The 144,179-nt window shown below is 38.1% G+C and overlaps 1 protein-coding gene across 1 annotated transcript; it reads right to left on the minus strand.

Moving 5' to 3' along the window:
- Window positions 1-18,638: 18,638 nt before the first annotated feature.
- Window positions 18,639-19,088, minus strand: LOC110880449. The gene has a single exon (XM_022128972.1). The coding sequence runs from the start codon at window positions 19,086-19,088 to the stop codon at window positions 18,639-18,641; it is 450 nt and encodes a 149-aa protein (XP_021984664.1).
- Between the last annotated feature and the right edge of the window lie 125,091 nt (window positions 19,089-144,179).

The following is a 144,179-nucleotide window of genomic DNA, read 5'->3' on the forward strand; positions in this document are numbered from 1 at the left end:
AATCGACTAATGTGGTTGTCAAGTCTTGTGATAACAGGAGCAATTAACGATTCGGATACTCCCGTCACCATAGAAAATGTGATAATAAAAGCGAGGTATAAATCGGGTCTATTTGTTGATCCGAGCCAGGTACGCATATTTATGATGTATGTAAAAGTGCTAATTGGTCGAATAATTGGTGATAGTCCTTCATTGTAGAAGAAGGGCCAAAATCGACCAAAACGCCCTTGTAGGCTAAATTGAACAAACAACCCTTAGAGGTTGTATGGAAATGAGTCTTATGATTAAACAAAAGTTTAGAACGAGTATGGGTAGTGAAAGACGTAATTCTTGGGCCGAAAGACTCCATACGAGTCTTTGCCGTAAAATGATATTTCAAGGAATATAATTCGGAACACATAGATATCTACTTTAAATCCAACACACATTTAGTTGTGATGGAAGAGTACTAGATAAGAAATATAGGTTACAATGCTAGATTAGAATGAAACCGAATTTGAGCTTAAAAGTGCTTAAAATATCCTTAACGGGTCAAAATAAGCATACTAGTGAAAACAGGTTTAATTTGTGTAATAAACCTATGATTCGAACCTAATATGGTATATAACATTTATTTGAAGAAGTGCATGAAATATAGGAATCAAATAAATATGTTTGTTTGATAAAATGCATAAACGGGTCAATACTTGGTATAAAGGGTAATAAGCTGAAGACTTAAAAGTCTTAAACTTTGTTAAGCCGAATGTCGGATTTTAACTCCACATAATGGAGAATCAAATTACAAACACGTAGGAAGAAACGATAGGTCAAACAGACTAACGAATAGAAAGATACGGAAGTTTTCGTGTCATTAAGCGGCAAATGGAAAAAAGGCTGAATTCAGGGACTACCGTAACTTACGGTGTCACCGTAAGTTACGGTGGAGTTGAACTCTTTACGGCAGTCTCCCCTGAGTTACGGTGGGGAAAGTCTTAAACAGAGACCACCGTAACTTACGGTGCCACCGTAAGTTACGGTGGAGGCAAGCTTGAAATGCAATGTTTTGGATCAAGAGATTATCTTTGGGATTTCTTTCCATTATCATATATCTTGTTTGGTACCGTTATTTAATGTAATCAAAACTAACTGTTGAGTCGGTTTTGAACACAGGTGTATGTCGAGAGCCCGGATGAAGATCAAGCGTCAAGCAAGAACCGAACACATGTTTAATAAAGCTTCCGCAACGTTGTTTTGTCGTTATTCTAAACGACGAATTAAATCACATTATGTATATCGCTTAAATTATAAAAGTTTTTAACAAGCCCGTATTTTCAGTATAATTGCGATTGTAATTACATGATTATGAGTTTAAATTACACGAAAAATGTTAAATAATAACTAGGGTGTTACAAGTTGGTATCAGAGCCTTGGTTTAAGAGATTCAAGTATGGCGGGAAAGCTATGCTTGGACTTAAACCTTATGCTCTTAATAAAGAATTGGTGTTCGGTTCGAAGCTTGATCGCAAATCCGGTAAGTGCATGTATGCTAATGGTCTAGCGTATTAAAGTGTTGTAGACAACACATAGGGTTACCGTGTAAAACACGTTACCCCAATTAAATGATTGATATAGTTGACAAAAAAAAATACGCGCGTTGACGTGTATAGTAGAAAAAGCCTTGTACTTTAATACAGGCGATTATTGAAGTTGATATTACTAACTTTTGTGAATATCTTGATTGAAGGACACTTGCATTTAAAGATGACAAGAATTGAACAAATTAAGGATATGATAGAGGAACGGTCTGAAGTATGACGATAGGAGCCTGCTCACTAAGGACTAAATCGCGTAACGACCGCGAACAAGGCTAATGGCAAGAAACGCCCGTCGGGGCAAGCATTACCAGGTGCGTGTTTTTAAATATAATCGCACAAATAGCAATATGTAACAAACGAGTAGAAATTGAAAGTTGCATATGTAGATTGAAAGCTTGAAAAAACCCGAATAGAAAATGTATTCGGGTTATTGTTTCCAAGAGAAACAAATAGAGGCGTTACTTACATAGGGCGTGATGTGAAAACTATAAAAAGGTCATGTGTGTCATATGTTAATCGCTTACTCTGGCCAAGTAAGTAGTGGCATATGATACCATGAACTTCTTATGGCGGACACGTTTACATCCGATGTAGTAAGGGCGGAGTGAATGGGACTAATTAGAAAGTACCCAAATGAATCAGATAAGCAAAATGTTTGATAATAAGGTAAACGCACAACCGAGTAACGGAAGCGTATTACATCAGGATAATGAGCCCGAATGAAGGGACAAAGAAGCATGAAAAATGATTTAGACAAGTATTGGGAGGGAGTGTACTTACACTCGAACCCAGAAAACACAAGCATGAAAAATGATTTAGACAAGTATTGGGAGGGAGTGTACTTACACTCGAACCCAGAAAACACAAGCATGAAAAATGATTTAGACAAGTATTGAGAGGGAGTGTACTTACACTCGAACCCAGAAAACACAAGCATGAAAAATGATTTAGACAAGTATTGGGATGGAGTGTACTTACACTCGAACCCAGAAAATACAAGCATGAAAAGTGATGTAGACATGTACTGGGAGGGGGTGTACTTACACTCGAACCCGGAAAATATAAACATGTAAAACAAGGTAGACATGTATTGGGAGGGGGTGTACTTACACTCGAACCCGGAAAATGCGAATATGTCTCTAAACGGGTCGTTTTTGTAAAACGTCAAACTTGAGGACAAAGTCGGAATATAAAAATGAAGCGAAGTCTTGATGCATACCGGGAGGGTTGCAATAATAACGACTTCGGTGAAACACCCGGTTGATGGGTAAGAATTAAATACATGCGTAAACCAAGAGACGTGAACGCGGGTTGAAAAATCAAAGTAACTTGGATTACGAGTTAGGACTATAAAATCTCGTATATAGAAATTGTGAGTAAATATGTTCAACTATTCGAAGTCGAATGGGTTGAATAAAGAATAAAGTTGATTGTTTATTAAGTGATAGATTTCACATTAATAGGTCAAACATGTTGAATACAATATAACGCCGAATGGCACAAATCAGCGCTAGCCAGATAAAGGTAGCGTTAAATGCAAAAGAATAATGAGCCCGGTAATGGGATATAACCAAATAAGAATAAATTAGGGACTGTCAATATCCTGGTATGGATAATTGACAAAAGTTAAAGAGAAGATCCTAAAACTAAAATTCAGTTTTAGTAAGAAACAACGTTTTAACAAACATGAATATTATAAGACGAATTTGGAAATAACAAATATCAAAGAGTATGGGTCTTAACATCAATAGGTGCAAGACGATATATTCAAAAAAGTGGTATTCTTTCGAAAATGAAAGGTTGATATAAGTTAAACATGACGTGACACGATCACGGTCAAGAAATGCAATGTGAAGTGTAATCACATTATCACCAAGCGAGCGGCAAAAAGAAACCGGACTAATAAGTCTAGTTAGTGAAACCGGTTAAGGTCAGCAATTTAAGTTAAGAAATTTGGTTTGCTTGTAAGCAGTAAATTCGGTATAACTAAACCGAATAAATAAATTTGAAAATAAAAGGAATTGTTGCTAAAAGTGAAAGATTTCACTAAAGACCTTTAAACGGGTTAAACTAACGGATTCATAAAGAATTCAATGATATATGAAAGAGATGAATATCGCTAAGTTGATTAAACTAGTGGAAATAACGAGATTACGTTATTCAAGTCGCATTATGTCATGTAAGATATGTAGACAATTATTAGCCAAAAAGATGTTACCATACTTTTCTGGTAATACTAACAATTGGTTAAAAGTATAAGTAATGTTTAAAGGAATTCTCGGCTCAAATGCATTGAGTGCAAACTCAATGAATTATATCATAAAAGGTTTCGAGGACGAAACCTCTTTAAGGGGGGGTAGACTTGTAACACCCCGAAAACGGGTTTGGTAATTAAACCCCGTTAATACTAGGAACGGGTAAAATACCGTTAGTGGTAAAACTAACCCGGTAAAAAAAATTAGGATTTTAATAAATAATTTTATGTTAATAAAATTAGAAAGAGAATAAACGCTTTGAGAAAACAAAGCGTATATAAAGCCCGACGGGTTAACGGGACTTAGAAATACTACGGGTTATAACTTCCCCAAACCCATTAAGAAACTAGGGATATCAACCTAGTTGGTTAAGTGTTGTTAAAACAATAAAAGAAACAAGAAATAGATAACCCTTTAAATAACTTGGGTAAATTGAGGGACTAAACCTGGGCAAATGAGATAAGCTTTTATCAAAACAAAATAAATAAATAAAACACACAAATACGTGTGTGTATGTCTGCGATTTTAACCAGAGCCAGGAAGGCTCTCTTGCTCAAAACCCTAAAGTGCCAAGAATCACCAAATTGAAGGGCAGAACTAGCTCAAATCAGATGCATGAACACGAATTCATGATCACCTAGTCATGGGGATTAAAAGGTATGTCGAATTTTACGATTTGGTGACACTTTGAGATAATGATGAATAATCAAAATCGAAATTCTGGAATGAATGTTGAATCCATGAGTGTTGTTGTGATTATATCTTAGTCTAGAAACAAACCCTAGTAGAAAGCTTGATGAATTGTTGTCAAAACTAGGGATTTGATAATTAACCTATTTTGTGCTAAGTGGGTTTTGATTATGTAGTGAAGATGATGGTTTACACATGTTTAAAATCATCATAGTTGCTAGTAGAAACAAGATACTTGAACAATTTGCAAGTTTGAGTGTTTAACATACATGACTTGAGATGGGTTTTTATGATATGATGATGTTAGTGTCAAAATTGTGATTAGAATCATCATATTAGTTAGTAAGACAAAGTACTTGAACCATTTAGGTATTTGGGTACATAAATCATATTAACCATAAAATGGGTTGTTATATGATATAGAGGAATTGATGTTAAGATCGTGATATAGATGCTTGAAATCATGTTACCTAGTTGTAAAATGTGTAAAAAAAACAATGTATGCACATTAGGTGTTTGTTAAAATGCCTAAATGGAAACTAAGGTGTTTGAAATTAGAAGTGAAAATGTGCAATGAATAAGTTGATAAGTCGATTGACTTTAAAAAGTCAAATCGACCAAGTGTATGATCGGATGGTAAATTCGATATAAGAAGAGTAGGATGGAATAGTCGTAAATGATTATGACTAACCTAACCATCTTACAATTACAATGATGGTTTGACTCTTGACAAGCTAGATGGAGGCTTGGGCAAGGAGCGGGTCAAACGGATCGGGTACGCGAAAAAGGAGCATAACCGGATGCAAGGTAAGCGACGCTTACATCCTTTTTGTAGAATATGCATTATTTTGTAAATTACAAATGCGATTAGTATAATATCTGAAATAAGGGTTCCGACGCTATTAACACGAGTCGGAACAAACATAAATGATAAAAACCAAGGGTCACGGTGAAAAGAGGCGAAACGGTAATTTAGTCGCGTAATGACTAATAATTAATGAGTTTTCGTTAAGATCACTTTAAAGTGCAACTAATAGCGAGAAAATGAGTAAAGATGGAAATTTAGTCAAATATCGACTAAAGTAAATTGTGGTTTAAAAAGGGGTCTAGTGGCAAAAATCCGAAATGGGTCGGATGAGCAAATTGGTAAAATTAATAACCATGTTTTGCTACTTATGAAGATGCTTGGTCGTATAGGCCAAACGGGTCAATTGGCGTGATAACACCATTTGACAAAATCGACTAATGTGGTTGTCAAGTCTTGTGATAACAGGAGCAATTAACGATTTGGATACTCCAGTCACCATAGAAAATGTGATAATAAAAGCGAGGTATAAATCGGGTCTATTTGTTGATCCGAGCCAGGTACGCATATTTATGATGTATGTAAAAGTGCTAATTGGTCGAATAATTGGTGATAGTCCTTCATTGTAGAAGAAGGACCAAAATCGACCAAAACGCCCTTGTAGGCTAAATTGAACAAACAACCCTTAGAGGTTGTTTGGAAACGAGTCTTATGATTAAACAAAAGTTTAGAACGAGTATGGGTAGTGAAAGACGTAATTCTTGGGCCGAAAGACTCCATAGGAGTCTTTGCCGTAAAATGATATTTCAAGGAGTATAATTCGGAACACATAGATATCTACTTTAAATCCAACACACATTTAGTTGTGATGGAAGAGTACTAGATAAGAAATATAGGTTACAATGCTAGATTAGAATGAAAGCGAATTTGAGCTTAAAAGTGCATAAAATATCCTTAACGGATCAAAATAAGCATACTAGTGAAAACAGGTTTAATTTGTGTAATAAACCTATGATTCGAACCTAATATGGTATATAACATTTATTTGAAGAAGTGCATGAAATATAGGAATCAAAAAAATATGTTTGTTTGATAAAATGCATAAACGGGTCAAAACTTGGTATAAAGGGTAATAAGCTGAAGACTTAAAAGTCTTAAACTTTGTTAAGCCGAATGTCGGATTTTAACTCCACATAATGGAGAATCAAATTACAAACACGTAGGAAGAAACGATAGGTCAAACAGACTAACGAATAGAAAGATACGGAAGTTTTCGTGTCATTAAGCGGCAAATGGAAAAAGGCTGAATTCAGGGACTACCGTAACTTACGGTGTCACCGTAAGTTACGGTGGAGTTGAACTCTTTACGGCAGTCTCCCCCTGAGTTACGGTGGGGAAAGTCTTAAACAGAGACCACCGTAACTTACGGTGCCACCGTAAGTTACGGTGGAGGCAAGCTTGAAATGCAATGTTTTGGATCAAGAGATTATCTTTGGGATTTCTTTCCATTATCATATATCTTGTTTGGTACCGTTATTTAACGTAATCAAAACTAACTGTTGAGTCGGTTTTGAACACAGGTGTATGTCGAGAGCCCGGATGAAGATCAAGTGTCAAGCAAGAACCGAACACATGTTTAATAAAGCTTCCGCAATGTTGTTTTGTCGTTATTCTAAACGACGAATTAAATCACATTATGTATATCGCTTAAATTATAAAAGTTTCTAACAAGCCCGTATTTTCAGTATAATTGCGATTGTAATTACATGATTATGAGTTTAAATTATACGAAAAATGTTAAATAATAACTAGGGTGTTACATGTAGTCATCTAATTCAAGATAATTACGCGATCAAGCAAGGGATAAACTCGTCTTTTAACATCATTAAGGGTTGTCCTATGGACCATCCATCACATCCCCACACTTAACCATTGCTGGTCCCAAGCAACTCATCAAAACCATTTCGAATACAAGTGATCAATATAAATCAAGCATAAACATATTGTCCTTTTACTAACCCATACTTAACACCCAAAATAACACACCCCTCACTATATCTCTCCTCTCGGTAACAAGTAAGCACTAGCATTTGTAAGCTAGAAACACGAAAGGCAAACGGGTGGTTGAACAATGTTGTTGCACTTCATCTGTCGACTTCGTCTTGGATCGAGTCATACATTGTATTGTATAGATTAGGGCATGATATACGAGAAAACAGGAGAATGTATGTGTTTTGAGAAATAGTTTCGCTTATAGGGACATTAGAAAAGGTTTCGCTTATGTGTACTAGGTAGTTTCGTTTATACGTACACAAGAGGTTTCGCTCTTGTGTACATGTACGTATAAGCGGAACCTTCTTCACTATATAAACCTTAGAAGCGAACTCATTTGTAACTTTCTTGAATTCCATACCGAGGTGCTGCCGGTGTGAAGAACGAGCTCTAAACGTTGTCAAATCAATAAAATCAGTAGATTAAGTGAAGATTCAGCTATTTCTACCTCCGTTTCTTGTTATTCCGCACCTAAAACAGAGAAGAACACCTCTGAATGACTCATTCGGGTCAAAACACGATCCTACAAGTGGTATCAGAGCTTGGGAGGAGGTATTCTACAGAAATTAGCTGGACTTCATCATTGTTTCTTTCTTCTACACCTTCTATTTTCAATTCAGAAAGTTGTAACGGTTAATATTGGCTCAAAATTTCTCAGACTGTGCACAATAGAACAAAGATAAACCCTAGACAGTTTCATGCCAAAATATGGACTAAAAATGGACCAAATGACCTTCGAACTTAGTTCCGCTTTTGTGTCATCTTAAGAAAAGTTCCGCTCTTGTGAACCATATTAGTTTCGCTCCAAGTGCACCTAAAGGTTTCGCTTCTAGTGCACATCTGTGGTTCCACTTATTGTTACATCAACAGTTTCACTTCTAGAACAGTTGTAGTTTCGCTTCAGAGTACTTCAAGGTTTCGCTTATTTGTACTTTGAAGTTTCGCTTATCAGGACATCAGAGGATTTTGCTTTTGTGTTCATTCTGGTTTCGCTTATTTGTCACTTATCTTGGAAAACGCGTTAAGTCATCATGGATACCGAGTTTTACAACGCATTTGCAACACCGTCTGCTCCAGCTGCGATTGCTCAGGCCATGAACTTAGAGAACGAGACGGGAACCACCCAAAAGCCCCCGAAATTGATAAGTATCGAAGAACATTACAGGTGGAAGGATAGATTTGAGAACTGGGTTCAGGCGAACCATCTTAGATCATGGGAATGCATATTGAAGAAATACGTGTTGCCTCGAACAGAGTTACAGGTTATCAAACAGTTATCAGAATTCACAGATCAAGAACGGGTGATGTACAAAGCCGAGAAGATGATGATCAATTTACTGCAACAAGCGATCAAAGAAGACATCTTTATTTTGCTACAGCACGATAAAACTGCAAAGTCAATTTGGGATGCACTTAAAGTCAAATTCGAGGGTAGCGAGAACATGATAAAAAGCAAGAAGGCATTGCTAAAGAAAGAGTTTGATTTGTTTAGTAGTCTACCAGGAGAAGACACAAAGAAGCTGATAGAGAGATACTGTCACTTAGTGCGATCGATGTCGATGTTGAGTATTACCAAAGATCGTGAAGAGTGGGTAGACAAGCTAGCTGATGCGTTGCCTCAGAAGGAATGGGGAACGTATTTGATGATTATGAAAAACACGGGTGTTTATGATGGGTTAACTATATCTCAGTTTATTGAAAAGATCGAGAGTCAGGATCTGGAACAGCAGAAGATTGCTAGGATGAACAGTCCGGGTGGTCAACAGGATGTACAGATGTATTACAAAGGTAGTATTCCGGTTCCAGAATCTGAGAGAAGTCCGAAAATCCAAACTGCTTTCAGTGCTGGTGATTCAACGGAAAAAGCTGATCAGAGTTCAACCAAAAGCAGTAGCGGATTATCATCATATCCGAGTGTCAATCCTAAAGAATCAAACACAAGCTTTCAGTCTCAAAGCACAAAAGCTGGAAATGGCTACATGATTCAGTGTAACATAGCTCTAAATCTTCCAGAAGGTCAAAGCTTCTCAGAAAACATTGCTAATGACCACATGGCTCTTCTTGGTTCAGTGTTGTTATCCTATGAAGGTCTAGTAGCTGGTTGGATTGGAAATCCCATGCTCACCAAAGAGGATTACGACCAAATAGACGCCGAAGAGATGGAATTAATGGATATCAAATGGTGTCTTGCAAGTGTTCTTCGACGTGCTGAAAAGTTCAAAACAATTACTGGGAGAAATGACTTTCTTGATGCTCATGTATCTACTTTAGGTTTTGATAAATCTAAAGTTACTTGCTTTCGTTGCAGGGAGAAAGGCCATTTCAAACGGGAGTGCAAGGGTAGAGAAGCTAATGGAGCTCAGAATTCGTTCGGAAAAGATGATTACTACCGGAAAGCCATTTATCAGCAAGTTGGTCAATCACAAGATTCACAGACGGATCATGGTAGGAAGATTGAGGATTCTAAGAGAGCATGTTTAGTGGACTTCAGCTGGAACAAATACATATCTCCTGACAGCAAAGCCTATATAGTTGATCAAGATGATGAGAGACTACCTGAAGGTTTCAGCTGGGATATGTTCGTTGATGAAAAAGGAGAGTTCAAAGCCTTCATCGCCAAGATTGTCAGAGAGCCAGACATGTTTGCTACCTGGATGAAGTCTATTGGAGTGAATGTGACGAGCGAGGATGAAAAATCTGTTACGTCTGATGAAAATTCAGAAAGTGTTGATGAACTTTCAGAAAATGTTGAGGAAAGTTTAGAGAGTTCAGATGAGAGTGTTCAAATGCTAGTTCTGAAAAGGAAGTTGTATTTGATCAAACACCATCTGCTTCTAGTTTGTCGGATGCTGATTCTGAAAAGTCTGTATAGTTTGATCAGTCACCAGTTGATAGAAGCAGTGATGATGAGGAAGAAAAACATATCAATACTGCAAAATCTCATCTTTCTCCTGAAAGTTTTCATTTCTATTTTGCAGATCGCTTGGAGAAATTGAAGGCAAAAAGAGTTGCAAAAGAACACATGGAAATGAAGACTGAAAGTGATGCTGAGGAGAATGATGATACTGAGCTGGTGAGTGAAGAAAAGATGTCTGAAGCTGAGAAGGTGAAAGAAGAAGAAAAAGTGGTTGAAGTAGTGAAAACAATCGAAATTGAGAAGATTGTTGAAGTTGTCTAGCCTTGTGAGAAGTGTTTGGAAGCTTTCAAGGGATGTGCAGCAAAAGATGAGATAATTGCTGAGTATGAAAAGAAGAAGGAGCAGTTACTGTTCAACCTCAACTATGTGAAAGAATCCTATGAAGTCTTGAACAAAACAGTAACTGGTCTCCATAAGACAAACTCAGAAAGAGAACAAGCACTGACGATGATGAATGTAGTCATGATGTCAAAGCAAAAAGCCATAAACTTCTACATCGAAGAAAGTGCGAAATGGAAGCAAGAGTTGGAGACAGAGAAAATTGAGAATGAGAGGATTAGACGTTTATTACAAAGTTATTCAAGTTCTGATTATCTCATTGATCGTATTTACCCAACTGTTGCAGGAATGGAAGCTTTCCAGGACGAGAAGCCAAAGAAAAAGAAAGATTGTGGTAAGAAACCGACTGTTAGCTATAACAAGTGTCCGCCTCCAATTTGGGAAGGATATTCTCCTAGAAAACCAAACGAGGAGCAACTTGAAAAAGCAGTCAATATAAAGCTAAAAACCGACACAACTGATGTTTTACCAGATAACATTGATGTCACGGTTACCGTCCGATACTGATCAAGAGTCTGAATTAATCAAAAGGGTGGTCGATCAGGTGTTGGATACTGATGAGGAATCCGAGTCAAAGTCTGAGTCTGGAAAGTCAAATTCGTCAGTCAACAGGCAAAATTCGTCGGTCAAACAGTCTTACAGTAAAGAATTTTTGTTATCAAAAGCAAATTTGAATGATGAAACATTCAAAGTTGTTTATACTTTGAATGGTTCTGACAAATTATATTACAATAAAGAGTTTCCAATAATGAGTATTAAAACAGAATTGATTAACAAAACTTTCTAACTAATAGAAATTAATATTCCTGAATTGAAAGTTTTGAAAAGTTTTGAAAAATCTAAAAAATATACTTCAAGAGTTCAACAACGGTTAAACAAGAAAAAAGGTTACAATTCTGGTTCCGGTTTTCAAAAGAAACCTAACCAAAATCGTAGCTACAAAAAGAAAGGTCTTGGTTTTATTCCACCAGAAAATTATAAAAATGATAAAAATTCTAAAACAAAAACAGAATTTGTGTCAGGTGGAAGCTCAGATGAGGAACAGAAGAAACCATTTTGGAGACAGTCAAACCAAGAGTTTCTTGCTGAGAAGAGAAAGAATGGAACTGAAGTGTTGTATCAAAGAGAGACTCGTATCTGTTACAAGTGCAATGAAGCTGGTCACATTGCATGGAATTGTTCAAAGAATGCAAAAACAAAACAGGGAGTTTCTCAGAAATTAAAAGAAAAAGTTGTTGATATTGAACCACCAACTGAAAAACTTAAAATTTTTGAAAATTCAACTTATGATGTTGGTGAATGTTCGAAGAAGAATATGTATGAAAAGAAAGGAAAAGGCAACCAAATGTGGGTTGTTAAGAAAGTTGATGTGAATGTCGGTGATGAATCTGGTTCCATAAAGCTAGAAGAGCCACAGGCTGAGAAGAAAATTTCAATGAATGATGATGAGTTTCCATCATTGAAATTTGAAGAAGTTAAAAAGAATATTGGAAAAGTTGATATTTCAAAACAGTTTTACACTGAGAAAAATGAATTTGATGTCGAGAAAACTTTTAATGGAAGTGTAAAGAAAATTTTTGGGAAAATGTTGAACGGGAAAGCAAAGGGGGTTAAAGATTTTTATGCGACTAAAAAGGCAACATACAACCCTACTGCGCAAGAGTTGAAAGTCATCAAGTCTGAAAAGACTTGGATCGAAGTTTGTTTCCCTTAAAGTCAAAGGACTACGCTGGAGATCCCAAGGTTTTATCGTGGATCAGGAATCGGCATCTTTCTAGTGTTTGAAAAGTTTGTTTGAAAGATTTTGAATAATGTTTGAATTTTACAGGTGAAAGGACTACACCGGAGCTTCCAGGTTGGTAATTGAGAAGCAGGAATCGGCATCTTTCTGACTAATTCTACAAGTAGTAGATAGGTTTTTGTAGATGTCTCATTCCAACAGGAAAACCTACAAGTGATATTCTTTGGTTTTACCTACAAGGGGTACAGGTTGCTTAATTGCAAAACAGTGAATCAAGGACATTAAGTTGTACTTGATTTACTATATTGGATAAAACTGACAAGATGATGAACCATGTCCCCGTACTTAAACAAGTAGTAAACTTACAAGTGGTAAAAACAAACTCATTTTCCGGAAAAATCATTTTGATTAAAACAAACTTAAGTGTTTTGAGATCCAAATGAGAAAATGGTTTGTGATAGGGGGAGTTCAGATTGTTTTTGCCGAGTGAATGGCGATTTGAGGCAATTCGATGTCAGTTGTCGTGTTTCTGTACAGTTTGTTTTACTTTTCATGTTTTCAAGTGAGTCAAGAGTCTAGTTGCTTTCAAATTTCCTTGGAAATGTGTTTGCATTTTAGGGGGGGGGGGTAAGAAAATATCAGAAAATCCAAAAACATTAGAAAATTTGAAAAAGACAAAAAACATGATAAAATTCAAAAAATGAGTTTTGTTGTGAAAAGAGGAAATGATAGTACATCAGTAGGCTGTCACAACATGCTAAAGAAATGTAGAGATAAAATGTGATAAACAATCTCAGTGAGGATGTGTCAGTAGGTTTTTATACATTTAGTAGATTGTGATGAGATATAAACTAAATTTCAAACTTGCTTGTTCTGTGGGTTAACACAAACTTGGATATATAGGTAACCCCTGAAATCTTGTTTGAAAGGTCACTTATTCTGAGATACTAGGTCTTTATGCTCAGTGATATCTGGGGTATTATCCCGGGACTTCTGCTGTATGGAAGTACTGACCTAGTCCCTGGATAATGCTTTCCGCAAAAAGCTTGAAACATAGCTTCGCCCTCAGCATGCTGATGAAACAATAAAATTGATAGTCGCTGCTGTTGAAATCTAAAAGATCCTCTAAAGGGGACACACCGAAAAGTCGAAGCCGTCATCTCTCTGCGTATACGGAAGTATCGACCTGAGCTCTCACGGCCCTCGCATATAACCCCTATACAGATATCAGCTGTGGTATATTCACCTGTAAGACTGAATATTGGGATCTGGATACGGGAGTATATTCAAGTAGTGAGACACACGAATAAGTCAGTATCTAAAACATTAACGTCGTATCTCGGATCAATTGAACTTTGTGTAAGAATTTCAGTGGACCGATATACTGACAATCTAGGTGAATTGTTTTGAACTGAAAATGTAATCAAGCTTAATGGTGTTGGTGACATGTCTCATAAACTGATATGATCCTCTTACACGAACTTACAAAAATATTGCCTGTATATATTTCTTTTTTGCTTCATTCTGTTTTTATAAGTGGTGTCAGTTACGTTCCTTTAGAAAAATCCAAAAAGATTTTGGGTTTGTTTTAGTATAAATCTTTTGAAAAAGACAAAAAGATTTTTGACAACTGATGTAGGAAAGCTGATTTTCAGAATTCCGAGTGCTAAACATGATGACATTATTGTGAGGGGGAGTGCTTCAAATTATCAAAATATAGTTGTCAAATCAACAAGCGGTTCATCATAGTCTGAGAAAGAGTTATTTGAGAGGGAGTTAGTGTTGGTGCACTCAAGTTGTTAAATTTAGAAATCTTATTGATGGGTTAAGAATATGTGCAGGTATAGTCAGGCTTTGATCTTGAATCTGAAGATAGAGTGCCAGGTTTCGATTCCTGAAGACCTCTGTTTGAGTCAGGGTGATCAATCCAGAGAACTTGTGAAGGCCAGACAACGATCCTGAAGATGTGCTGAAGAACATAGGAATGCCAGCAAATCGAAAGGGGGAGTCTGAAGATAGAGAGAGAGAAAAGCCCAGAGTCTGATCAAGACTGAAGATGTGAAGACACAGTATTGTCGTGACTCGATGGACGACTCCGTCAACATCTGAGGGGGAGTCTGTTGGTGCACTTCATCTGTCGACTTCGTCTTGGATCGAGTCATACATTGTATTGTATAGATTAGGGCACGATATACCAGAAAACAGGAGAATGTATGTGTTTTGAGAAATAGTTTTGCTTATAGGGACATTAGAAAAGGTTTCGCTTATGTGTACTAGGTAGTTTCGCTTATACGTACACAAGAGGTTTCGCTCTTGTGTACATGTACGTATAAGCGAAACCTTCTACACTATATAAACCTTAGAAGCGAACTCATTTGTAACTTTCTTGAATTCCATATCGAGGTGCTGCCAGTGTGAAGAACAAGTTGTAAACATTGTCAAATCAATAAAATCAGTAGATTAAGTGAAGATTCAACTATTTCTACCTCCGTTTCTTGTTATTCCGCACCTGAAACAGAGAAGAACACCTCTGAACGACTCATTCGGGTCAAAACATGATCCTACAAACAACTATAGGCTTGTACCTAAATCGGTCCTCCTCCTACAAGTGCCAAATATGAATGCAAATCAAAGGGGCTTTAAGGTTGTAACGAGGCTAGGCGAATGGGTAGGAAATGGAATATATATGTAGTAGCGAAAAACTTTACCCGGTCTTTTATTACACAATGAACCAAACAATTACTACCAAACTTAAACTTCTATATACAAGACAACTAAACATCATTTTTTCTTTTCATTGCTTTTTCCAATTTTTTTCTTTTTTTTTTTCTTTTCTCTTTTTTTTAATCAACTACAAAGCTATAAAAGCAACCTTCAACATAACATCAAACGTATCTACACACTACTAAAACTACTACTAACACTATAAGACCGGGTCAAGTCGGGTAAAATTTTAGGAGACTAGCTAAGGGGTAACAAATGATAGGCTTAAGGCACAAAATTGGGCAACTAAATGTCCAAACTCCCGCCCCTCTCGCAACCATGCTCATATATATAATTAATGAGGTCCAACCCCCCAAATCCCACACTCGCACTCACCAAGACGAGGCTACCTAATTGCCCTTATCCTTTTTACATTCACATTCAACTAAGGACTCAAACCATATTCAAGCACAAGTTCTAATGCACCCCCACCCGTTGCCACTCTCATCAAAGACAAGTATTATTTATTTACAAGTGTGGCTTCAACTCTCACCAAGAACAAAAGGTATTAAGGGTTGCCGGTGCATCATTTGGGGTTAGTCCAAGGTGTTCAAATTCTCACATTGTTTTGCTTGATTTATTTTTTTTTTTAACTCAAAATTTCCCCCCATCCCCACACTTGGGATACATTGACCCCAATGTATGGTTTTGGGAGGATTTGATCGCTTAAACTCTTTAACACCAACCAAAAGCTCATAAACTCAAACCACAAATTTCTTTTTGGTATTTTTCATTTTATATTTTTTTTATATTTTTATATTTTTTCCACAACATCACACCACCAACTCGCCCAACCCGAAACATAACAACACAAACTAACACCACCCATCCACCCGACCATAAACATAACAACCCAACAAATATTCACAAAATATACAAGAAGGAGCACGACCTGACTAATAGTAGCGCGGTTGAGGAGGCTCGAAAATGGAAGACATCATCTCGTTCCATTCTCCGAAAGCAAATGCGCCGCTACCACTTCGACTTTGTTGTGAAGCTCCTTGTTGTTGACGCGGGTCTAGCCACTGTGAATGATGGAGCGGTGGGGTCGGATACGATATACTACCATCGTATGGTGGTAGAGACGCATTTTCCACCGGAGGTGGATCCACGACCACGGGTCGTGCCCGCATGCCAATCCGCATGCATCCTTCGGGCTTGATCATCTTCGTATCGGTTATTCATCTCTAACTCATGGGAGTAAGCATGTGCATCGTTCCGCGATTCGGTTCGGTCAAAGTTGTGCTTTAAGTCTCGCTCCATACTAGCACTCATCATCGTTTGGTGATCAAAGAAAGTACGCTCCGAACCCGACCGTGAATCAAAAACGGATGATGGAGGACGTTGACTCTCAATAACCTCTTGCATAGTACCATCGTATGCCCAATTCGGCTCGTATGAGCGCTCCGTGTAGTCATAGAAAGCACCAGCATATCCCCTTCTTGGGCCCCCTTGGCCCACATCCACATTCTCACCGTGAGGCTCATCCGCATAGTCCTCATCCCCACTCGGAGGTTCCGCTTCACTCTCCGGTTCATCTTCTTCACCCGGTAGGAGAGCCCTTGCATCAACTTTCAATGCTCTCCATCTTTGACCCTCCGATATGAGCTTGTGATACCTTTCCGATTGATTGTAGGTCCATCCAATACCCATCTTTTGAATATTAAAAGACTTGTGCCTTTTCGGTGCTCCTCTATCCTCCGATGTGATCGCTTTAAACTGTTTCAACAACCCCGTAATAATTCGGCAATACGGGATAATGCTCCTCCCCACTTTGTTTCGGCAAATCCAAAGATGGTTCATGATCAAATACCGAATAGGAAAGCGGGGAGACCCATGGAGGTAGTGTATCAAACGACATTTCTACCTTTATCCCACTAACCTCGCCCGTTAACTTCATCTGCGATAGCATATCATACTTGTTGCATTTCAAAGTTGCCATCCATTCTTGAATCTCGTCCATAAACAGGTTCTTGTTGTCTTTATCGTAACAGCTTAGCGCCGTATCCCATCCTAAGGCGCGAAACTGGGCAAACACATTAAACGGCCCAAATTCAACCTCTCTAACTTCCCTCTCACAGATAAACGCATCAGCCTTGTTTTTTAACTGGTTCATTCGATCATGAAATAGTGTCGTCTGCCACTCATCCGGCTGCTCATCCAAAGGACCTGATTCCCACCTTGGTTTATCGGTCGGGTCCAACTCCATCATCTCTTCCTCCGCACTCTCACTGTCATCGTCCCTACCCAAATATTGTCTCTTCCTTGGTTTTTGTTCTAGCTGCTTGCCTTTGCCTTTTGAAGAAGAACTCGCTCCGGCTCTTTCCTTAGTTTTTACCATTTTCCTACACACAAAGCAAAACAAACAACACAACCAAACACAAAAAGTCAGCTCCTTTTTCTCCAAAACATCCCCACACTTGCTTGTTACTATGGTTGTAGATGCTTGTGAACACGAAATTCCATAAGTCTTTTTCAAAAATTCGGCATGGTGCCTCTACAATGTAGAGGTTCCCAAAAGTTCACAACTTTATCATCAATCCTACATCTACAACCATAACAATGTTCAAATAACAATTTTTTTCATGATAATATCTAAGAACAAGCAAGTGTGCATGAACAAGTAGCAAAAATAACCTTCATGTTCACAATGCATCATCAAAAGTAACAAGTAAACTTCACATACCTTAACTTGAAGATGCTAGAACACAAGAAAAACAAGAACTTCAAAAACCCCCAAAATTTTCTATTCTAGGGTTTGTGAATCGGACCAGAAAACGATGTTTTCTCACACATCTCTTCTCAAAATCGGCAAGTACGTGAGATCCCAGTCAAGATAGACTCAAAGTTCACTTGATTTGGCCAAGAATTGAAGAAGATATGAAGATTTGAAGGTTGGAGAGCTATGGAGGTTTCTTAGATATTGTGGGGCTTTGTGAAAGAGATAGGAGACGTTTGTGGTTAGGGAAAGAAGAAGAAAACGAGTGGTCAGGGGTTAAGTCACGTGATTCCTTTATTTTTTTATGTAACTGTTGTACGTGAACCGACCCAACATTCCGCCAGGCCTACTGTAAATTACGGTAGGCACCGTAATTTACGGTGGCTCCTAGCAACTAAAACCTACCGTAACACAGTAGCATTTTACCATAAAGCCCCAAAATTTTTAAAGCCCACCGTAACTTATGGTGCCACCGTAAATTACGGTGGCATCTGGGCATCCAGGCTCTGCCAAAAAGTTGCAATTTTTCATGGTTTTTGTTTGTATTTTTCAGTTTTTTATTTTTTTTTTTTTGTGTTTTTAAAATTTTTCAAATACATGGAAAAATTACCCTACCCCCTCAAAAGTCCCGTGTTGTCCTCAACACAATGCTAGACTATTCATAGCCCGAACGTTCCCACACTTGTTTCAAACACGAGCGTCAAGCAAATACGGTAATTGTGCAAACGAAACAAAACAAACAAAATAAAATACTAACTATTTACACTACCAAACCTGGGCCTCTCATGGTTGTTCATCATCTACCGGCCATAGGATGTAGCCCGCTTTGTCTAGCTCCAAGTTGTTGATGTCGTTCCCCTCCAAGTATGGCTTTAACCGATGGCCATTCACCATTTGTTGTTTGTTGGTTTGCTCATCTTGGATATCCACATCACCAAATCTCCCGACTCGCCGAACGACATATGGGCCCTTCCATTTGCTTTTAAGCTTGCCTGTAAACATCTTGAGCCTTGAGTTGTACAACCTTACCTTTTGACCCACTTCAAAGGTTTTCTTCCTCAATTTTGCATCATGAACCTTCTTGAGCTTGTCTTTGTAAGCCGATGCACATTCATACGCCTCATCTCTAATTTCTTCTATTTCACTCAATTGCAACTTCCTCATCTTCCCCGCTTCATCATAGTCCGCATTCACCATCTTGATTGCCCAATGTGCCCGATGAGCTAACTCCATTGGCAAGTGACAACCCTTTCCATACACCATCCGGTAAGGTGTTATGCCAATTGGAGTTTTGTAGGCCGTCCGGTATGCCCACAACGCATCATCTAACTTGCTCGACCAATCCTTCCTATCCGTTCGAACCGTCTTCATGAGGATTTCTTTGATTTGACTGTTAGACACTTCGACTTGTCCACTAGTTTGCGGATGGTAAGGTGTAGCAATCCGATGATTCACGCTATATCGCTTCAACAATTTCCCAAAATTAAAGTTCTTGAAATGCAAACCACCGTCACTAATAATGACTCTCGGAATACCAAAACGGGAAAAGATATTGGATTGAACAAATTTACAAACAACCGAGTGGTCATTTGTTCTTGTTGCAATAGCTTCAATCCACTTAGAGACATAATCCACCGCCACCAAAATGTATAAAAACCCATTGGAATTTGGGAAGGGACCTATAAAGTCAATGCCCCATACATCAAATATTTCCACAACCAAAATTGGTTGCAATGGCATCTCGTCCCTCTTTGAAATGCTTCCCATCTTTTGACAATTTACACAATTTCTTGCAAATTCACACGCATCTTTGAAAATTGTGGGCCAATAAAACCCACACGACAATACCCGATAACCTGTTTTATGCCCGCTAAAGTGACCTCCACATGCGGATGAGTGGGCATGAATCAAGATTTCCAACACCTCCGTTTCGGGCACACACCTCCGAATAACTTGATCCGGCCCGATCTTGAAAAGATCCGGTTCATCCCAAATGTATTGCTTCACTTGGACCATAAAATGTTGTCTTCGCTTCTTGGTCCAATGATTTGGGATGGCACCCGTGGCTAAGTAGTTTACGTAGTGAGCATACCACGGTGCAACAAAGGTGGATACGGCTAATAGTTGTTCATTGGGAAACCTTTCATTTATTTCGCTCAAATTGTTGGATCGACGTGTGACCCGAACGAGTCAATCAGAAGAGTTTTCAATCAAAATCAAGGACGGAATCAGTGATTCTGACGTAATACAGCTTGAATTCCTCTAATTATCTTCTTATTAATCGATTCTGAGCTTTTACAGATCAAATGACAAACGGGCAGTACCTCGGCTCTGAATCGGAAAAGTTACAAATGAATCAGCAAGACCAATATTTATAAGGTCTGTAATGTGACAACTCGAATTTCCAAGATTTCTATTTCGCATTTATTGCACGTTCAAGTATTGTTTAGCTGTTTAATTGCACAATTGATTACTATAGAATTGTATACGTTTTGGTATAATGAAGTGTATTGTGTGATTGTGCATGACTATGTGTTAATTATGATAAACTTGTCAAATGTGTAAACTTGGTGGTGAAACTGTGTAATTAATTGGAATAGTGCACTATTGTAAAAAAAAATAATACTTGAGGATGTAGAGGACAATTAGTGGAATCCTAGTAATACTTAACCCTAAACTCTTTCACTAATCATTCCCTAATCATTCACAAAAACCAAAGCACGTACATCCACTTTCTCTAGCAATCATCATCACCAAATCATTGGCAAGAAATCACAAGTTTGATTTCCTCTCTTTCTCTAGAATCATTCAAGGTAATTGTTTATGGATTATTGTAATACTTGTAAATCTAATTGATTATTTGATTTCATAAATTCTTGGTTCTTGTTGTATGTGCAAACCCTAGTTTTCATATGATAGTTCTGTGATTGATTGATGGTTGATTGTTGTGAAATGGGTGTGGTTGATGTGGAATCATTGGCTGATGATTAAGATGCAAGATACGTAGAATTGTTGATTGATAACTGAACAGTTCACTGTGAAAATGTATGAAATAGGGTTTTGAATCGTGTGGAAACGTAACTGATGCAATCGTGATTTATTGTAGTCTGAGCTTTGTGATTGTGTTAGTCCGAGCTTTATCAGGTCGTATATGTCCGTGGTTTAATTGCTGGTTATGCCCGAGCTTGTTATCATATTGTCTGAGTTTTAAATGAAGTAAAGGGTCCGAGTTTATGTGATGGAATAAAGCCCGAGTTTGTGTGTGAATCAATGAAGGTCCGAGTTTAATTACTCATGTGAGGTCCGAGTTTATTACTTGAATAAGGTCCGAGTTTATTGAGCATACCTGTGTCCGAGTTTAAAAGGGAGGATGTAGGTCCGAGTTTAATGTTATGTGCAAAGGGGGGCCGAGTTTATTGATTCACATAGGTCCGAGTTTAATGAGGACTAGCATGTCCGAGTTTAAGCCGATCTAACATGTCCGAGGTTCCTACTTGTCATCTGGACCGAGTTTAGCAGGACACATATGGTCCGAGTTTAGCAGCCCTTAATTGGTCCGAGCTTTATGTATTAAAGTCTTATGTCTGAGTTTAATTAAATAGAGTTCAGTCCGAGTTATATACAATTGTTATGGACCGAGTTATTTGATGAACATATGGACCGAGTTTTAGTATAAGAGACCAAGTAATGTCCGACTTTCAAACAGGGGAAGCCCCCCCCCACACTTGTCTGATGTTGTGCTATGTCTGATGCTGTGTAATTACCTGATGATGTGTAACTGCCTGATATTGTATAATGAGCAATTTGAAACAAGTAGCTGCATGATATATTATGCTGATTCTGTTAAGCTGTGTATGACACCTTGATTCCCTGACTACGTTAAACTTGTGAAGTTTAATTGATGTTAATCTGTTAAGTATGATAACGGTGATCCTTAAATTGTTATACACGTTAGACTAAACTATGAAAACAAAGACGTGACACACGAATTATGTGAATATGATTAACCGTTTGTGTGAGGGATGATTCTGTATATGTATAATTGTATGATACTGAATGCAACTGTATGATTTTACATGCGTGAACATTCTATATGATATCATCATGTACACAATAAACACACAAGACACAACTGCTTGAATGACAACGATTTGCAAACCCTATTTGATGCAAACACTTACATCGTATCATGTGCAACACATCCTAGGTCGTGTGTTACGGACTTAGAGATTTATAAACCCTAGAAGCAATAACCTACCGAGCAAACCAAGGTGAGTTCACACAGCCAAGGCATGGGGTTCCCAGGGTGGGAATGGGATTTGATTATTTACTGGTGCTTATCTATACTGGAACGTAGTGATGTGATTTGATGAACTATGGTACATACTCCGCTGATTGAACTACGACTAGACTAGTAACACTTATTGAACTGATCTTCGCACACCTGCCAAGGGTTGGCCGCGATATTATGACTGACTTCGCACACCTGCCTTTGGAAGGCCGCGAACTGTAATTTACTATTCTTCGCACACCTGCCTGGTAGGCCGCGATACAAGTAAACCTAGTCTAGAATATACAGGATGAACAGCCCCCTAATATCTTCGCATACCTGCCCGGGAGGCCGCGATGGAAAAACTATTACGATACACGACATAACGAACGAACATACTACTACTCACACTATACTATTACTGAACTGTTAAACTGTGAACTCGCTCAACTAGTTTGTTGATCCTCTGTTACATGCCTTGCAGGTTGTTAGATACATGGAGCTTGCACAGGGAGGAGCAGGTCGTTGTGGAGCTTGGATCGTGGATGTTATGTTATACTTACAACACTTGAACTATTTATATACATTGGATATCATTATTACGCTTCCGCTACTTAAACTATGTTTTGTTGGAAACATCAATCGTATTGAATGATTGGTTTACATTTATTATAACGGACATTAATTACATTGTTCGATATGATTGGTGGCTTGATCCTGGTCAGTCACGCTCCCAAGCGGTGATACTCCGCAGGTGGATTTTGGGGGGTGTGACAGATTGGTATCAGAGCCGTTGGTTATAGAGAACTTGGTTTTAATATGGGAAAACGTTTTTATTAAAACCAGACTATAACCTGAACAGTGCTCTCAACGATCCACAACGACGCTTCGCTCCACGTGCAAGACTCGACATCCTAGGTAATAAGGTTTATGTTTATTACCTGCTTGCTAGAACTGCATAGAACATTGCTCATTGTATGCTTACAATACTTTGCTCACTACTTGTTATTGCTTGAGAACAATTACGTGCTTACACTTTTCTGTCATCGCCCTACTCGCGAACCACTCTCATTTACATTACTTTTACTATGAAGATCATGTCTGGAAGAATTAGCATGACACAAGCCCAGCTAGAGGCTTTCGTTCAAGCTCAAGTTGCTGCGGCAGTTGCAGCAGCTCAAGCAGGTCAACACGCGCAGCAGCCTGTCTGCACTTTCAAGAACTTTATGGACTGTCGTCCAAATTCTTTCAGTGGCACCGAGGGGGCAGTGGGACTCCTCCATTGGTTTGAAAAGCTAGAATCAGTATTCGAAATGTGTGAGTGCCCTGAGGCTCGCAAGGTCAAGTATGCAACTGGCACCTTGGAAGGAATAGCACTGACTTGGTGGAACGCCCAAGTCCAGATCTTAGGGTTGGCAGCTGCTAACGCCACACCCTGGAACGATTTCAAGGAACTTATCAAAAGGGAATATTGCACGCGTGAAGATATTCACAAGTTGGAAGACGAGCTGTACAATTTGAAAATGGTTGGATCCGAGATCGAAGCGTATACTAAGCGGTCAAACGAGTTGGCCGTGCTGTGTCCAACTATGGTAGACCCTCCGTACAAGCGCATTGAGATGTATCTCAAGGGATTGGCGCCAGAGATCCAGAGCCATGTGACATCGGCCAATCTTGACAACATTCAGGCCATTCAGCGCCTCGCTCACCGTATTACAGATCAGGCAGTGGATCAGAACAAACTGCCAAAACGTGTCAAGGCTACCACTACTGCTGTCACCACTTCTGCTACTCCCAGTGACAACAAGAGGAAATGGGAGGGGGATTTCAGCAAGGGATCGGTTACTGTTCAGTCTCAGCAGCGCAAGACAAATGACTACCAGAATTCGAGTCAGCAATCATCTGGCAGTCAGGGGCAGGGTGGATATCGGGGAATTCACCCACTGTGTAATAAGTGCAACAAGCACCACAGTGGAAGATGTCGCAGGGAACAATGTCAAAGATGCCTCAAGATGGGTCATGAGGCTAAGGATTGTAGAAGCTCTCGGCCAGCAAATCAGAACCAGCAACTCCCACCGCCAGCTCCACAGAACCAGCAGCAGCAACCACAGCGTGGAAACCGGGGATGTTTCCAGTGTGGGGCAGAAGGTCATTACAAACGCGATTGTCCTCAGTTGAACCAGAACCAGAACCACAACAATAACCAGGGCAATGGGAACAACAACAACAACGGGGGAAACAACAACAACAATGGCAACGAGGCAAGAGGTCGAGTTTTCGTGTTAGGACGAGGAGATGCAATGAATGATATTTGAACTTATAACTTGTTTTGGGTTTTCATTGTTATGTTTTCGCTACTCAAACAAAGTTTGGTTTGAACATTAATCGTGTTGGGTTTTATGAATTATTTTACCTACTATACTTTATGTTTGATATGATGGATGGTTTGATATTATTGAGCGCACCTGCCGTATTTATGGACCTTATGAACAGGGTGTGCAAACCCTATCTTGACAAGTTCGTCATTGTCTTCATCGACGACATTCTGATCTACTCCAAGAGTCAGGAGGAACACGAGCAGCACTTACGTCTTATCTTGGAACTTCTTCGAAAGGAGCAACTTTACGCAAAGTTTTCTAAATGCGACTTCTGGCTTCGTGAAGTCCACTCCTTAGGCCATGTGGTGAACTAGGATGGGATTCATGTCGATCCATCCAAGGTAGATTCGATCAGGGATTGGCCAGCACCGTGTACACCAACAGAAATACGCCAATTCTTGGGTTTGGCGGGATACTACAGGCGGTTTATCAAAGACTTCTCCAAGATCGCGCAGCCACTTGCTATGCTGACACAGGAAGGTGTCACCTACCGTTAGGGAGATTCCCAAGAGACCGCTTTTCAGTACCTTAAGGATAGGCTTTGCAGCGCACCTATTCTCTCACTGCCGGAGGGCACAGATGACTTCGTGGCTTATGGTGACACATCGATACAGGGTCTCGGTTGTGTATTGATACAACGGGATAAGGTTATTGCTTACGCTCGCGACAACTCAAGATTCATGAACGGAACTACACGGCGCACGATTTAGAGCTGGGAGCTGTTGTTTTCGCGCTTAAGATATGGCGACACTACCTGTACGGTACCAGGTGCACGATTTACACCGATCACAGGAGTCTTGAGCATATCCTTAAGCAAAAGGATTTGAATATGCGTCAACGGAGGTGGGTTGAACTACTGAACGACTACAAATGCGCCATCAAGTATCATCCAGGCAAGGCCAATGTTGTGGCCGACGCCCTCAGTCGAAAAGACACTTTACCTAGGCGTGTACGAGCTTTGTAGCTCACTATTCAGTCTGGTTTTCCTGCACGAATACGAAATGCTCAGGTAGAAGCATTGAAACTAGAAAACGTCAAGGCTGAAGCCTTACGCGACCCGAGGCAACGGTTAGAACAAAAGGAAGACGGCGCCTACTATGTAACAGAAGGTATTGGGTCCTACCCTATGGCGATCTATGCGAACTTGTGCTGGATGAAGCACACAAGTCTCGCTACTCGGTACATCCAGGGTCGGATAAAATGTACCACGACACCAGAACTACTTATTGGTGGCCTAGCATGAAGGCCCACATTGCAGCTTACGTTGGCAAATGTTTGACTTGTGCGAGAGTCAAGACAGAGTACCAGAAACCCTCAGACTTACTTCAACAACCCAGGATACCACAGGGGAAATGGGAAGAGATTTCCATGGATTTTGTTACGGGCTTACCTAGATCTCAGCGTGGGAATGATACTATATGGGTGATCGTGGACCGACTCACCAAGTTTGCACACTTCCTGGTTATAAAGGAAACGGATAAGTCCTCCACTCTCGCAGACATCTATCTTAAAGAAGTTGTTTCAAGGCACGGGGTGCCCATCTCCATCATTTCGGATCGCGATGCACGATTCACGTCAGAGCTATGGCAAGCGATGCACAAATCTTTTGGCTCACGATTAGACATGAGCACAGCATACCATCCTCAGACCGATGGGCAGTCTGAGCGAACGATCCAGACTCTTGAAGACATGCTTCGGGCATGTGTTATTGATTTCGACAACGACTGGGAAAAGCATCTCCCTTTTGGTGGAGTTTTCGTATAATAACAGTTATCACACCAGCATACGAGCCGCTCCATTCGAGGCATTGTACGGACGTAAATGCCGGTCACCTCTCTGTTGGGCAGAGGTGGAGGATAGTCAGATTACAGGACCAGAAATGGTAGTTGACGCTACTGAACGGATTGCACAAATACGACAACGCATGGCGGCAGCACGCGACCGTCAGAAAGTCTACGCGGATAAGCGTAAGAAGCCATTGGAATTTCAGGTCGGGGACCGGGTTTTATTAAAAGTCTCACCCTGGAAGGGTGTGGTTCAATTTGGTAAACGAGACAAACTCAATCTACGGTTTGTTGGACCGTTCGAAATCACTGAAAGAATAGGCCCAGTAGCCTACAGACTGAACCTACCAGCTGAACTCGGTGAAGTTCACAATGTATTTCACGTGTCGAATCTGAAGAAGTGCCTGTCAGATGAGACCCTCATAGTTCCTTTTAAGGAACTCACTATCGACAAGCGGTTGCAGTTCGTCGAGGAACCAGTTGAAATCACGGACTGGGATGTAAGGTCCTCAAACACAAGAGAATCCCTCTTGTTCGAGTTCGTTGGAACTCCCGACGTGGCCCAGAGTACACCTGGGAACGCGCAGATCAGATGACAGAAAAGTACCCCAGTTATTCGAAACCAATGCAACCACTACTGAGGCTGAAGCTACTACTACTAAATTTCGGGACGAAATTCCAAATCAACGGGGGGATGATGTGACACCCCAGGAAAACCAGTGAACGATATAACTTACCTAGCTTCCTCAGTGAGTGCGTACCAAATTTCGGGACGAAATTTCTTTTAAGTTGGGGATAATGTGACAACTCGAATTTCCAAGATTTCTATTTCGCATTTATTGCACGTTCAAGTATTGTTTAGCTGTTTAATTGCACAATTGATTACTATAGAATTGTATACGTTTTGGTATAATGAAGTGTATTGTGTGATTGTGCATGACTATGTGTTAATTATGATAAACTTGTCAAATGTGTAAACTTGGTGGTGAAACTGTGTAATTAATTGGAATAGTGCACTATTGTAAAAAAAAAAATAATACTTGAGGATGTAGAGGACAATTAGTGGAATCCTAGTAATACTTAACCCTAAACTCTTTCACTAATCATTCCCTAATCATTCACAAAAACCAAAGCACGTACATCCACTTTCTCTAGCAATCATCATCACCAAATCATTGGCAAGAAATCACAAGTTTGATTTCCTCTCTTTCTCTAGAATCATTCAAGGTAATTGTTTATGGATTATTGTAATACTTGTAAATCTAATTGATTATTTGATTTCATAAATTCTTGGTTCTTGTTGTATGTGCAAACCCTAGTTTTCATATGATAGTTCTGTGATTGATTGATGGTTGATTGTTGTGAAATGGGTGTGGTTGATGTGGAATCATTGGCTGATGATTAAGATGCAAGATACGTAGAATTGTTGATTGATAACTGAACAGTTCACTGTGAAAATGTATGAAATAGGGTTTTGAATCGTGTGGAAACGTAACTGATGCAATCGTGATTTATTGTAGTCTGAGCTTTGTGATTGTGTTAGTCCGAGCTTTATCAGGTCGTATATGTCCGTGGTTTAATTGCTGGTTATGCCCGAGCTTGTTATCATATTGTCTGAGTTTTAAATGAAGTAAAGGGTCCGAGTTTATGTGATGGAATAAAGCCCGAGTTTGTGTGTGAATCAATGAAGGTCCGAGTTTAATTACTCATGTGAGGTCCGAGTTTATTACTTGAATAAGGTCCAAGTTTATTGAGCATACCTATGTCCGAGTTTAAAAGGGAGGATGTAGGTCCGAGTTTAATGTTATGTGCAAAGGGGGGCCGAGTTTATTGATTCACATAGGTCCGAGTTTAATGAGGACTAGCATGTCCGAGTTTAAGCTGATCTAACATGTCCGAGGTTCCTACTTGTCATCTGGACCGAGTTTAGCAGGACACATATGGTCCGAGTTTAGCAGCCCTTAATTGGTCCGAGCTTTATGTATTAAAGTCTTATGTCTGAGTTTAATTAAATAGAGTTCAGTCCGAGTTATATACAAGTGTTATGGACCGAGTTATTTGATGAACATATGGACCGAGTTTTAGTATAAGAGACCAAGTAATGTCCGACTTTCAAACAGGGGAAGCCCCCCCCCACACTTGTCTGATGTTGTGCTATGTCTGATGCTGTGTAATTACCTGATGATGTGTAACTGCCTGATATTGTATAATGAGCAATTTGAAACAAGTAGCTGCATGATATATTATGCTGATTCTGTTAAGCTGTGTATGACACCTTGATTCCCTGACTACGTTAAACTTGTGAAGTTTAATTGATGTTAATCTGTTAAGTATGATAACGGTGATCCTTAAATTGTTATACACGTTAGACTAAACTATGAAAACAAAGACGTGACACACGAATTATGTGAATATGATTAACCGTTTGTGTGAGGGATGATTCTGTATATGTATAATTGTATGATACTGAATGCAACTGTATGATTTTACATGCGTGAACATTCTATATGATATCATCATGTACACAATAAACACACAAGACACAACTGCTTGAATGACAACGATTTGCAAACCCTATTTGATGCAAACACTTACATCGTATCATGTGCAACACATCCTAGGTCGTGTGTTACGGACTTAGAGATTTATAAACCCTAGAAGCAATAACCTACCGAGCAAACCAAGGTGAGTTCACACAGCCAAGGCATGGGGTTCCTAGGGTGGGAATGGGATTTGATTATTTACTGGTGCTTATCTATACTGGAACGTAGTGATGTGATTTGATGAACTATGGTACATACTCCGCTGATTGAACTACGACTAGACTAGTAACACTTATTGAACTGATCTTCGCACACCTGCCAAGGGTTGGCCGCGATATTATGACTGACTTCGCACACCTGCCTTTGGAAGGCCGCGAACTGTAATTTACTATTCTTCGCACACCTGCCTGGTAGGCCGCGATACAAGTAAACCTAGTCTAGAATATACGGGATGAACAGCCCCCTAATATCTTCGCATACCTGCCCGGGAGGCCGCGATGGAAAAACTATTACGATACACGACATAACGAACGAACATACTACTACTCACACTATACTATTACTGAACTGTTAAACTGTGAACTCGCTCAACTAGTTTGTTGATCCTCTGTTACATGCCTTGCAGGTTGTTAGATACATGGAGCTTGCACAGGGAGGAGCAGGTCGTTGTGGAGCTTGGATCGTGGATGTTATGTTATACTTACAACACTTGAACTATTTATATACATTGGATATCATTATTACGCTTCCGCTACTTAAACTATGTTTTGTTGGAAACATCAATCGTATTGAATGATTGGTTTATATTTATTATAACGGACATTAATTACATTGTTCAATATGATTGGTGGCTTGATCCTGGTCAGTCACGCTCCCAAGCGGTGATACTCCGCAGGTGGATTTTGGGGGGTGTGACATGTAATTTCGCACGGAACTAGTTCAAGCGGAATTACCATTCATGCGTATTTACATTCCAAACGAAATTATATCCCAAACGGAATTACCTAATTTCTTGTGGAATTACCTTGGTGTAATTTCGTGCGGAATTACTTAATTTCGTTTGAAATGATATGAATATCATTTCATGCGAAATTACCCTTTGATATTCCAAAACTTGTTTTCCGACCTGCTGAATACTGGATTATCCTATCTAGACACATGACTCGATACTAGACGAAGTTGACAGACATTAATGCACTAACAGACTCCCCCTTGGATGTCGATGAAGTCTGCAGTGTTGAATCTTCAAAGTCTTCAGTCTTCATCAGTCTTTGTGCTCAATCAAAATGTCTAACACTGTAAAGCACCCTTAACCTCTATCTGTCTCAATCTTCAAACTTCCATTTGATTGTTGAACCAGAATGTAAACTCCCCCTTTCGATAAGCTGGAATTTATTTTCTGGTTCAAACTTTACACTATCTTTGCCATGAAGATCTTTCCTTTCTTGTTGACTCCCAACTTAAGCTATTCTGGGATCATAGTCTGGCCTTTACTGGTTTACAAGTTCACGATCAATTCCTGGCTCTTTTCTACATATGCTCAGGATTCGAAACTTGACTAACCTGCACAACTTCTTCCTCAACATAACTTTCACAAATATATAACACTTAGTTTTAAGAAACTTACTTGGTATAAATCATTCATTCATCAATCTGTTATAGTTACATCAAGTTCAAATGAATGACCTTGATTAACTAAACATACAATCTTTTAAAACATTTGTATATAACATTCAAAGTTTTCAACATATTCTCTCGATCCAATGTAGTTCATCATGTTTAGCACTCGAAATTTTGAAAATCCACTTTCCAACATCAGTTGTCGAAAATCTTTTTGTATTTTTCAAAATTTAAGCTAAAACACAATATTTTTGTATTTTTTGTTTTTATAGAAATGCAATAAAGAAATATTGACAAACAATATTTTTGTGAGTTTGTGTAAGAGGATCATATAAGTTTTTTAGACATATCACTAGCACCGTTAAGCTTTAATCATTTTAAGTTCTAAACGATTCACATAGATTGACGATATAGTTGTCCTCTTAAACTCAATCTAAAAACTTTCGAAATGCTTACCGATACGTTAAGGTATATTAATTTTGCACTAAATTCTTATGGACCCCACGATCTCAGCATATCCCCTCATCATGCAATACACTGACTCAAGTAATGCTTTTAAACTTTCATCAACTGTAATATGTGCAAAAATAAAGCAGAATCTTTAAACATTAACAATCAGGTCGACCTTTCGATACGCAGAGAAAGTCCAATGTTTAAACAAAATAAGAAAATAAAAACAAGTTGAAATTGTTTAGGCTTTAACCACCAGTTCGATACTTCCGTATACACAGAGGTGATCCAAAGCTTAAATGAAACACCAAAGAAAATAAAGCAGAACGTTTAGGCACTAACATCCAGGTCGATACTCACGTATACGCAGAGGATGTCCAATGCTTCAACAAAATAAAGAAATAAAACAAGTTTAAATCTTTGCAAAATGAAATGCACAATCACAGTGATTTTTTTTTTCAGCAGGTTGTGAAAATTCACAAACTTAACCAGTTTTTATGCTCTTTTAGCATTCAGCGATTACTGAGTAGGTACACAATCACGAAGGACAAAACTAAGTACTATGCTTTCAACAATGTTTCCCACTAAAACTAGGCTTTTTCATTTAAGTTTGTATCGTTATCGCAAATCTACTAGTCTAGCTGAGCCTATCGTCACATCCTTAGTGAAACCGTTTATCACATTTGACATTTCATTTCTTTAGCATGTTGTGATAGTCCACTGATTTACTATCATTTCCTCTTATTCACAACAAAACTCATTTTTACTTTTTCAATGTTTTTGGCATTTTCAAATTTTCTAATTTTTTTAAAATTTTTCTCCCCCTAAAATCAAAATATGTTTCAATTTTGATTTTCTGGGAAAATTTGAAAACAAACTGTACAAGAAACGTGACAACTTGATGTGAATTGCTTCAATTCGCCATCCACTTGGCAAAAACAATTAGAACTCCCCTGACAACAAACTATTTCCCATTATGATTTCAAAACACTTAAGTTTGTTTTAATCAAAATGGTTTTTCCGGAAAATATAGTTTTGTTTAATTCACACATACGGGGTTCATTCATCACCTTGTTCTTTCATCCACTAGTACGAAAGTTAAATCAAGTACAACTTAATATCCTTGATAAAACGTTTCTCAAGAAAAATTCCGATTCCTACTCCCCAGTTACCAACCTGGGAGTTTCGGCAAGTCAAGTTTTTATTTGAAAAGATCTACCCAAGCCTGACGATCCTTGGGTTTTTCAATTTTATCACCATTTTTACCTCAATTTGTGGCTCCTCTGATTTTGACGAATCAGATTCATTGCCAACACATAGCTCTTCTGACTTTAACAGGTCAGATTCATCGCTAACACGTGGCTCTTTTGCTTCCAAAGAAACAAATTCATTGCCGAAAGATGGCTCTTTTGTTTTCGCAGAAACAAATTCATCACCATCTTTTATTAGAACCCAAAATTTAAAAAATTTGGGTTTACCAAATTTTGCAACCTGTGACGTGCATAATCTTTCACAGTCATTTTTATACTTAAAAACTTTGATAAAGACTTTTTCTGAAAAATCAACTTTCTTTGATTGTTCATCGGTTTGATTAGTTAATTTTTCTTTCTTTTTCTTCCCTTTTGTCCTCAGATTTGTATCTGATGAAATCATTTTACTTGACTGGTCATTCTTTAGAAAGCAAAACGATTTATCAGAACTGTTATCTGAATTTCCGGTTGTATCCGAGTACAATATCCTTTCAAGATACTCCCTTACTTTCTTTCTTTTCTTTCTCAATTTATCTTTCTGCCCTTGTGAAAGTTTTACTTTCTGTTTTTTCTTTTTCTTTTCATTGGGCTTTTCTTCGATTTTGACTGATTTCTTTATTTGTCCATGAGATTCAGCCCTCAATCTTCCCTTTGATCTCATTGGGCAATCTCTTGCAATATGTCCTTTGATTTGACAGTCATAGCATCTTCTTGTCTCAAAACTCTGATTCTTGCAGTTAACAGCAATGTGTCCTTGATAACCACATTTGTAACACACCCTGTTTTCATACCATACACCATTTTCATACCACACACTCAGATCAAAACATTTTTTGGCCTTCTGGTAGTCATGACTTCTCCTTTTTCTATCATCACGAAGATTTATCTCTGAAGAATCTTCATTCCATCTTCTCCCATAAACTTGATTTGACTTTTGAGCACTATGGTCAAACCTGCACCACTTATTACCAACTTTTTGTGAGTTTTGATTTTTAAATTTTTGTGATTTTTCATAATGATTGGATGACTGAACTGATGATCTTTTATTTTCTTTTTGAAAATTTTTCGAATTTTTAACATTTTGTTTTTTGTTCTACATTCTTCTTAACAGGATTTTGCTTTGAGCATTCACCTATTTCAGTAGACTGTAAAACAGTATCTTAAAATTTTTCTTTTAATTCCAAAAATATTTTCTTTTTCTCTTCTTCATCATCAGTTTTATCATCACAATCTTTAATTATGACTTTGTCATAATTTGTGACATTGTCACTTATTGGAACTTCATTGATCGGTTTAGGACATAATTGTTCATATATCGCTGATGAGGTCACAAAACCTTTTAATTTCTTTTCTAGCGAATCAATTTTATTTCTAGCAATCTCAACTTCTTTCTCAAGTTGAGTGATTTTCTCAAGATGAGAATTTATTGCCTTTTCATTTTCAATTTTCTTCTCTTCAAAAACAAAGTTTTGATTTTCTAAAATTTTTATTTGATTTTGAAAATCTGCTTCTTTTTCTTTTAACACTTTATTTTCTAATTTTATCCAAGAAACATCTTTATTTTCAATTTTAATCTTTTCAAAATCTTTTTCAATTTTCAATTTTTCATTTTCTAAAAATGTTATCTTATTTTGAAATTCTTTTTCATTTTCTTTTAAATTTTTGTTTTCCAATTTCAAACTCTCCACATCCTTCAAGAGTTTATCATTATCTGCTTCAGATTTATCACATTTTAAGCACATAACTTCACATTTTGAAGTTTCAATTATCTCAGATTCTTCTTTCTTTGACATTCCCTCTGTCTCCGTCTTGTATGTGCGTGCACAAAAAAATTTAACAAAATCAGGAGGATTCATCTTTTCATCTATATAACAACCCCTCTTAATATCGTATTTCATAACATTTTTTGCTTCAAGACACATAATGACTCTTTTTCTTATTTCAAACATCACTTCCAAACTTATATTTTCTAAATTCTTTTCTTTTTCATTCATCAACTCCTTCTTTTTCTTATCATTTTCATACTTGAACGTTTTTACCTCACTGAAAAAATCTCTTGGATACAACTTCAGAAATTTAGAATCTTTTTTCAGTTTAATCAAAAACTCATTCCACTCTGCAGGTAACGCATCTGCTAATTTTGATATATGTTCATCATTTGACATTCTTATCTTATGATTTTTTAAATTGTCAATTAAGCTTTCAAACCGTTTTTCCAATTCAATAATTATTTCATTCTTTTTACACACAAAACATTCAAATCTTTCAATCCATCCTTCCTTTTTCACATTATTATAACTGCAATCCCAATATCCACAATACCAATTATTTAATCTTTCAAGATTAGCGTTTTCCTTTTCATTGAACATTTTGACCAAAACTTTCAAGAATCTGATTTGAGGTGATTTAATATTTTCAAATGAAAACAGTTCAAACAAATTAACTTTTCACGTGAAATAGGACTTTTCAAGCGAAATAGAGCCTTCACACGAAATAAGCTTTCAAACGAAATTACTACTTCACACGAAATACCCACTCAAACGAAATTAAGTATTTCAAGCGAAATTAGTGATTTCAAGCGAAATTATCAAGCGGAATCTAATTTCGTGCGGAATTAGCTTAGTTTCAAACGAAATTAAGCTGATTTGGTGCGAAATTAGTAATTTCGTATGAACTCCCCAAATGAAATTAGATTTCGTGTGAAATTGTCAACACTTTTCAAATGAAATTATCCACAAAGTGTAATTCCGTGCAGAATTACAATGACAGTTTCGAACGAAATTATGATGACATCAGCATTTTGGTGGCCATTTTGTCAAATTGATCCTGTTTTTGTCCGAATTTTGGTCCAATTCTTTCAAGGATTCGTTAACACTATGTTTCGCTTATTATATGTGAAAATCAAGCCATTTTCACCGTTAAATTTCGTTTAATTTTGAAAAGAAGGAGTAGAAGTGATAGAATCAAGCTGAATTGGTATGAACTCTTCTTCCTGAGCTCTGATACCACTTGTTGGATCGACGTCTGACCCGAACGAGTCAATCAGAAGAGTTTTCAATCAAAATCAAAGGCGGAATCAGTGATTCTGCGTAATACAGCTTGAATTCCTCTAATTATCTTCTTATTAATCGATTCTGAGCTTTTACAGATCAAATGACAAACGGGCAGCACCTCGACTCTGAATCGGAAAAGTTACAAATGAATCAACAAGACCAGTATTTATAGGGTCTGCAATTTCGCACGGAACTAGTTCAAGAGGAATTACCATTCATGCGGAGTTACATTCCAAACGAAATTATATCCCAAACGGAATTACCTAATTTCGTGTGGAATTACCTTGGTGTAATTTCATGCGAAATTACCCTTTGATATTCCAAAACCTGTTTTCCGACCTGCTGAATACTGGATTATCCTATCTAGACACATGACTCGATACCAGACGAAGTTGACAGACATTCATGCACTAACACAAATCGTCAATCCCTTCCACCGGGATCCGAGATAAGTGATCCCTACTACGTTCTCAATTCCCTTTTTGTCTCGGATCTCTAAATCAAACTCTAGTAACAACAACACCCACCGGATTAAACGGGGCTTCGCGTCGTTTTTCTCCATCAAATACCGGACCGCGCTATGATCCGAGTATACCACCACTATGCTCCCCCAGTTATACGAATGAAACTTATCCAAAGCACACACCACCGCTAATAACTCCTTTTCGGTTGTGGTGTAATTCAGTAGCGCTTTGGATAAAGTCTTACTTGCGTAATAAATCACCACCGGCTTTTTGTCAACTCATTGACCCAAAACTGCACCAATTGTAGTGTCGCTTGCGTCACACATGATTTCGAATGGCTTTGGCCAATCCGGCGGTTGCAAGATTGGAGCCTTGACCAAATGTTCCTTCAAAACAGTAAATGCTTGCAAACATTCGTCAGTAAGTCAAATGGAACATCTTTTAACAACAAATTACATAAAGGTTTAGTGATAACACTAAAGCCTTTAATGAAATGTCTATAAAAACCCGTGTGTCCCAAAAATGACCTTACACCCTTAACATTTTTCGGTGGTGGCAAAGATGATATTACCCGTATTTTTGCCTTATCCACCTCCATACCCCTATCCGATATTACATGGCCTAACACAATGCCCTCTTGCACCATGAAATGACTTTTCTCCCAACTAAGCACTAAATTTTTCTCAACACATCTTTTTAAAACTTTTTGTAACTCGTTGAGACAAGATTCAAAACTAGTGCCAAAAATCGAAAAGTCATCCATAAACACTTCAAGCGACTCTCCAACCATGTCCGAGAAAATACTCATCATACATCATTGGAAAGTTGCCGTTGCATTGCACAAGACAAATGGCATTCGCCGAAAGGCAAAGGTACCATATGGACAAGTGAAGGTGGTCTTGTGTTGGTCATCCGTGTGTATTGCTATTTGATTGTAACCCGAATACCCGTCCAAAAAGCAGTAATATTTTTTACCCGGCAATTTTTCAATAATTTGGTTAATAAAAGGTAGCGGGAAATGGTCCTTAGAAGTGGCGGCATTCAATTTACGGTAGTCAATACAAACACGCCACCTGGTAACCATTCGGGTGGCGACTTGTTCACCATTTTCATCCTTGACTACTTTAATGACGGCCTTCTTAGGCACAACTTGGGTAGGACTTACCCAAGCATTATCCGAAATCGGATAAATAATTCATGCATCCAACCATTTAATTACCTCTTTCTTTACTACCTCCCTTAGGTTCGGATTCAACCGTCGTTGAGCTTCTCTTGTCAGTTTTGCATCTTCGGTGGTGATGATCTTGTGCATGATGATTGATGGACTAATTCCTTTGAGATCGGCAATCGTCCATCCGATAGTTCCCTTATTCTCCTTCAAGACTTCCATTAAAGTTTGTTCTTGCGCCATCTCTAAGTTAGAGGCAATAATGACTGGTAATGTGTCATTATCCCCTAGAAAAGCATACTTCAAATGGCTTGGTAAGTCTTTGAGCTCCAACTTTGGTGGTTCTTCTAGCGATGGTTTAGCACCCGAGCTTATTTCCACTGGCAAGCTTTCAAATTGGTGAGTCCATGGCGGTCGACCTTCCTTCAAAGCCATAGCATCCTGTTTTTCCTCTTCAACCCTTAGTGCACAAGCATGTACCTGTTCAGAAAAATCACAAACACAAACATCTATGCCATCCCCCTCATACTCATGCGGGTTGCATCCGTCGACTAAATCTGCCATAAAACACTCATCAACACCAACAACATTAGAATTGTTAGTAAAAACATTCAAGCGCATTTTTCGGTTTCCAAAAGTCATATCGACTGTACCAAATCTACAATCGATCACAGCATGCGCGGTGCTCAAAAATGGCCGACCCAAAATGACATTTTATTGTTGTTTTGGGTCCGCGGATGAGTAGTCCAATACTAAAAAGTCAACCGGGTAACAAAACTCATCAATTTTCACAATCACATTTTGAACCATCCCCCGAGGTAGCTTATGAGACAAATCGGCCAAAACAACCGTTGTCTCTACCCTTGCTAACGGACCAAAATCATATTGGTCATATAAGCCCCCCGGTAAAATGCTCCCCTCGGCTCCAAGATATAGTAACGCCTTTGCCATTTGAAAATTACCAACTTGGATATTTATTAACGGCGTACCCGGATCTTGGAGCTTAGGAGGAAGCTCCCCATTCAAAACCGCACTTACTTGCCTGGTTAAGTCGACCCGCTTAGGCATTTTCTTCTTTTGTTGCCTTTTTTGTGTGCATAATTCTTTTAAAAATTTTGCATATGCGGGTACTTGTTTTATTGCATCAAGTAATGGAATGTTGATTTTTATTTGTTTGAACATGTCCCATAATTCTTCTTTTTGGGGACCTCTTGATGCAATAAAGTTTTTCTTACCCGGGTCAAGTAAAGCCGATGGAAACGGGACTTGACTCGGTTCACCTTCATCTTTTTCACTTTTTTCATTTTCACCCAACCCTGGTTTTTTAACATTTGATTCTTTAGGTATAACCGGTGAAACTTCATCATCGTCACTTTCATTACCCGTGACATCCTCAACTACCCCCTCAACCAAACCCGGTGACAAATTGGCCTTAAATTCTTTGCCACTTCTCAACACACTAACATGACTAATATTAACATTGTTACCTCGTGACGAACCATGGGAAGGATTTACCTTAGTGTCGCTAGGAAGTTGACCTTTGTTCCTTTTCAACTCCGCCACGTCGGTTGCCAATTGACCCATTTGGGTTGTTAGTGATTGAATGCTCTTGTCGCGAACCTCATCCTTTTGCATCCGGACTTTATCGAGTTTATTTCGTTTTTGCATGTCTTGTTACATAACCCGAAGCATATCCATGACTTCATTCCCGCTTGATGAATTTTGACCCGAACCACCTTGACCCGTTTGTTGAAATTGCCCTTGGTAGCCATAGTTGTTTCCACCCCTATAGTTGCCTTGATTGTATTGTTGGAGAGATGCAAAGTTACCTTGAGCTCCTTGAAAGTTTGGGTTAGCTTGGTTCGCCGCGTTTCTATAACGGAAATTTGATTGGTTTCATAACCCGGGGTGGTATGCGTTGGAGTTCATGTTGAAATTTCGACCACCCCCTTGAATAACATTCACTTCTTCTACTTGCTTATCTGTGACAACTCGAGTTTCCGAGATTCCACTTTTGCATTTATTGCACGTTCACTGTTTGTTTAGTTGCTTACTTACACAATTGGTTTGCTTTGTAACTGTATACGTTGTGATTTGATAAAGTGTATTGTGATTGTTGCATGGTTATGTGTTATTTTCGAATGATTTGACAAATACATGAACTTGGTGATGAAACTGTAAATTATATTGTGATGTGTGTGCTTTATGTAAAAGATGATACTTAGGGGTGAGTAGAGTAGTTAGTGAAATCTTAATAACTCTTAACCCTAATCTCTTTCACCAATCATCATACGTACTTTACAATCTTCCTCTACAATCCTCTCCTACAAACATCTTCTTCATCATTCTTGGTGGCACAAGCTCTCAATCATCACTTTTGATCCCTCTCTTCATCTAGAATCAATCTAAGGTAAATGTTTAATGATTATTTGTTGTTAATCATTGGTTATTTGATTCTTGCAAACCCTAGTTCTCCAAGTAATGGTTCTGTGTTTATTGATCAATTCTGATTATTGTGAAATGGTTTATGATTAGTTGTGTAATCACTTGCCTGATGTTAAGATGCCTGTTATGATAGAGATGTTTGATTGTTGATTAGATTACTGCATTGAGAATGTATGAAAACTAGGGTTCTTGATCGTAAAACATAACTATTCCATTGAATTTGAACATTTGCATGATTGATTGTATGATCCGAATTTTACAAGACATGTGGTCCGACTTTTATGTTAAGATGCTTGGTCCAACTTTTGTTGAGGATACATAGTCCGAATTTTTGTAACAACATAAAGGGTCCGAATTTTTGTAACAACATAAAGGGTCCGAATTTTGTAACAACATGAAAGGTCCGAATTTTGTATGCTATAAAGGTCCGAATTTGTAAGGTTGTTGATCTGAGTTTTGATTAAAAGTGATATAGTCCGAGTTTTTGTATAGGGTATGGGGTCCGAGTTTTACACATGATTAGATGGTCTGAGTTTATGCTTAATGTATAGTCCGAATTTTAGGGTTTGTTTGTCTAGTCCGAATTTGTGAAGGGGAAAACATAATCTGAATATTATAAAAGCTCCTTGGGTCCGACTTTTGTGATACTAGTAAGGTACGTACTTTATAAGTGAAGTAAGGTCCGACCTTTATAAGAGATACATGGTCCGAACTTTACAAGTGATGTATAGTTCAAGTTCTGTTAATGTTTATATAGTCCGAGCTTGTTAATGCTTGAAAGGTCCGAATTTGTTAACAGAATCGGGTTAAATGTTGAATGAAAAACACTTATCACTGTATGTATGTTACTGTATATTACTATATGATACTGTATGTTACTGGATGATACTGTATGTGTGAACAATCTATGTCATGTCATTCTGTACACGATTATCACACGGAACACAGTTGTTTGGACATCAAGGAATTGTAAACCCTAATTGAACGTAAACACTTACATTGAGTTTATGTGCAATGTACCTTAGGTCGTGTGTAACGGACCTAACCATTAATTAACACTAGAAGCAATAACATACCGAGCAAACCAAGGTGAGTTCACACTCTTAACAAGGCATGGGATTCCCGGGGATTGGGAATGGGTTGAATGATGGGATTGAACAATTACTCGTACTTACACGGCTGCTAGACTATCTACCATGGTCCTCGGGTTAAGCAGGACACTTACGTAAAACCTACGTAAACAAGTACTTACCACTGTCCTCAGGTTTCGAGGGACACTTACGTAAAACCTACGTAAACTCACACATGCTACTGTCTTCCAGAGTCAGGAAGGACACTTACGTAAAACCTACGTAAACCCCACGCGTACCACTATCCTCGGGTAAAGAAGGACACCTACGTAAAGCTTGTACGTACTACTGTTCTCGGGTTAAGAAGAACACTTATGGTTACAAATAGTCTAGTGTATATGCAACTATGGGAGACCCCCACTAATAGAACATACTATCAGCCTAGTAGAGCCACACGTTACGAAACAAACTTACTATTACAAACTTACTTACTGTGAACTCGCTCAACTAGTTGTTGACTCTCTGTTACATGCCTTGCAGGTCGTTAGGTATTCATGGAGCTTGCACTGGGAGGCGCGGTCGTTGTGGACAAGGATCGTGAATGCTTTGATTAAACATTTGACATTTCATACTTTACTTATGTTGGGCTTTTACTCATATGCTTCCGCTAAACGTTGAATTTATACTTATGTTTTGAACACCTTTCATATGGATTGGTTTGGTTAAAGGACATTTACTTTTACTATTTACGTGGTTCTATATGATTGGTGGCTTGATCCTGGTCAGTCACGCTCCCAAGCGGTGATACTCCGCGGGTGGATTTTGGGGGTGTGACATTATCAACCATCCCTACTACACAAACTTCCGCCGTGTGGCCTATCTCATTGCAATTAGTGCACACATTTTACACTTGATTCGTAGTTTGCACGTTTTCACTCTCTACTCCATGCACTTGTGGCCTTTGTATCACATGCCTTGCCCGTCTTGAGGATTGGGCCTTCCTTTTGGAAGTCACCGCCATTTGTTCTAAAAATTCCCAATCATCTTGTTCGAAGTTCGTACCGAAAGTACCATTAGTAATCGACATTAAGTCACGTGCATCCTCCGAACTCAACCCTTCGTGAAACGCGTTCAACAACTCCTAAAGTTGGATCCCGTGATGAGGACAATTCCTTAGCATCATATTGAACCTTTCAAATGCTTCATGAAACATCTCCCCCGATTGTTGTTCGAAGCTTCTCAAACCTCTCCTTGCATCATTAGTCTTTTGGGAAGTTTAAAACTCGTCCAAGAAAATATGTTGCATATCGGCCCATGTAAAAATCGATGCGGAGGGTAAAGTGTGAAACCATCTCTTTGCTTTGTCTTCCAAGAAAATTGGAAGAGAACCAACTTGACATCATCTGAAGAGAACCCTTGACCTCTAATGGTGTTGCAAATAGAGTCGTATGTCTCCAAATGAAAATACGGTTCTTCCGTTTCTAAACCCTTAAACTTTGGTAGACTTTGGAGGGCAGTTGTTCTAACTTCAAAAGTTCTTCCATCTGCATGATGAGGAATCACAACTGGCAAAGGATTGTTAGTGATAATAGGCCGGAAGTGAGCTTCAATTCCCCGAACAACCTCCCGATGATGTCTTCAAGGGGCACCCAATGGTGCTCTTGGTTAACCCATTTGCCCTTGCATAGGCCCTTGAGGTGCAAATGGTGGTGGATATTGGTATTGATGCATTGGCGGCGGTTGTTGTTGAATCGGCCGTTGAAATTGAGGTTGCGTATTTTGAGGACGCACTTGATGTACCGGTGTAGGGCGTTGCAATTGTGGCCCTTGTGGTCTAATATGTTGCACCCCAACCGGTAATCTACCCATGTCTTGAAATTGTTGAATCGGTTGACTTTGTTGACCTGCTCCTCCTTGAGGTCCCAACATACCTCCATCTCCTGTATAATAAAAACCTTCCTCTTCGTACCCTCGAAAATCCTCTTCATAACCATCCCCTCCTATTCCCGAAGATTACCCAAAGGGAAGAGATGAGTATTGAAATCCCGATTGGTTCGATGGTCTAAATGTAGAAGTAGCATGGACAATGGTTGAATTGGGTGTTATTGTGCAAGTAGAGGATGATTGACCCGTAGTTGGGGGGGGGGGGGGAGGAATGTGAAAATGGTGGAATTGTGGTAGAGGGATTAAAGGTAAGAGTGGGTTCAACTTGGGTAGTAATAGGCGATGTAGTGGTATTGGTTGGTGTAACTTCATGAGGTGGAGTAAGTTCAGTAGTGGTATTAGGCATGGTGGTGTTTGGTGATGGTTATGTGGAAGTAGGTATGAATGATGAGGTCGTTTGACCCGTTGTGGGTGGTACTTTGGATTCTTGCATAATGTTTCTTGGTGTAATGGGTGAAGTGGGTAATCCAATAATTCTGTTTTCTTGTACCAAAACTCGGTTTTGCCTTAGCGTTCATTCAATTTCCGGATCAAACGATAGTGGTGACGACTTGTCAGAGTCTCTAGTATGCATACACCTGTAGAACCTACACACTAAACACAACCAGCGTAAACCCGAAAATAACAAAACAAAACTATTAAACTAACACACGTTGCGCACTACTCCCCGGCAACGGCGCCAAAATTTGATGTGCTGTCGTAGTACACGCAAATTTAATCCAAATTACAGCTAGTAGATAGCAGTAAATGGGTATCGAACACAGGGAGTTTGTGGAAAATGTGTTGATTCTATAGTCTTGCAAATTAACAACAATTAACCTAATATGCAGAAATTAAAGATCAATGATTTGGATTGTTTGTTTTAGAAAACTAAATTATCAACTACTTACTAATTAAGATTGGATTTTTAATTCAGATTATGAGAACAATGACCATCTTAGGATTCAATTTCTTTTAACACTTGTGTGAAATTCCAACTAGAAAGAGTTACATAGACATAACTCGTGTATAAACAATTGTTGTGATAAAAGGGAACAAAGTACTTGGATTATATCAATGCGAGGTTGTTTCCCGATGATCAATCAATCAATATCCAACCCTAACCCTTCTCGTGATATCTCGATTGTCAACGACACCAAGAACGTATGATTTAGACTAGAATTGAAATACCAATCATTAAGCTACAATCAAATATTCATACACCATGATAATCAAAGCAAACACACAAAGTTATCATTCTAGAAATAAAGGAACAAACACACAAGAGTTATAGAAAACCTTCACCTAAGATGATCACCACAAATTTAGCCGGACATTGTTCGGTTGATCATCATAACATCAATGTTGAAGTTCATACGAATCAAAACCCAAAACCAAATGTTTAGAATTGTTTAGAACCAAGTAGAACCAACCAAAATCGCCCACAAAGTGCAGAGAAAACGTTCCAATCATGAATAATGTGAAAAGGCACATGAAAACGATTTTAAATGAGGCAGTTACACTTTTCCTCGTCGCCTCTACCGTAACTTACGATAGCTACCGTAAGTTACGGTAGACTTCAAGCTGCTACGGTGACTCTCTACTGTGGTACGATGGAATCTGGGACTTTCAGGGGCTACCGTAACTTACGGTAGCCACCGTAAGTTAAGGTGGACCCCTGAATCTTCTGTTTTGTTTCTTCTTTCCTTCCATACTTGACCCGTTCCACTCCAGTCCATCCAAAGCAGCAATTTGTCCATTTTAAGCTCTAAAGTGTACCTGAAACATAAGCAACTGTAGTCATCTAATTCAAGATAATTACACGATCAAGCAAGGGATAAACTCGTCTTTTAACATCATTAAGAGTTATCCTATGGACCACCCGTCAACGCCCCCATGCCCAGGCTTCTGTTTCTTTTTAATGATTTCTGTTACTGGCAACCTGAACACGGGGCTGTGCCCGGACACCACGGGCCCGTGTCCAGATGCCCAGTAACATAAAAATTTGTTTTTAAACACACTTTTACACATTCAATCAACCTAAAAACTTATTTTCGGGACACATTGAGGACAATGCGTAATTTAAGTGTGGGGGGATGCTAAAACCTTGAATCTTGCAAGTCCTAATTAGAAGCCTTACACAAAACTCTATTGGAACCGCTAAACACCCCAAATTTTTTCAAAATCTTTTCATTTTTTTTACTTGTCTTGGTTTAATTAGGGAATTACAAGTTCTAAAAAGGTGATATTTTTAAAATTTTACAACCGATAGCGTCGTGATAAAAAGAACCAACATAAGAAAATTATGAAACGGCATGACAAATCTAGTTAAAATTTGAATATATATACTTGATCACATAAAAACCCATTCCCACAAAAAGTGAGTTTTGAGCCTTTATTGAGCATACAAATACACATCTTTAAACTAAATGCTTATTTTTCGTTTCTTGTGTGAATAGCCGCTTGGTTCTTACGACTCTAGAACTTGCCATGACGATACATTCCCGGTCCTTACCAACTTAAACCCAAGTAAGTAAATGATGGAGGCATTAGGACTAACCCTTTTTATTTCAACACAATTATTTTTCTTTTTTTACCACCTACCTAAAATCCACCTAGTTAACCCCTTTGAGCCTAAAACTTTTCATTTCTTAACCCAAAACAAACACCTTTTTTACCCACCAAAACCCTTTTTCATTTTAAACCCTTTATTTTAGTAACAAAGCTCGGTTTTCTTGTGACTTCCTTAACAAAAAAAATTATAAAGAAGAAAAGAAAAATGAAGTTAGCAATAAACAAACAAAGCTCATCAAAAAAGGCTTGTTTGAATAATGCTTCATTAGAATAAAAAGTCACAAAAACAAAATGTTTTACGAAAACCGACGCTTTTTACGCCTTTTGCCCTTTTCTACTAACCACCTACTTTTAACCCAAGCCTAACCCTTCCCCCAAAAGTCCTCTTGATATTTACAAAGGTGTATAGTTAAAAAGGAGGAGGATTGATTGCTTGGCAAGCTTATGGTAGAAGTAAGTTCCATGCAACTCTCGAGTGTTTCACAAAAAATACATCTTCGACCGAGTGTTGAGTGATCCCCCGTGAGGAATGTGAACTTATATATAAATGTAATTTTAAAGAGGCATGTTATGCCCAAATAAGTAATTTATCTTATGTAATGTTCTGAATAAGTCATGACGAATAGGATTGTAAATAAAATAAAAATAAAACCTAATAAAAATCTTGGAATCCAGACACTCTATGACAAGCCCAAAAACCTTCTCTTCTACCCATTCCATTTGGGATGTAAGCCACATTATAAAGAGTTTTGCTTGAGGACAAGCAAAGATTCAAGTGTGGGGACATTTGATATATGCAAAATGCAACATATAAATTACATCAAATGTGGCATAAAACTAACCCTTTTTTAGTACTAATGTTGGAAAAAGTGTGCTTTTGTCTTCCTTTTGTATTTTCAGGATTAAATGAGCTCAAATGAACAAAAGAAGCAAAAATGCAGCCAAATCTAACAATAATACAAGAAAAGGAATAAACGTGGCATGCCCGACCCCCCGACAGCATCTTCCCAAGCAAAAACAAGAGAACAGAAGGCTGAAGACGCCCCGTGATCAATGAGCACGGGGGCGTGACCAAGTGTCTGTAGAAAAGACAAAGTTGTAGAAGTTTCTATCACCCACCAGGCGGAGTGCCCAGCGGACACGGGGCCGTGGTCAACGATAAGATTCGCAGAATCTAGGCAAATCTTGATAGTACAGATACGCTTCTGCACACGGGGTCATGCCCAGCGGACACGGGGGCGTGGTCAACTAATGCAGACAAACTGAAATTAATGAAGAAAGAGAAGATGGGTGGACACGGGGCCGTGCCCAATGGACACGGGGCCGTGCCCAATGGACACGGGGCTGTGTCCGGGCTTCTGTGCAGGCTATAAATAGGGGTGCTTAGCTCACTTGCAACTCATCCCTTGGCAAACCACCTCTCTCACACTACACCCACCCACCACCACCATCACAACCCACATCCACCACCATCAACCATCATCCATCATAGAGTGTGTGTAGTAGTCTCGGGATCCAAGATTGATCGTAAGAGTTCTTGACAATCAAAGGCCATGTTTGCCTAAGTCTCTTACATCACTTGGTGAAGACAAGTGTTTAGTGCAATACTATTTATTTTTAATCTTTTCGCACTTTTTATTTGGTTATGGATTAATGACTTTAATAACTAGTTTCTTATGTTCAAGGTGAGTCTTCCTTATCATTTGTCCGTGGTGTCTTGGTGTTATTTTACAGTCTATATAAAATAAAAGATTTACACCATTCATATCTCCACTGTCTATATGGAGGTATGTTGGCTACCTGGTCGGGGGTTAACGGAATGGTTTGGTAAGAGTCTTGCCTTGTTCAGTGTATAGATCTTGCAAGGACCTGGGTCAAGCTTAGTATCCTTCAATACCCACTGGTATTGGATGGCGGGGGTTCGAATTTCTTGATCCCCTCATATGTAAACTACTATTAAAACATTAACCCGGCTACTTAGGATTGTATCCCTGCTGACTCAAACTACTTAGCCGAGGGTAACGTCACCTTCAAAAGAGGGGCCTACTACTATAACTAAGATAATCTCTTAAAAAGTGCAAAAGTGCGAAAATAATCAAAGGTTACACTAAAGGTGAGTCGGATCCAAGTGATTCATCTTGTCTATCTGTTTTTATTTTTATTTTTATTTTTATTTTTCTGCATTTTTAGTTTATATTTTCTAGTTTAAAACCTTTTTCTAAATTTTTGATTTGATTAGACGTTGAGGATAAACCGGTACTAAAAGCTATTGTGTCCTTGGACGACCTCGGTATCTTACCAACACTATACTACGCTCATGATGGGTGCACTTGCCCATATGTGTGTTTGGTGTTAGTAAAATATCGTGTTTTATAAATTTAAAACTTGACTAAAGTGTAAAAAGGGATAAAAATATACATAAAAATATATTACACCGCACGCACATAAATGGCACATAGGGACGATGTGTGCAATTCCTTGCAATGTGACCGGGTATGCCGAAGTTGTAGCATGTTTGCTTCTTTACATAAGGAGCATATCCCGATCCATTTGATCCAACCAATGAAGAATTTGAGCTATAGGATCTGTTGGATGATTTGTTTGCAGACTGTTCAACCTTTCTGCCCTACTTCATATGTCTCTGTTTACAACAGTTAGTACATTCACTGGATTTAGCATTTTCATTTCTAACTGTTGGCTTTGGAGGCACATATTTATTTGAAGGGCCTCTCAAAGCTGGCTCAGAAACAACTTTTTTCACATATGGAGGAGCATCAACAGACAAATTTGATGTTTTAAAACAAACATCGTTTTCTTTTTGGCAACAAAATAACCCCCCTCAACCCAACCCTCTACTTTTACGTCATCTGCACATTTAGTAGAAGCATTAGTAACATTCACACAGTTAAACTCAGGGACTAGCCTTGTTCTTTCAACTTCAGAAGTTGTGCGCTCAATCACTATTTCACTGCTTGATTCAGCTGAACCACTTGAGTTACATTCCTTTTGTAGTGGCTCTGCTGAATCCTCTACTGCTGAGTTAGCTGCCCCAGAAGACTCACAACTGGATTCACTTAAATCAATTGATTCCAATTTCTCAGAATCAGTTGCTTCCGGTGATTCACAATTGTAGTCAAATGGTACAGTTGGCTGAGTTGGTTCATTCGCCAAGACTCCATTTTTCTCAAAACTCAATGTCTCTGTTTGCTTAGAGACATCCTCTTATTTAACGAAGAAAGGTGCAGAGGCTGGTTCGGTTGTCTTTGTTTCATTCCTTTTGGGCTTTGAGATTTTAACTTTTGAGGTCTTGACTGGCTCAACTTTCAGACCCTTAACCCCACCATAAGCCATGTCAGGTATGTTGGTGATCTCCTCTTCAGTCATAGGAATAAAGGTATAATTGTGATTGTGTCACACCCCCAAAATCCACACACGGAGTACCACCGCTTGGAGGCGTGACATGACCATGATCAAGCCACCAATCATATCGAACATAATAAGTAATAAATGTAGTTCAACCAAACAATATGAAAGGTGTTCAAACAAAACATATTAAGTGTCTAGCGGAAGCATAAATGTAAACCCAAGGTAAGTAATAAGTTCAATTGTTTAAATGTTTTAACATGGCGTCCTCGATCCATGTCCCACAACGACTGCGCCTTCCGTGCAAGCTCCATGGGTACCTAAGGTCCTGCAAGGCATGTAACAGAGAGTCAACAACAAAGTTGAGCGAGTTCACGGTTGGTTATTCAGTGTATGTGATAGAATAGTAAATCGTATGTTCGTATAGTAATCCATGTATCGTATGCATTTGTATCGCAGCCCTCCAGGCATGTGTGCGAAGATTAGTGGGAGTTTCCAAGTATTCTAGACTAGGTATATCTGTATCGCAGCCCACCCGGCATGTGTGCGAAGTTTAGTGTATGGTTCGCAGCCATTCCAGGCATGTGTGCGAAGATTGGTTCTATTATCGCAGCCATTCCCGGCGTGTGTGCGAAGAGAAGTATTTGTATCACTAGTCTAGCAGTATCTATCAATAACCTTCCTCTCCTGAGGCCTAAAGTACGTAATCCCGATAATAACTTAAGTGTAAGAAAATCTTCCAAACCCATTCCCGACCCTGGGAACCCCATGCCTTGGTAAGAGTGTGAACTCACCTTGGTTTGCTTGGCAGATACACAGAAAGGTCAAGTCGAGCTGCCAGTGGTCAACCACGTCCTGACATGGTTACCATACAAGTTAGGTTTTGGTTTCGAGTAGTACACATAAGTTTCACACAAGTTAACATGTTACGAGCACGTATAGATCATGGCAACACTTTAACAGATAATTACATAACATAATCACTCTTGTACGATTCACTCTTAGAAGCCCAATAGTACCCGGCCAGTAATAAGCATAAACAGTCCAACATGCAACGGCCAAACAAATAAACATTGGTCTTGTGCGATCCGGTTGGATTGTACGATCTGGCCGACTTGTGCAATCCAATTGGGTTGTGCGATCAGAACTAGCCCAACCCGACATGTATACCCGGCCCAAACATTACAACTTGTGCTATCCAATAAGCCTTGTGTGACTGGGGACACCTTGTGCGATTGGATCATCTTATGCGAATGGACTTCTTGTGCGACCAAGGTGTCTTGTGCGATTAGTTTAAACATCCGAATATTATGTCATTCGGTTAAAATCATTCAATAGTTTCCTTATTTCCACTTTATCAATTAACAACTTTCCAACTATCCATTTAACATACAATCGATCAAACTGAGCATATTCTACTAAATTCTCATGAACCCTAACATGATCATAATCATGAACAATAATCAAGACACTTAAACATATCCATCTAGGGGTTTCAAACCATCACATAACACCTCATGATCGACCCTACAACTAACCCGATTTCAGCAAACATGCAGCCGATTAACAAACATTCGGTTCTTAAAACAATAGTATGAAATCCGATTAGCATGAATATTATCCAGTACACATGTGCAAGTCGATTTCATGCACATCAACGATTAATGATTTAAACCACATTCAATCACAAGATATCATTAACTCATCATGCAATCAATCCGAAAACAAGGCATGATAGCCGATTAATATTACCACACATATCCGATTCACAAGAACATCATCATTCATACACACTATATCATGGCATCCATAATATCATTTAACAACAACATCATAGAGCACTAACCAGTTAGAGAAGGAACAAGGATTAATCCGAACAAGGAAAGATCTTCGATGAAGAGGATGTTTGGCTGCCGTCGGGTTTGTGAGGGAGAGAGAGAGCACTAGGGTTTGAGTGGTGTTGTGTTTAGCAAATGAATGAGAAGTATACCCCTTTCCCCCAATGCTATGCGTGTAAAAGAAGGAGTGGGCCGAACCCCCTTAATGAGTTACCCATTCGGTTCAAGTTCAATAGAAGTGGGCCGAGAGTCGTAAAGCCCAAAGGCTTGTGAGTTCGAGTTGCTATTGTGCGATTGATTTATTTCGTGTGATTATACATACATATACATATACTCATAACATTCACTTATACATTCATTAAACCAATATGTCAACTAGTCGCATAACATTCAAGCATGTTACATCAAGATACAATGAAGGGTTCTAAATTACGAGTTGTCACATTATCCCCAACTTGAAAGAAATTTCGTCCCGAAATTTGGTACGTACTCACTGAGGAAGCTAGTTAAGTTGCATGGTTTTCCTGGTTTTCCTGGGGTGTCACATCCTCCCCCCGTTGATCTGGAATTTCGTCCCAAAATTCCGTGGTAGCTTCAGCCTCAGTAGTGGTTGTACTATTTGCGAACAATTGGGGATACTTTTGCTTCATTTGGTCTTCGCGTTCCCAGGTGAACTTTGGGCCACGACGGGAGTTCCAACGAACTCGAACAAGAGGTATTCTGGTGTGCTTGAGGACCTTAACATCCCGGTCCGTGATTTCTACTGGTTCCTCGACGAATCGCAACTGCTCGTCGATAGTGAGCTCCTTCAAAGGAACTATGAGGGTCTCATCTGACAGACACTTCTTCAGATTCGACACGTGGAAAACGTTGTGAACTGCACCGAGTTCTGCTGGTAGGTTAAGTCTGTAGGCTACTTTGCCTAATCTTTCTATGATTTCGAACGGTCTGACATACCGCGGATTGAGCTTGCCTCGTTTACCAAAATGAACTACACCCTTCCAGGGCGAAACTTTGAGTAGCACTCGATCCCCAACTTGAAACTCGAGTGGTTTCCTACGCTTATCAGCGTAGCTTTTCTGACGGTCACGAGCTGCCGCCATGCGTTGCCGTATCTGAGCAATCCGTTCAGTAGCATCAACTACCATTTCTGGACCTGTGATTTGGCTATCCCCCACTTCTGCCCAGCAGAGAGGTGACCGGCATTTACGTCCGTACAATGCCTCGAATGGAGCGGCTTGAATGCTGGTGTGGTAACTGTTATTATACGAAAACTCCACCAAAGGGAGATGTTTTTCCCAGCTGTTTCCGAAATCGATGACACATGCCCGAAGCATGTCTTCTAGAGTTTGAATCGTGCACTCAGACTGTCCATCCGTCTGAGGGTGATAAGCTGTGCTCATGTCTAGCCGTGAGCCAAAAGATTTGTGCATTGCTTGCCACAGTTCTGAAGTGAATCGTGCATTACGATCCGAAATAATAGAGGTTGGCACTCTGTGCCTCGAGACAACTTCCTTCAAGTATATGTCTGCTAAAGTAGAAAACTTATCCGTTTCTTTAATAGCTAGGAAATGTGCAGATTTTGTGAGTCGATCCACGATCACCCAGATAGTATCATTCCCACGCTGGGATCTAGGCAGGCTCGTAACAAAATCCATGGAAATTTCCTCCCATTTCCATTGTGGTATCTTGGGTTGCTGAAGTAGGCCTGATGGTTTCTGATATTCCGCTTTGACTCTCGCACAAGTCAGACACTTGCCAACGTAAGTTGCAATGTGGGCCTTCATGCTAGGCCACCAATACGTAGTTCTGAGATCGTGGTACATCTTATCCGAACCTGGATGTACCGAGTATCGAGACTTATGAGCTTCGTCCATTACCAGCTCGCGTAAGTTTCCATAATGTGGGACCCAAATACGCCCCGTTACATAATAGGCACCGTCTTCCTTCTGTTCTAATCGTTGCCTTGAGCCGCGTAAGGCTTCTGCCCTAACGTTTTCTGGTTTCAATGCTTCCACCTGAGCATCTCGTATCTGTGCAGGAAGACTAGACTGAATAGTAAGTTGTAGTGCTCGTACGCGCCTAGGCGTAGTATCCTTTCGACTGAGGGCGTCAGCCACCACATTGGCTTTGCCTGGATGGTACTTAATGGCACATTCGTAATCATTGAGTAGCTCAACCCATCGACGTTGACGCATGTTCAATTCCTTCTGCTTGAAGATATGCTCGAGACTCCTGTGATCGGTGTAGATGGTGCACTTGGTACCGTACAGGTAGTGTCTCCATATCTTAAGCGCGAAAACAACAGCTCCCAGCTCTAAATCGTGTGTAGTGTAATTCCGTTCATGAACCTTGAGTTGACGCGGTGCATAAGCAATGACCTTGTCGTGCTGCATTAACACACATCCAAGACCCTGGATGGATGCGTCGCAATAAACCACAAAATCGTCCGTGCCCTCTGGCAATGAAAGAATAGGTGCGCTGCAGAGCCTATCCTTTAAGTGTTGGAAAGCTGTTTCCTGAGTATTACCCCAACGATAAGTGACACCTTTCTGTGTCAGTAGAGTAAGCGGCTGAGCAATCTTTTAGAAATCCTTGATAAATCGTCTGTAGTAACCCGCCAAGCCCAAGAATTGGCGTATTTCCGTTGGTGTACGTGGTGCAGGCCAGTTCCTGATCGAATCTACCTTGGATGGATCCACATGAATCCCATCCTTGTTTACCACATGGCCTAGAAAGTGGACTTCACGAAGCCAGAAGTCGCATTTCGAAAACTTGGCGTACAACTGTTCTGTTCGAAGGAGCTTCAAAATAAGTCGTAAATGCTGCTCGTATTCCTCCTGACTCTTGGAATAGATCAGGATGTCGTCGATGAAGACAATGACAAACTTGTCTAGGTAGGGTTTGCACACCCTGTTTATAAGATCCATAAAGACTGTCGGTGCGTTTGTCAACCCGAATGGCATGACAAGAAACTCGTAGTGGCCATAATGGGTTCTGAATGCGGTTTTGGAGACGTCCTCATCCCGGACTCTCAGCTAATGATAACCTGACCTCAGGTCTATCTTGGAGTAGTAGCTCGACCCTTGCAACTGGTCGAATAAGTCATCCATACGTGGAAGAGGATAGCGGTTCTTCACTGTCACCTTGTTTAGTTCGCGGTAATCAATGCACATCCTGAAGGTACCGTCCTTCTTTTTCACAAATAATACTAGAGCTCCCCAGGGCGAAGAGCTAGGTCGGATAAATCCCTTATCCAAGAGTTCTTGTAGCTGTGTCGGTAGTTCTTCCAATTCTGATGGAGCTAAGCGATACGGTGCACGAGCTATGGGTGCTGCTCCTGGAGCTAGTTCAATCTGGAATTCGACCTAGCGATGAGGCGGTAACCCAGGTAAATCTTCAGAGAACACCTGAGGAAAGTCGCGTACAACTGGAATATCTTTCGATCTCTTTTCTTTTGCTGATGCATCGGTAACAAGTGCCAGAATGGCAGTGTGGCCCTTTCGTAAACACTTCTGGGCCTTCAGGAAGGAGATGATGCCAACCACGACACCACTCTTGCCGCCTTGAACTTCGAGAGGTTCTTTACCAGAACAGGGAATACGAATGATCTTCTCCTTACATAAGGTCTCTGCATGATGTTGGGATAACCAGTCCATTCCAATGACGATGTCGAAACTACCGAGAGCTATGGGAATGAGATCGATAGAGAAAGTTTGACCAGCGAGGATAAGATTACAACCCTGAACTAGGTGTGTGGCCTCTAGACTTTTACCGTTAGCTAACTCTACGACATGTTTGGTGTTTAAGGGAGTTGGTGCACGTTTTAACATTTGGCTAACTTTTAGTGACATATAACTTGTATCCGCACCCGAATCAAACAAAACAGTAACATAAAAGTCGTCGAGAAGAAACTTACCCATAACCACGTTAGGATCGTTCCTTGCGTCACCCTGCCCCAGCACAAATGCACGACCCCTAGCGCGGTAGTTTCCATCCTTGTTATTTCCTCCGTTGTTGTTTCCATTGCCTTGGTTATTATTGTTGTTGTTGTTCTGGTTTCAGTTTAACTGAGGGCAGTGTCTTTTGAAGTGACCTTCAGTGCCACAATGAAAACATCCTTTGTTGCCCTGTTGCTGATTCTGCGGTTCTTGCTGCTGCTGCTGGTTCTGAGTCGCAGGCCGTGGGCTCTTACAATCCTTGGCCTCATGACCCATCTTGAGACACCTCTGGCAACGACCCTTGTTACACTGGCCACTGTGGTGTCTGTTACAATTGCTGCACCTTGGGTGATTTCCTTGATATCTTCTCTGCCCGTGACTACCAGAAGACTGCTGACCGGGGCTCTGGTAGTTGTCAGTCTTTCGCTGCTGCACCTGAGACTGAACTGTAGCTGAACCCTTGCTGGAGTCCCCCTCCCATTTCCTCTTGTTGTCACTAGGAGTAGCAGGAGTGGCAGAAGTGGTAGCGGTAGTAGTAGCACCGATGCGCTTAGGCAGCCTGTTCTGTTCCACTGCCTGATCCGTGAGGCGATGAGCAAGACGCTGAATATCCTGAATATTACTAAGGTTAGCCGATGTCACGTGGCTCTGAATTTCTGGTGCTAACCCCTTGAGGTACAACTCAATGCGCTTGACTGGAGGGTCCACCATGGTTAGACACTAGATGGCCAGCTCGTTTAACCGTTTCGTATAAGCTTCAATTTCTGACCCTGTCATTTTCAGACCATATAGCTCCACCTCCAACTTGTGGATGTCATCACGTGTGTAGTATTCCCGTTTGATGAGTTCCTTAAAATCGATCCAAGGGGTGGCGTTAGCAGCTGCCAACCCTAATATCTGAACTTGCGCGTTCCACCAAGTCAGCGCAATTCCTTCTAAAGTACCAGTGGCGTACTTCACCCTGCGAGCCTCAGGGCATTCACACATCTCAAATACTGACTCGAGCTTCTCAAACCAATGGAGGAGTCCCACTGCTCCTTCAGTGCCACTAAACGTGATTGGACGACAGTCCATGAAATTCTTGAAAGTGCAAACAGGTGGCTGTGCGTGTTGACCTATTGTGCATAAGAATAGGACAAGGTTAAACACAAGAGTTGGTTTTAGGAGTGTAGGATCTAGAGATCCTTGTGTGAGTTACGACTGCAGGATATACCTCCTGCCTGTGCGGCTGCAAGTGCCGTAGCAACTTGTTCGTTAATGAGAGCCGTCAACTGGGCTTGTGTCATGTTAATGCGTCCAGGATCAAGCCACCAATCATATCGAACATAATAAGTAATAAATGTTATTCAACCAAACAATATGAAAGGTGTTCAAACAAAACATATTAAGTGTCTAGCGGAAGCATAAATGTAAACCCAAGGTAAGTAATAAGTTCAATTGTTTAAATGTTTTAACACGGCGTCCTCGATCCATGTCCCACAACGACTGCGCCTTCCGTGCAAGCTCCATGGGTACCTAAGGTCCTGCAAGGCATGTAACAGAGAGTCAACAACAAAGTTGAGCGAGTTCACGGTTGGTTATTCAGTGTATGTGATAGAATAGTAAATCGCATCTTCGTATAGTAAACCATGTATCGTATGCATTTGTATCGCAGCCCTCCAGGCATGTGTGCGAAGATTAGTGGGAGTTTCCCAAGTATTCTAGACTAGGTATATTTGTATCGCAGCCCACCCGGCATGTGTGCGAAGTTTAGTGTATGGTTTGCAGCCATTCCAGGCATGTGTGCGAAGATTGGTTCTATTATCGCAGCCATTCCCGGCGTGTGTGCGAAGAGAAGTATTTGTATCACTAGTCTAGCAGTATCTATCAATAACCTTCCTCTCCTGAGGCCTAAAGTACGTAATCCCGATGATAACTTAAGTGTAAGAAAATCTTCCAAACCCATTCCTGACCCTGGGAACCCCATGCCTTGGTAAGAGTGTGAACTCACCTTGGTTTGCTCGGCAGATACACAGAAAGGTCAAGTCGAGCTGCTAGTGGTCAACCACGTCCTAACATGGTTACCATACAAGTTAGGTTTTGGTTTCGAGTAGTGCACATAAGTTTCACACAAGTTAACATGTTACGAGCACGTATAGATCATGGCAACACTTTAACAGATAATTACCTAACATAATCACTCTTGTACGATTCACTCTTAGAAGCCCAATAGTACCCGGCCCGTAATAAGCATAAACAGTCCAACATGCAACGGCCCAAACAAATAAACATTGGTCTTGTGCGATCCAGATGGCTTGTACGATCCGGCCGACTTGTGCGATCCAATTGGGTTGTGCGATCGGAACTAGCCCAACCCGACATGTATACTCGGCCCAAACATTACAACTTGTGTGATCCAATAAGCCTTGTGCGACTGGGGACACCTTGTGCGATTGGATCATCTTGTGCGAATGGACTTCTTGTGCGACCAAGGTGTCTTGTGCGATTAGTTTAAACATCCGAATATTATGTCATTCGGTTAAAATCATTCAATAGTTTCCTTATTTCCACTTTATCAATTAACAACTTTCCAACTATCCATTTAACATACAATCGATCAAACTGAGCATATTCTACTCAATTCTCATGAACCCTAACATGATCATAATCATGAACAATAATCAAGACACTTAAACATATCCATCTAGGGGTTTCAAACCATCACATAACACCTCATGATCGACCCTCCAACTAACCCGATTTCAGCAAACATGCAGCCGATTAACAAACATTCAGTTCTTAAAACAATAGTATGAAATCCGATTAGCATGAATATTATCCAGTACACATGTGCAAGTCGATTTCATGCAAATCAACGATTAATGATTTAAACCACATTCAATCACAAGATATCATTAACTCATCATGTAATCAATCCGAAAACAAGGCATGATAGCCGATTAATATTACCACACATATCCGATTCACAAGAACATCATCATTCATACACACTATATCATGGCATCCATAATATCATTTAACAACAACATCATAGAACACTAACCGGTTAAAGAAGGAACAAGGATTAATCCGAACAAGGAAAGATCTTCGATGAAGAGGATGTTTGGCTGCCGTCGGGTTCGTGAGGGAGAGAGAGAGCACTAGGGTTTGAGTGGTGTTGTGTTTAGCAAATGAATGAGAAGTATACCCCTTTCTCCCAATGCTATGCGTGTAAAAGAAGGAGTGGGCCGAACCCCCTTAATGAGTTGCCCATTTGGTTCAAGTTCAACAGAAGTGGTCCGAGAGTCGTAAAGCCCAAAGGCTTGTGCGTTCGAGTTGCTATTGTGCGATTGGTTTATTTCCTGTGATTATACGTACATATACATACAAGCACAACACGTATTCTCATAACATTCACTTATACATTCATTAAACCAATATGTCAACTAGTCGCATAACATTCAAGCATGTTACTTCAAGATACAATGAAGGGTTCTAAATTACGAGTTGTCACAGATTGTATGGTGGAGGAATGCATACAAATCCCAAACTCGTATTCCTAACTTCTTTCTTACTATACTGTAACTGCTTATTTATCATCTTCTCAACTTTTTCACTTGAAACGTCAAATTTCTTAAAATTAAACTCTGTATTTTCAAAAGTTGATTTGAGGGAATCAAGTTCAGCAGTTGTTTTTTAGAAAGTTCCTTAAAGTTGAGATGCCTACATCTCTCGTCACTTAAATCCTTATGCAACTGTCGGATATCACACTTTTGTGCCTCCACCATATCCTTATATCCGTTGAATTTCTTTTTATGATATAAGTCAGATTTGGATAATTGAAGTTGCATAGTCAATGAGTTGGCATGTTCTTTATACCCGCTTACTTTCTCTCTACAAGTTGTAGTACAACAAATATTATATACACATACCTCAGTAGGAGTAGGAGTGAAGTCATGAATCTGAAAACCTGCACGACAGCTTGATTCTGAATTCGGAATAAAATCAGCAGGAGCGGATGAGCAAACTGCAGCAGGCAATGGAGCAGCAAGAACAACAGGAGTGGAGGAGCAAGGTGCAACATATGTGTTGCCTTGAGCCTTCTGCTTGTCAGCTTTATCATATGATTTGATGAGTGACATCAGCTCATCCGGCTTCATTCTAGAATAGTTGGTTGTCAACATGATCTGATTTACATTCCTAAACCAGCTATGCTTTCCCTGATCTGGAATCCTTTTTATAGCATCTAGAAGCTTCTTGTTACCCCAATAAGTAGACACCACAATCTCTACCATCTTCATTTAGGAGAGCAGTTCAACAAACCAGCTAATTAACGCTTCTACAGATTCACCAGGAAAGTATTTGAAACCTTCCAGTTTCTGCTCAAGCACCTCTCTCTGAGACGACATTTCTAATATGCTAAACTGTGATCCCTCGGAAATGTATGTCTTATCGAATTAGGCCGTTAAAACCATATGAAAACTGCCCAGAAACTGTTTTTACCAAATTGTATCATTAGACTCGTCTCGAAATTTCGAGTCCAATGGTATATAATGTCCAAACACTTTTTAGGAATTTTCATGCCTTTTTTTTGTCCTAAAAATCACACAAGTCTAACCGTGCAGTCGGTTTGCCAAGATTGTTTGCAGATCAAATTCTGTGCTTAAACACATTTAAAACCATACACGTTAGCTGGTTAAAATTCCACCTTTGTACACAATGGACCACACACTGACTGTTAATGGACCGCACACTTAATTTTTTGGGCCGCACACTGTCTTTAATGGGCCGCACACTTATATATTTGATCAGGCAGTGTTAAACTAAAATGCACACTGACTGTTGCCGCACACTCAATGTCTGGTCGCACACTACAATCTGGTCGCACACTGATTGTCGCACAAAGTTGAACAGAAGGCCGCACACTACAATGATGGGTCACACACTTTTCCAGTTCATGCACTTTAACGTTGGGTCACACACTAAGCTTGTCCGCACACACCAGGTCGCACACTTAGCTCACACACTTCAAATTTGAATCTGCCTTATTTAACCAGTCCACACACTGCCAATTTTCTTGTAGACCAATCAAAAATCATATCCCGAAAATCAAGGAACAGTTTCGAAATTCAATTTTGTTGATTATTTCCATCAAAGAATTCCTAAAAATCAGCAAACACAAATTTCGAACAACCAAAACAGATCAAAAATGTTTTTTTGAACTGTTTTACCAATCTTCAAGCTGTTCTTCTTGTTATTGAATTTTTCCTTCGAAATTTCTTAAAACTTTTTCAAGCTGATGAATTTGCAAATAGAAATCCTCTTGTTCTTCCAATGATATCCACCAAACCGAGCCTTCGAAAGACTTCTTAGGCTTTGATACCAATTGTAAGTCCAGAAAACTATCAATCGGATATCACGATCACAATCAAAAGTGTGGAAAGCTAATGAAAGAAACAAGAACATGAACAATCGAATTGATTAGATTGCACTTGAGTATGAAACTCATCTGGTACAACTAACACAGAACTCGAAAAATGCCAAGAAGAACAGAAATATGAACAGCTATAATGTCTAACATCTAACCCTAATAATGAACTAAACATGTCATTATATAGGGTTCACAAAGAATTCGGCCCACATGGCCTAACCCAAGCCCAATATGTTTAATCAGCCCACATGGCTTACTCCAATACTGTCTAACTCACTAGAAAACTAAGACCAATAGCTTATAATTGTGTTTGATAAAGATAAGCGTAAACCTGCTCATTTATATGGCCTCGCAATATCCCCCTAGGTTTATGTTGTCTTTATCATGTCTCTTGTGGGAAGATACTTCATCTTTTCATCTTCAAACTTGGGTCTTCTGTTATTCTTGATCATGATCAACTTTGATTGAAAATCTTGTTGAAAAGAATACACGAGGAGGATTATCAGTAGCTCTTTTCTCCGTCAATCTTTTCTCTTTCAAGCAGGTTCACAGGTACTTCTTCAAATGTACTATCACTATTAGATGATGATTTGTATCTGATTCTTCTGACTCAGGCACATCTTGTTATTGTAAAGCTTCATGCTTTATCAGCAGCCAACAACATCTCAATCTTCAACAACCCATGTTTCTTGATTTGAATTAAATTATGCACATGCTCAGAAATTCATAAGCAACATTTCTAAGCAATAGAGGGAAATACAACATGAACACTTGGTACATCCAAGTATTTGTACTCGGATTTCACAATTCAAAATTCCTTCAATTTATAATGATCTATCAAATCTTCAAGAATGGTTAATTTTTTTAATAAAACAAATAAACACTCTATTTTTGGATTTTTGATTTTATAAAAATAAAAAACTCTTTTAGGATTTTTATTTTTAAATCTAAAAATATAAACTGAAACACAAATATACAAGGAAACTAATATACAATTATAATTGCAATGGGATCAAATCACAGTGTTTCGGGCCAGACTACACTTATCAACAATGATATACTCTGGATGATCCGAGCGATTGCCAGTATGTTTGTCCATTTAAACTTATCTTCTTAGGCATTTTCCATATAAAGGTCTGCAACTGTTTTATCATGTTTTGGTTTATTTAATATGAGCACCCAAATAAACACAATCAAATCCTGGAATTTTAATCAGAACACTCTATTATTCATGCAGTTTCCCTACCGCATATTTTCACAAGCCTGTTCTAGGATTCTGAAACCTTGACTGGGGCTTGGTTGTGGGAAATTTTGCACCAAACAACCTGGAACAAATTTTATTTAATATATTAAATCCTTTATATTTATTATTTTATTCATCCTATCTTCCGCTGCCAAATGTGATAGTGTTATCAATCGTCACAAATAAACCCCAAATCGGGCCCACCGGGAAATCAGGGTGTGACAATCTTCCTCGAGACCCATTTTAACAAAATTTGTTGGCATCTCGTCTTCACATACATACTCTTCATCACTTTCATCACCACTTTCTCAAGATGAACCGACATCTAATTCATGTGCCCTAGACGGGCCAAGATTCTCTTCTCCATCACCAAATGAACCTACATTCACAGTTCTTGCTTTCTCCTCTTCGCAAAATTTGTTGAAAAGTTCTTCAAATAATACAGTGGATTCTACATTTTCTTTCTCTTGAAGCTCTGAAATCATTTCAAGCATCTTCATAATTACGCCCTACTTAAGCTTTATGTAAACCATCTGTTTATTCCACTTAATTTTTAGACTCGCAATTTCTCTGGCTATAGTTTTCCCAACTACTTTGACCAATTGTTCATAGATTTCTTGAGGAATGGTTTTTTTCATCTAGTAGTTGTTGCTAAAGATTCAGGTTTTGTTTGCTTTCTTTTTTAGGAGACTTCGCTAACACGTCTTTCTTTTGATGATATTCCTAAGCCTAATACTGTTTGGTAAGGATTATCAACAATCAATGAATCCACAAACTCATAGTCTCTTCTTTGTTGACCAATTTCAACCACTGGTGTTTCTGATGGCATCATTGTTTCTCTACATTTTTTGATTTTCTTCCTATTTAGCTTCTCGAATCCTATGCATATGTCTTGTTATTTGTATTTGCTTAGGTGTTCTTCCTGTTCTTCCCCCCTCACCTAAAAACCCTTCAGGATTTGCATCAATATCCTTGGATCCACTAGTGTAAGCAAATTCTTACCATGAGCCCTACATTTAGCTTTATATGTATTGTTCTTGTCTTGTTCTGGTGGTGGTTTTTGTGGATCTGATTGCTTTCCCATACTCTTCTCATTATTGATTTTTCTTCTCTTATATCGTGTGTACATTTCAACAACTTGAGGGTATCTTTTAGCAGCATACATCCATTTGAACATAAGTTTTAATTCTTTTGTGTTGCATTTGGTAAAGAAATGCCCTTTGGTTGGGAAAACTTGTAGAGATCTCTGTTATTTGTTAAGTCTTTACGAAGGGAATTTATAATCATCTGAACAAACATAGGATACATCACCCATCTTGATTTCTTGCTTTCGGCATTGTCGACCATGCTGTTGAAAATCAACCTAGAGATGCTGAAAGGTCTGAACGTGCACAACCTAAACATGACATTTGACCAATCAAGGTTTTGACCGTCATAAAGACCCTTTCTATGTGCGAGAGATATAGTAAATACATGATATATGAATGTCAGACCCCAATCGATGGCGGAAACATCGGAGTGAGACGAAAACAAGATTGCAAGAGACTTCATAACATTAATTGTAACGATATTTATTTATTTCAAATTTCATAAATTCTAAAATGAAAATATATTTTCTTGAATAGTAAAATGCCACAAATTGAAAACATGAAACAAATGCAAAAGTTTAACTTTAGGCATGCATCTAATCCACCCTAAATAAGTTTCTTCATCAATATCTACTAGCGACCTGCAACATGTATTAAAATAATGATCAACAAAAGTTAGCGAGTATACAAGTTTGATAACATAGCATAATAATGAAAAAGTTTGCTCATATCCAACATGGTGATTTGCATATAATGTTACTAACATATTAACAAGTGTAAACTATATGTCAAACCAGAGTTTAACGCAATCGTGATTACTAATGTTGTCGAAACGACAATGGTGTAAAAGAGATTACTTAACAATACCACAAGAATACGGGCCGTGTGTTAATTCTATAGTGCTATAATTGTTAAGGTAGGCTAGCAAAGTTAATGAGCATATAGACACAAGTATAAATAGCATGCGTGATAACAAGAATAATACAAGTCTCATGTTTGAATGGATAGAGTGTGATTATAACACATTTAATTGTGGTTGCGTGATTTGTATAAAATGTATTAAATAGAAAATGGGATCGAGTATACTCACAGTTTTACATAGCTTTCCAATGAAACCGAGAGTTGATGAGCTGAGGAATGGAACACTGAGGTTACCCTACAATGGGTAAATGAAGGTGTTTAAGTATTCAGATGTGATGAAGGTTTCAGATCAGAATTTAAATACAAAAGGTATCAATTTACGAAAATAACCTAAGTCCACAACACCGTTCGGGCGACTGAAATATCAGTTTGTGCGAATAGGTGTCTATTCGAGCAATGGAGGTTTATTCGTGAGAATGGATACATGTTCGTGCAAATGGAAAACCCATTCGTGCAAAAGGCTCCAATCTTGCGAAGTTCCATTCGTGACTCTTAATCATAAACCGGTCATCGTTAGGGATTCAGTTAGATATATTTTTATACTTTATATGGTACAGTAAAAATAACAGTCTAGTACACAGTTTCTATGAAGAAAAATAACACGGCCAATAAAATATCCAAGCAACCAAATAAGAACAACCTGGGTGTGTCATACCCAACATGGCAAATGTTGGAGGCGAGGCGAGGTTAACTTACTTTGTTTCTAGGAAACTTCTTGGTGTTCATTCGTAAGCACGCAAGTGAGGTGGTGGAACTAGGTTGGAAAGCCAAGGCTCCCACGGTTCTCGCCTCTGTCACAACTCAGATTCATCAATATTGTAGATAGTGAATCTGGGATGACTTCAACACTTGGTACATCGATGAACTCGAAATGAAAGATCAAAATAAGAACCATTCGTGTGAATGGGGGTCCCCTCATGCGATTGAGTGGTCCATTCGTATGAATGGGAGCTAATTCGCATGAAACGACTGTTCTGATTCATACGAAACAGCCCATTTCTTGGTGAAAATTAACCCTCACGCAAACCCACAACTATGAACTGAGTTGTTAGCTTGGTGGGTACCAGATTCCACCAAGTTTCAAATCCAGAACGTATTGTATAAAAACAGAATCGTAAAATGTAAGAACATGAATACAATCAAAGTTTTAAATCTTAGTTTGAACCTCAAAAGTGGTGAGGTTTTACCATTAGCTTGCCCAGGCAAACTCGTGAAAACCATCCTAGAGGTTTTTCCCAAGTAAGAAGATTGAAAATCATAGAAGAAAATAAAGAAATAGGTGAACATGACTAAGGATGTGAGCTAGAACTCACTTAGAAGTTGCTGCAATATTTTGCTCAAAAATATAAGTTCAGAGTGTCTTGAGAGAGAGTTGGTGTGGCTGGAAAGTGTAAGGAGTGAAGGTAGTCACGTATTTATAGGCTGAGGAGTGGTTTGGTGCGACTGGGTTTGGTTCGCACGAGTGGTGTCTCACTCGCATGAAAGGTGTCCACTCGCACGAAGGGGCCATTCGTGCGAGGGAGTTAGTTTGCACCCAAAAAGTTAGGTTTGGTCGGTTTTTGCGTATTTTAGCCGGTTTTAAGTATTACGAGTATAACTGTGTAATACATAAGTATGGTGTGCATACAAATGGTGTTCAAGTATAAGTTTTCGATCATGAACATGTAAACAAGGCTTAAATGTGTAACATAAATATGTTTCATTTTGTAACCCGAGACAATTGATCATAATGAAAACACAAGTATTTTATTCATATTCATGTTATTCATGTTAAACTTGTGTGCATGATTATATTCACAATCGACATTTTAAACACTATTATACATGTTTCATAATTCTACAATACACATTTATGTACATTACACGTAAAACTGGTTAAGACACGTGACATAATCAAACTTAAATCTCGAAAGAAAGGGAAAGACCCTTTCACACGAGAGGGCCCCTCTCGAGCGACTGGGCTTGTTGCCCCAAAAAGCCCACTCGTCCGAATTCGCATGTTGCCCTAATTTCTCCGTAAAGCCTATAAATAGGCACACTACTCCACTCTTTTCTTTGCTCATTTCACTTAAACTTCTCCAAATGCTCTAAACCCTCTTGCTCACAATCAGAAACAATGACGTATGATTTCTTTCACCACTTTCATTTCTTTAACATATTTCTTACATTATTATTTGATTTCTTAAACATTTCTTGCAGCACTCTTGATTTAAACATATCTCAGATATGGTTTCCACTAGTTTTCTTAGGGCAAACTGATGTTGGAGCAACACCATACGAGATTCAAATCAAGATCTATAAACTTTAACATTTTTAAAACTTATTCATAACTTTCATTTCAATTTCTGTACGATCTTGATGGAATCTGGAGCCCATCAGACACTCAACTTATTCTATCGTTAAGGGTTTGCATTAGGGTTAATTTCCACCAAGTATTAATCTGTTTCGGGCAGATCTAACATACGTATTTCGACAAACAGTCACCATTCGCCCGAGAGGAGACCCCTTTCGCGCGACAGGGTGTCCCCTTTTTCACGAAAGGGATAGTTTTCATGTATTTTGTTTTCGATTTCACTTCTATTTTATAACAGTTCATCAATGATGAACCCCAAACAATTTGCTAGTCACAAAGTGAGTTAACCCCGTCCAGCCTCCGACACTTAGTTCACTTTATCCATGTCGTGTTGGCACACCTGGTTTGTCCTTACTTGGCTGTTTAACCATTTTACTTTCTGTTTTCAATTAGTTTAACAACTACTCTACTGTTTATGTTTAAAATCAGTTTACGATCAGGTTTTACGCGTTTTATAACAGACCAATCGCGCGAAAGGAAACACCCATTCGCATGAAAGGCAAGTGCCCTTTCGCACGAAAGGCCCTTTCGTCCGAAAGGTTCTGTTACTCGTTTTCTTTCGTATTTTCTCGTATTTTACAATCTGATCCGAACCTCTTTCACATCAGAATACTTACACCTCTGTTTTCGTGGAACTCTACGCAAAACGTGAGTATACTCGATCCTTTTTTCATTTTAAACACTTTGGCTGCAACATGTACATATATATAAAAACACGTAATCATAATTAAACATGTTTATCAATCACACTCTATCCACCATTAATCATGAAACTTGTTATACCTGTTAAACTCATATGCTATGTTTACATTGTGTCTATATGCTCATTAACTTTGCAAGCCTACCTTAACAATTATAGCGCTATAGGATTAACGCCCCGCCCGTATACTTGTGGTATTGTTTAGTAAAACACATTACCCCCTCTTCGTTTCGACGATGTTGGGTAAGCACGATTGCGTTAAACTCGGGTTTGACATATAGCTTACACCCGTACAGAATGTTAGTAACTTGTATATATTTATCATGTTGGATATGAGTACAATTAAAACATTTTCATATTATGCTATGTATTCAAACTTGTATACTCACCAACATATTTGTTGATCATATTTGAATACATGTTGCAGGTTGATAGGTGATGAACGAAGAAAACAAGTTTAGGGTGGACTTAGATACACGCCTAAATGAATAAACAATTATTTGTGATTCTTGTATTTGATGCTACAATTTGATCATGTTTTGTTTTCTTGAATGATGTATGACATTTAGTATTTATAAAATTTTGATCAAATAATTATCGTCACAATTTAGTGTTATGAAGCTTTGAGCAATCTTGTTTTTCGTCTCACTATGATGTTTCCACCATCTTGGGGTGTGACAGTAGTCACGTATTTATAGGGTTGAGGAGTGGTTTGGTGCGACTGGGTTTGGTTCGCACGAGTGGGGTCTCACTCGCATGAAAGGTGTCCACTCGCACGAAGGGGCCATTCATGCGAGGGAGTTAGTTTGCACCCAAAAAGTTAGGTTTGGCTGGTTTTTGTGTATTTTAGCCGGTTTTAAGTATTACGAGTATAACAGTGTAATACATAAGTATGGTGTGCATACAAATGGTGTTTCAAGTATAAGTTTTCGTACATGAACATGTAAACAACTCTTAAATGTGTAACATAAATATGTATAAAAAGAATCGAGTTTCATTATGATCAAAGTCTTGGATTACAATGTTGAAAAAGGAACACGAGTACGATACGATTAAAAGTTTCCAAAAATATTACACTTTCTAAATAAGGAAGGTACAAGAATGTGAAGCGTTACAGTCTCGTCTACTTTAGAAAATTCCGTCCCGTTCATTCAAGAGGAAGACTCAACGAAAAGGTGTGGGGGTTTGGTCTTCATTTCACTCTCGAGTTCCCAAGTGAATTCAACGCCATGTTTTCCTTCCCATCGAACCTTGACTACGGGAATTCGACTGCACCTCAGTTGTTTGGTTCCTCGGTCCATGATTTCGATTGGTTTTTCCACGAAGTGTAATGTCTCGTTGATTTGAAGATTGTCGAGTGGAACTTGGGTCCATCATCAGCTAGACACTTTTTGAGATTCGAAACATGAAACGTTGAATGAACGTTGTTGAGTTCTTGCGGTAAGTCTAATATGTACGCCACTTTGCCAATTCTCTCTAGTATCTTGAAAGGACCTACAAAACGTGGAGCGAGTTTTCCTTTCTTACCAAAGCGAACAACTCTTTCCAAGGGGATACCTTGAGAAGAACATGATCGCCAAAATTAAATTCCAATGGTTTGCAACGTTTATCAGTGTAGCTCTTCTGTCTGCTTCTAGCCATGAGGAGGTTATCGCGGATTTGAAGAATCTTGTCCATTGGCTCATGTATAAGCTCACGGCCAGTGATTTGTGCGTCTCCGATTCCGTGCCAACAAATAGGCGAACGAAACTTGCAACCATACAATGCTTAAAAAGGAGCCATTTGAATACTGGAGTAGTAGTTGTTGTTGTACGAGAACTCTATCAATGGTAAATGTACATCCAAATTTCCACCAAAATCGATCACACACCGATGAAGCATGTCTTTGAGGGTTTGAATAGTATGTTCGGTTTGACCATCCGTTTAAGGATGAAAAGGCCTTACTAAGATTAATGTGAGTACCCATCGCGGTTTGAAACGTTTGCCACAGGCGATAGTTGAAACGACCATCATAGTCCAAAACGATGTCAATGGGGATACCATGACGACAAATGACTTCACTCGCTTAGATATGAGCTAACTTCTCAATTTTGTAATCTTCGAGAATGGGAAAAAGTGAGCGGATTTGGTCAAACGGTCGATGATCACCCAAATGCTACCGTGAGAGGAGTTCGATGGAGTTTGGTTATGAAATCCATGGATATGCTCTCCCACTTCCAAACTGGGATTTCTGGTTGTTCGAGTAGTCCAGAGGGACGTTGATGTTCAGCTTTCACTTTTGAACATGTGAGACACTTCAAAACAAAGGTGGCGATATCTTTCCTCATACCAAGCCACCAATAAGATGTTCGGAGATCGTGGTAGATCTTATCGGTGCCTGGATGGATAGGGTATCGTGATTTGTGTGCCTCCTTCATTATGAGCTCACGAAGTTCATCACGGTTTGGTACCGAAACACGATCAAGATAGTAAAGGATTCCATCGGATTTAGACACAAGTTGATTTTCAGCTCCACACTTCATCTCGTTGTACATGTTTTCCTCGTTAACGGATGTATTATGCTTCACTAATGCGATTTCGAAGGTCGCTTAAGATTTGAAAACAACGAATGTTGTTAACGTAGTTTTCCGACTGAGCGCGTCGGCCACGATATTCGCCTTACTACGGTGGTAGCGAATCTCGTAGTTGTAGTCGTTTAGCAATTCTACCCATCGACGTTGATGCATGTTGAGCTCTTTTTGGTTAAAGATGTGTTGAAGGCTCTTATGGTCGGTGAAGACCACACACTTAGTACCATATAAGTACTCTCGCTATATCTTTAACGCAAAGACAACTACACCAAGTTCAAGGTTGTGAGTGGTGTAGTTATTCTCATGTATTTTGAGTTGTCTCGAAGCATACGCGATAACCTTGTCTCGGTGCATGAGAACACATCCAAGGCCTCGGTTAGACGCATCACAATACACAACGAAATCATCATTTTTGTCGGGAAGAGCGAGAATAGGAGCATTGCAAAGCAAGTCCTTGAGCGTTTGAAAAGACTCCTCTGGTTCGGGATCCCAAACAAAAGGTTTATCTTTTTGAGTTAACAAAGTGAGGGGAATGAAGATTTTTGAAAAGTTGGAGATGAATCGATGGTAGTAACCCGCCAATCTCAGAAACGAAAGAATTTCAGATGGAAACTTCAGTGCGATCCAATTCTTGACAGCTTTGATTTTTGAGGGGTCAACGTGGATACCTTCTTTACTCACTTATCCAAAATGCACACTTGGAGAATTTGCCGTATAGTTGTTTGGCATGTTGGAGTTCAAGAATTAATTGCAAATGACGCTCGTGGTCAGCTTGGGTTTTGGAGTAGATCAAAATGTCATCTATGAATACGATCACAAAGCGGTCCAAGTAGGATTTACACACATGGTTCATCAAATCCATGAAAACCATGGGTGCATTGGTCAAACCAAAAGGCATGTCCACGAACTCGTAATGACCATATCTAGTGCGAAACGCGGTTTTAGGAATTTCTTCTTTGAGGACTCGGAGTTGGTGATAGCCCAAATGAAGATCGATTTTGGAAAAGCACGTTGCGCCTTGGAGTTGATCGAAGAGGTCGTCGATGCGGGGTAGAGGGGAGCGGTTTTTGATAGTGAGTTTGTTAAGCTCACGATAATCGATGCACATTAGAAACGAACCATCTTTCTTCTTAACGAAAAGGACCGGAGCGCCCCAAGGAGAAGTACTTTATCAAGTATTGCTTGAAGTTGGCTTGACAGCTCTTGCATCTCATAAGGTGCAAGACGGTAAGGAGCTTTTGCAATAGGTGTAGCACCGGGGATGAGGTCAATGCGAAAGTCACGCACCACTGGAACATCACTTACGTCTTTTCCCTTGCCCTTTTCTTCCACAACGTGGGCTAAAAAGGCAAAGTACTACTTACATAAGTACTTGTTCGCTTGTGTGCATGACATGAGTTTGGGACCCTTTGAAGGTCTATAGCCATAGACGTGTAAAGTGTCACCAGATGGAAGAGGAAGTCAAACGAACTTTTTGTGGCAAGCGATTTCAGCATGGTTCTAACGAAGCTAATCTATGCCTACTATGATATCGAAACTGCCCAATTGCATGGGTATGAGATCGATAGGAAACAAATGGTCGTTAAGAGTGAGATAACAATCGTGAAGAACGGAGTTAACGGTGATGGATTTGCCATTAGAAACTTCGACGGTAAGATATTTTGAAAGTTTAGAGCGTGCATAATTTAACATTGGTATGAATTCTACGGATACAAAGCTTTTATCCGCACCAATATCAAATCGTAAAGAAGAATATAGACCATTTACAAGGAACGTACCATTCACGACTTCATTGTCGTTTTGCGCTTGATTCGTGTTGATGTTGAATGCGCGTCCGTGTGGTGCTTGTTGTTGTTGTTGCTTCTGGTTATTTTGCAGGCACTAAGGTTGGAAATGAGTAGGATCTCCACATTTGAAACAGCCTTGAACGTTGTTGGCAGGAGCTTAATGGTTTTGGTTTTGGAAGGGTTGCTGAGCTGGGTTGCCTTATGGTGTGGAACCACTTCAGCATGCGGCGACTTGTAGGATCGTTCTTCAACCTGACGAGTCGTTCAGAAGAGCACTTAGACTAATTCAGAGGCGGAATTCATTGAATTAGTCTTCGTAAAGCTTGATTTCACTACTTAACGTCTCCTTTATTGATTAACTGTCAAATTACAAGTTCTTGGAGACAAATGGGCAGGGCTTCGCCGTTACACCTTGAAAAACACACACTTGGATCGCTCATCCGGACGTCTATTTATAGACCATCCGGTTCGCTCATTCGGACGGACAAATAAGCGGACCAGTCACCCGACCGAATAGGCGGTCCACAATATTGTCGTTCGAGCGGTCCAGATAGCATGCCATATGAGCGGACCAACAAGCCTAATTCTATACAATTTCACATTTTCTCGTATCTCATACACAATACGAACTGCCCTACCTTAAGACTCGAACTAAGATGTAGTCGACAGATAACTGCACCAACAGACTCCCCCTTGAATGTTGACGGAATCTTCAGTGAGAGTCTTCAATCATTCCCAGCTCTTCAATCTTGTTCGGACTTCTTCAGGAACTCTGCCTGGAATCAAATCTTCTTTAGGAATTCTTTCCTGGAATCATATGCCTGGATCTTTCTCTGGCTCTAACTTTCGTCAGACTCCCCCTATCATCATGCTGGGATCTCTGTCTGGAAATCGTTATCACCATTGAAATCAACTCCTGGCTTTCTCTGTTTAAGCTCTTCTCTGGTTCTGATGTGTCTCCTGGCTATCTGTAGCAACAGGATCAGAAACCTGCAAGACTCAGACACACTATCACAATACAACACAATTGTGATTCAACTTAATGAATCAACTAATCATTTGATACTTTTTACAATTAAACACTGATCACAAATTTGAAACATTCCAATTTCTGATTCAACCTAATGAATCATTTTAAACATTTCAAACCACTTAACCAACCTGTCTGTTCATCAAGTTTAGCCTTTGAGATTTTGAAAATCAGTTCTTCAACATCAGTTGTCAAAAATCTTTTTGGATTTTTCAAAATATGAAACGTAAATGTACAAACAAGAATTTAAACGCAGAACAAACATATTTTTGTGAGTTTGTGCAAGAGGATCATATCAGTTTTTGAGACACATCACAAGCACCGTTAAGCTACTAATCGTTTTAAGTTCTAAACGATTCACGTAGATTGACGATATAATTGTCCTCTTAAATTTTTCATACAATTTTCAATCTATTCAGGATACTATTTAGGTGTTTATGAACTTAGTTCAATTCATGTGTCCCACCTCTTGAATATACTCCCGTATCCAGAATCCCAATATTCAGTCTTACAGGTATGAATACTACAATGATGTCTGTACATAAATTAGGGGAAAGATGCGAGAACTGAGGGATCTCAGGTCAGAACTTCCGTTCAGCAGAGAGATATCAGCTTCGACTTAGCAGTGTGTCCCCTTTAGAGGATCTTTTTAGCTACAACAGATGATTATCAATTTTATTGTCTAATCAACTGAGGGCTTTAGCTATGTTTCAAGCATTTTGCGGAAAGTATTAGCCAAGGACTAGGTCAGAACTACCGTTCAGCAGAAGTCCCGGAATAATACCCCAGACATCATAGAATATAAACACCTAGTATATCAGAATACGAGACCTTTCAAACGAGATTTCAGGGGTTACCTATATATCCAAGTAGTGTTCCCCACGAATTTCACAAGTTTGAAATTTTAAGTTTATATCCCGAATAAATCTACTAATTGTACGAAAACCTATCGTCACATCATCAGTGAGACCGTTTATCACATTTGACATTACATTTCTTTAGCGTGCTGTGATAGTCCACTGATTTACTATCATTTCCTCTTATATGCAACAAAAACTCATTTTTCAGTTTTATCATGTTTTTGTCTTTTTCAAATTTTCTGATGTTTTTGGATTTTCTAAAAATTCTTACTCCCCCTAAAATTCAAATACATCTAAAGAAAATTGAAAACAAACTATACAGAACATAACAACTGATATCGAAACACTTCAATTCTCCATCCGTTTGGCTTAAACAATCAGAACTCCCCCTCACAACAAACTATTTTCCCATAATGATTTCAAAACACTCAAGTTTGTTTTAGTCAGAATGGTTTTTCCGGAAAATAAGTTTAGCTGCTTTTACCTTTTGTAAAAATGGGGCAAAATCATCACATTGTTTATCAAATTCTTGAATGATAATTAAATCAAGTCCAATTCAATGACCTTGATTTAACCACTTGTAAGATCAACACCATTCCACAACTAAAAACTTTCAAACCTGTTTTTCAACCAATTACCATCGTTTGGTTGAATTTTCAAAGTGCCGATTCCTACTCCTCGCTTACAAACCTGGGAGTTCCGGCAAGTCCTGCAAAACCTCAAACAGATTTCGAAAGATGCCGATTCATGATCCACGATACCATCTTGGGATCTCCGGCAAGTCAGGTTTTTCATTTAAACAGATTCACCCAAGCCTAACGGTCCTTGGGTGATTTCGAATTCTTGTTCGACAATGGTGGAAAGTTTGCATCATCCATTGTTAAACTTGAATTCTCTTTTTTTACCTCAACCAATGGCTCCTCTGATTTTGATAAACCAGAATCATTGCCTGCAGGTGGCTTGTCTGACTTTGATCTGTCAGATTCATCGCCGACCATTTTCTTCTTTTTCTTTTCCTCTTTCGTCCTCAGATTTGTATCTGATGAATCTGTCTTGCTAGACTTTACAATTGAGGTAGTTGATTCATCAGAACTTTTATTCTTCCCAACGGATGAACCCGAGGACAATATCTTCTCCAGATATTCTCTTGCTTTCTTTCTTTTCTTCCTCAGTCTGTCTTTCTGCCCCTGTGAAAGTTTAACTTTCTTTTCTTGAAATGACTGTTCTTGAACTTTAGGTTTCAGAACCTTCTGTTCCTGGGGCTTAACTTTGACTGGAATCTTTGCCACTTTCTGAGAATTAACCCTCAATCTTTCATTCGATCTCCTTGGGCAATCTCGGGCAATGTGACCTTTGATGTTGCAGTTAAAGCACCTCCTGATCTCATAACTCCAATATTGGCAGTTAACAGCAATGTATCCGTGATATCCGCAGCTGTAACACACTCTGTTATCGTACCAATCACCATTTTGAGTCCAAACGCTCAGATCAAAGCATTGTTTGGCTTGGTGATATTCTTTCCTCAAGTTTGCTGGATTTTGCTTTGAAGCACTGTGGTCCGACCTGCACCACTTATTACCAACATTTTTTGAATTTTCATTTTTTACTTTTTGTAATTTTTCATTTTGATTGGATGATTGATCTGATGAGCTTTTATTATCTTTTTGAACAATTTTCTCATTTTTGATTTTTTGTTTCTGTTCCGCTTTCTTCTTCAAAGGTTTTTGCTTCGAGCATTCACCCTTTTCAGTTGATTGCAGAACAGTTTTCTGAAACTTTTCCTTTTTATCATCAGATTTTTCACCACAATCTTTAACTTTGACTTTGTCAAAGTTTGTGACATTGTTACTTATTGGAACAGAATTGATTGGTTTTGGACAGGGAAAATTCAAACTGTCTGATTTAGTCACAAAACCTATCAATTTCTTCTCAAGTTCATCAATTCTGTTCCTCGAATTCTCAGCTTCACTTTCAAGCTGAGATATTCTCCCAAAATGAGACTTGATTGTTTTCTCATTATCATTCTTCAAATTTTCAAGAACAGATTTTTCATTCATCAGAACTTTTATCTGTTCCTGAAATTTTGATTCATTCGCTTTCAGATTCTTGTTTTCCAGCTTAATCCAGAAATCCTCATCTTCTGAAGATTTCTTTTTTGCTTTCAAACTCTTTTTCCAACACTTCAATTTTCTTTTTAGCACACTCACATTCTTTCTCCAAATTTATAATTTTCTGAAGATGTGAATTGATCAATTTTTGCTTCTCAATGTTGTTTTGGCTAAAAACATTTCTCCCATCTTCAAGAATTTTCAGTTGATTTTGAAATTCTTTTTCACTTTTTGATTTTTCAATTTCAAAATCCTTAATTTTCTCTTCAAAAACCTTTTCTTTTTCTTTCAACTTCTTGTTTTCAAATGTCAAACTGTTCAAATCACTTAACAGTTTGTCATTTTCAGCTTTCAACTTTTCACAATTTGCTTTCAGAATAAGAATCTGATTATCATCAGTCTGCTTCTCATCTTTCAGCTTCTTGATCTCCAATGCCAAACTTTCCGCATCTTTGACAAGTTTGTCATTATCAGTCTTGAAGCTGTCACATTTTGAGCATTTTGATGCAGAACTTGAAGATCCACACTCTACAGATTCCTCATCTTTTGGAGCATCCTTCGTTTCCATCCTGTCTGTTCCTGCACGAAAGAGTTTAACAAAATCAAAAGGATTCATATTATCATCAATATAACATTTCCTTTTGATATCATATTTCAGAGTACTCTTTGTTGCAAGAAAACCACAAATTCTTCTATCAACTTCAATGAGTACATCCAGCTCCAATTTATCCAAATTATTTTCCATCTTAGCCAAAAAAATCCCTCCTTTTCTTTTCTTCCTTATAAAACTCTGCTCTAACTTCATTAAAGAACTGATATGGAAAAAGCTCTGGAAAGAAATCTCTCTGTTTTAGCACAATCATAAACTCATCCCATTTAGCAGGTAATGCAGTTGTCAATTTTGATAGATATTCATCATTTGACAGCTTAATACCCCTACACCACATATTGTCCGTAAAATTTTAAACCGTTTTTCTATTTCTTTCAATGTTTCATCCTTTTGACATATGAAAAGTTCAAAACTCTTAATCCAAATATCCGAACTCACATTTCTATAATCGGTATCCATATTTCTCATATACCAATTATTAAAATCTTCAAGCTTATTGTTCTCTTGTTCATCAAATACCATCGTCATTTTTCACAAAATCCCAATACGTGTTTGTTGACTAACAACAGATCAGAACAGCAATCGGACGCAAAAGCGGTCCAGACACAACCTTTGGAACGAATCGGTCAACAACCAAATAAGCGGTCCAATGAATTTAACGAATAAGCGGTCCAGATAGAGTCTGTTCGAGCGAACCAGGAGATGTCACTAAAAGCGATCCAATGAGAATCCTTTGAGCGGACCAGAGGATGTTCGAACAAGCGGACCAAGAATTGTCCGATCGAGCGGTTTACAACTTGTCCGAATAAGCGATCCAAAACCTGTTCGATCGAGCGATCCAAATTCAACTTCAATTTTGACCCACTTAAACTTAGAATTTTGATCCGAAACTTTCTAGGGTTTGTATCTGTGTAGTTGCGCACAATCCCTGAGATTTTGAGACGATTCCGACCGATAAATCTTTCCGAATGAAGAAAAGAAGGTGTAGAAGTCAGAATTTTGAGCGAAAATCGAGCTAAACGGTAAGAACTCTTCCTCCTGAGCTCTGATACCACTTGTAGGATCGTTCTTCAACCTGACGAGTCGTTCAGAAGAGCACTTAGACTAATTCAGAGGCGGAATTCATTGAATTAGTCTTCGTAAAGCTTGATTTCACTACTTAACGTCTCCTTTATTGATTAACTGTCAAATTACAAGTTCTTGGAGACAAATGGGCAGGGCTTCGCCGTTACACCTTGAAAAACACACACTTGGATCGCTCATCCGGACGTCTATTTATAGACCATCCGGTTCGCTCATTCGGACGGACAAATAAGCGGACCAGTCACCCGACCGAATAGGCGGTCCACAATATTGCCGTTCGAGCGGTCCAGATAGCATGCCATATGAGCGGACCAACAAGCCTAATTCTATACAATTTCACATTTTCTCGTATCTCATACACAATACGAACTGCCCTACCCTAAGACTCGAACTAAGATGTAGTCGACAGACAACTGCACCAACACGACTACATGCCTAAACCGATTACAATTGGTGCAATGGAGGCATGAGATGTTGGTAGGGTGGTGGTAGTGACACGTGTTACACTTGGGATGAGTCCCAATGTATGGCTTTCTGGCAGGTTCTTGTGGGGGATTTGGGTTGGTAACAGGTGTGATCGCGTTGCAACTCTAACTTTGAAACTTACGTTTCTTTTGTTCTTTGGGTTCGGTGGTGATTTGGTTAACGGATTTGGTGGTGATAAGGGCTTGGATTGTTTGCCTCTCATTCGACTGTTTTTGAGGCCTCTCATTCGATTGTTTTTGAGGCTAGCAGCTAGGCGGTAGAATAACTCTACGGTGTCGGGTTTTGTGGCTTCGATGGTATCGCCGATGGCAGGGGGAAGGCTTTGCATGTATTTCCTAATTGCACGCTCAGGTGTGAAGACTAGGTAGGGTACAATGATGCTCAGTTATTTGAAGTGAGTGGTGTAACCAAGGTTATCATCACCCACCTGTTTAAGGTTCCAGAATTCCTCCTTGATTTTCTGTTGCTCGTGCGGAGGGCATAATTCTGTCATCATCAGTTGCTTAACCTCGGCCCAAGGAAGGGCATAGGCGTCTTCATTGGATCGAATGTTACGCTCGTTTGTCCACCAATTGAGTGCTCTCGCCTGGAAGACACCGGTTATGCTTCGGGTTTTCAGGTGCTCAGGACACTCACTGTTGATGAATGTCACTTTGATGCTATTCAACCACTCGAGCATCTTGGTGACACCTTCAGTACCAGTGAATGTATGTTGGTTGCAAGTAGCGAAGTGCTTGTAGTTGAACGAGACTGGCTTAGGTTGGTTGACTTTGGAATAAACCGAAGAGTTGGGGGTATTGGCTGTGGTGACCTTGCTCACAATGTCAGGTATCACTTGGGCCATTTGCTTGGCCATGAACGCAAGCATCTTCTTGTTGGAGCTTGACTTCGAGCTGGAGAAACGGCTGGAAGACATCTTAAAGATCGAAACAGAGGAAAAAGATGAGACTTGATCATAATGTTTTTGAAAAAGTTAGTTTGCATAATTTAGCATGTAACATGTCACGAACCACGTAAGTTTTCAAGTAGTTCACATTAGGATAACAAGAATTCACGTTGTGTAACCACAAATAGTGACAAAATAGTAGTAAATTTAGTTTGTTTACGAGGAATCATTATTGTTTGAGATTACGAGCCAAGTGCGATTCGTGCCTTTAACATTGAAATAAAAAGTGTATCAAATGTAAAACACATTAAAATTGATAAGACATAAAAGAGATTCAACGTAAAACATGGAATGTCTCGGAAGGAAACTAAGACTTTTCCAAAGTGGTCGAAAATCCTCTTGAGTTATGGAAACATGCTTTGGCCTAATAGATGGAATACTCTCACCGATAAGCAGTTAATGGCATTCACCCTTCCAGTTACTACATGACCATAGTCAATTAAGGGTTCGAGACTTTGGCGAGATTGAAAATTGAGGAGCGGGACTAGTTAGCAAGATGCGGGTTTCACCCCTAACTTGGTAACATCGTACTCTAAGTGTGGTTAGTGCTTATCGGATGAAGCAAGAAAATAAATTTTGAGTCGTCGATAAGGATCCACTAGAATATGAAAGGGAAATTCCCATCAAGATATGGATATCACTTCTAACTTGATGGTGAAATTTCGTTAAAAATCGATAAGCGCGGATTGAGGGATTTCACCAAAAGTTATGGGTTTGTACGCCTATTTTTGGTACGATCGCCTCGTTGTAAAATAAGAGTGTCTTCAAGTCTCACATGTGTATTGTGTTTGCCTTAGGAAAGGCATGTATATTTGAGACCAAAGAAAATAGATAAGAAACAATTAAGAGAGAATTCAAGTTGTTTTAAGCATAACAAGAATAGTCAACATGGTTCCTAAACTATAGACTAGGTCAAAAGCATGGCAATTTTCCTAATTCCCTATACTTATGGCTCTTATACCAATCTGTCACACCCCAACTGATGGCGGAAACATAGGAGTGAGACGAAAACAAGATTACAAGAGAATACATAACACTAATTATGACGATATTTATTTAATTCAAATTTCATAAATTCTAAAATGAAAATATATTGTATTGAATAGCAAAATGCCACAAATTTCAAACATGAAACAAATGCAAAAATTTAACTTTAGATGTGTATCTAATCCACCCTAAATAAGTTTCTTCATCAACATCTACTAGCAACCTGCAACAGGTATTAAAATAATGATCAACAAAAGTTGGCGAGTATACAAATTTGATAACATAGCTTAATAATGAAAAAGTTTGCTCATATCCAACATGGTGATTTGCATATAATGTTACTAACATACTAACAAGTATAAACTACATGTCAAACCAGAGTTTAACGCAATCGTGATTACCAATGTTGTCGCAACGACAATGGTGTAAAATAGATTACTTAACAATACCACAAGAATACGGGTGGTGCATTAATCCTATTGCGCTATAATTGTTAAGGTAGGCTAGCAAAGTTAATGAGCATATAGACACAGGTATAAATAGCATGCGTGATAACAAGAATAATACAAGTATCATGTTTGAATGGATAGAGTGTGACTATAACACGTTTAATTGTGGTTGCGTGATTTATATAAAGTGTACATGTTGCACCCAAAGTGTATTAAATATAAAATGGGAACAAGTACACTCACGGTTTTACGTAGCTTTCTAATGAAACCGAGAGTTGATGAGCTGAGGAATGGAACACCAAGGTTACCCTACAATGGGTAAAAGAAGGTGTGTGAGTATTCAGATGTGACGAAGGTTTCAGATCAGAATTTAAATATAAAAAGTATGAATTTAGAAAAATAACCTAAGTCCTCAACACTGATCGGGCGACTGAAAGATCAGTTTGTGCGAACAGGTGCATGTTCATGCGAATGGAGGTCTATTCGTGAGAATGGATACCTGTTCATGCGAATGGAAAACCTAGCTGTGCAAAAGGCTCCAATCTAGCGAAGGTCCATTCGTGACTCTTAATCATAAACCGGTTAACGTTAGGGATTCAGCTAGATATATTTTTATATTTTATATGATACAGTAAAAATAACAGTCTATTATTGACACAATTTTTATGAAGAAAAATAACACGACCAATAAAATATCTAAGCAGCCAAATAAGAACAACCAGGGTGTGTCATACCCAACATGGCAAATGTTGAAGGCGAGGTAGGGTTAAATTATTTTGTTTCTATGAAACTGCAAGAAATGCAAGTGAAGGGGTGGAACTAGGTTGGAAAGCCAAGGCTCCCATGGTTCTCGCCTCTCTTACAACTCAGATTCATCCATATTGTAGATGGTGAATTTGGGATGACTTCAACACTTGGTAAAATGATGAACTCGAAACAAAAGATCAAAATCAGAACCATTTGTGCGAATGGGGGTCCACTCGTGCTATTGAGTGGTTCATTCGTACGATTAGGAGCTAATCCGCACGAAATGATTGTTCTGATTTATACGAAACAGTCCATTTCTTGGTGAAAATTAACCCTAACACAAACCCACAAGGCTACAACTATGAACTGAGTTGTGAGCTTGGTAGGTACCAGATTCCACCAAATTTCGAATCCTGAACGTATTATATAAAAACAAAGTCGTAGAATGTAAGAACATAGATACAATCTATAACAACCCTCCTAAGGCCCCTTAACATAACCCTAAACGTTCCTATTATACCCCGTATACGAGTAACGAGCCTAAAATACCATAATATTTACAAAAATCAAATAAAAATAAATATCTAAATCCCTCGCGGGGCGCGACACCCTTGGGTGTGCGTGTCGCAGGCCACGACCTAGTGCTACCAGGCAGCACACCTTTGTGCCACGTGTCCGAATTACACAGCAAGGCTACCCGGTTGACTCACCAGAGCTAGATCCTAGCCTACGCCCTCGCGGGCCGCGTAAGGGAAAGAGTGGGTGCTCACGGGCCGCGAGCCGCCCTTCGATCCGGCTATATAAGGGGCCTCAGGTCTCATTTGAACGTCCCTCAATTCTGAATTCTCTCTCTAAATTCTCTAGTAGTATAAACTCTCAGGAATAATTCCCCTAAAAAGCGAAGCTCTGCCTCATTGTATATATTATAACCCCTGATCACGTATATGTTACCCTACTCGATTGATCTAGGGTTGCGTAACGCATGTCAAGGCTCTGCCTGACTCAGTCGTTGGAGTTCTGTCTCGTGTTATACCCGATTGATCTAGGACTCCGTAATGCATGTCAAGGCTCTGCCTGACTCAGTCATTGGAGTTCTGTCTTGAGTTGTACGGGTAATTTGATTTAGGTTATCTTACTAACACGTGTGCATTGTTTAATTTTTATTTTAATAACCAGGAGAATCACCAGGGAGCTATAGTAGTATCACCTAAATGAACAATGTGAGTCATTCTCTTTTTATAAACTCTTTTTGTCAATACATCTTATTTTTGTCACCTTTTTGTGAGTCAAATATTTTACAAAACCCTGAATATTTGTCAAGACACTTACAGTGATTAAGTTTTTGTAATTCTACAATTATCATCAGTATGTGGGGTTTTGTATACATTACTTGACACTCGTTACTATCGCGAATAGTAGCATGACCGCAAGCACGGGGGACAAAAGGTTGCCCAATAGCAACACTATATTGAATAATTGGATAGATATAAACATTGTAAATCTTAATACTGTAAAGTCGTGAAAAATTATTTTGATTAAACTGGGATGCACTCGCCAGTGTTTCTTGCTGATAAAACCTTTTTAAAATGCGTTTCAGGTAACTTAATGTGAAGCTAATAGAAGCCAGCTGGAGAGCACTGAAGGCATAAAGTTGTGGCTATAAAAGTTACGAAATAAGAAATGGAGTTTATGTTTTCAATAATTAGGGTTTATCCCTACAAATATATTGTCAAATGAAACTTGTGTTATATCCCATTTATTATTATAAAAGTTGGGTGTTTAAATCTGATAAAAATATTTCCTAACTACGGTCCTGATGTATGAATTATGCTGCATAATTAATAAACACCGATACCATCTGACTGGTTCGCGGCACCCGCTCCCGGGGCAAGGGTTGGGGGCTACAACAGAAGGTGGTATCAGAGCTACAACCACTGGTTTAAGCCAATGAGGTGTTCCGCTGATATCTAAATTTTAGATAAATTGTGTTAGGAAATAACTTATGTAATTATGTGTAAATATATATATATTATGTTGTGTTATTTGACAATCTGTTAGTTTATAGTATGAGTGAGCAAGGTACATCCGACGCTTATCGTCAATTAGCTAGTTCCCCAAAAGATGAAGGAATCTCATCTCAGCCAAACCCCTTAGGATACTCAGCTGATACTGAGGAAGGGATATTTATCTTTAAGGCATAGTCTGAGGAGCCATTCCCTCCTAAAAAGAGAGGATGGTTTAGTAGAGGAGCACATGAGAGGAGGAAGAGGATGAAGAAACATCAACAACAGAGAGCAGTAGTAGGAACGAATATGGAAGTGAATGCACAAACCCAGGAAACAGTTAATAGGCCACCATGGGAAGAAGAACTTGATAGACAGTTAGTAGATTTCCATATGTTAGCTACTACCGCAGTAGACTCTAATTTGAACCAAAGAGCTGAACCACCACTGTTACCCTTATTTCCAGACCAACAAATGTTAGAACCCAACCAGGAAAACTAATTCCCGATACCTGCATTTGACCCCAATGAGTTACCTAGAATCCCAACCCCAATCTGTTCAGACTATGATCCATGGTTAGATGAAAATAGGTCGTATTCGGCATTATATACTCCCAAAGAACCCGTGCCAGCCCCACCATTAAACCCACAAATGAGTCGAGAATATGTGCAGGAACTCCGTCAGTATGGCGAAAATTTAGTGGACGAAGGAAATAGAATTCGACAGATAGGAGAGAAGTTAGTTTGGATATATGATGAGAATGAGATGCAGTATTGGATGAACGACACCTGGAATAATATATGGACATGTGTGTAATATTGTATTTTGATACAATCTATATATATATACTTATATATATATATACATATATATATACATATATATATACATATATATATATATATATATTGTTGGTCCATGCTTTCAAACCTAGAAAGAACAAGTGATAAGGAAAGCCAAAAACTGGTTCAGAACAGTTGATCTTCATAAGCAGTGCTTGTACAAGATTCTCCCCTTGATAGTGGTTATCCAGCATCTGATAGACTCCAAAGCACTGATCAGCATAACATCTGTTTAGCCAAAGACCTGATTTGGTTAAAGACTGAAGCTCTATCTACTGTTCTCTCCTAAGTGCTGTTGAAGACCAAAGAACTGATGACTCAATGAAGAAAGCACTGATGCTCATCATCAGTGCTTAGGCTACAACAGTGGAATGAAGAATCAGTAGTTTAATATAATCAGTGTCTATGTAATTAGTGTTTGTATAGAACAGTGTTTAGAGTTTGTTAGGAGGTTAGATGTCACTTTCATGGTGACATCAGCAAAGATGCTTAGTGGTTTGGGCTATACTATAAATAGAATAGTACTCTGTACTGTTCCATGAGCTTTTTCTTCACAAGTCATTTTGTACGAACAAATCACTGAGCTCAGGCTGAGGAGGAGTCTAGTGCATGCATGCAAGTTGTTTCGATTATTGTAATTCGATACAATCATTCGATTCAATGGAAAACATGTTTGCTTATAACTATTCTTCCTTGATTATGTAATCAAAGTTTATTTCCATATTTCCGCTGCACTTTATTTCTCTGTTTCATCTTCATTTTCAATTAAACTACACAATCTAAGAAACTCAGATTCTAACAATTGGTATCAGAGCTTTGGACAGTCAAATTTGATCTAACAATCATTTTGACGTAAAAGTTCAGCTCGAATTCATTAATATTTTCAGTTTTTCGTATTTAGTTGAAAAACAGAGTAAGATATAATCACGTATAAATGTTGATTATTCAAGACCTGTAAAACAACCAGAATGGCATCACAATCAAATGACACTCACAACACCGGGACTCTCTTTAAACCACCGATGCTTGTCAGATCCGAGTACAATATCTGGCAACGTCGGATGGGTCATGTCCTTGCACAACAAAATACCGGCTGTTGGAAGTTAGTCATCTATGGACCACATGTTCCACAGGTGCCTAGTGCTGAAGATCCCAAAGGCTTTGTGCCTAAAAGCCATGAAACTATTCAGAACAAGATTTTCAAAAAATTAAACTAGATGCAAAGGCTTTTAGCATAATAGCCTCAACTCTTCCTAATGACATTTATGCTGGACTATTACACTGTAACAGTGCCAAAGAGCTGTGGGATGCCTTAAAGGAACAGTTCGGTGGTACAAAAGAAGTGATAGAAAATAACAGGGAAGTGTTGAATCAACAGTATGAAACATTTTGCCATGTGAAAGGAATCACTAACACAGCAGTTTGAACATTTTAGTTGTCTCATTAGTGAATTGAAACTTGTTAATGTTGAATTTGCAAAATCAACTCTAAATAGTAGGTTTCTAAGGTCACTTCCTGAAAAATGGGACACGATAGCTTTTGTAACCAGAAATTCCGTTGGGTTTAAAGAACTAAGTCTGACTCAACTTCAGGGTCGACTCCTCACCTATGAGAGAGAGTTGAACCGAAAATAGAAGTTATAAGAGTCTGGGAAGGTAGCTGATACATTTGGTAGCACAACCCTTCTTGGTCAAGAGGATTCTGGTAGTAGTAAGGATCAGAGTTATGATAATTATATTGACATAACTGCTGGTGGTGCCTTTAATAACTCTGATTCTTACTCAACTAACTATGCTTTCACAGCTAGTAGTGAAAACCAGAGTTCAGACAACTTATCCTTTGACCTCAATGATCTCCAGCACTTTGATCCAACTGATCTGGAGGAAATGGATATTTTGCACCAACTTGCACTGCTGAGTGTTAGAACCAGCAAGTTTTATAAGAGAACAGGGATAAAATTTCCAGGGTTACATGGGAACTTGAAAGTAGGGTTGGATAAATCAAAGATAAAATGCTACAAGTGTAACAGGTTAGGTCATTTTGCTAGAGAGTGTAGGAGTCAAAATAATGGACCAATCATAACATATCCTAGCCCTAGACCTCAAAATAACCAAAACACTGTGCATTATTCCCAATATGCCCCTGCTGCTCATGTAAACACTGCTCATTATGCACACCCTGTAACACCTGTTCCTATGCACTATGTCCAAACCCCTGTTCCTCAGATACAGTATGTCCAGGCCCAAGCTCCTCAGGTTCAGGTGCAACAAGCTACACCTCAACAAGCTACTCAAACATCTGCTCAAACAGATCAGCAAAGCTTCTTTACCCAAGGCTTTGTTGATTGGAGTAGCTTGCCTGAAGTTTTAGCTGATGAAAACTTGCTCTATATGCTAAGAATGATGTTTCTAGTGATGAATTCTGTTTTGCAGCATTAGAGTCTATCCCAGAAGGGCTAGAAACTGAAGAGGGGGAATCCAGTACTGAAACAGTGGATGCAATTGCTGAAGCAGTGGTTACTGTTGTTGTTGGTGAACAACTGTTGAAAGACAAACCTGAACCACTGATGGAGCCACTATCTGACCCATGGTCTGTTGAAGAAGAGGAGAAGAAGCCCAAAGAAAGTGAGAATGCATGTGACTGTGCCATGATGGCTGCAGCTAAGGTATCACCTCAAGTCCTCAAAAACCTATGTTCAGACAAATGCATCATAGCATTTGCTAATGTTAAAGAGTTGAATGAAAACCTTAAAGAAAAAATCTTAAAAGATGAAATACAATTTGAAAAGTCTATTAAAGAACCGAAAATCAAATTGTCAGAAAAGGATAATGAAATTTGCCGCCTCAAGCATGAGCATAGCATAACCAAGGACCAACTCCAGGCTATGGTAAAAAAATATCAAACCTGTAAAAAGGAATTGGAATCCACCCAAATCACATGTGAAAAATGGGTGGAATCTTGCAAAGGTTATGACGTTATGCTTGAGAAACAGATCAAAAGCAATGTAAAATTTGGCATAGGTTTCAAGAAAAATGACCAAGCTGAAAACACTGCTGCAAATGAGTCCGTTCAAAACACTATTGAGATAATACCAACAAACAAGGATGGTCAAGAAATAAAAATAACTGATAAAAATGGTAACAAAATCACTCTTGAAAAAACAGAGGGGTTCTCAACCTTTGAGGAGATTGAGAAATACCAATTTAAACCCACTTGGTCAGATGAGTGTGACATCCTTGAGAATTTCAAACCAATGGATTTTTCCACAGTGGATGGTGTGAAAGCACCAAAGGCCAAGGTAATTCCTCTTAAGGACATCCCAACAGTGGTTCAAAACTCTGTTGCAAAGGAGTCTGAAAAGAGGAAGAAGAGAGAAAAAGTTAAAAATTTGTTTTGTGACTTTTGTGAAAAGAAAAATTATTTAACAAAAGATTGTTTTCATTTAAAAGCCTATGACATTAACAAAACAAGCATCATTGAGCCTTCAAAAAGCTGCACCATCTGTGGAAAATCAAATCATCTCACTCATGAGTGTGTGTACCTCCAAACCTTTGAGGTTAAAAAGAAAGAATATACTTCAAAAACATCCATGAGTTCATCAAATCAACCAATCAAGAAACAACCATTTGTGTTTGTCCAAACAGCTGTTGCAAAACAGCTGAACAAAAGCACTGTTCCAAGAGATGTGCAAGTGACAGAAGCACCACCTGCCAACCAATTCTAAAGAGGAAAAGGTCAACCTCCATACCAAAGGGTCCCACATGTTTATGAGGTGTACAAAAAGCCTTCTAAATCAAAAGTGAACAGGCACCCCTTTGGATATCAACATCTGATAGGAAATGGCCAACAACAGTGGTTAGAGAGAAATGCTTCAAAAGCTATTCAAACCCCTGAGCTAACCACTGTCCATATTCCTGGACTTGACTCTGACACTGTTGTGACCCCATCCAAAGCCTTATTGGCTTTGGAAACCATCCTGAATTAGTAATTTACTTGATGTGCAGGGAGCTTCTGCATGCTTAGATAGTCTTTGGTATATAGATAGTGGAGGCTTCAGGCACATAACTGGATGTAGAGCCCTACTCAAAGAATTCAAAACTCATGGAGGGGGTGTTATATCTTTTGGTAATAACAGTAAGGGAAAAGTGTTGGGGTCTGGAACAGTTCAGTCTGGAAAAGTCAAGTTTGAAAATGTCAATCTCATTGACAATCTAAAGTTCAACCTCCTTACTGTCTCACAAATGAGTGATAAAGGTTATGGGTCATTCTTTACTAAGGAGAATTGCAAGATTGTTGGACCAGAAATGGTCAAAAAGATTGAAGAAATAATAAAAACTGGAAAAAACTCAACTTGTTGCTCAAAGAAGTGGCAATGTTTATGTAGTTGATTTGTCAAAAGAGAGCCCTATGACTGATGCCTGTCTGTTCTCAGCTGCCTCTAACAAAGAGACAGAGTTATGGCACAGAAGATTGGGGCACACAAATCTAAAGACAATCATTGCTCTGTCAAAACAAGGCCTTGTAAGAGGTCTCCCACAAAAATTATTCACCTGTCCTGAGCATTGTATTTCCTGTTTAAAAGGAAAGCAACATAAAAGCTCATTTAAGTCCATTGAAGAGTCCAAAACAACCAAGTGTTTGCAAATGCTGCACATGGATCTGTTTGGCCCAATAAAAATCATGAGCCTTAAAAAGAAAAGATACTGTTTGGTAATTGTAGATGATTTTTCTAGGTTTACATGGACTTATTTCTTACATTCTAAAGATGAGACTGCAGGCATTTTGCAAGACTTTGTCAAACAGGTTGAAAAGCAATTTGACTTGCCAGTAAAAGTCTTTAGGAGTGACAATGGCACAGAATTCAGAAATAGGGAGTTGGATGAGTTTTGTATGTCAAAAGGGATTGGAAGGCGGTACAGCATCCCACAGACACCAGAACAAAATGGGGTTGTTGAAAGGAAGAACAGAACATTCATTGAAGCAGCCAGAACCATGCTTGCAGATTCAGGTTTGCCATTAACTTTCTGGGCAGAGACTGTAAACATTGCCTGCTATGTCCATAACAGAGGTTTGATAAACCCTAGGCATCAAAAGACTGCCTATGAAATTCTGTATAAAATCAAACCATTGATCTTATACTTTAAAGTATTTGGCTGCCCATGTTTCATTTTAAACTTAAAAGACTCAATTTCAAAATTTGCAGCCAAAGTAGACTGTGGTTATCATTTGGGATACTCAACCACTGCCAAGGCCTACAAAGTGTTTAACACTAGGACTAGGTGTGTGGAAGAGACTTTGAATATAAAGTTCAATGAACTTTCTTCAATGAAAATCCCTGCAAACCCTGCTAAGTTATTTGATCTTGATAAATTCACTTTTGAAAATGTTTCTGTCAAGACTAACAGTACAGGTTCACCTCAAACTCCTCCACCAGACAATGGATATGAAGCGATAATTCCACAACAGAAATTCACATCCATTGCTAGAGCAGCAGATGTTCAAAATAGCTATCAAAGCTCAGCCACTGCTACATCAACAGTTGTTGACCAAAGTAGCCCCTCAACCTCTGCCTCCATATCATCAACCACTGTTTATAAAGATCTGCCAACAGTGGATAAAAATCAACATGGTGTCACACAACTACCTCGTATCCCTCCACCTCTACTTCAAACAGTTGTTGGATCACCAAAGTCAACAAAAGTTGTTAGCTCAGATGATTCACATCTGCAGCCTTCACCTTTTAATGCCATTGTTCCGTACAAGGGAGATTTAATCTTCCTATAGTCTCATCCACCAGACCAAATCATTGGCAACATCAGTTAAGGGTTCTGACCAGAAGTCAATCCCAAAACATCTGTCTTTTTGCTGGCTTTCTATCACTCCATCAACCAGTCAAGTACCAAGAGTCACTAAAAGACAACAGTTGGGTAGAGGCTATGCAAGAAGAGCTCCAACAGTTTAAAAGACAACAAGTATGGGAACTTATACCACTGCCAGAGGGTGTGAGTCCTATTGGCACAAAGTGGGTCTTCAAAAATAAAACTGATGAAAGCGGCATTGTTGTTAAGAATAAAGCAAGGGTTGTGGTTCAAGGTTTCAGACAAGAAGAGGGCATTGATTATGATGAAACTTTTTCCCCTGTAGCAAGATTGGAAGCTATCAAACTGTTCTTGGCCTTTGCTGTCAACCACAACATAAAGGTGTTTCAAATGGATATCAAATGTGCATTCCTCTATGGTAAGTTTCATGAAGAGGTATATGTTTGTCAACCTCCTGGTTTTGAGGATCCATTTAATTCAGATCATGTCTACAAGCTAAACAAAGATTTGTCTGGCTTGAAACAAGCACCTAGAGCCTGGTATGAAACTCTTTCCGCCTTTCTACGTTCTATTGGTTTCACAAGAGGCAAAATTGACAAAACATTGTTTTTAAAATGGAGAGGGAAAGATCTGATGATTATCCAGATTTATGTGGATGACATCATTTTTTGAAGCACATGTAACAAAATGTGTGAAGAGTTCAGAAAACTCATGACAGCTGAGTTTGAGATGAGTGTAATGGGTGAACTACAGTGCTTTCTTGGTCTCAAAGTAAAGCAACTGCAAAATGGTACTTTCATTCATCAAAGCAAATGTGCTAAAGAACTTTTAAATAAATTTGAGATGAATGATTGTAAACCATGTAGTACACCCATGGCAAGCACAAAGCTAGTCATGACTGATGAAATGGATTATTTGGTTGATCAAACCTTATATAGAAGCATGATTGGGTCTTTATTGTACCTAACTGCATCTAGACCAGACATCATGTTTGCAACATGTGTTTGTGCAAGATCCCAATCAGCCCCTTGGAAGTCTAACCTCATAGCTGTGAAAAGGATACTCAAATACATAAAAAGTGCTCCCACACTTGTTATCTGGTACCCTGCTAATGGGAATGTTAAGTTTTCAGGTTTCTCAGATAGTGACTTTGCTGGATGCAATGCAACAAGGAAGTCCACATCAGGAGGGTGCCAATTTCTAGGTGATTGCTTAGTATCTTGGCAAAGCAAAAAGCAAGCAGCAGTTTCAACATCCACTGCTAAGGTAGAATATATTGCTGCTACAAGCTGCACAGCCTCACTGTTATGGCTTCAAAATCAACTGCTGAATTTTGATATCACTGCTTTAAAGACACCTCTCATGTTGGATTGTCAAGCAGCAGAAAATATCATCAAAAATCCAGTTTCACATTTAACCACCAAACACATTGACATCAGACATCACTTTGTTAGATATCTATAAAAATCCAGTTTCACATTCAACCACCAAACACATTGACATCAAAAATCCAGTTTCACATTCAACCACCAAATCCACTGTCATTCTTAGTATGTAAACATTACAAGATATCTATAAAAGATAGTAGTAATGTGTTAAGCAAGGTGTGCATGTTGGTAGCAGTAAAGAGTTAAAAATGCCCGAATGCTGATGTTTGGAAGAATTGTTGAGCTGATGACGGGTTGTTGATTTTTTGCTAACATGGTGAACACATTGCAAACATAAACTTTAGGGGAGTTTGTTAGGATATGAAGGTTAATGTTGCAATAGTTAGGTCTTGTATTTGTATAAGTCTAAAGTAGGCGGTTAGATTGTGAAGTGCATACTTTAGCATCAACACCCAAAGTACACGCTTCAATGACCTCTTGAAGGGCATACTTGTATGAAACGCATACTTTCGGTGTTGCCCCTATAAATAGGTTGTTAGGCTATGTGAAGCAGAGACTTGAACAAACAGTTCTTGAGTGCACGCTTCACTTTGTTCGTTCTGATAATTCCAAATCCAATTATTTACCTCCGTGTTCATTCAATTGCTAATTCTTGTGCATGTATCAATGCATTCTGCACCTTAGTATGTGTTTGTTGTCATGAATTGTTATAGTTTGGGATCCTTAGGAAACTAACACAAAGCCTCCTTTTTATAGGATCGTTAAACAAGTAAGTTTGAGCCGAACTGGTATCAACTCAGGTTCAAACTATCAAACTAATAATTAATATGAGTCGAATAAGCTCAACTGGATATTTCAAACCTAGCAAAAATCGACTCGTAACCTCCAACCTAAGGTAACTCCAAGCTTGATGAGTTGACACCTTCTTCTCAAATAAAAATGCATGTTTTTATTTATAAAAGCATCAAATAGCATGTTAAAAACTATTAGATGATACAAGTCTCAAATATTACAATACAAACACACTAATATACAATGAAGTGAGCTATTTTATTCGAGCCAACTAGCGAGCTACAGGCCAAGCATTTATACAAGCAAGGGAGCTCGAGCCAAATTTCCTCGAGTTTTTGACGAGATAATTGACAGGCAACCGATCAACAAATCATGAGCTATTTGAACTATCTTAAAGTCGTAATCATATACTTACTCTAATAATACTTATCAGTTTTATTAACTACATGATTTTGAGCTGGTGTTAATTAGGTTATATTAAATTAAATTAAATTGAACACTAAAAATGACTGACATGCATATTTTTCTTCAAACCTCTACGATGCGTTGGTTTAACTTATTATAATAACGTGCTTTTACCCGTGTTTTGGGCACACTGACCAAGTAAAAACTCACCGACCAAATAAAAGTTTAAAATTAGTTATTAAATGCTAAACAAACGTGAGGCATTGGGTTATCCCCAACCCAATGATGGTTTGGACTCCGGTTTGAGCCTGAGGGAACCCGAGTTTTCTACTAGGATGCATTTACTTCAGCGAGTCGGTCAGTCTCGACAGGCGGCGGCTAGTGTGGAGGGTGCAACTTCTGTCTAGTGGCAAGGGGCCTGAAATTTTCTCGGGGATAGCCAAATGTCCCATTCTAACGAGTCGTGAACCCGGTTAAGACAACATAGTCCTCGGGACAGAATGGAGCGAGGCCAGGACTTCTGGCGTGAATCATCCGTCTATTAAGAAATTCACCTTTCAAAAAAAATGCTAAACAATTATTGAATAACAGTAGTTATTATTATTATTATTATTATTATTATTATTATTATTATTATTATTATTATTATTATTTGAGCAACAAAATTTCTATATAAAATATAAAAAGCAGACAGCAAGAAGCTGGGACCAGAAGTTACAAAATTACATCACGAATGTTAAAGTCTCTCTCACCTATCCCAAACGATATTACAAAATTTAGATCTCGTACTCACATCTCACCTATCCCAAACGATATTACAAAATTTAGATCTAGTACTCACAAAAAGAAATGACTCTTCTTTGATGATATCCGCCGTACGACTTAAATTTATTTACCGCTCATTAAAAGTTTTTTCATTTCGTGCTTTCCAAATCTCCCACATTGTTATTTGAATAATCGTCCCTATTATTATTATTATTATTATTATTATTATTATTATTATTATTATTATTATTATTATTATTATTATTATTATTATTATTATTATTATTATCTGTTAAAAAAACAAGCTAATGTTGTTCGACTCGAATCTATTTTAATATTGGATGTCAGTGCTTTATTATCAGTAGAAGAAATTGTTTATATGAATACAGATAGGTTACATAATTTTTTAAGCTACTAGTTATTTACACCTATATACATTTTATTAGGAATACTATATATTACATGATTAGATACGTAAAACTTGTTAACATTCGATTATGTGTTTTATTCAAGATCAAATAATACACATTTTAAGAAAAATTTAATTGAATCATGTATCTAATCTAATCTAATTTAACTATCTAACTACTATAATAAAACAAACCAACTTTTGGACACGTGTCATTCATTGAAGTTATCCTCAAATTTATATTTATCTTATATTAACTAAATAAATAATAAATTAATATTAGATCTTATCATACTTTAATAAAATATTATCTTCAAATCTAAATTGTTAATTTAATATATATATATATATATATATTTTAAAAAATACCTCTCTTATCTACTTATCTTATATTAAATATATAAAGAATAAATTAATAATAAATGTTATCCTCATTTATTAAAAATATATTTTTTTATTATTTAGTATATAAAATTATATTTATTCAACTTGTGTAAAACATGGGGTTTTTAAGGATATAATTTTTTTTAGTATTTGGTAGATTTTTCAACCCGAATATACACAGGTTTTTTAAAGATACGACGTTTTTAGTATTTAATATACAAATTTACATTTATTTAGGATATTTTTTTATTATTTGGTAGATTTTTCAACCCGACTATACACGGGTTTCTTAAAGATACGACATTTTTAGTATTTAATATACAAAATTACATTTATTTAATATGTGTAATACACAGGGTTTTTAAAGATATAACTCTTTTTTAGATCTATTCAACCCGTGTAATATACGGGATTTTTAAGGATGTAATTTTTTATTATTTGGTATATTTATTCAACCCGATTATACACGAGCTTTTTAAAGATACGACGTTTTTAGTATTTAGTATACAAAATTATATTTATTTAATCCGTGTAATACACATGGTTTTTAAAGATATAACTTTTTTATTATTTGATATATAAAATAACATTTATTTAACCCGTACAATATACAGGGTTCATAAAGATATAACTTTTTATTATTTAATATATAAAATTACATTTATTTAACCCGTGTAATACACGGGGTTTTAACCTAGTTTGTTTTTAAGTATTGTCATATAAATTAATGATCATACATGTAAATATAATAATTATAAGAAACAAAAAAAACTAAAAGAAATGAAAAAGGTATTGCGGTGTATATGTATGATATACATAGAATCACGATACTTTGAGAATGACCCTAGGTTGATGGAACTAAAAAACTCTTATCAAACAAACAAATTTGTTTGGTAGTTTTTTTTCTCATATTTCCTAAATATTAGTAAGACTTGTGAAAAAACACGATACTTTGAGAATGACCCTAGGTTGATGGAACTAAAAAACTCTTATCAAACAAACAAATGTGTTTAATAGTTTTTTTTTTTTCTCATATTTCCTAAATATTAGTAAGATTTATGAAAAAAAAAATAGATAGAAATTAGATATATGTTAAGATAAAAGTATTTGCACATAACTTACATATATATAACTTCATAAGGTAGGGTTCAAAACTGAACCTAGTGGTTTTTGTGAATAAAATGAACTAATCTGGGTCATTCATTTTTTACAGATTAAAAAATAAATAGAAAGATTATAACAGTAAACTTTAAATATTATCTCTTCGGTTAGAATTAAATGTTTTATCTCTCCAATTATATTCATGTGTATGAAAAATATAGGGTCATTTACATATATCCCCTTCTTAAGATCATTAATTCTTCTTACTTAAACCCTCCGCTATATATATATATATATATATATATATATATATATATATATATATATATAGGGCCGACCCCGAGAATTCGTGTACCCTATTCGAGCTCGAAAAAACGTGCCCTTAGACTTTAACGAAATTGGGTATTGCGAGGTCTAAACCTAATGAGAATGGGATAATAACTAATCTAAACCTTAAAAATAGTTTAGTAAGTGGGCCTATGTTGGTGTTTGTATGAGTATACCCTATTAATTTATTTTTTACATATACATATTACATATACATATCATTTTTTTTTAAATAACGTGCCCTTCGAAATACCGGCCCTGGCCGGTGGTCCTCCCTGCCCACCCTCAGGGTCGGCCATGTATATATATATATATGAATAGGAGTTGGGTAGAAAATAGAGGTGGCAAAATGGATGGGTTGGATTGGATTGGTTGTTGGGTCAGGATGGGTTTGGGTTAGAATGGGTTTGGGTCAAGATGGGTAAAAGAAAAAAGAAGGTTAGAATGGGTTTGGGTCAGGATGGGTTTGGGTTAGAATGAGTTTTGGTCAGGATGGGTTGAGAATAAATCAATAATAATAAAAATGAAAAAATATAAAAATAAGAAAAAACGAAAAAAAATAAATAAAATAAATAAAAAACGAAAACATTAAAAAAACAAAAAAATAAAAAAAAACGAAAAAAAATTAGAAAAAATTAAAAAAAAAGTATGCTGTCTTCTTGCTTGCTGTCTTTCAAGTGTTCCGTATCGCAAAATAGACGTCTAGAATGTGTACATATAATCAGCAACGTTCCGTACCGCAAAATAGAAAGTGACCAAAGCAAATGTCCAGCTGTTCATCACAAGCAACATCATACAGCCAGTTTTTAGGCTTTGTGTGAATAATGAAACATAAAGGGCTCAGAAGTTAAAATCACTTACTGGGTGTAAAAGAAAAGAGAGTTAGCTCCATAAACAATCAGATTAGCAATTAGCAATGCCAACATTACACCAAATGCAACCAATCTGTAAACAAGCAGCCAGGCAGGATGGAATGATTCCAAACAGGTCCTCCAAGTTTCATCCTCATACAAAATCCCGACGGGGGCATTTTGGACTTGTAAACAAGACGTTGTTACGTTTATTATCTCAGTAGCTGCTTGGCTGTGGAGCTGCATGATCTCATTTAGGGGTGCTCACGGTCTAGTTCGGCTAGTTTTGGGAAAATACAAACCGAACCGGCTGGTTTTCAAGGTTTGACGGTTCGGTTTTGCCAGTTTTGCGGTTTTAGACAAGAAAATTATTCAAAAACAAAGCATAAATTATTAAATATACATAATTTTATATTCCTAAAAAAATTAAAGAACAAATGTCTAATGGTTGGTTCCAGGTTTCAACCGTAAACCGAACCGTGAACTGGACTGTACTTATTTCAAACCATCCAAACCAGCCTTTTTCATATTTTGATGTTCGGTCGGTTTTGGCGATTTATGAACACCCCTAGTCTCATTTCCACCTAACAGATCTTGACCAATAAGCACAACTGGTACACTTTGCTTACATCTAGCTGATAAACCGTAAGGTTTACCCCAAAGCTACAAATTCAGCCTTAATGGAAGCAGACCCAGATGAGAAATTGATGAGATCAGAGAATGCCAGCTGGAAATTCGAGTGAGATTTAAGGAAAAAAGGGTTCGAACCCTAACTGACGTAGCGAGAAACCAACAGAAGAGCGATTGTTGATTAGCGAGACAGAAACCTTAACACTGAAGTAACGAGACAGAAACCCTAGTCTTACCCATCCTGACCTGCTTGGTGATTAAGTCTTACCCATACTGACCCGTCTTGTGATTATGTTTAAAGTAGTTTGGCCCATCTAGACCTACTAATAATTTACTTATGGCCCAAGATAACCCAAACTGTTATTTTAAATGCCCATCTTGACCCAAAATTTAGTTAATGGGTCTATTTTGCCACCTCTAGTAGAAAGTGTATTTTTCCTAGAAAGTCTAGGAAGCAATGGGAATTGGACATGTGGCATTGAGTTATTTTAACTAGAAGGGCAATTATGTAATTTCACATTTTAATTTAAATTTTGGAATTTATATTTCATTAACTAACTTTGCATGATCTCGAAGGTAACTGATTATGTCCATGATTTTCGGAATTTTGGTTGTGTTTCGAATCCAAATCTCATCGAAATCTCATTCAAATCATATGTATATACAATTCTTTCTATCGTTTTCTTCTTCACCAGCAGTATTCGTATTCAATAATTTTTTCAGAGAGAAAAATCATGGCTTCAAACACACTTGTTGATTGTGGAGATGGTTATTAACATTTAACTGCAAAACCATCAGCTTGTTCTTGGTGATGTGTTTTAACAGTTAGAGAGGTTGAAGTCTTTGTGTTTATTGATTCCATAATGTGATTGATGGTTTGTAATATGAAGATCAACTTTTTTAGATATTGGATGGTGTGTTTTAACTTCCATATTTGTAGCTTTCTATTTTATTTATTAATCTTTTTCAGGATCACTATCAGACTGTTTCTTGGTAATGTGTTTTAACAGTTAGAGAGGTTGAAGTCATGCTGGTAATGATGGAGGATTTCTTGACATTGTGTTTTAACATTCATGCTGGTAATGCTCGAGGATTTCTTGACGTTGTGTTTTACCATCCATGCAGGTAATGCTGGAGGATTTCTTGACATTGTGTTTTAACAGCAAGCAGATTAATACAGTTGTGTTTTAGCATTCATGTTGGTAATGCTAGAGGATTTCTTGACGTTGTGTTTTACCATCCATGCTGGTAATGCTGGAGGATTTCTTGACATTGTGTTTTAACAGCAAGCAGATTCATACAGTTGTGTTTTAGCATTCATGTTGGTAATGCTGGAGGATTTCTTGACGCTGTGTTTTACCATCCATGCTGGTAATGCTGGAGGATTTCTTGACATTGTGTTTTAACATCAAGCAGATTCATACAATTGTGTTTTAGCATTCATGTTGGTAATGCTGGAGGATTTCTTGATGTTGTGTTTTACCATCCATGCTGGTAATGCTGGAGGATTTCTTGACATTGTGTTTTAACAGCAAGCAGATTAATACAGTTGTGTTTTAGCTTTTATGTTGGTAATGCTGGAGGATTTCTTGACGCTGTGTTTTAACAGCAAGCAGATTAGTAAGCAGATTAATACGATGTGTTTTCTTGAAGTGTTTCCTCATGAAGGATAGAAGGAAAAGAGAGAGAGAGAGAGAGAGAGAGAGAGAGAGAGAGAGAGAGAGAAAGGGAGAGAGAGAGAGAGAGAAAAAAATCGCAAGAAATGTGGGGTGGTTATGGAATGACAATTATTTCCATATTTAAAACAAGCTAAATGACATATTTACCCCTAATTAATTAAATAATCCTATTTTTAAGAAACACATATTACCAAAATGCCACCAAGATGATCTCAACCATTAAATACACCCATTGGATGGCCCAGATCGCTTTCTAGACTTTCTACACTTTCCGCAGGATCCTATATATATATATATATATATATATATATATATATATATATATATATATATATATATATATATATATATATATATATATATAGGGTAGGAGTTGGCTACAAAGTCTACTTTTCATACAAAGTGTAGGAAGCAATCTTCTTGTGACATGTGGCATTTAGTGTAATTTATTATAGGGCATTAAGGTAATTGAATAATTACAACTATTTATGGAGGATTTTATATCATAACAAATAAAGGCTCTTTTTATGGAAACTTGTGTCTATTAACTATTCAAAATTGGCAGTTACATTATTCGTATCCCCAATTAATTTATCCGAAATTCAAAACATAAAACAAATTCATCATTTCTTAACATTTTATTAGTTTACGGTTTCTTCACACTGTGTTATATCAATTTTCACAATTAAACACATCCCTCATATATGACGAAACATAAAACACATTCATTATTTCTTGACGTTGTGTTTTATCAACTGATTTCTTCACATTGTGTTATACCAGTTTTCACAATTAAACACACCCCTCACTCATAAAACACAATAGTATCTGAAATGCACAATATAAAACACACCAGTGAAATACATAATATAAAACACACAAACACTATATAAAACACACTAGTGTCTGAATTACTTAAATCTTAATTTTTTAGATTTGTAGCAATATGGTACTCATATTAAAGATAAAAAAACGCTCATTATTATGATACAATTTTTAAAAAAAAAACAAATTATGTATAAAAAAGTTAATGATGTTTTAAAAAGATGGGGAAAATTTACATGTGAGTTGCATGTGATTCCTAAATTTAAGGCATACAAAATTTACTTTTATACCCTTAATTCAATAAATTAATCAATTTAATTAAAATAAATATTACAATTTTGCCATTCATTTAATCTTATCCATCAATTACCTAATCAAATGGCCATAATCACTTCTTACACTTTTTAGACAAAACACACTTTGTAGAGGAACCACACCATATATATATATATATATATATATAGGGAGGGGCTCATGCGAGAACCACCCTTATTGTGAGAACCTTGAGAACCAATGTGAACACAACCTAAAATAGCTAAAAAAAACCTAAAAAAACCTAACCCTCAACCCCCCCCCCCCCCCAAAAAAAACCTAACCCCCCCCCCCCCCAAGCTAAATGCTAAAAAAAAAACATAAAAGAAACCTAAAAAAAACTAACCCCCCCCCCCCTAAAAAAACCTAAACCCCCCTCACCCACCCCCCAAAAACCTAAACCCCCCCCCCCCCATCCCCCCAAGCTAAAATGCTAAAAACTAAACCCCCAAAAAACCTAAAAAAAATCTAAAATTTTTTTTTTGAATTTTTTAATATTTTTATGTTAAAATCGCTACTTTTAGAAGCTAAAAAATTTTTTTTTTTTTTTAAAAAAATTATTTTTTTTGGCTTCGAAAAGTAGCGATTTTTTTATAAAAAATATTAAAAAATTCAAAAAAAAAATTTTGTGTGACTTTTAGCTTTTTTTTAGGCATTTTTTGTGTGTTCACATTGGTTCTCGCGGTTCTCACAATAAAAGGTGGTTCTCGCATGATCTTCTCCCTATATATATATATATATATATATATATATATATATATATATATATATATATAAGGGAAGAAAACCCACTTTAATTTAGAAAACCCGGGAAACTCAAAGCTCCCGATGTTTTTTTTTCTTGAAAAAATTTACACATGTTATATACATGTTTTTAAGGTTTTTGGGCAAAAAAAATCAAAAAAGCGCCGAGTAGATATTTTAAAAAAAAATAAACAAGTTTTGGTGTAACACATGTTACACTCATCTGACATATTTGTAACATGTGTTACACCAAAACTTGTTTATTTTTTTTAAAATATCTACTCGGCGCTTTTTTGATTTTTTTTGCCCAAAACCCTTAAAAACATGTATATAACATGTATAAATTTTTTCAAGAAAAAAAAACATCGGGAGCTTTGAGTTTCCCGGGTTTTCTAAATTAAAGTGGGTTTTCTATAGATACTTACATTATATATATATATATATATATATATATATATATATATATATATATATATATAGGGGAAAGTTCATTGGAGAACACTAAAAAAGTGGGGAACTGGGGAACACTATTAGAAATACAACTTAACATGTTAAAATCAACTTTTTCTAAATTTTTTTTGACGATTTTCCATATCAATACATGTAGAAACGTTTTTATTAAAAAGAATAAAAAACTAAATAATATAAAAAAATGTTTAGAAACAGTTTAAAAAATACATCTTATACAATTAACTTAACATGTTAAAAATAATTTTTTTTGCAGGGCTTTTCCTTATAAAATTGGGTAGAAACTATTCCAATAAAAATCATTTTCGTAAAAAAATATTAAGCCTTTTTTTAATTGTTTTTTTATATTTTTAGTTTTTAATTTTTTTACTAAAAATTCTTCTACATGTATTTATAAGAGAAAGCGCCGAAAAAAATTTAAAAAAATTGATTTTTAACATGTTAAGTTAATTTTTTAAGAGTGTTCCCCGCTTCCCCCACTTTTTAGTGTTCCCCGGTAAACATCACACTATATATACACACACACAAAAAAAAAAAAAAAAAACCTAATTATTGCACTATATTTGGTGGATAGAGTTTTCAAGACTTCATTTTTTTTCTTTTGCTAATGGGCTAACAGATAACGAACTGAGACTGCCAAATATAGGCAATACTCATACCACCAACAAATCTTACTCTATTTCTTTAGCAATTGGGTAGTGAAGGAGTGTGTGATCAATCAGTTCCTCTTCGGAGCGACATATTTGGCATTACCTAGATGGAATGTTTACCCTCTTTTCATAAGGTTAGGTAGTGTGGGTATTCTTTCCTAAAGGGCTCTCCATGATAAGCATACCACCTTTAAAGGAATCTAGTTGAGCCATAAAAGGTTCATTACCACACCCCAACCGATGGCGGGAACATCGCAGTGAGACGGAAACGAGATTGTAAGAGACTTCATAATGACTATTTGTGACAAGTATTTAATAAGCAAAATTCATTTCATTATTAAATCAAAATACAATGTTTGGAAGCAAAATAAAACATCTTGTAACATAGAAATCAAAGTACAAAGCATGAACTAAAATTTAAAGTGCGTTTATAGCCGTCCTACTAGATTTCTTTCAATGAGACGTCATCAAGATCCTGCAACACGTATTAAAGTACATATCAACACAAAAGAGCACTGGCAAGCATACAAGTTTGAATTACTAGCATAAGTATAAAACGATTTAAACAAATCCAGATGGCAAAATCGTATACTAAGGCATAACATTACAACACTAGCATGCATCACATAATTTCCAACCCAAAGATTCCACTAGCATAATCTTGCCGTCGCAACGACAAGACCGTTTTTGTATAACTTTACATGACCATAAGAATACGGATGGTGTGCTACTCCTATAGCGTTATACATGTTAAGGTATGCTCGTACGAAGTTAATGACAAAATAGTGCAAGTAAGGCTTCTAGTATGTATGAATTTCTAAGCATCATGTATTAAGCATCTATAATGGATTGTTTTCTTGTGTCAAGCATGTTTGTATGTGATTGTACGAACTAATAAATTATATGCATTGAACCCCAAAAGTCTCTAAAATTAAAAAGGGGGTCTTGTACACTCATTGTTTACAAAGCTTCCAATCAACGAGCTAGTAAAGAGTCTTGAGTGTGGGGAATGTCGAGTTAACCTTCAAGAGGAAAACGGGGGCGTGTAAGTTTAGTGGATTATGGATTTAGAGTATGAACATGAATACAGTACGATAGATAACAAGAATTTACATGAAAAGTCATCTTTGCTTAAGCGCTCATTTTGACACCATAATCGGGTGTGTTTCATGGGCACCAAATCATGCATTGGAAGTCCAAATCATGAGGAAACTTAATCCAAAGATGAATATACCATAATATATCACTTTTAACCATGAGTTTGGTTAAAGTAACGATTCAGTTTAAGGTTTATGTATACATGTCTAGTCTATTGGTGTTTAGGGAGCCATAAAGATGGTCATGGAAGGAGGTAGGATGATGAATATCCACTGAGCCTCATTGTATGATTCACCAAAGCACAAGTTTGTCAACATAGTTTATAAACTCGGTTAGTCATGAATGATGATAATAATAAGAACATTAGCCTACTAAATCTACAAATGACCAAGTGAGCAAACTAGATGCGTGCATCCAAAACATGGAAAGTGTTTGGGGACGTGATGTAGTCTTGTCCCTTTGTTGGAAATCGTTTGAGACCTGATAGTATGAGCATAGCATATCACCAAGTGAGGTAGTGGAACAAGTTTGGAGAGCCTAAGCTTCCATGGTTCACACTTTCACCAAAACACAAGGCTCACCATATTGAAAATGGTGAGCTTGGATGGTCTTAACACTTGTAAATTTTCTAGAACCTTGTCAAACCAGAAAGTTTAGAGGGTGTTTGCACCTCTACAAGTTTATAAAAGTTTAAGTAAAGTTTTCTTCAAAACAGATAGTTTGAGCCTCAAAATGGTGATTTTCCACCTTAGTTTACCTTGGTAAACTTGTGTAAACACTCTTAGAGGTGTCCCAAGCTTTCTAGAAGAAGAAGAACTGATGAACATGGAAGAAAAGTGAGATGGAAGCTCACTTTCGAACTTAGAAGAACATGCCCTTAACTTGGTGTTTCAGCCGATGAGGGAGTGTTTTGAGAGTGAAAAGTGAAATGGAGGTGTAGGAGGCTTGGTTATATAGTGGTGAAGTAGGGTTTGAGTTTTAATGGAGTTAGAAGGTGATTGGGGAAGAAAACAAGTGCAAAATTGGCCAACCCATATGCAAGAAACAATATTCTGCCGATCGATGCTTCTTGCCGCCCACGGCAGGGAAGGCTTAGTTCGTCGCCCCCCACGAGCAGCCCTTTTTCTTGCCCAAGTTTGTTTTTTTCACATTTTGGCCCCCAAACTTCTATATCTTCGTCATTTTATGCCCAAAGTTGTGCTTTGACGTGTTTCTAAGTATGCAACGCATCTGAAAGTATGGTTTACATATCGTGTATGTATAAATGAGAATTGGGCATATAATAAGTCTCGGTTTGCACATATACATGTATCCAAAGATTGATTGTGTTTAACTATAAGTATAACAAGTGTAAGTATAAAAGTGAATTTCCTTTATGATCAACGTCACACCCCCCAAATTACCACATGTGGATTTCACCGCGAGGTGTGTGACGTACCAGGATCTAGCCACTAATCATGTCAAACTAATAGTAAATAATATTAAACACAAAAACCATGTCCAACGTGAATAGTGCATTTCAAAAATAAACGTTTCAAATAAAGTATATGTTCAGCAAAAATCAATTGTAATTGTTTCAAAACAACCAAAACCAAATTGTTAGTAAGCATAAGCATAACATTAAATGTTTCATCAAGAAACACGCCCTATAACACTTCTAACTCCTCAGACTGCAAGTTCCAATTCATTGATGTATCTAACGACCTGCAAGCATGCAGAAAAGTGTGTCAACATAAAGTTGGCGAGTTCACAGTTTTGTTCAACGTAATTCATGTAAATGTTTAGCGTTTAAGACATGTCAAGAAATAATAAACTCGGTATTGATATGACTGATTATACTTGTTGTGCCCTCATCAATGTCTATCAGCATTGATCAGAATGATTAAGGTCCTTAGTTCACGTCCGGCTCCCAGCATGGTGTGAGGTTTGTCAAACCTAATAGCGTTACTAACTAACACCCCGTTGTCTCCCAGACAACTAGCTCGGTAATAAGTAGGGACTTGCATGATAGATATTGAGTTTATTCACTGACATCGAAATAAAACTACAACATTTATTAAAAAGTATTCCTCCCAGGAATAATGGTTTGCACCCCCCCCCCCACCCCGGGACGCATGCTTGTGAAAGAGTAGTGAACTCACCTTAGTTTGCTCGGTATGTGTTAACGTGCTTCTACGTGTTAATAAAGTGTTAGGTCCATTAAACGCGACCTAATGTACAATAAGTGTAAGTATGTATACAAGTAAGGTTTTGCAATACCCTAAGTGTTAAAACAACCAAGTGTTTACTACGATAGATTAACAAGTTTCACATACTTACACTTATTGTACGTTAGGTCACAGATAGATTAACAACTTTCACATACTTACACTTAATATATCATGTTAAAAGCATAATACAATGGGTTTCACAAAGCCAATATTTGAAAATAAATGTGAGTTTTGATCATGTATGAAAGCTATGGAGAGTTTATGTGCATACGTGTTAAACAGTTTATCTGTGCCTTATGTGTTATTTTTCATTTTAAGCACGCACTTACTTAGTACGGTTACATTGTGTCACATATGTCGCACATGCACGAGATTATCGAGATTTACGACTCCAAGAGTGAGCCTGAATTCGAGACTCTCCGACCCCAGCCTTGCCAGAGCTACCACACACTACATCCCAGTTTGTTGATATGACCAATATTACCTCGTCATATTATGTCACTCCATAGCTTTTGCTAGTCAGATAGACACACGTTACGCCCACACTTGTAACGGGTGGATTGACGACGATGATTGGAGGATCATATGGAGTAGCGCCGGTGGTGGACACCACTGTTATCACGACTCGACCATTAGAGCCACTAGCAGTTCCACTCACCACTACTGTCGAGCCTACGACAGAGATCCCTTCGCCAGTCATACCAGAGTCATCTATTCCATAGTCAGAGTCACTAGCCTCCACTGTACCCTTACTATTTCATGCTCGTCAAGGGAAGAGAATCCGATCTGAGGGAGACACAGCTTCGACATCTAAGGCCGCTACAAAGAACGCATCAAAGAAGCAGAAGTGAGTATGGGTGGATTGATGCTCTCACTGCGATCGTCAGATCGCTACTTTACGCGGAGATCTAGATACGACTAAGGGTAAGATGCATGACCTTGGGGCCAGATGGACGCATATGAAGATATCTGGGGGTTAGATGACATTGTTAGGGATCAGATGTACCAGAGGATCGCGGAGCTCGAGGAGATTGTTGGGAAGCTATTGGAGTTTTTAGGCTTTAAGTGCTTGATGGTTGTTGTTTTGTTCGTTTTATCCCTTTTGGTAACCCTTTTTAGGCTTGCATTCCAAATAGATATTTTAGGAGGAAATTCAGTGAAACTTTTCAATGGCGTTTGATCTAATTCACACCAAATTTTGTTAATCTTTGGAACTACGAACAAGTAATGTAATTTCCACAATAAAATATCAATATGACGGGTTTTTGGTTAAATTTTTCGAATTATTATGTGACTGTGATTACATGTGTATTGTTAATCCATTAGCATTTAATGATTGAATCATTTAAATGTTGTCTTACATTATTATTATTATTGTTACAATAATAGAAAACGTCAATATGCCACCAAAAGCGAGACAGGGTTCCTCTACTGACGGTACTGGACTACCTACCACACCCGAGGAATTAGCGCAACTGATCACACAACACGTTAACACTGCCTAGGAACAGCTCAAAGTTAACCAGACTGCAGGACAAGGATGTGAATGCGGTGCGAAGGTGCATGGTTTCGGGGAAGCACCGATCAGAAACCCACCAGGTAGAATAATGATTGGAAAAGTTTTAGTAGTTTCCTGTGTTATGATATAATCTAAGAGTAATCTTGATTTTTCATTAAACTTGTGAACAATTCATAGATCATTTACTGGTGCCCTTTGTGATGAAGAAATGACGCCATACGAGAAGATGGATTGTAACAGCAGTTTGACCATTCGAATAATTAAGCGCACTGAGCATAGGATTGGAGACCCTAGGAAGCAAAAGTTAGAGAATTTAAGGAACAATTACGATAAGATGGAAAAGAAGAAACGTAATTCTAGTAAAGTGGCTACAGTCAACGCCAACGGTTCAGGAAAGAAGGTAGTCAGGAAGGAAAAAGATGGCTCGATGAAGAAAACTCAAGTGGTTGAGCAAAAGAAATGTAGCAGATGTGGTCGATCCACGAGTGCTACGCCAAAAGCACATCAGATGGAGTTAGACTCAAGGGATGCTTTAAAATGTGGGGAGCAGGGACATATCAAGCGGGACTGTCCTGCTTTGAAGGGTCAGAGTGCCAAAGGTAGAGCATTCGGAGCTGAATGCTGGGAAAGCTCATGTTAATCCTGCAGTTGTCATCGGTATGCCCATGATCATTAACCAATCTATGATTATGCTATTTTATAATAAGGATAGCTGGAATTTCATTCTGAAAACTATGAATCACTTATGTGTTCATAAGCTAGTAAGCTAGATAGAATCAGTAATGGTAAACTGATAGAATCCTGTGAAGTCACTCGCAATCATAGTGTTCGGTCGTATAATTATGGTTTTAGTATCAAATGTTGTCAACGGAGTTTGGTAGATTCGATATAGTAGTTGGGATGGATCGGCTATCCAAGAATAAAGCCAAGGTTGTGATTCGAAGAAACTAGTGCAAATACCTCGCCCTGGTGGGGAAGCAATAGTAATTAGCGGAGATCGAGAGTCGATAGTGTATGAAGATTGAAGAAGGGGATGGATTCCTCGGGACGTGTATAGGTTAACGGGAAGCGAACAAACTAACTAACTATCAAAAAAATAGGTACCTACTACCAAGGACTAATGATTTGATTGATAAATTGCGAGAAATCCAGCTATTACTCGGAGATTGGTACATGAGCAGGCTATTACCAGAGGAAGATCATTGACAAAATGTTCTAGAACTGCCATAAGAATATCATTGATGAATACTATCACTAAATTTATCCAAGTAAGTTTTGTGTACCATAATCAAGAAAATGATTCTGGAGTAGCTGGAGGACAAGAAGTTGTATGATGAGTTCCCTAAGTGTAAGTTTAGAATTCGAGAAGTTCATTTTTGCAGCCATTGACGCTAACGACCCAAAAATATAGGAGATTTATTTGGACAGAGATGTAGGAGAAAGTTTTACGATTGCTGAAGGAAAAGTTGTATGGTGCACTTATTCAATCTCTACCTAAGGGAAATGCAAGTTTGGTTGTATACTGTGATGCATCACGTTTGAGCCTTGAATGTGCGTCTATACAAAAGGACAAAGTGACAGCCTTTGCATCCAGACAACTGAAGGTGCATGAGAAGAACTATACAACTCATGATTTGGAGTAGGAGCTGTTACATATTGCCTTGGAGGTTTGGAGAGCATGTTTCAGGTGTGAGTGATGAATTTTTTTAGAAGTTGGGATACTCATCTGCCATTAGCTGAGTTTCCCCTGTAACTATAGCTATCACATAAGTTTTGAAACCGCTTTGTTTAAAGCCATGAATGGAAAGAAGTGTTGATCATCTCTCTTTTGGGCAGAGTTTGGCGAGAGACAACTAACCGAACCCGAAATCACTCAGGATACCACCGATAAGGTTGTCCCGATTAAGAGAAGGTTGAAAATCGTCGATCGACCAAAGAAGTTATGTAGATAATTAAAGAAAACCGTTGTAGATTCTGTTGAGGGTGCCATTGTGGAGAGGAGTTGTTAGGTTTAGGAAAAGGGGGAAAGTTGAGCCCCGTAATTTAGATACTTTCGAGAGCCCATCTCAAGTTGGCTCAGTCGCTTATAGGCTCAAGCGACCTCAGGTGTAGAACAATGTACATAAGGTGTTTCATGTATCCAACCTGCAAGAGGGTATCTGTCAGATGAAACACTGACCGTACCCCCCACCCCTGATGAGGTTCATGTAGACGATAAACTGAAAATTTATCGAGGACCTTGTAGAAGTTTTAGAATGGAAGAATCAGAAGTTTAGGAGGAGTCGAATTAAGTTAGTAATGGTCCATTAAAATTCCAAATGTGAACCCGAGTTCACACGGGAACAATAAGACCAGATATAACAGAAATATCCCTCATCTCTTCCATCTAGTGCGAAATCGAAACCTATAGTGTAAAATTTCGGGTACGAAATTTCCTAAACAGGGGAAGACTGTGACACTTGGCTATTTTAAGCCTGTACTGTACTAGAGTCACACATGTTATGAATAAATAAAGGAATTACTTTATTAAATATGGTGTTAATATATATTATTTGAGGTGTTGGTAAATCCAAACTTTGTTAAAAATTATGTTGGCAACAATAAGATAAACGCTTATTGTGTAACGAACAAAATGCGAAACTAACGTTGGTGACCACCCGGTTAATGTTAAAACCCTAAAAATTTTCCGTTATGATTAAAATTTTATTTTAATCATATTTTTGAGGAAAATTGACTAAAACGCTTAAGATCCCAATTTTGTGAATTTAAATGCGTACTGCGCGATACCGCGCGTGTCTTACAAAATGCAGATGACGCAGCTAGTCGATGCAAATAAAATACTGTTCAGCAATATTACTGTGAGTTAATTTTTATAAGATGATAAAAATAATTTAAAACGCCTTAAAAACACGATAAAACGCAAGATAAAATACCTGGTAGTCAGTGAAATACATGTTTTAGCCTAATATACATATTGTATATGTATGTATACATGGTGTATGTGTGTGCGTCTGTAGGTGGTGGCCCAAAATGATGCCCAACTTTTCTTGTTTCCTTCCATTTTGACAAGTGTTGCACATAGGGATAATATACAATGATTAAACACCCTACAACACTCCATATCTTCACTTTTCAAAATTCACAACTCTTCATATCTCCCTCCTCTCTCCCTTTCTGCCGAACACTCCCACCACCACCTCCATTTTTATTTTTTGTTGAAGTTTTGAAGAATTAATTTCAATCCAATCTATTTCAAGTTAATTTGAAGATCCAATAAGGTTTCCAAGGTGAATTCCAAGAAGAACAAGCCCTATCTCACCAAAATCTTATTAAAACCCACCAAAATCTTGAAAGGTGTAAACTTATTTTCAAGTTCATGTATTTGTGTCTTGGTGATGATGATGATGATAGAAGGTTTCTCAAACACATGGATTCTCCACAACACTTGAACTCTAAAAAACAAATGGGTTTTTAATCAAAATAAAATGGAAGTATGTGTGTGTACATGTGAGCCATGAGCGTGTATGGTGTGTGTTAGAGATGGTGTTTTGTTAATACGTCAAGTTTTGAAAAAAAAGGGATACTTGAAAAGTTCCTGCATATATGATTAAAAGTGATTTACATGCAAATGATTGTGATTAAAGTGGATTGATGAAAGTTCAAGATTAGATATATGCATATGGCCGAAAATGTGTATATATATGGATTAGTGGTTGTGTTTTGAGTTTAAGTTGAGTTTTGATTGACATGATTCTTGAAAGATGATTTTCTTTATGATTAAAAATGGTTTTTGAGTAAAGATGATATGATGGATGATGAACATATAAAAAGTGAAATTTTGGAAGTATATATACACATGTGTGTGACGTGTATATATAAACATATGCATGAACATGTGGGTTTTTGTTTGATTGCTCATAAATGTGTAAGAATGTTGCATGTAATGGAATGAAAATGATTAGATGAATGATTTAAGTGAAGTTGTTGTTTTGGATTGTTTGAAGACGTGATAAATGTATGTTGGCTGCATTTAAGTTCTTAAATAATGAAGATATGATGATCATGCATTAAGTGCTTGTAATGAATGAACTTGTAATGAAATGAAATGATATGAGAAAAATGAATTAAATCAGATTATAATCATGTTAAAATGATGCCAAATAATTTGTTTTATAGTGTAAAAGTTATTTCATAAGTTTAGTAGCTTTGCATGTTATACATGAAGCATAAAAAGTAGTAAAATGGGTGAAAATGCATGATTTATGTGACTTACATGAAATCTGCACTAATATGATTATTAGTACCTTTTTATTCAGTAAATAACATGTATTGTGTTAAAATATGAAGTCATGAAGAATTGGGATGGTTATAGTAAAGTTCGGTACAAGACTATGCGTTAAAAATAGTAAAAATCGGCTTTTAAAGTGATTTTTGCAAAACTGTTTAAAACCAGATTATAAACTGATATTTTTTATGATAAGTATAAGTATTTTAACTTATATTAAGTATCTATGGTGTTTGGCTAGTCATACGTGACTTTCGACGCCCGAAAACATTACCGAAAACGTTAAAATACACATATTTCAACGTACGCGAAAATTGGTAGTTCAAGTGTGAACTTTATGTTTTACAATATGATATGTGAATATAAGTATGTGAAATGTGAATATTAAGTGTTGACATGATAGTAGGAGTTACGGCTATGCATGTGCGTATGTACGGTTAAAATGGTAAATTTCGTTAAAAGTCACGTTATGTATATAACTTATGTATCGAGCATGAAAATAATACATAGGTTAACTTGACGAGTTATTTATATATAGATGCTTTAGAAATGATAAAATGTATAAGTTGATGAAATACGTGAAATACGATATACATCAAATAAATTCATATTTATGTAAATATATTACGAAGCGCAAATCGTAGATATATTGTATATAAATGGATGTGATAACGGATATAACATAATGAGGGTCACCATCAAAATCATTCAAGTTGCAAAAATCTTAATATATATATATATATATATATATATATATATAAACACATATGTATATAAAAATGCCAACATAATAAAAACAGAGACTTTTCGAGAAAAACCTTAAAGTTATGTGAAAATTCAAAGTATTTGAGAAACTTAGTTATTTGTAGAGTAACTGGTTATTAAATCGTTCCTATTTAAATTAGGACGTGTAGATCAATTTGAGGGATTGCGATAATACAAAAACGCACCCAAAGGTGAGTGTCACTAACCCCTCTTTTACTGTTTTATATACTGTTTTGGGGGAAGAATACGCCTTTAAAAGGATAATTATACGTTTTTGTATAATACATGCCTTTAAATGAATTATTAATATATTTTCGTGGAAAGTATAATTTGGAAATGATATGTTATGTTTTCGAGGAAAACATGGTTTTGAAAATGTGAATGTTATAAAAATTGTTTTCGAGGAAATTGGGAATTGACTGAATATAAATATGCTTCGGGGGAGAATTACGGTGTTTGGGTTAAAACGTGCGTATAGATTTAAAAATTATTTAAATCTACGTGTGACTTTCCTAGATTTCCACGAGAGTAAGTATCGGAATGGGCTTACGACTCGATAGGGACTGCAAGGAATTTGTACACTGCAAAATATTAAATTTATCTTTTTAATAGTATATATACTGTTCAATTGAGGGGACACCCAGATGCATCCATGCCATTTTTAATCATTAAATCATGTATGCGTGGAATTGTTGATAGATCTATCGGGTTGACAACCCCATCGTGACCAGTAGCTTCATATCATTGAAGTGGCGAATTTATATCCTTAATTGTGTCTAGCTTGATTAAAACCTCAATGTTACTATATAGCTCGTAATATCTTGCAAACTTACGAATCTGAACGATTGGACTATCATTTAATATACATAAACCTTGGAAAAATGATCTGTATCGGATTTTTATAAGGGAAATAAAATTTACTTTCTTATAAGGGAAATAAAATTTACTTTCTTAACTCTATATAGATGTTTTATCATTAAAAATCTGTAGTAAGAAAGTTTTGCTTAAACAAACTGTTACAAAATTGAATATGTGAACTCACCTTCCTTTGTATTGAAACTTGATTTTTACGTGTTCTTCAGGTACATGAGTTCGGCTTCGGGATTTTGGCATGTTTTGTCTTGTGGTTGTTTGATGCAATGGTTTAATAAATAATGTTTGGACAACTTTTAAAACTACTTTTGGGACCGTGTGTACTAAAATCCATAAGGATCAAACAAAAATGTTGTCGTTGTGGTTTATGTTTAAACACTAAACATTAAACTTATGTTTTAAATAAGTTACATGTCCAAAATTTATATTGCATCATCCATTAAGACGCTTATGGGTACCAACCTCCGTCACTGCCACATTGGTATTTCTGCTGCGATGTTTTTGGGGTGTGACAGAAGTTGGTATCAGAGCCAATGGTTGTTAGTGAACTAGGTGTTTTCTCGGAAAACTCTAGACTTCAGCCGAAGAATTTTTAGATAAAAAATTCCAAAATTCGCGAAGCTAATATTTTAAAATAAACGTGAGTTTTGATCATGTATGAAAGCTATGGAGAGTTTATGTGCATACGTGTTAAACTGTTTATTTGTGCCTTATGTGTTATTTTTCATTTTGAGCACGCACTTACTTAGTACAGTTATATTGTCTCACAGATGTCGCACATGCACAAGATTATCGAGATTTACGACTCTGAAAGTGAGCCTGAATTCGAGACCTCTCCGACCCCAGCCTTGCCAGAGCTACCACACACTAACTCCCAGACTATTGATATGACCTATATTACCTCGTCATATTATGTCACTCCACAGCTTTTGCCAGTCAGATAGACACACGTTACGCCCACTCTGGTAACGGGTGGATTGACGACGATGATTCCATTGCTCCTTCCTAAGTCTCTGGGATTTGACAATCATCTGGTACTGCACCGATAGTTGATGAGCTAGACAGAGGTATATCTATGATTGGAGGATCATATGGAGTAGCGCCGGTGGTGGACGCTACTGTTATCACGACTCGACCATTAGAGCCACTAGCAGTTCCACTCACCACTACTATCGAGCCTACGACAGAGATCCCTTCGCCAATCATACCAGAGTCATCTATTCCGTAGTCAAAGTCACTAGCCTCCACTGTAAACTTACTAGTTCATGCTCGTCAACGGAAGAGAATCCGGTCTGTGGGAGACATAGCTTCGACATCTACGGTCGCTACAAAGACCGCATCGAAGAAGCAGAAGGGAGTATGGGTGGATCGATGCTCTCGTTGTGATCGTCAAATTGCTACTTTACGCGGAGATTTAGAGACGACTAAGAGTAAGATGCAGGACCTTGGGGCTAGATGGACGCATATGAAGATATCTGGGGGTTAGATGACATTGTTAGGGATCAGATGTACCAGAGGATCACAGAGCTCGAGGAGATTGTAGGGTAGCTATTGGAGTTTTTAGGCTTTAAGTGATTGATGGTTGTTATTTTGTTCGTATTATCCCTTTTGGTAACCCTTTTTAGGCTTGCATGCCAAATAGATATTTTAGGAGAAATTCAGTGAAACTTGTCAATGGTGTTTGATCTAATTCACGCCAAATTTTGTTAGTCTTTGGAACTACGAACAAGTAATGTAATTCCCACAATAAAATATCAATATGACGGGTTTTTGGTTAAATTTTTCTAATTGTTATGTGACTATGATTACATGTGTATCGTTTAATCCATTAGCATTTAATGACTGAATCATTTAAATATTGTCTTACGTTATTATTATTGTTACAATAATAGAAAACGTCGATATGCCACCAAAAGCGAGACAGGGTTCCTCTACTGACGATACTGGACTACCTACCACACCCGAGGAATTAGCGCACCTGATCGCTCAGCACGTTAACACTGCCTTGGAACAGTGCAAAGTTAACCAAACTGCGGGACAAGGATGTGAATGCGGTGCGAAGGTGCATGGTTTCGGGGAAGCGCCGATCAGAAACCCCCTAGGTAGAATAATGATTTGAAAAGTTTTAGAAGTTTCCTGTGTTATGATATAATCTATGAGTAATCTTGATTTTTCATTAACCTTGTGAGCAGTAGATGTGCGAACAAAACATTCTAGGGTCGTAACCTAAGATCATTTACTGGTGCCCTTTGGGATGAAGAAATGACGCCATACGAGAAGATGGATTGTAACAGCGGTTTGACCATTCGAATAATTCAGCGCACTGAACATAGGATTGGAGACTCTGGGAAGCGAAAGTTAGAGAATTTGTACACTGCAAATATTAAATTTGTCTCTCTAGTAGGTATATATACCGTTCAATTGAGGGGGGCACCCAGATGCATCCATGCCATTTTAATCTTTAAATCATGTATGCGTGGAATTGTTGATAGATATATCAGGTTGACAACTCCGTCATGACAGGTAGCTCCGTGTCATTTAAGCGGCGAATTTATATCCTTAATTGAGTCTAGCTTTATTAAAACCTCAATGTTACTATATAGCTCGTAATGTGTTGCAAACTTAAGAATCTGAACGATTGGACTATAATTTAATATACATAAACCTTGGGAAAATGATCTGTATTGGAGGTTTTCAGAAAACGCTCATGATAGCTGACCCTTGGATTTTTATAAAGGAAATAAAATTTACTTTCTTAACTCTATATAGATGTTTTATCGTTAAAAATCTATAGTAAGAAAGTTTTCCATAAACAAACTGTTACGAAACTGAATATGTGAACTCACCTTCCTTTGTGTTGACACTTGATTTTTACGTGTTCTTCAGGTACATGAGTTTGGCTTCGGGATTTTGGCATGTTTTGTCATGTGGTTGTTTGATGCCATGGTTTAATAAATAATGTTTGGACAACATTTAAAACTACTTTTGGGACCGTGTGTACTAAGATCCATAAGGATCAAACAAAAATGTTGTGGTTGTGGTTTATGTTTAAACCCTAAACATTATACTTATGTTTTAAATAAGTTACATGTCCAAAATTTATATTGCGTCGTCCATTAAGACACTTATGGGTACCAACCCCCGTCACCGCCAGGTTTGTATTTCGCTGCGACGTTTTTGGGGTGTGACAAGTACGGATGACCGCAGCATTGCATGCGTGCCATGGTGCACGATCGTCAATCAACCAAAATTTACCCTATAATTAGGGGCATCCACCCTTCGTTCCAAGCATCCACAAATCAATTAACACAACACGTAGAAGTCACACACTTCCTGGGAAAAGCTTTCAAGGTTTTTGCCCTTTTATTTCAATCTTCGCCATGAGGAATCAGTCACTGATTGAAGAAGACCGCACTTGGCTTTAGTTGGTTCACTAGAACTATCCCATTGTTAACTTACCAAGTGTTGGTAACTTTGTAATGGTTGTTATTGGCTAAACTTCTTGTATCTCTTTGGTTTAGATGAACCTTGATGTGTACATCTAATATTTAATGTTTATTTTCGTGGTGTGTCCATGCATATGAACTTCTGTCACACTCCTAAATTACCACCTGCGGGGTTTTATCGCGAAGCGTGTGACATACCAGGATTTAGCCACTAATCATGTCGAAAGTATGTGTTCAGCGGAAGCAAATGTAATTGTTTCAAAATAACCAAAACCAGAATGTTTTAAAAAGCGAATATTAAGAGTTCTCATCATCCAGCACACCCCATGACACTTCCAGCTCCCTGGACTGCAAGTCCCATGCATTGATGTACCTAACGACCTGCAAGCATGTAGACGAGAGTCAACATAAAGTTGGCGAGTTCACAATTTTGTTAATGTAAATCATGTAAATATTTTGCTTAAAGACATGTCAAGAAATAATAAACTCGGTGCCGATATGGCTGATTATGTTTGTTGTGCCCTCATCAAAGTCTACTAGCAATGATCAAAATGATTAAGGTCCTTAGTTCACGCTCGGCTCCCAGCACGGTGTGAGGTTTGTCAAACCTAATAGCGCTATCAACTAATACCCCGTTGTCTCCCAGACAACTAGCTCGGCAATAAGTAGGGACTTACATGAAAGAGATTGAGTTTATTAACTGAAATCGAAATTAAATTACAACATTTATTAAAAAGTATTCCTCCTAGGAATAGTGTTTTGTCTCCCCGGGACGCATGCTTATGAAAGAGTAGTGAACTCACCTTAATTTGCTCGGTAAGTGTTAACGTGCTTCTACGCTTTAATAAAGTGTTAGGTCCCTTACACGCGACACAATGTACAATAAGTGTAAGTATGTATGCATGTAGGGTTTTGCAATACCCTTAGTGTCCAAACAACCAAGTGATTACTGTGATCAGATTAACAAGTTTCACATACGATAACACACAATGGATTTCTCTAGTTGGTGACATGTAATGAAATTTTGAGAAACTCGAACATAATATATTGAGAAACTCGGATAAGTATAATTTATCAATAACTCAGACATACACATTGAAAAACTCGGATGTATATGTAATTCATCAATAACTCGGACTAAGCATCATCATCTTAAACTCGGATCACACACCCATATAGTTGGACTCCCATTTAAACCTGGACCCATATATATATATATATATATATATATATATATATATATATATATATATATATATATATATATATATATATATATATATATATATAGGGTAAGGATAGTGTAAAAAGGGCCTAAAGTGTGAGAAGTGTATTTATAACACTATATATAATACTATATAACACCATATAAACACCGTATAACAATATGTAACACCATATAATACCATATAACCCTATGTAACACTATATAACAAATATAACACTATACATCTATCATAGACATGCTATCAGACAAACTATAGTGTTATATTTGTTATATAATGATATATAGTGTTACATAGTGTTATATGGTATTATATGGTGTTACATATTGTTATACGGTGTTTATATGGTGTTATATAGTATTATATATAGTGTTATAATACACTTCTCACACTTTGAGCACTTTTTACAGGATCCTCTACCTATATATATATATATATATACATATACATATAGGCCGGTTAATGTACAATACCTTTTATCCTACATTATGTACGTGATGCCCTCAGCCGTACGATCTTCAATTGATCAAACGCGGGAGAAACTAATTTAAATAATTAAATTAATCATTTTAATATATCTAAATCATACCAGGAAGGTTAAAAACGTCATTGCGAGGTCATAAATCTCTGTAATTGACCGATATAGTTCAAAATCAAATTCAAAAACCTGAAATTCTTCTTCCCCAACCTCCCTTCATTCCTTTTGGTGCGATATCGATAATAAGAACTACTGATTTGGGAGTTGTAAGGGTTAAACGGAAGAAGACTCACAATGATCGACCAGCAATCGAAGAAGATGAACAGTAACACACACACAGATTATACACATGCGATTTGTTTTCTTGAAAAAAATAACATGCGATTTAACTGGGAAGATTCACATGCGAATTAAAAAAAATATTTAGTAATATGTGAATTACTTGGAAAAATAAGAACTGAGTAACACACATGCGAATTCCTTGAAAAAGACAAAAAAAACTCTAAGACATACATGCGAATTCAAAATGAAACATTGTAACATGGGTATAATATTTGTATTAACATGCGAAATTACTAAATATATATAACATGGGTATAATATTTGAATCAACATGCACATGCGAAATTCCCTTATCATCTACCATCCACATGCGAATTCAAAAAATGTATGAATGGGTATAATATTTGTATCAAGCACATGCGAAAATGTAGGATCATTTTCAGACCCGAACGAGTCGATCAGAAGAGTTTTTCTCAGTTTGAACGGCGGAAACAGACAAACTGAGGTCAATTCAGCAATGATATCACTTTAAACTGTCGATTTGATTGATAAAATGACGATTTACAGCGAGTCGACACTTCGGCAGCACTTCGTGGTACAAACCGGAAAATCATATGTGATTCCGCTCCAACTGACCTATTTATAGGCGAGCATATTCCGCTTGAACATATGCATGTTCATTTCAAGCGGAATCAGCACATTAAACTCAAGCGGAATCAGACATGTACACTCAAGCGGAATCAGAAACTTTGTGATTTCGCTTGAAACTGACCTAGTGTCATTTCAAGCGGAATCTTCACTAATTCTTACTATCTCGTTTTTCGTACCCTGATCTAACTTGTTCTATACAAGACTCGATACAAGACGAAGACGACAGACGGATGCAACAACAAACTCCCCCTCGGATGTTGACGGAGTCTTCAATGTCGAGTCTTCGCATCTTCAATCTTTATCAGTCTTCGGGCTTCTCTTTGAAGTATCTGACGCTGTAAGTATCCTCAAATCTTTTTCCTTCTCTTTCTATCACCAACAAACTCCCCTCAAACAAATACACTCCCCCTCGAATGTTGAATCTTTAAGTTCATCAGCATCAGCAATCTCAGGCTCAGAACCTCGCTCTTTGTCATTCAGACTCCCCCTCTCAGTAAGCTGGGATCGTAGTCTGGCTTTCACAGGTTCAAGATCGTTGCCTGGCTCATACTCTGCTCTGAATCAAAACCTGGCTCTTCAATCATAAGCTTCTCAGGATCGATTAACCCAGCTCTCAATCTTTTATCCTAAGATCACCTAGCTCTTATCCTGCACAAATCTCTACCCCAAACATAAGTTTTCACTTTAATAAATTTCCACTCTGCTTATCACTTGTAGAATAAATCTTAGAAGGATTTATCATTTAGAATCTATGATGAATCACTTACAGGAATAGATTTTAAAAACCTTTTAAAAACACAATCTTCCCAAGCCTGTTCGTCGCGCTTAGCACTTGAGATTTTGAAAATCGGCTCTTCAACACCAGTTGTCGAAAATTTTTTGAATTTTTCAAAATTTATGCTAAAACACACTTAAAATCTTTTTGGATTTTTAAATAATATGAAATGCAGTAAAGAAATATTTACAGTCAATATTTTTGTGAGTTTGTGTAAGAGGATCATATCAGTATCTGAGACAAAACACCAACACCGTTAAGCTTCATTTCATTTTAAGTTCTAAACAATTCACCTAGATTGTCAGTATACTGGTCCACTTTAAATTTTCACACAAAGTTCAACTGTTTCAAGATACGAGATTAATGTTTTAAGGACTTAAACTTATTCGAGTGTCCCACCTCTTGAATATACTCCCGTATCCAGATCCCAATATTCAGTCTTACAGGTGAGTATACCTAGATGATATCTGTAAAGGGGTTAGATGCGAAACCGTGAGAGCTCAGGTCAGAACTTCCGTTCAGCAGAGAGATGACGGCTCGACTTTTGGTGTGTCCCCTTTAGAGGATCTTTTCTTCAACAACAATGATTATCAATTTTATCGTTTCATCATTTTTGCGGAGGGTAGCGCTATATTTCAAGCATTTGCAGAAAGTATTATATGGGGACTAGGTCAGAATTTCCATTCAGCAGAAGTCCCGGGATAATACCCCAGATATCACTAAGCATAAAGACCTAGTATTTCAGAAAGAGGGACCTTTGAAACAAGATTTCGGGGGTTACCCATATATCCAAGAAATGTTACCCACGATATAAGCAAGTTTGAAATTTCAGGTTTATATCTCGTCACAATCTACTAAATGTGCAAAAACCTACCGGCACATCCACAGTGAGATTGTTTATCACATTTTTTACTTTACATTTCTTTAGCGTGTTGTGATAGTCCACTGATGTACTATCATTTCCTCTTTTTACAACAAAACTCATTTTTGATTTTATCATGTTTTTGTTTTTTTCAAATTTTCTAATGTTTTTGGATTTTCTAAAATTCTTACTCCCCCTAAAATGCAAACACATTTAAGGAAATTTGAAAACAAACTATACAATAACATTTCAACTGTTGTTTCAAGCTTCAATCCTCCATTCACTCGGCATAAACAATCAGAACTCCCCGTTCAACAAACTATTTTCCCATTAAGATTTTAAAACACTTAAGTTTGTTTTAATCAAAATGGTTTTTCCGGAAAATAAGTTTTGTTGATTTTACCACTTGTAAGTACGGGGATCAAATCATCATCTTGTTTTCAACCACTTGTATAAAGATTACATCAAGTTCAACTTAATGACCTTGATTAATCACTTTTTTAAGAACCAACCTCTGTACCACTTGTATGTAAAACAATCAAATACAAAGAATGATGCCGATTCATGTTCCACTCTTACCAACCTGGGAACACCGGCAAGTCAGGTTTTTCTATTCAAAAAATATATCCACCCAAGCCTGACCAGCCTTGGGTGTTACCGAGCTACCAACACTCGGTTTCTTACCTCCCATCTTCTTCTCATAGAACTCTTTAACCCCTTTGACTTTTCGGTCAATCATTTTACCAAAGATGTGTTTTACTTTAGGGTTAAAAGCCTTTTTAACATCAAATTCCTTTTTGTCAGAATAAAATTGGTTTGAAATTTCAACTTTACCAATTTTATTCTTAAAATTTTCAGCCCGAAGTGGTGGAAAATTCTCATCATCCACAGTTGGAACTGATTCTTCACCATTTTCCTCAATCTGTGGCTCATCTGATTTTGTGGAATCAGATTCATCGCCAGAAGATAGCTCCTCTGATTTTGACCTATCAGAATCATTGCTAGAACTATCAACAGACTTCTTAACAACCCATTTCTGGTTGTCAGATTTAGCTCTCTTCTTATAAAACCTGTTTGAACATTCACCAATTTCAAATTTTGAATTTTTGAATAATTTTGTTCTATCAATTGGTGGTTCAAACTCAACCACTTTTTCTTTTAGCTTAGAAACTCCCTGTTTGGTTTGAATTGCTTGTGAATAATTCATGGCAATATGACCAGTTTTTCCACACTTGAGACAGATTCGAGATTTCTTTTTCTGATCCACAGTCTTCATCTCATCTTGCTTCTTTGCAAGGAAATCTCTGTTTGACTGCTTTCTGAACAACTTTTCTTTCTCTTCTTCAGAAGATGTACCTGAAATAATTGTCATCTTTGATTTAAAATCTCGAACATATTTTTCATTTTTCTGTTTTTCTGTTGGAGTAAAACCTAAACCTTTCTTTTTGAAATTACCGTTATGGTTTGGTTTCTTTCGATAACAAAAACCAGAACCGTAACCCTTTTTCTTGTTTTCTCTTTGTTGAACTCTTCAGGTGTATTTTTTAGGTTTATCAGTAAGATTTTAATCTTTTATTTCAGAAATATTGATTTCTGTTAGTTTGAAAACCTTTTTTATCAACTCAGTTTTGACACCTCTTATTGGAAATTCCTCATCAGAAAATAATTTGTCAGAATCATTCGAAGTATAAGCCACTTTAAATGCTTCATCATTCAAATTAGATTTTGATAACAGGAATTCTTTATCATAAACTCTTTTGCCCTGTTTTTCATTTTGAGCCGGAGTGCTGGACTCAGACTTTGACTCCGAACTAGACTCCGACTTTGACTCCTCAGTTTCATTGTTATCTAACACATGATCCACCACTTTCTTCATCAATTGAGATTGTTGATCAGTGTCAGACGATGTAAACTTGACATCAATACTTTCTGGCAAATTTACTGACGACTCCGACTCCCACTGTAAGTTTGTAGCCTTTTGAACTCTTTCAGAATTTGGATTTCTGGGCAAATATCCATTTTCCAGAGGGGGTGGACACTTGTTGTAACTGACACCTTGTTTCTTACCAGAATTCTTCTTGTTAGTCTTTTTCTTTGTGTCATTCTTCTTTTCATCCTTCTTCTTAGGAGTCTTTTCTTCAGAAACCTTCTGTTTTTCAGTTACTTCATCATCCTCAAATGCCTTCATGCCTTCAACAGTAGGATAAATCCTGTCAATGACATAAGAAGTACATAACTTTTCAACAAACGATTTACTCTCTCAGTTTCAATTCTTTGAGCCTCTAGTTTTTGTTCTAAAACAGCACACTTCTCAATGTAGTTGTTCACAACTTTCTGTTTAATCATAAACGCTCCTTGAAGTGTTTTCATTACTGTTGCCTGCTCTTCACTTGTGTCATTGTACATGTTCATGGCTTTGTTCAGCACATCAAAAGACTCCTTTAATCTGTTCATGTTGTGAATCAGCGAACTGTTTTGTTTCTTCATTGCTTCACAATTTTCACAAATCACTGGATTTTTCTTTGCAACAGCTTCTTCATCAATTTTGAAAGCTGGAACTTCTTTAACTTTTCTTCTTACCACCGGAACCTCTTCATCATCACTGCTGACTGGTGTTTTTACCCTTTTCTTTTTCTGCTTAGTTTTCTCATCTTCACTGTCGCTTTCAGCCATCATCTTCAAGTGTTGTGCCATTCTTTTTGCACAATACTCAGTATCATCATCACTGTCGTCTTCAACTCTAGCAACAAAAGCTATGTGAACTGGAGCTTTGTTAGGATCATAATCATCCCAATTGAAATTTTCCCAGCTAAAACCTTCAGGTAATTTTTCATCGTCTTGATCAATCACACATGCTTTAGCATCAGATGAACCCTGTTGATGTCTTCTTTTCATTTTGATTCACCACACTAGCTCTCTTTGAAGAATCTTCAATCACATTTCTTCCATGTGCTCTTTGTGCCTGATGTTGAGTTGGTTGTTGAGCAACTTGATGGTAGATGGCCTTCAGATAGTAATCATTGTTGTTGAATGGATTTTGAGCTCCACTTGCTTCGCGATTAGTGCACTCCCTCTTGAAGTGTCCTTTTTCCCTACAACGAAAACAAGTGACTTTAGATTTGTCAAAACCTAAAGTAGAAACATTAGCATCACGAAGATCATCTCTTCCTGTGATCTGCTTGAATTTCTCAGCTCTCCTCAACACGCTCGCCAAACACCATTTAATATCTATTAGCTCTATTTCTTCAGCATCGATCTGATCGTAATCCTCCTTAGTCAGCATTGGATTCCCGATCCGACCTGCAACAAAACTACCATAAGATTCTAAAACAGTTCCCAACAAAGACATATGGCTTTTTGCAAATTCTTCAGAATATTCCTGATCATTTTCAAGATTCAATACAATGTTGCATTGAAGCTTCTTGCCATTTCTTGTTGCTGAAACATTTGGATCAAATAATGGAAATGATGAAAAACTTGTGTTGCTGTTTGATCCTTTGGATGAACTTCCAGATGAGTTCTTTGCATTGAAAGCAGTTTCAACTTTTGGTGACATGTTGGTTGTTTTATCATTCAACCCTGTTTTGTAGTACAAACTTATATCTTGTTCACCATCAAACACTTTCATTCTTGAGATTTTTATCTGTTCCATTTCCCGAGCCTCAATCTTTTCAATGAATTTGCTAAATGTAACATTGCTAAAACCTTTCTTGTTTCTTAGCATCATCAAATATATGCCCCAAGTCTCATGTGGCAATGCATCAGCTAATTTCTCGATCAACTCCTCATTGTCTTTGTTGATGCTCACTCTCTTCATGCTTACCAACAAATTGCAGTATCTTTCGATTATTTACTTTGTACTTTCATTCTTCAAACCTCGAAATAGATCAAACTCTTTTTTCAAAAGAGATTTCTTGTTTTTGATCATTTCTTGACTTCCAACAAACTTAGATCGTAATGCTTTCCAAATTGAATATGCACTCCCAGTGTGTTGAAATAAGACCAAAATATCCTCTTTCACAGCTTGTTGTAGTAGACTTAGCATCATTTTTTCATTCTTGTATTTCCTTTTATCATCCGCACTCATATCCTTGATAGCAATCTCCTCTTCATCGTCATTTGTCGGTCTAACGTATTTTGTCTCAACGCATTCCCAAGCATCTAAGTAGTTTGCTTGTACCCAGTTTTCAAAACGTCCTTCCCAACCCTTATACTCCTTGATGTTCATGAGCTTAGGCAGTTTCTGCATAGTCCCCGTTTCATTCTCCAACATCGTGTTCTGTGCAATAGTGATCGGGGTAACCGGGGTAGTGAATGCGTTATAAAATTCCTCGTCCATGATTCGGATTTCAAGAAATTTCAAAAACTGTCTTTTCAAGTGAAATAACAAACTTCAAACAAAACCCTTTTCAAGCGAAACCCCTGGTTCAAGCGGAATCAATCAACACTTTCAAGCAAAATACTACCCCAAGCGGAATCAAAATAATTTCCCAAGATGAATACTGGTTCAAGCGGAATCACTAGAATTTTCAAGCGGAATATGGAATTTCAAGCGGAACCAGTAGAACTTTCAAGCGGAATCTCGTTTTTCAAGCGGAATCAACTAGAAATGCTGCTGATGTCATCATTCTTCGCTGATTTTTGAACCGGAATAACGAAAATGATCAGTTTTAGATCGGATTTTAAACTGAAACTTTCAAGGTTTTGTTAAAATACAATTCCGAGCAAGATGTGTAAAAATCATGTAGGATCGTTTTCGGCCCTGATTGAGTCAATCAGAAGAATTCTTATCCAAAACAAGAGGCGGAAACTAATGTTCTGGTGCAATTACAGCTGGATTCACTTTAAATTGTTGTTGTATTGATCTTCAATGCGATTACAAGCCCTGACAACACTTCGGCAGCACTTCGTGGCTTACCGGAAGACAACACCTACAACCACTACTTAAGTTTCGCTTGAATGACCACCAATATATAGTTCACCAGGTTTCGCTTATACGGACATGTACGTATAAGCGGAACTACATCACTGACATATGAGCGGAACTACCTATTTGACACATGAGCGAAACCTAGTCATTGTCATATAAGCGAAACCTATTCAATCACATGTTCCTAGGATTTCGTGCCCTGTTCTAACGTATACAACCCTAGACTCGATACAAGATGTAGTCGACAGACGTAGTGCACCAACAAACTCCCCCTCGGATGTTGACGGAGTCTTCAGTGCCGCGTCTTCGATTGTCAATCTACAGTCTTTATCAGTCTCCAATCTTCCTCTGAATTATTTGTCATTGCAAGAATCCTCATTCTCTTTCTTCAACATCAACAAACTTCTCTCTCTCGATTGTTGACACAGTGTCTTCAGACTCCCCCTCTCAATCTGCTGGGATTGTAGTCTGGAATTCACAGCTTCAAAATTCATCTCAAGATTGTTACCTGGCTCTATTCCAGAACAGAATAGTCACCTGTCACACATTTATCTGCACAATCTCTACCCACACATAAGTTTCTTCAAATATTAAACCTTTTCAACAATTTAGAAACTATGCAAGAAACTACATGAATGATTTTACAATCAGGATCTTTTACTGGCCTTTTTTTAAACAAACTTAACAACTTCACATACTCTCTCCCAAACCTGTTCTTCATGTTTAGCACTTGGAATTTCGAAAATCAGCTTCACAATATCAGTTGTCGAAAATCTTTTTGAATTTTTCAAAACTTATGCTAAAACACACTAAAATCTTTTTGGATTTTCTAAAAGAAAGTAACTGACACCACTTGTAAAACATGAAAATGCAGAAATGAAATATTTACAGACAATATATTTGCGAGTTAGTGCAAGAGGATCATATCAGTTTTGAGACATATCACCAACACCGTTAAGCTTGATTACATTTTAAGTTCTAAACAATTTACTTAGATTGTCAGTATGTTTGTCCACTTAAATTTTCACACAAATTTCAACTGTTTCGAGATACCCAATTAGTGTCTTAATTACTTAAACTTATCCGTGTGTCCCACTACTTGAATATACTCCCGTATCCAGATCCCAATATTCAGTCTTACAGGTGAGTATACCACAGATGATATCTGTAAAGGGGTTATGTGCGAGGGCCGTGAGAGCTCAGGTCGATACTTCCGTATACGCAAAGAGATGACGACTTCGACTTTTGGTGTGTCCCCTTTAGAGGATCTTTTGATTACAACAGCATCGACTATCAATTTTATTGTTTCATCAGCTTGCTGAGGGCGATGCTATGTTTCAAGCATATGCAAAAAGCATTATCCTGGGACTAGGTCAGTACTTCCATACAGCAGAAATCCCGAGATAATACCCCAGATATCACTGAGTATAAAAACCTAGTATCTCAGAATAAGGGACCTTTCAAACAAGATTTCAGGGGTTACTTATATATTCAAGCAGTTTTGTTAACCCACAGAATAAGCAAGTTTGATTTTAGGTTTATATCTCGTTACAGTTTACTAAATGTGCGAAAACCTACTGACACATCCACAGTAAGATTGTTTATCACATTTTGACTTTACATTTCTTTAGCATGCTGTGATAGTCCACTGATGTGCTGTCATTTCCTCTTTTAAGCAACCAACACTCATTTTCTAGTTTTATCATGTTTTTGATTTTTTTTAAATTTTCTGATGTTTTTGGATTTTCTAAAATTCTTACTCCCCCTAAAATTCAAGAACATTTAAAGAAATTGAAAACAAACTATACAAGACATGACAACTGATATCGAATCGCCTCAATTCTTCATCTGCTTGGCATAAACAATCAGAACTCCCCCTCACAACAAACTATTTTCCCATAATGATTTCAAAACACTCAAGTTTTTTTTTAATCAGAATGGTTTTTCCAGAAAATAAGTTTTGCTGATTTTACCACTTGTAAAACTGGGGATCAAATCATCACATTGTTCGCCAATTTTAATGAGTGATAGTTAATTCAAGTTCAATTTAATGACCTTGATTAACCACTTGTAGGATCACTTGTAGGATCAATCAAAACCACTTGTACATACAACAATCATACAACCACTTGAAGGATTAACAATTAAGCACTTCAAACCTGTTTTTCAACCAATTACCATCTGTTGGATGAATTTTCAAGGTGCCGATTCCTACTCCTCGCTTACAAACCTGGGAGTTCCGGCAAGTCCTGCAAAACTTCTCAAACACATTATACAAACATGATAAGGAATGATGCCGATTCATGATCCACGATTACCAACTTGGCATCTCAGGCAAGTCAGGTTTTTTACTCTTTGAAAAATATATCCACCCAAGCCTGACCTTCCTTGGGTGTAACTGTTTCTTCATCCGTACTTTTAATGGAATTGTGAACACGTCTTTTAGAAGCATAAAAGTCTTTGACACTTTTGGCCTTACCATTGACCATTTGTCCAAAGATACGTTTCACATTTCCATTGAAAGTCTTTTCAACAACAAATTTCTTCTTGTCAGAATAAAATTGATTTGAAATTTCAACTTTTCCAACTTTCTTCATAAAATTTTCAGCACCAATGGTGGAAAATTTTCATCATTCATAGTTGGAACTTTTCTTTCAATCTTTTTCTCAACACGTGGCTCCTCTAGTTTTGTGGAATCAGATTCATCACCAGAATTGTTACCTGAACCTTTCACAACCCATTTTTGATTTTTTACATTTTCTTTTCTTTTTAAAACAATCTTTGAACATTCTCCTTTTTCAAAAGTTGAATTTTCAAAGCCAGTAAACTTTCGGGTTGACAGTTCAGTTTTCTCGACGACTTTCTCTTTTAGTTTACCAGAGACTTCCTGTTTTGGTTTGAATGTCTTCGGACAATACTTCGCAACATGACCAACAATTTTACACTGAAAACAGGTTCTCTTTTCAATCTTCTTTGGAACATCATTCTTCTTCAACTCTTCTTGCTTCTTGGCAAGGAATTCCTGATTTGTCTGCTTTCTGAATGGTTGTTCTCTCTTAGCTTCTGTCGTTTTCCCTGAAATAAACACAGTTTTTGGTTTATAAACTTTTTCATTTTTATAGTTTTTCGGTTGATTAAATCCTAAACCTTTCTTTTTGAAATTACGATTATGGTTTGGTTTCTTTTGGAAACTATAACCACAATTGTAACCCATTTTCTTGTTAATTCTTTGTTGTTCTCTTGAAGTGTATTGTTTAGGTTTTCCGATAAGATTTAAATCTTTTATTTCAGAAATATTAATTTCTGTAATTTTGAAAACCTTTTGTATCATTTCAAATCTGACACTTCTTATTGGAAAAGCATCATCAGAATATAATTTGTCAGAATCTTTCAAAGTATATGCCACTTTGAATGATTCATCATTCAAATTAGATTTGGATAGCAAAAATTGTTTGTCATAAACCCGTTTGTCCTTTTTGATTGTCGGCTTTGACGCATCAAACTCAGACTTTGACTCAGGTTTGGTCTCCATGTTTGACTCCTCACTGTCATCTTTATCTAACACCTGATCGACCACACTTTTTATCAACTTTGACTCATGATCAGTGTCGGATGACGTGTATGTGACATCAATATTTTCTAGCAAGTTATCCGATGGCCCAGACTCCCATTCTAAGTTTATTGCCTTTTCGACTCTTTCGGAATTTGGATTTCGTGGTGAATATCCATTTTCGACCGGGGGCGGACATCGATTGTAGACCACACTTGGTTTCTTACCAGAAGTCTTCACTTTTTCTTCATCTTTTGTCACGGATTTCCTTTCTTCTGAAATCTTTACTTCTTCAAAAGTCTTCAAATTCTCCACAACCGGATAAATCCTGTCAACAACAAAAGTAGAACATGAGTAACTTTCTAATAACTTTTTAACTTTCTCAGTTTCTATCTTTTGTGTTGCTAACATCAACTCCAGATCAGCACATTTCTTTATATGAAAATTGGCATCATCAAGCTGTCTCAGGTACGCTATCTTCAGTGTATTCATTGCCACAGCTTGTTCACCATTTGAATCAGTATATTTGTTGATTTCTCTGTTCATTGTATCATATGATTCTTTCAATCTGTTTATGTTATGCAGCAACTCATTATTCTGCTTGATTAAAGAATCGCAATTCATGCACTTTTCAGGAACTTTGATAGGTTCTGCATCAATTTTGACTTCAAATTCAGGAACCTCTTTAACTGTTCTGTTTGATCGTAAGAATTCAGCTCTTCTCTTTTTCTCAGCTTCAGCTTCAGCTTTTAATCTCTCTTCCTCTTCTTCCTCTTCTTCAAGCTTTCCCCGTCTTGCTTCAGCAGCTTCCATGACTTTCCTGCATTTTTCAGCATATTTCAAATCGTAAGCATTTGCAATGAAAACATTAACATTTGAAGTGTTTTGGACATCTCTTTGGCCATGAGTTCTTGATTTGGGCAAAAATTGTCCCAACTAAAACCTTCAGCCAATTTTTCATCATCTTGTTCTGCCAAACACACTTTGCTATTTGTTGGAAGATATTTATCCTAGGTAAAATTATCATATTTTCCTAGGCATGCTCTTTTTGCACCGTCAATCACATCTCTCCCGTGTGCAGTTTGTGCCTGATGCTGTGCTGGTGGTGTGACTTGATGATAAATCGCCTTTTTGTGATAATCGTTGTTTCCAAAAGGATTCTAGGCTCCAGTAGCTTCACGATTTTTGCACTCCCTCTTGAAATGCCCCTTTTCCCTGCAACGAAAACACGTAACTTTAGATTTATCAAAGCCTAAAGTTGAAACATTTGCATCACGGAAATCATCTCGGCCTGTAATTTGTTTAAACTTCTCAGCTCGTCTCATCACACTAGCCATGCACCATTTAATGTCCATCAATTCCATTTCCTCGGCATCAATTTGATCGTAATCTTCTTTCGTAAGCATTGGATTCCCGATCTTTCCGGCCACAAAACTACTATAAGACTCAAGAATCATTCCCATCAAAGACATTTGATTTTTGGCAACTTCTTCAGAATAATCTTGATCACTTTCAAGATTTAATACAATATTACATTGAAGTCTTCTTCCATTCTTTGTTGCAGAAATGTTTGGATCAAATGACGAAAATCTTGTGCTGCTTGATCCTTGGGATGATTTCTTTTCAGAAGAATCTTTCACACTGAAAGCAGTTTCAATTTTCGGAGAATGATTTGTCGTTCCAGTAACACCACTCTTGTAGTATAAGCTGATGTCCTGTTCTCCATCATAATTCTTCATCCTGGCGATCTTTCTCTGTTCCATCTCTTGAGCTTCCAGGTGTTTGATGAAATCTCCCAGTGTCATATTTTTGTAATCTTTTCTGTTGGATCTCAGCGTCATCAGAAACGTTCCCCAAGTTTCATGTGGTAGCGCATCTGCAAGTTTTTCAATCAATTCATCAGTATCTTTCTTAATTCCAAGTTTTGTCATATTTCTCACCAAGTTACAATATCTATCAATTATTTGCTTGGTGTTTTCAGATTTTAAACCAAGAAACAAATCAAACTCTTTCTTCATGAGAGACATTTTGTTTTTGAGCATATCATCACTTCCAACAAGTTTTGCTTCCAATTCTGTCCAGATAGAATAAGCAGTTCCATCATGTTGACGCAGTATCAGAATGTCTTCTTTTATTGCTTGCTGAAGCAGACTCGCCATCAATTTCTCATCTCGATATTTCTTTTTATCTTCCGTACTCATTTCTCGAATTGTTAACTGCACACCATTTGTTATGGGTCTAGAATATGGTTCCTCAGTGTGTTCCCATGCATCCAAATGATATGCTTCAACCCAGTTTCCAAACCGTTCAGACCACACATTATAATCGTCAGTATCCATGAGTTTAGGCGGTTTCTGAGACGTTCCGGTTTCATTTTCAAGTAACGCATTCTGAGTGATTGTGATCGGGCTAGCAAAGGCGTTATAGAATTCGTTGTCCATTGTTCAGTTGTCCAAAATATCACAAATCTCCAAGCTTAGGCAATATTTCTTTTGAGCGAAACCCTGGATGTAACAATGAGCGAAACCACTGAACTTGTCAAAAGAGCGAAACTCCAAGTTTGTCAAAAGAGCGGAACCTCTAGATCACTTGGAGCGAAACTACTAGAAGTGTCTTATAAGAGGAACCACAAGTGTTCTATGAGCGAAACCTCTGCTTGTTCAAATAAGCGATACCCTATGAGCGAAACTACTGAGCAATTTGGAGCGAAACCTCAGTTCAAAGGTCCAAAGGAGCGAAACTAGCTGATATTTGTGTCCACAAGAGCGAAACTACCTTGTTCCTTGGAGCGAAACTATCTGATGATGTCACTTTTTGGACGAGTCCGTAAAAGCGAAACCTCTAAAATCCTAAGTTCTAGGTCGATTTTAGATTTGAAACTTTTAAGGGTTTAGTAATACATGATTCCGAGTGCTGTGTGTGAATTTGAGCTGGTTTTACCGTGAAAAATTTTGTAATTTTGAAGAAAGTGTAGAAAATCAGAATAAATGCAGCTGAAATGCTAAGAACTCTTCCTCCTGAGCTCTGATACCACTTGTAGGATCGTTTTCGGCCCTGATTGAGTCGATCAGAAGAATTCCTATCCAAAACAAGAGGCGGAAACTAATGTTCTGGTGCAATTACAGCTGGATTCACTTTAAATTGTTGTTGTATTGATCTTGAATGTGATTACAAGCCCTGACAACACTTCGGCAGCACTTCGTGGCTTACCGGAAGACAACACCTACAACCACTACTTAAGTTTCGCTTGAATTGTGACAACTCGACCTTTCGACTTTAAATGCATGTTGACTTTGACCATTGACCTTGACTGTTTGATGTGTTTGACTTGTAACTGTGCACATGTTATAATGAAACGTGTTTTGAATATTGCATGATATGTATTAATAATATAATGTGAACCTGTTAGTGCACATTCGAGATAGCTAAGCCTTGTATACTTCGCGAATCAATCCGACCACATTCGAGATAGCTAAGCCTTGTATACTTCGCGAATCAATCCGACGGAACAGGAGCATGATCCGTCAAGCCAAACTCGACGAAACAGGAAAACCTGTTTCGCCAAACTCACCTCGACGAGACATGTGTTCCGCCGGCCCAAACCAGTTTCGCCAAGGCCCATTAGCGGCCCAAAACGTTAGACGCGTATAAGTCATACAGAAACTCCTCATTTGTTACACTTTAGCAAAACTGAAACCCTAGAGCTCCTGTGCACCGACGGCAGACTTCCTAGCGATTTAACCTGTCTTTCCCTTTACTCGGTTAGTCGTTTATGTGTTCATGATTCCTTAATTCGTGTTATATCTATGCTTGACTTCCTGAATCATACATGGATATATATGCTTATGGTAGTCCTTGATTAGTAACGTATGATTTATCGGATACAACCTATGTATATGTGTATTGTTAATGATGAACTGGATTACATGATGCTTAGGAACAATATTTGAATGTTGTTTGCGTTGGGATAATCGATTTAAGATGCCGCCAGTTAGGTCTCAAGCGATTGCTAAATGAATGCACGTATTGGCCCTAGTAGTATCAATGAATTCGTGTATTGATTCGGTGATGGTTTCTGCGTTATATGATTTCTGTATGATTGATGATGATGATGACGGCCGATAACCATGATTAGGGTTTCTGTTTCTGTATCTAACTGCATGATATTCGCGTAACTGATATGTTGACGTAACTGCTGTTTGACGAGTTAGAATGTTTGGCGAATTAGGAGGTTGACGTAATAGAATGTTGACGAATGTGAATACTTGACGAAAGGGAACTCTTGACGAAACAAGATGTGTTTCGCCAAGAGAAGTCGACGAAATAGAATTTGTGTTTCGCCAAAAGGGTGGTTGACGAAACATGTGTTTCGTCAAACATGTGTTTCGCCAATGCATGTGTTTCGCCAACTGGGATAACCTGCACAGTAACCTGAGTTAATCCTGTTGAATGTTAACTGGATTATTTAACTGTTGTTAGTGAGGTGCATGATATATGTGATAACGAATACATGCTAGTACTTCTGTAATGATGCCTATACGTGAACAACTTGGATGTAAACTGATTGTGTATACGTGCATACCATAGGACGTGATTGATTTACTTTGAGCACATACTTAGCATACCGAGCAAACCCAAGGTGAGTTCACACTCCTATCAAGGCATGGGATTCCCGGGTCGTGGGAATGGGATAAAGGTTACAATTGACTAAGAACGTACATATGCTTTTCCTAGACTATCACCTACCATGATCCTCGGATGTCAGGACGGTTCCGTAGGTTAGGATAACACCTACGTGGTCATATGCCAATCACTGCCTCGGATGTCAGGCACGCACGTAAGACCTACGTGTACGCATTACTTACTTCTATCCTCGGTACAAAGGATACGTACGTGAAACCCACGTACACCCCCGCGTCTCCTATCCTCGGTTATGAAGGATACGTGCGTAAAACCTACGTACACCTCATACGCGCTACTGTTCTCGGAAGAAGAACAGGGATGATACGAATAGTCTAGTGGTCACATAACATGGGAAGCCCCACCTATATAACTTACTATCGGCCCAGTAGAGCCACCCGTTACTTACTGTTACGCACTTACTTACTGTGAACTCGCTCAACTAGTTTGTTGATCATTTCTGTTACATGCCTTGCAGATCGTTAGGTACATGGAGCTTGCACAAAGAGGAGCCGGTCGTTGTGGACAAGGATTGTTATTACTTCGTTAGACACTTATGACATTTCAGTATTTTATCTTGGGTTTACAACAATGCTTCCGCTACTTAAACAATGTTTGGTTTTGAAACATCAATCATGTCATGATGAACTACTTTAATTACTTTTATTATTATTAAATGCTATGTTTGATATGATTGATGGCTTGATCCTGGTCAGTCACGCCTCCAAGCGGTGGTACTCCGCGTGTGGATTTTGGGGGTGTGACAGATTGGTATCAGAGCCATTGGTTATAGAGAACTCGGTTTTAATATGGGGAAAACGTTTTTATTAAAACCAGACTATAACCAGAACAGTGCTCTCGACGATCCACAACGACGCTTCGCTCCACGTGCAAGACTCGACATCTTAGGTAATAAGGTTTATGTTTATTACCTGCTTGCTAGAACTGCTTAGAACTTTGCTCGTAGTATGCTAGATTACATTGCTTGCTATACGTGGTTACATGAGAACCCCTATGTGCTTACACTCTTCTGTCATCGCCCTATTCGCGAACCTCTCTAACTCACGTTGCATTTTCTATGAAGATCATGTCTGGACGAATTAACATGACTCAAGCCCAGCTAGAGGCTCTCGTTCAAGCTCAAGTTGCTGCGGCACTTGCAGCTGCTCAAGCAGGTAGTATATCCTGCAGTATAGACTCACACTAGGATCTTTAGATCCTACGATAACTCTCGTATTTAACTTTGTCCTATTCGTACACAATAGGTCAACACGCGCAGCAACCTGTCTGCACTTTCAAGAACTTCATGGACTGTCGTCCAAGTACTTTCAGTGGCACCGAGGGGGCAGTGGGACTCCTCCATTGGTTTGAAAAGCTAGAATCAGTATTCGAAATGTGCGAGTGCCCTGAGGCTCGCAAGGTCAAGTTTGCCACCGGCACCTTGGAAGGAATCGCGCTAACCTGGTGGAACGCGCAGGTGCAAATTCTTGGGTTGGCAGCTGCTAACGCCACACCCTGGAACGATTTTAAGGAACTTATCAAGAGGGAGTATTGTACGCGTGAAGATATTCACAAGTTGGAAGACGAGCTGTATAATTTGAAAATGGTTGGATCAGAGATCGAAGCGTATACTAAACGGTCGAATGAGCTGGCCGTTCTGTGTCCAACTATGGTGGACCCTCCATACAAGCGCATTTAGATGTATCTCAAGGGATTGGCGCCAGAAATCCAGAGCCATGTTACCTCGGCTAATCTCGACAACATCCAAGAAATTCAGCGCCTCGCTCACCGTATCACCGACCAGGCAGTGGATCAGAATAAACTGCCTAAGCGTGTCAACGCTACTGCTACAGTCACACCTTCAGTTACTCCTGCTACTACTAGCGACAACAAAAGAAAATGGGATGGAGATTCCAGCAAGGGATCAGCTTCAGTTCAGTCTCAGGCCCAGCAGCGAAAGACTGACAGTTATCAGAGTCCCAGCCAGCATTCTTCAGGTAGTCACAGGCAGGGCGGATATCGTGGGAACCTCCCAAAGTGTAACAACTGCAACAGGCACCACAGCGGCCAGTGTAACAGGGGCCGTTGTCAAAGATGCCTCAAGATGGGTCACGAGGCCAAAGACTGTAGAAGCCCTCGTCCTGCGAATCAGAATCAGCAGCAGCCACCGGCACAGCAGAATCAGCAACAGGGCAACAAGGGGTGCTATAATTGTGGTGCTGAAGGTCACATCAAGAGACACTGCCCTCAGCTAAACAGGAACCAGAACAACAACAACAACAATCAGGGCAACGGGAACAATAACAACAATAACGGGGGAAACAACAACAACAATGGCAACGAAGCTCGGGGTCGTGCTTTTGTGCTAGGTCGGGGTGACGCAGTGAATGATCCCAATGTGGTTATGGGTAAGTTTCTTCTCGACGATATTTATGTTACTGTCTTATTTGATTCGGGTGCTGATACAAGTTATATGTCATTGAAAATGAGTAAATTGTGAAAACGCACATCAACACCCCTAAACACTAAACACGTCGTAGAACTAGCAAATGGTAAAAGTGTAGAAGCGGCACATGTAATCAAGGGTTGTAACATCGTTCTAGCTGGTCAGACCTTCTCGATTGATCTTATACCCATAGTTTTGGGTAGTTTTGACGTCGTTATCGGTATGGATTGGTTGTCCCAGCATCACGCAGAGATTTTATGCAAGGAAAAGATCATCCGTATTCCTCGCTCTAGTCAGGAACCTCTCGAAGTTCAAGGTGACAAGAGTGGTGCTGTGGTTGGCATCATCTCTTTCTTAAAGGCGCAAAAATGTTTACGAAAGGGACACACTGCCATTCTGGCACTTGTCACTGACGCATCAGCAAAGGAAAAGAAGCTGGAGGATATCCCAGTTGTATGTGACTTTCCTCAGGTGTTTCCTGAAGATTTACCTGGTTTACCTCCTCATCGTCAAGTCGAGTTTCAGATTGAGTTAGCTCCCGGAGCAGCACCTATAGCCCGCGCACCGTATCGTTTAGCTCCAACCGAACTGGAAGAGTTGTCAAAGCAGCTACAAGAGCTCTTGGAAAAGGGCTTTATTCGTCCAAGCTCTTCGCCTTGGGGAGCACCAGTACTTTTCGTAAAGAAGAAGGATGGCACTTTCAGGATGTGCATCGACTACCGTGAACTGAACAAGGTGACAGTGAAGAACCGTTATCCTCTTCCGCGTATAGACGACTTATTCGACCAGTTGCAGGGGTCGAGTTACTATTCCAAGATAGACTTGAGGTCAGGGTATCATCAGCTGAGAGTCCGGGATGAGGACGTCTCCAAAACCGCTTTCAGAACTCGTTACGGCCACTACGAGTTTCTTGTCATGCCATTTGGGTTAACGAATGCGCCTGCCGTATTTATGGACCTGATGAACAGGGTGTGCAAGCCGTACTTAGACAAGTTTGTGATTGTCTTCATCGATGACATACTGATTTACTCCAAGAGTCAGGAGGAACACGAGCAACACCTACGATTGATTCTGGAACTTCTTCGAAAGGAACAGCTGTACGCCAAGTTCTCTAAATGCGACTTCTGGCTTCGTGAAGTCCACTTCTTAGGTCATGTGGTGAACAGGGATGGGATTCATGTTGATCCATCCAAGGTGGATTCGATCAAGAACTGGCCTGCACCGCGTACACCAACAGAAATACGCCAATTCTTGGGTTTGGCGGGGTACTACAGACGGTTCATTAAAGACTTTTCGAAGATCGCACAGCCGCTTACGCTACTGACACAGAAAGGTGTCACCTATCGCTGGGGAGAGCCCCAGGAGACCGCTTTTCAGTACCTAAAGGATAGGGTTTGCAGCGCGCCTATTCTCTCATTGCCAGAGGGCACAGATGACTTCGTGGTTTATTGTGACGCATCGATACAGGGAATTGGGTGCGTATTGATGCAACGGGATAAGGTTATTGCTTACGCTTCACGTCAACTCAAGGTTCACGAACGGAATTACACGACGCACGATTTAGAGCTGGGAGCTGTTGTTTTCGCGCTTAAGATATGGCGACACTACCTGTACGGTACCAGGTGCACGATTTACACCGATCACAGGAGTCTCGAGCATATCCTTAAGCAAAAGGAATTGAACATGCATCAACGAAGATGGGTCGAACTACTGAACGATTACGAATGCGCTATCAAGTACCATCCAGGCAAGGCCAATGTTGTGGCTGACGCCCTCAGTCGGAAAGACACTCTACCTAGACGCGTACGAGCCTTACAGCTCACTATTCAGTCCAGTCTTCCTGCACAGATACGAACTGCTCAGATAGAAGCTCTAAAGCCCGAAAACGTCAAGGCTGAAGCCTTACGTGGCTCAAGGCAACGAATGGAACTAAAGGAAGACGGCGCCTACTATGTAACGGGGCGTATTTGGGTCCCACTTTTTGGCGGATTACGCGAGCTGGTAATGGATGAAGCTCACAAGTCCCGCTACTCGGTACATCCAGGGTCGGATAAAATGTACCACGACATCAGAACTACATACTGGTGGCCTAGTATGAAGGCCCACATCGCTACTTACGTCGGCAAGTGTTTGACATGTGCAAAGGTCAAAGTGGAATATCAGAAACCAGCGGGTCTACTTCAGCAGCCTAAGATACCTCAATGGAAATGGGAAGAAATTTCCATGGATTTCGTTACAGGCCTACCTAGATCCCAGCGGGGGAATGATACTATATGGGTGATCGTGGATCGACTCACCAAGTCTGCACACTTCCTAGCTATAAAGGAAACGGATAAGTTCTCCACTCTCGCAGACATCTACCTTAAGGAAGTTGTTTCGAGGCACGGAGTGCCCACTTCCATTATTTCGGATCGGGATGCACGATTCACGTCAGAACTTTGGCAAGCGATGCATAAATCCTTCGGCTCACGATTAGACATGAGCACAGCATATCATCCTCAGACGGATGGGCAGTCTGAGCGAACGATTCAAACTCTTGAAGACATCCTTCGGGCATGTGTTATCGATTTCGGCAACGGCTGGGAAAAGCATCTCCCTTTGGTGGAGTTTTCGTACAATAACAGTTATCACACCAGCATACAAGCCGCTCCATTCGAGGCATTGTACGGATGTAAATGCCGGTCACCTCTCTGTTGGGCAGAGGTGGGGGATAGTCAGATTACAGGTCCAGAGATTGTAGTGGACGCTACGGAAAAGATTGCACAAATACGACAACGCATGGCGGCAGCACGCGACCGTCTGAAAGCCTACGCGGACAAGCGTAGAAAGCCATTGGAATTTCAGGTCGGGGATCGGGTTTTACTTAAAGTCTCACCCTGGAAGGGTGTGGTTCGTTTTGGCAAACGGGGCAAACTAAATCCGCGGTATGTCGGACCGTTTGAGATCATTGAGAAAATAGGCAAAGTGGCCTACAAGCTAAACCTACCAGCTGAACTCGGTGCAGTTCACAATGTATTTCACGTGTCGAATCTGAAGAAGTGCCTGTCAGATGAGACCCTCATAGTTCCTTTTAAGGAACTCACTATCGACGAGCGGTTGCAGTTCGTCGAGGAGCCAGTTGAAATCACGGACCGGGATGTTAAGGTCCTCAAAAACAAGAGAATCCCTCTTGTTCGAGTTCGTTGGAACTCCCGTCGTGGCCCAGAGTACACCTGGGAACGCGAAGACCAGATGACAGAAAAGTATCCCCAGTTATTCGGAACCAATACAACTACTGCTGAGGCTGAAGCTACTACCACGGAATTTCGGGACGAAATTCCAGATCAACGGGGGGAGGATGTGACACCCCAGGAAAACCAGTGAACGATGCAACCTATCTAGCTTCCTCAGTAAGTACGTACCAAATTTCGGGACGAAATTTCTTTCAAGTTGGGGATAATGTGACAACTCGACCTTTCGACTTTAAATGCATGTTGACTTTGACCATTGACCTTGACTGTTTGATGTGTTTGACTTGTAACTGTGCACATGTTATAATGAAACGTGTTTTGAATATTGCATGATATGTATTAATAATATAATGTGAACCTGTTAGTGCACATTCGAGATAGCTAAGCCTTGTATACTTCGCGAATCAATCCGACCACATTCGAGATAGCTAAGCCTTGTATACTTCGCGAATCAATCCGACGGAACAGGAGCATGATCCGTCAAGCCAAACTCGACGAAACAGGAAAACCTGTTTCGCCAAACTCACCTCGACGAGACATGTGTTCCGCCGGCCCAAACCAGTTTCGCCAAGGCCCATTAGCGGCCCAAAACGTTAGACGCGTATAAGTCATACAGAAACTCCTCATTTGTTACACTTTAGCAAAACTGAAACCCTAGAGCTCCTGTGCACCGACGGCAGACTTCCTAGCGATTTAACCTGTCTTTCCCTTTACTCGGTTAGTCGTTTATGTGTTCATGATTCCTTAATTCGTGTTATATCTATGCTTGACTTCCTGAATCATACATGGATATATATGCTTATGGTAGTCCTTGATTAGTAACGTATGATTTATCGGATACAACCTATGTATATGTGTATTGTTAATGATGAACTGGATTACATGATGCTTAGGAACAATATTTGAATGTTGTTTGCGTTGGGATAATCGATTTAAGATGCCGCCAGTTAGGTCTCAAGCGATTGCTAAATGAATGCACGTATTGGCCCTAGTAGTATCAATGAATTCGTGTATTGATTCGGTGATGGTTTCTGCGTTATATGATTTCTGTATGATTGATGATGATGATGACGGCCGATAACCATGATTAGGGTTTCTGTTTCTGTATCTAACTGCATGATATTCGCGTAACTGATATGTTGACGTAACTGCTGTTTGACGAGTTAGAATGTTTGGCGAATTAGGAGGTTGACGTAATAGAATGTTGACGAATGTGAATACTTGACGAAAGGGAACTCTTGACGAAACAAGATGTGTTTCGCCAAGAGAAGTCGACGAAATAGAATTTGTGTTTCGCCAAAAGGGTGGTTGACGAAACATGTGTTTCGTCAAACATGTGTTTCGCCAATGCATGTGTTTCGCCAACTGGGATAACCTGCACAGTAACCTGAGTTAATTCTGTTGAATGTTAACTGGATTATTTAACTGTTGTTAGTGAGGTGCATGATATATGTGATAACGAATACATGCTAGTACTTCTGTAATGATGCCTATACGTGAACAACTTGGATGTAAACTGATTGTGTATACGTGCATACCATAGGACGTGATTGATTTACTTTGAGCACATACTTAGCATACCGAGCAAACCCAAGGTGAGTTCACACTCCTATCAAGGCATGGGATTCCCGGGTCGTGGGAATGGGATAAAGGTTACAATTGACTAAGAACGTACATATGCTTTTCCTAGACTATCACCTACCATGATCCTCGGATGTCAGGACGGTTCCGTAGGTTAGGATAACACCTACGTGGTCATATGCCAATCACTGCCTCGGATGTCAGGCACGCACGTAAAACCTACGTGTACGCATTACTTACTTCTATCCTCGGTACAAAGGATACGTACGTGAAACCCACGTACACCCCCGCGTCTCCTATCCTCGGTTATGAAGGATACGTGCGTAAAACCTACGTACACCTCATACGCGCTACTGTTCTCGGAAGAAGAACAGGGATGATACGAGTAGTTGATACGAATAGTCTAGTGGTCACATAACATGGGAAGCCCCACCTATATAACTTACTATCGGCCCAGTAGAGCCACCCGTTACTTACTGTTACGCACTTACTTACTGTGAACTCGCTCAACTAGTTTGTTGATCATTTCTGTTACATGCCTTGCAGATCGTTAGGTACATGGAGCTTGCACAAAGAGGAGCCGGTCGTTGTGGACAAGGATTTTTATTACTTCGTTAGACACTTATGACATTTCAGTATTTTATCTTGGGTTTACAACAATGCTTCCGCTACTTAAACAATGTTTGGTTTTGAAACATCAATCATGTCATGATGAACTACTTTAATTACTTTTATTATTATTAAATGCTATGTTTGATATGATTGATGGCTTGATCCTGGTCAGTCACGCCTCCAAGCGGTGGTACTCCGCGTGTGGATTTTGGGGGTGTGACATGAATGACCACCTATATATAGTTCACCAGGTTTCGCTTATATGGACATGTACGTATAAGCGGAACTACATCACTGACATATGAGCGGAACTACCTATTTGACACATGAGCGAAACCTAGTCATTGACATATAAGCGAAACCTATTCAACCACATGTTCCTAGGATTTCGTGCCCTGTTCTAACCTATACAACCCTAGACTCGATACAAGATGTAGTCGACAGACATAGTGCACCAACAAATCAGAACATTTTGACCGTGAAAAGTTGTAAATTTTGAAAAAGAAGGTGTAGAAAACAGAATTTTCAGCTGAATCGGTATGAACTCTTCCTCCTGAGCTCTGATACCACTTGTAGGATCGTTTTCAGGCCCGAACGAGTCGATCAGAAGAGTTTTTATCAGTTTGAACGGCGGAAACAGACAAACTGAGGTCAATTCAGCAATGATATCACTTTAAACTGTCGATTTGATTGATAAAATGACGATTTACAGCGAGTCAACACTTCAGCAGCACTTCGTGGCACAAACCGGAAAATCATATGTGATTCCGCTCCAACTGACCTATTTACAGGCGAGCAGATTCCACTTGAACATGTGCATGTTCATTTCAAGCGGAATCAGCACATTAAACTCAAGCGGAATCAGACATGTACACTCGAGCGGAATCAGAAACTTTGTGATTTCGCTTGAAACTGACCTAGTGTCATTTCAAGCGGAATCTTCACTAATTCTCACTATCTCGTTTTTCGTTCCCTGATCTAACTTGTTCTATACAAGACTCGATACAAGACAAAGACGACAGACGGATGCAACAACAGAAAAACCATTATATAATATTTGTATCAACATGCACATGCGAAATTCCCTTGTCATCTAACATGCACATGCGAAATTCCCTTGTCATCTAACATGCACATGCGAATTCTTATTATATATATATATAGATATATAATTTTTCAATTCCAGATCATAAGGGAATTAAAGAACTGAGTAACATCGCTCTGATACGAATCATAATTACTGGGATAGTGGTGTAACGAACTAATCGGGATCTAGAATTGTCTAATTTGCCATCTGTTGATTGAATAGAAACTCCGATATACCCTTATGTAAGAAAAAATGAATCAGGGACACGTGTACGGCTGTTGGCATCGCGTACGTAATGTAGGAATAGGGCTTTTGTATTCTACATTCCCTCTCTCTCTCTCTCTCTCTCTCTATATATATATATATATATATATATATATATATATATAGGGTCAGGATTTAGAGAAATAGGTGAAAAGTGTGAGAACGGTTACGGGTCGTTAGATTAAAAGAATCTATGGACTAGATGACGCGGTGGCGTTTTCGTAAATAACATCACTTTTATTACTATGGCGCTCTTCATTAAGGGTAAAAAAGTCTTTTGACTTCTCTACATAAAACGACATCTAATGAAATAAAACGCCATTAAAATTACCTCCTTAACCCTACAATAGCACACACCATCCTAAATTTAAAAACGCCATTAGATATAAAACGCCAAACTTAATTATAATAAAATCCCGCCAAAAACATCCTATATATACAACATCTCAGACCTTCCATTAAAACACACAAAATCCCAAACGCCATATTTAATATATACCATTCGTCTTATAAACGCCAAAAAACCCAAACATCAAATATCCTCTAAACCAAAACGTTTATTTGAAATTCACTTTGGTTGCCGGTAACGTTTCGCTCAATGTAATGGACAAAATCCTTAAGTGATAATATTGTCCATTTCATTGAGTAAAATCTTATTGACTTTATCCTCAACTTCCATCCAATTTATAACGCCAAAACATACAAAAACATTATTGAGATTTGTTGTCAATAAAGTTTAGCTGTATGGTGTGGACAACATTATCAGACATCTTTCTTAACTGAGGATTAACAATGTTATCCATCTAATACAGCAAAACATTATTGATTTTAGCATGATCAAATTTAGAGGTTTAAGATACTTTTATTTAGTGGCGTTCTTTTTCTCGGTAAAACGCCAAAAAGTTAAAAAATCAAACATCGTTCATTAGAAATTCAAGATTGTTGGCTGAAAGATGTAAACTCAATAACATTTTGCTGCATGAGATGGACAAATCTTCAAGAAAAAGAGGCTGATTTCAGACTTTGTGCTTCCAAACGGCGACAAAAAAAACTACTTCAAAAACAAAAAAACAAAATGAATCATACGAAAGTCGAAACAGCCATTTAAGATTATTTAAAAAAGAAGAAAGAGACTGGTGACAGTGAAGATTTGGAAGATCAATTGTTTATATTTTTTTTAATTTTCTTTTTCAGTTGATCGTTATATAATAACAACGCCATATATAATAAAAACGCCACACAGCCAAAATGCTTGTCAAAACACCATCATGCCATAAAAAGCCCCAAAAACTACCAAACTATAATAAAATTACTTTGGACAAGTATTATAAAAAACCCAAAATAAAAAAAAAAAACCAAACTTGAAAAGGGTAACTACAGAACTGTAAACTGAAGAGACGGAAAATTTATTATATTAGAATCTAAAACGCCAAACTTGAAAGATGGGACGTGTTACAGACTTCAAAGATAAAAGCTTATCGAAAACAATAATTACAAACAGTAAGTGAAACGACGAATACTTTATTATAATAATGCACCGCCTAACCTACGAGCCAAAAAGACATCCTATAAAATGATACCTCTCAGCAACTTCCATTTAATCAAACCAAAAAAACAAACGCCAATACTACTAAATACCACTCACTGTAAAAACGCCAAAAAATTAAAAAAAATCAAAGATAGCTAATATGCTTTCTTGGATATTCGGTTTTGTTCTTCGTGAAGTTTCACTGAATGGATTGTTAGGTGATGGGAGTAACTCAGTAAGATTTTGCTGCATGAGATGGACAAATCTTCAAGAAAAAGATACTAATGACAATCATATGTCATTTTGTGTTCTTTGTTCTTGAAGAAGGCTTGGATGAGGAGAAGAGATCAATAACACTGAAGATTGGGATGATTATAAAGATGAAGATCAAGATGAAGAGAAAGCGAAATACCCACCCACACGTCATAGATCTATGTCCCCAAACATCCACAAAAAGCCACTTCAACAGACGAGCAGGCAAAATAATCAAACCGATGGGTTTGTTAAGTTTTACATAAAACGCCATATATTTGGTGACAGTTCTTGTAGTATTAAAGAAGAGAGAGACCGATGACAGTGAAGATTGTGAAGAGAGATCCGATTAGGATTTTTAATTTATTTTTTTTTTCGCTTCTATTTTTCCCCTGTGGTTGTAATATAATTTTACATTTTGTAAAACGCCAAGATACCACAAACGCCAAAATGTATATAAAAAATAATAGAACAATGGGCCATCTTGTCTAAAACTCCTTGAAAAACGCCATTCAGAGAGATATTCTGACCCCTTGGGGTTCCAATGGCATACGATTTGAAAAATGCCATAAACGCCAAAATGTTAATAAAATGAAACCATTAAAATGCCATTAATTATTTAATCTGGTTAACGCCAAAAACTCTTAAACCCCAAAAATAAATCAATATTGTGAAAAGCGGAATTGGAAAAGCGGAAGATAAAATGACAAAAAAGCCCATACGCCCTAATTATATCGCGCGCCACGTGTTGGGCCAGGATGCGATCTCACCGTTCTCACACTTTTGGGCGTTTTCTCCTGATCCCGTTTATATATATATATATGGTTGGAGTTGGCTACAAAGTCCATTTTTCCTACAAAGTGTAAAAAGTCATAAAACACCATAACGTCAACCATAAAACACACTCAAAACCCACAAATAACAAAGTGAAGATTACTAAAACGCCATATTTGTGGGTTTTGTGTTGTGATTTGGATGATAAGTCTTTGATTATCGAATGACTAACATTAATGTGTTTTATGTTGATTATCATGTTGTGTTTTATATTTATAGTTCTACGATGGTGTGTTTGAAGTTTTTATGGACTGTTAGAGTGTGAATTTTGTGTTTTAGTAACCTTCACTCGATTATTTGTGGGTTTTGAGTGTGTTTTATGGCTGAAATTGTGATTTTTTATGACTTTGTACACTTTCTAGGAAAAATGGACTTTGTAGCCGAACCCCACCCTATATATATATATATATATATATATATGTTATCAAACTCGGACCTATGTATATGTTAATAAACTCGGAACCATCAAATATTATGAAATTCGAAACATTTAACATATATCATAGTGAACTCAGACCAAATCATGTGTATAAACTCATATTCTAATTCAAGAAACCCGGTCATTCTTGTTTAATTATAAGCTTGGATTCTTTGATCAAAACTCAGATCATTATAAAAACATATAATCCGATTCACCAAATGTGGACACTATGACACTTGTTAAAATCGGCCAAGCATTCTAATTCGGAACACAACATATACCTCGGACTCCCATGTTTACATTAAACTTGGATTCATCTTTATAAACAAATCCGGACATTGTGTATTGAGAAACTCGGAAATATCATCACACACAAATAAACTCGGACACTTTCAATAATTCAGAATATATAAAACTCGAAAACCTCTTTCCTTTTAAACAAACTCGGAACAAGTATTTATATAATCCGGACTTTGTGATCTCACAAAGTCGGACCAGTGTATTCCAGAATTAACAATCGCACCTTAACACAG

The sequence above is a fragment of the Helianthus annuus genome, chromosome 7 (assembly GCF_002127325.2).
Source record: "Helianthus annuus cultivar XRQ/B chromosome 7, HanXRQr2.0-SUNRISE, whole genome shotgun sequence".
Classification (NCBI taxonomy): Eukaryota; Viridiplantae; Streptophyta; class Magnoliopsida; order Asterales; family Asteraceae; genus Helianthus; species Helianthus annuus.

Excerpts from the sequence above, each read along its gene's own strand:
- LOC110880449 (XM_022128972.1), bottom strand. The coding sequence starts at position 19,088 with ATGGAGTTAGCTCATCGGGCACATTGGGCAATCAAGATGGTGAATGCG.